Here is a 144179-nt window from a genome sequence, read left to right as displayed (position 1 = left end):
CATTGTTTCCGTATGCTTTAATTGCATTTAGAATAGATTTCCTCAATGATAGTTTCCCTTAATGATAGCAATTATGTTTATGACCTCAAAAACACTAGTTCAATATTTATTAACATTTTATATGTGAAAGATTCTTATCTGAATAGATTTGGCCTACTGACAGCTTTGTAATTCCGAATAAAAGAATATAGATATCACTAGAGGCAACAACTGTGAGTTCATAAACCCTAATGATGCTCTCAACACATATGGCAGATATGTCAGAGTTATATATTCTTCTCAATAGTGAGTAATCAGTTAAGTGACAACTGGTAAATTATAGTCATAAATTAGCGGGGTTGTCTCATTACAACAAGCCCTATTCATGTGCCTTATTAGTGCATATGGATGTCGTGGAGGGAACCCCCTCTATGAGCCAGAAGGTCAGAGGGAAGAGTCATTCTGGAAGACTCACATTCTGGAAGACTTGAGTCATCCATGTAATACATTATCTGGATGGCCACCATGTAATACTACATTTCATAGCATCCCAAATAGATGTTGGGAGCCAAACCCATGACAATCCCCTGTTCATGATACAGCAGCGGTTCCTTTCTGAAAGCATGTCCCCTTTAGGTGTCCTCAGCCCCAGATTGGCATCAGATGATTGCACATTTATTTATTGAAGTGGGTGGTTATTGGATAATTTTGAGTTTTCTAATTCAAAGTCTAAAAGTCCTTGATTTCTAAGATACAGTAGGGAAAAAAAGTATTTAGTCAGCCACCAATTGTGCAAGTTCTCTCACTTAAAAAGATGAGAGAGGCTTGTAATTGACATCATAGGTAGACCTCAACTATGAGAGACAAAATGAGAAAACAAATCCTGAAAATCACATTGTCTGATTTGGAAAGAAATGTTTTTCAAATTTTGGTGGAAAATAAGTATTTGGTCAATTACAAAAGTTCATGTCAATACTTTGCTATAAATCCTTTGTTGGCAATGACAGAGGTCAAACGTTTTCTGTAAGTCTTCACAAGGTTGGCACACACTGTTGCTGGTATGTTGGCCCATTCCTCCATGCAGATCTCCCCTAGAGCAGTGATGTTTTGGGGCTGTCACTGGGCAACATGGACTTTCAACTCCCTCCAAAGATTTTCTATAGGGTTTGGATCTGGAGACTGGCTAGGCCACTCCAGGACCTTGAAATGCTTCTTATGAAGCCACTCCTTCATTGCCCTGGTGTGCTTGGGATCATTGTCATGCTGAAAGACCCATCCACGTTTCATCTGCAATGCCCTTGCTGATGGAAGGAGGTTTGCACTCAAAATCTCACAATACATTGCCCCATGCATTCTTTCATGTACATGGTTCAGTCGTCCTTGTCCCTTGGCAGAGAAACAGCCCGAAAGCATGATGTTGCCACCCCCATGCTTAACAGTAGGTATGGTTTTCATTGGTTGCAACTCAGCATTCTTCAGAAGGGCCCGGACATGTAATGGCTTAAGCAGGGGGACACGTCTGGCATTGCAGGATCTGAGTCCCTGGTGGCGTAGTGTGTTACTCATGGTAGCCTGTGTAACGTTGGTCCCAGCTCTCTGCAAGTCATTCACTAGGTCCCCCCCCTCTTGTTCTGGGATTTTTGCTCATCGTTCTTGAGATCATTTTGACCCCACGGGGTGATCTTGTGTGGAGCCCCAGATCGAGGTAGATTATCAGTGGTCTTGTATGTCTTCCATTTTCTAATTATTGCTCCCACAGTTGATTTCTTCACACTAAGCTGCTTGCCTATTGCAGATTCAGTCTTCCCAGCCTGGTGCAGGGCTACAATTTTGTTTCTGGTGTCCTTCGACAGCTCTTTGGTCTTCCCCATAGTGGAGTTTGGAGTGTGACTGTTTGAAGTTGCGGACAGGTGTCTTTTATACTAATAACAAGTTCAAACAGGTGCCAGTGTAATAACCGGAGGTCCGAGAGAGATCCAGTGAGTCACAAACTGAGACAGAGACAGAAATAAACAACACTTTATTTACTAAAACAGGGATTAGACTAAAATTCAGTATTAAATGAATCAGTCTCAGGTTCTGCCTGGGACACTGTCTCTACTAAATACACACAATGAGCAAAAGCTGAAATCAATGTGCCAATCTCAAGGTTTCCAGCTTATGTGAATTATTCTAGTGATCTGGAACAATATTACCTAAACACAGTGTCAGTACAGTGAGGGCGGTATATGGGGACCCCCTGAGATGGCACACTGAATACAATCCTACCACTATAACAATAGTAATGCATGAAACTATACCAATTGCTCTTATACCCTTATTATCAGGATACTCGGGTATCTTAAAGTTATGGTACCGTTAACCTCAGATGCAGTCTATCACAGGCCTGTGAATCGCGGTGGCTGCAGCTAGTCCCGGAAAACTTTGGCGCCAAAACAAAAACAAAGTTCACAAAAATCATCAAAAATTCCATGTCTTGTCAGCCGATGCCAAGCCCACACGCCGGGGACTTTAGTCCTGTAGCCTCAGATTAAGGTCTGGGAAGATCTCTTCACAAAGTCTTGTCAATATCCTCTCAGTGGAAATGGCACCAGAAACCTTCTTTCCTCCCGAAGTCTCTCACTCTTATCCAGTACACCAACCATGTGCTCCGCCACAGAAATGGATTCCTAAGTCCCTTCCTTTATCACTCGACGCGTGACTCCTTCAGCACAAAGTCTCTAACCCACTTATCATGGACTTCCACAAAACTCCACAGAGCCACACAGCTTTCCCAGCTCAGCACTTGTTCTTAAACAGAGAAAGGGGTAAACAAACTCTACAGGGAAGAGTGTAAAGACAGTGTCTTGTTGCAGCTCCTTTTCACAGACTTCCTGTCTAGACTGTCACACATCAGATGCTCTTAGAACACACACAGTTTCTTGCACTGCCCCTCCTCTGAGCTCAGTCAAGCAAAAGTCACAGGGTCCTAGTGCTCTCCTGCTGTTACCACATTTCACACTCCCACACCAGTACTACAGGTAATATGTGGAGGACAGAGGAGCCTCTTAAATAAGAAGTTACAGGTCTGTGAGAGCCAGAAATCTTGCTTGTTTGTAATTGACCAAATACTTATTTTCCACCAAATTTTTAAAAAAATTCTTTCCAAATCAGACAATGTGATTTTCAGGATTTGTTTTCTCATTTTGTCTCTCATAGTTGAGGTCTACCTATGATGTCAATTACAGGCCTCTCTCATCTTTTTAAGTGGGAGAACTTGCACAATTGGTAGCTGACTAAATACTTTTTTCCCCCACTGTATACAGCTTCTGGAAAGTAGTTTGTATTTCAGATGGATGACCACTCCTCTCCAACCCTTGGATCTTCAGATGTACAATGCTTTGATGTTGACCTAAATCATTCCTAGTGCTAATCATCACATACAAGAAGGATTATGAGGCCCGCTCCATGACTCATGCCTTGTGAAGTTGTAGTAGAGCACACCACAGGCTATAAGTCTCATAAGTCGCCTACTTTTATGACGGTTGGCAACCCTGGACCATGTGTAATAGCTTTATATGCATGAACGGTACGTTTATCAAGCAAGCCAACGTGCGATAAAAGTCATATCTCAAGTTATATAGATGAAAAAGAATTTCCTGTTATGACTTTATACCTCTAAAACTACGATCCTAATTGTTGTAAAGTTGATACCAATAATATAGATCCTGACGAAAAGTGTCAGAATTGTAGAATAGTAGGTGAAAGATGAATATGCAGTTTGATTCGACATTTTAATAGAGGTCATTGAATCTACTGTACCTATAGTGAGATTATAGAAAGCTTCTCGTCTGGTAGTATTCTCCTATAAATGTATATGGGGAATGCTATTGACCACTATATATGAAGAATGCTTCCTGACCCTGTATATGGGAAATGCCAGCTACTGTATATGGGAAATGCTGCCGACTACTGTATGTGGGAAATTCTGCCGACTACTCTATATGGGGAATGCTTGCTGACACTGTATATGGGGAATACTTCCTGACCTTGTATATGGAAATTATGTTTGACACTGTAAACAAGAAATGCTGTTGACCACTGTATGAATACTTTCTGATGGCATTGCATGTAGGGAATCCTGTATGACACTGTATATGATAAAGGCTGTCTTACATTGTATAAGAGATGTGATGTATTGCACTCTATACAGTGAATGCTGTCTTCATGACACTGTATAAGGACAGGCCGGAGTACAGCCGCCCCCTCCCCCGCAGGCTTGGACGCAGGCCTGCATGACAATGGGTTGGAGGGAGTGGCTAAGGCTATTAGCATTGGGAGGGGTTTAACGGGGGGTTTAAGTGCCAGGGAGGGGAGGGGCGTCACATTTTCCCGCTCACAAGGGTGGTGAGTTGTCTCCCCCACATCGTGCTGCGTACCTCATGGCATCCATGGCGCAGCTGTTTGAGTCCCTGAGGGCGGCTGCAGAGTCGCACCCTGCGGGCTGGCTGGAAGAGCAGATTGCGGCGATCGTTGGAAGGGGAGCGGGGACGGTGGCTGTGTCAGCGCAGCCTGAGCGGCGTTCCCGTCGGGCGCGGCCTCCTGCCAAGCTGTCGTCTGATTTAGCTCCCCAGACACAGCGCAGGCGCAGGAGCCCCTCCGGGGACCCTCCAGGCAGGGTGCCGGTTAGGAAGCGCAGCAGCAGGCCCCAGTCTGGGAGGAATCCGCTTGCCAGCACGTGTCATGCGGTGGTTAGTAGGCCGCAGCCTGCGCTTGGGCAGGGGCCTACACGCGCCAGTCCTCGCAACACCAGTAAAGTCACGGGGGGTCGCATCGGCGATGCTCCGGTCGGGCGGCCCGCCTCCTCAGACACATTAGACGGCAGGATTACCCACGATGGGCAGCAATCGGGCAGTAATAACAGGCAAGTGTTGATACCGGCCCTTACAGATGGTCGCTGGACAGCGTTAAATTCAGGACCGGATGCCAATACACAGACCTTGCGGGCAGTGGGCAGAGCGGACAGGGGGTCGGGTGATATTAATATATCCCCACATACACAACCCTTTGGTCCTTCTTCAACTCCAGTGCATGTCAGTAACTTTCGGCCTTACAGGGCTGCGTCGGCGGGATCCAGTGCATCGGTGGTGCTCTGGCCTCAAGAGATAGAGGGTCCAACGGGAAGAATCGGAAGTCGGGATGGACGGCTGGAGTCGGGATTATCGGCTGGGGGGACCACAGCTCCTCCGCAGCCTAGTGAGTTGGGTTCTATGTCTTGTTCGTTATCCCAGAATTTTTTATCCCCAGTTTTAAGTGCTAATCGGGGGTCAGTGGCTGGGGGTACAAGTCAGGAACAGGTTGGGGAGAGTGTGAGTGAGGTTTTAGCAAATGTGAGGGAGTTATTGTTGCGTTTGGAAAGGGGTAGTAGTGCTGTTTCGGGCCATTTAGCCGCATGGGTGAGCCCGCAATGGGGTGGGCTGAACAGCTTAGGTAATAGATTTGGGGGCGCGAGCCAATTGTCTGAGCCCGTTTCGGTGTCAGTCCAGACAGAGAAAGAAAAAGAGTGTAGAATTCATTTGGATGATAGGTCTCACGGCGAGGTTTACGTGTGTTTTGAGGGTCCCTTGGGTGCACACCTCAAGAAGGAGGTGAGGGAAAAAATTTGGAAAGATGAATACGTCGAAATTTTTTCTCTTTTGCCTCTGGTGAAATTTAACCTGGAAAAAAGTAAGAAGGATAATAGTAAGAAGGAGGAGGAGGAAAAGAAAAGATGGCGCTTAATCCCGCAGACTTTTACTAATTGGCTGCAGGCATTCGCCATTTTGGCGAGCGTAATAGGTGAAAAAGCACCTGAGAATTGCTCTCCCTTGTTTTGCTATATGGATGCTATTGGGGAGGCTCATAGAACTTATGGGGGACAAGCATGGCTTCGTTATGACGAGCAGTTTCGTCAGAGGAAAGCTATTCGTCCTGCCATAAGATGGGATCAGAAGGACATTGGCCTTTGGTTACGGGTGATGGCTCCTTCTAGATTAGGTCATTCCTTTCATGGAGGGGCCGGTTTTGCCGGCCATTCCGGGGGTCAATCAAGTACGCAGGGGAGCGTAGGCACGTCAGGGCAAGCGGGAACGCAGAAACCGGGTTTATGCTGGCAGTTCAACGATGGCCAGTGCAAATTTGGGGCTAACTGCAGGTTCAAGCATCTTTGCTCGCACTGCAGTGGATCATCACACGGTGCTGCCAGATGTTTTAAAAAGAAGGCTAAGCCAGGGGCCAACAATTCCCAAGGGGTAGACGCCGGTGAAACTAACCGCGATGCTCCCTTATCTAAGTAGGTTTCCCGATAGGGAAAAAGCCGCAGTGTTAGTATCAGGTTTTGCTGACGGTTTTAAAATTCCTCCACCTCCATTCGAGATTCCCCGGGTGTTGAAAAATCTTAGATCAGCAGATCAATATGCGGAGGTTGTTTCTGCTAAGTTACAAAAGGAGGTAGCTTTGGGGCGTATGGCGGGTCCGTTTTCCGATCCGCCTTTTTCGAATTTAGTAGTATCGCCATTGGGGGTGGTGCCCAAAAAGGAGCCTAATAAGTTTAGGCTCATTCACCATCTTTCCTATCCACGGGGAAAGTCAGTGAATGATGGGATTGATCCAGAACTATGTTCCGTGGTTTATACATCATTTGATGAGGCGGCTCGGTGGGTCAGACAGTGTGGTAAAGGGGTATTGCTGGCTAAGACGGATGTGGAATCAGCGTTTCGGTTGTTGTCCGTTCATCCTGAAAGTGTTAGGTTGTTGGGTTGTTACTGGGAGGGCGAGATTTTGTAGATAGATGTTTGCCCATGGGATGTTCTTTATCCTGCTCCTTGTTTGAGGCTTTCAGCACATTTTTGGAATGGGTCGTACAGGATGTGACAGGGCTTGAATCCATTATACATTACCTGGATGATTTTCTGTGCATCGGTTCGGGCGATTCTTCATGTTGTGAGATTTTGCTGAGAGCGACTCAGTGGGTAGCAGAGCGTTTCAGAGTGCCTTTGGCTCCAGAAAAGACCGAAGGTCCAACTACCACCATTTGTTTTTTAGGAATTGTAATTGATTCAGTAAATTGGGAATTTAGGTTGCCTGAGGAGAAAGTGAAGGCTTTGAAGGAAGAGGTCGCACGGGCTAGGAAGTTAAAGAAGATGACTTTGAGAGAAATGCAGTCTCTTCTTGGGAAACTTAATTTTGCATGTCGCATTATTCCTATGGGGAGAATTTTTTCTCGCCGGTTAGCCAGTGCTACGGCGGGTTTAAAATTGCCGCATCATTACATGCGTTTGTCAGCTGAACACAAAGACGATTTGGTAGTGTGGGAGAAATTTTTGGAGCAGTATAATGGACGCTCATTGCTCATGGAGGAAGTACAGGACAACTGTGCTTTGGAGTTGTACACGGATGCGGCGGGAAGTTCAGTTTTGGGGCGTACTTTAGAGGTCGATGGTGCGCATCCACTTGGCCTAAGGAGTGGGTAACATCAGGATTGGTAAAGAACATAGCCCTATTAGAGGTTTTTCCCATTTTGGTGGCAATATATTTGTGGAAGGGGGAACTGCAAAATAAGAGGGTGAGGTTTAATTGCGACAACATGGGGGTTGTGTTTGCAATTAATAACATTACAGCATCTTCACCTCCAGTGATTAGGGTTCTACAACAGTTAGTGCTGACTTGCCTTTCCATGAATGCTTTTGTGACAGCGTCTCACGTACCGGGAGTCCAGAATGCCATTGCTGACTCGATTTCTCGTTTTCAGTGGGAGCGCTTCCGGCAGTTGGCACCAGAGGCGGCAGACAAGGGGCTGGAGTGCCCTCCAGAGCTTTGGAAGGTGGTATGCGGGCCGCTGAGTCGCTGATTAGGTCATCGTTGGCGGGGGGAACTTGGGAAGCGTATCAGTCTATTTGGCATTTATGGGAAGATCGGTTGCTTAATACAGTCGGGCTTATGGCTCAGGATGACGATCAGTTAGGCGCACTATTGTCATGGATTAGTCAAGGGGCTGGGGAGGGTTGGTCGGTAGCAAAAATCTCTCGGACTATGGCGGCTTTGGCTTTTGGTTTCAAGTTTCATGGTCAGAGAGATTTGACAAAAAGTTTTTTGATCAAACAGGCTTTGAAGGGGTTTCGGAAAGGGAAAGGGCAAGTGGACTCCAGGAGACCGGTTTCATTTGGCATTTTGGAAAAGATTGGGGGGGGTGTTACCTTCTGTGTGTTGCTCCGGGTTTGAAATCTGTCTTTTTAGATTGGCCTTCTCCCTGGCCTTCTTTGGAGCGTTGAGGTTGGGTGAGATCGTGTCACCCAGCAGGTCAGTGGGCGGGGGGCTTTTGTCAGCAGATGTGATTGGCACCTCAGGAGGTGTGGAATTTTGGATCCAGAAATCTAAAACGGACCAGTGGGGAAAAGGGAGGCGTGTAGTTTTGAGAGCAATTGGGAATTCTATTATGTGTCCGCTAAGATGCTTGCAACTGTTTAGGGAGTCCGAACCAAAGCAGGGTGGTCCGTTATTGTGTCATGAGGACGGTTCCTTCCTGTCCAGATATCAGTTCATAGCGGTATTTAGGAAGTGTTTAAATTCATTAGGGTTAGATGCATCCCGTTTTGGGTCCCACTCGTTTCGGATTGGAGCAGCATCGGAAGCGGCTGCGGGTGGTCTTAGTGGGGAGACTATACAGCGCATTGGGCGTTGGGAATCGAGGCGTTATCGGAGTTATATCAGGCCTCAGGCTCAGGGTAAAATACAACTTTAATGTTTGATTTACGGCAGGTGTTGTTATTGCGAGAGTTGTTCAAGTTTGTTTGTATTTTCTGCAGGTTTCAATTCCGCGTTGGTATGGATTCTGGGACACTCCTACGTGCACTGGGGAGCACTGAGGGCGGATGTAAGGCCTGCAGGAAGGCAGCTCGGTTTTGACAGAGAAATAGCTGTGATTAGGTGGTTGGGCTTTAGAGGCATGAGTTGGTGCAGAGTGCTGCAGGAGGTACATCACAGTGCGCGTTTAGATAGGTCACCTGACATTTTGGTGTTGCACGTGGGGGGGAACGACCTAGGTTCACGCCCTTTTAGAGAGTTGATAAGCGATGTTAAGCATGATTTGTTGCGTTTGTGGGTGGCATTTCCAGGCTTGTTTATTGTTTGGTCGGAGATTGTTCCTCGAAGATGTTGGCGTAGGGCTAGGTCAGTGGAGAAAATCAATAAAGCCTGGATTAAAGTTAATAGGGCAGTCTCTAGTTTTGTTACTAGGAATGGGGGGATTGCTGTGCGGCACTTTGAGTTAGAGAAAGGAGAGGGTGAATTTTGGTTGGCAGATGGGGTGCATTTGAACGCAGTAGGTATTGACATGTGGGCTTTGGGGTTACAAGAGGGCATTGAGAGGGCCATAGCTTTTCATTCGGGGGGGGGTCTCGGGCATTTGAGATATTCAAAGCGCCCTCGTTGTGGCGGTTGGGGGTCCTTGAAGTTGGTTTTAAATTGGTATAAGGGGTCCATTTGGGTATGGATTCCTTAATTGGAAAGCGTTGATTGCTGATCTGGTTTTGGGGGTCTCACGGCAGGGAATGTCCGGGAAGTGGAAGTAATTTTTGGAACCCATGTTGGGTTGTGGTGCTCTCGAGCCAGTGGGTATCGGCTGTGGGCAAGTTGGTGTTAATTGTTGGTTTATGTTAATCACCAGATCTTTGGAGCTTCAAGGACCCTCCTACCATTGGGTGTTAATTTAATTACTTATCTATGTAATTTTGTTTAAATAAAGGCTGCTGTGGCCAGTTTTTCCCAAAGTATATTGTGTTTTCGTCTTATTTTAGTTAAGTAAAGGAGTTTCATGGGAAGATGGGTATTAATATTAGATGGTTTGGTTAAACGGATCATCGACAATACCAGTGTCATGGGTTATGCTGTCTACCATAATACATTGGTACATGATAATGTATGTAAAGCGCTGCAGAATACGTTGGCGCTATATAAAAGGTAAAGATTATTATTATTACCACTGTACATGGGGAATGCTGTCTACTACTACATATGAAGATTACTGCCTGCTAATGTACATTTAGAATGGTGTCTACTATTGCAAATGGGGTTTTCTTCCTGGTACTGTATATGGGGAATACTGTATAAGGCCGGAGACACATTAGCGTATGTCATCGTATGCGATCTGCTAATGACACTCGGCTCCTGCTCCGCTGTGAGTGTGAGCTAAGTGTCAGTGCTCTGTGCTCCGACCTGCTCGCATCAGAGAATTGCAGCACAGCTGCGAAGGCGACGGAGAATGTAATTTCTCCATCTTCTCTGTTGCCAGCATCCGCAGGAATCATACTGCACTCGGGTGATATCCAAGTGCAGTGCGATGTATCACACGCACCCATAGACTTATATGGGTGTGTGCGATCCGAATTTCACATGCAATCACAGCATGCTGCGATTTATTTAGTCCAATCTCGATCTGCTCGGAGCTGAAATAAAAACAGTAGATAACCACACAATCATAGAATAACAATGGACCGAATGCAATCCGATTTTTTTATTGGATTGCATGAGTAGCGCCCCAAGGGTTCAGCCGCTACAGGGGTATTGCATCTCTGCCAGAGGTGTGATATTCCACTCCCAGGTAAGGATGGAGTATGGACCAGGGTTCAGTTAGCTGCATACAGCACACACACCCCATTTCCGAGGGACAGCTCAACGGTGCTCCCACTAGACAGAAGTGCAGGCACGACCGACTATGTCCCTGTCTGGAGTGGGGAGGGGGGTGGAATACCCAGTGCTGTAGGAGCGGATAGGGGTTGGTTCCTGAGCGTAAGAAGGAGCTCATTGGTTGCTGGTCACCTGGGCTCATGGTCAGAGGGAGGTATAAAAGGTGGGCACCATCTTAGATCTAGGTTCTGTCCAGAGAGGAGAACACAGGGAGTAGAGGCTCTGTAGGAGCTCTACTCCAGGAGGGCCTAGTGAGAGGCCGAGGAGGAGGTGAAGAGGAGCTGTGGTGTGACCTCAGCCCAGCTCCACGAGAAGGGAGGAGAAGAAGGGACAGGAAAGAAGGAGAAGAGACAGAGAAACAGAAGAGCTCAGGAACAAGAAGGCAGAATGGACCCTAAGAACCCACGAGAATACAGGGTGAAGGGTCAGGCAGATTAAGGGTACCGGATCCCAAGTTGGTGGAGGAGAAACAACCCTCAGCCAAAGACCGGAGGCTGTGACCATTTATTGGTGCAGCACCTCATCAAACCTGCTAGGAAGGCACTATAAAGGACAGCGGGAAAAAGGGCCCACGTTTACCTGCGCAGGTCCGCGGTAGCTGGACAAAAGTGGGTCACTGGTGAGGCAGGCCAGAGAAAGGATTAAAGGGGGTCCTGTGCCATGCTCCTGAACTGCCTGGGAGTTGACCGAGCCCCTCACCTGGTGGACGGAGCACGGCTCGGGCGGTCACTGCTGACAGAAGTGACCCGGAACAAATGAACTGTGAGTAAAAGACCCTGGACTGTAATTTGTTGTCCGTGTGCTCCTTCGCGCCTCCAGCACTATCAGCACTGGGAATCTCACTACCATCACTCCCACCATCCACTACACTGCCCTGGGGCCGCACTCTTCCCGTGGGGAGTCACGCCATCTCGGCTGCATACATCATTGGCCCCAGCGGACTGCCTTGCAGCGGCGGTTCCTAATAACCGCAATCCACGGGTGGCGTAGTCGGACAGTATCTAAGGGATTGCCACTGGTCTGACCACCCTGAGCCGCGGGACCGGGCCGCCACTACTACTCCCAGCGTCTCCCTATTGCCCGGTTCCGCGTGCCCCACGGCCCAGGGGGCGAGTCAGCTTTGGCGTAGTCGGCAGGATTACGTGCCCGCTAAAAAAAAAAAAACGGGTACTGTGCGCCTGAAGAGAAAGAGACTGTTTTATTGAGATTGTAAAGAGAGGAGAGAACAAGGCGCAATGGGTGACTCAGTATTGCAATTTGTAGAGGGGTGTGGGGATGGCTACTAACCTTATGAAGTTGTGCACCTCTGCACAACCCCAGTGTAAAGCTCCACAAGCTCCGCTCTGTTGGTGGCTGTCATCTATTTCCAGCGGCGTTCACAGATCCTGATCTCTTGGTGGTATATCACGTGGTCAGGTTAGTAGCATGTAATGCCGAGATAGACGCCCAGCTTCACCAACACCCCAGGCAGCGCTCCCGAGGGGTTAAGGCAGCGCAGCTTGGAAAACCAGGGTAGTAATTTTAATTAAATTGCTCCCACAGGTGAAAAAACAATAGATTAAAGGCAGCTCTACCGCACCCCAACAGGGGGAAAAGGACAATCAGTGAATATGAATAGCGGTACCAGAGCGCCAATAACAGGGCAAAAATATTAAAAGGACTGATTTATTAATACACACACAACGCGTTTCGGTGGACACAGCCACCTTCATCAGGTGTGACAAGCAGCAAACAATTGATCCTTATATACATTTGACTAGGTATACAATTACTTAAAAGGGGCGGGGCCAGATACAGAGTAATACCTCTATATTAACTCCTTGAGTTCATATATGCTCAATAGAGTAAAAAGGATTGTTATAAAATAATGCCTAATGAAGCATATAGGGTTCTTATAAAAAGGATTCGCTGTAAAAAAAACAAAAAAAACTTGTGAATCCTATAATCTTAATACTTCATAGGATATATTGTCATCTACCACCCTATATTTTAGATTATATAAAAAAAATAATAATAATTTTTACATACAACATAAAACAATGCATAAATATAAAGTATAAAATTACAATCAGTTTCTATCATTATAATTAGGAAAAGTAGACGAAGAAAGGAAAGAGAAAAAAAAGAAAAAAAAAAAAAAAATTCCAAAAAAAAAATTCCCCAAAAAAATAAAAATAAAAAATTTTTCTTTAAATTTCTTCTCCCTTCTCTCTCTCTCCTCCCTCCTCCCCTCCCTCTCTCCTTTCCCCTCTTCCCTCCTTCTCTCTCTCCTCCCCCCTCCTCCTCCATATAAAAGATATATATAATAAATTTGCTAAAATATGAAAACAATTATTTAAAAAGTTGTCTTCTCTATATTAAGGTTCAAACCTTCAGGAGACAAGGTTCCCATTTTGAAAATCCAATAATTTTCACGTGTAATGAGACGATTTAGTCTATCAGGGTGTGTATCAACTATATGATCAATGATAGTTAGTTTTAGGTTATTAGGATTTTTTTGATGTTCTTTTAAGAAATGATTAGAAACACTATGTAGGGGAAAGCCGTTTCTAATATTTTGGCGATGTTTATTTAATCTGGAGTGCATTTCCTGGATAGTGCGGCCAATGTATTGCAGGCCGCAGGTGCACTGGAGCAGATAGATCACATATGAGGACTGACATGTAAGTCTAAAGCGAATGGGATATATCTCTCCAGTGACCGCAGAGACGAATGTTTTGGCTCCGTTATCAATGGATTGACAGCATAAGCATTTAGGGACATTACATTTATAACATCCATTATTGCTAATAGGAGCTGAATGGTTCGGTCTTCTACCAATTGTTGTATTGCTAGGGGCTATATAGTTTCCTAGATTTTTACTCCTCCGATATATGACATGAGGAAATTCCGGTAAATGACCAGTTAATATTGGATCATTACTTAAAATGAACCAGTATTTTTTTAATAAACTGGATAACACTTGCGTAGGTTTACCATAAGTAGTAATCAGATTTAAACTGAAATCGTTGTTTGGCTCTTGGCTGGTATTCTTGGATTTGTTGATACACAGGTTCTGTGATAGGGATCTAGTTTTGGAGAAAGCATCCTCTAATAATTTCCGGGGGTATCCCTTAGCTCTAAAACGTTTTTGTAAAACCTTAGATTCCAGAAAAAAATCCGAATCATGTGTACAATTTTTTCTGACACGCCAATATTGACCATATGGAATATTTCTAATCCAGCTGGGTAGATGGCCACTGTCAAATTCAAGATAGCTATTTACATCCACTTCCTTAAAGTGGGTAGATGTGGATATTTTACCCGAATTGTCTATATTTATCTGAAGGTCAAGATATTGAATATTACTCTCAGATATGGTAGAGGTAAAGGAAAGACCCCAGTCGTTAGAGTTTAATTCATCAATAAATTTGGCAGCCTCCACAGTATTTCCCCTCCATATGATAAACAGATCATCTATAAAGCGGCGGTACATAACGATGGGTTTATCGGCGCCGAGGGATTGCGCGATGTGGATAGACTCGAATGCCCCCACATATAGATTTGCATAACTGGGGGCAAACCTCGTCCCCATCGCGCAGCCCCTCAGCTGCCGATACATCACCCCCTCAAAAGAAAATACATTGTTCTCAAGAATGAAAGTTATACCCCTCAATAAAAAATTTTTTTGAGGATCTTGTAAGTTAGGGTCCTCATCTAGGAATATTTTAATTGCCTGTAAACCCAATACATGTGTGATATTGGAATAAAGAGAGCTTATATCGAGTGTAATAAGAAGACAGCCTGGAAGAGGGGGTAATTCTCTCAATATTGTAATTAAATGTGTAGAGTCCTTTAAATGAGAATCTAGGGATAAAACGTACTTCTGTAAAAAAAGATCAATATAGTGGGATAAGTTGGATGTGATAGAATTAATACCAGAAATAATAGGATGTCCAGGGGGATTAAATTTATCTTTATGAATTTTGGGTAAAAAATAAAAATAAGGGACTTTGAATTTTTTAATGTCTAAAAAGGATTTTTCTTTTTTATTGAGGAAGCCAGCTGTAGAGGCCCCTGCTACAAGTCCTTTGTACTCCAAAAAAATGGTTACAGATGGGTCTGCTTCTAATTTCACGTAGTAGTTTGAGTCGTCTAAGATTCTGAGGCCCTCCTTGATGTACCAGCCCCTGTTCATTATCACAGTCCCCCCTCCCTTATCTGCTCTCTTTATAATTATTTCTTTATTATCCTGAAGGGTTTTTAATGCACATTTCTGCTGGTAGCTCAAGTTGTTCACTTTTTTTGAAATTGGGGGGAATGTCCTAAGGTCCCTCAAAATTAATTGTTGGAAAGTTTCAAGGTGTGAACCTTTGTGATGTAATGGATAGAAATTATTTTTCCCCTTCACATTTACATGAGTGAAAGGGTCCAGTAATGGGGGGCCTGGTATATTAGATTCTTGAATGGAGGGGGATACTGTTGAGCATGAACTAATAGGATGTGATTTTCTCTTATCTTCCAATAGAAAATGCCTTTTTAGTGTCAATTTCCTTATAAATTCATTTAAATCACAGAACAAAGTGAAATTATTAAATGGGACAGCTGGACAGAAAGATAATCCTCGACCTAACAAGGATTGTTCAGCTTCAGATAGCACATAGCTAGAAATATTAAAAATGCCCCCACAACCGATAGGGGTTTCTATCTGCAGGGAATTTGTATTCTGGTTCATTGGCAAGATTTCATTTTCTTTATATTTGGATTGTGTCTCAATTTCGGCATTTGGACTATTTTTGTTGTTGACACCTCGGGTTTTTCCACTCCCTCTACATCCCCTAAATTTCTTTTTCGTTTTGGACAATGTCCGGGGACCACGTGAAAAAAATGTGTAATTTTCGTTTTATTAGTTTGAGATGCAACTGCATTCTGTGTTTGAGGATTTATCAAGATACTATTCTCATTCAAAATCGGAGATAATTCCAAGGATGTCATTCTGTTTATAGGGGGTTTTGTGTGGTTTATACCACTTGTTTTATCAGAGGGTCTCCCTTGATTAAAAATATTCAGTGTATCCGCTAACGGGATCTGTCCAGATGACTCCCCAGCAATAGGAGTCTGTATTGCACTAGAAAGCTCTGAGATATTAGATCCACTATGGGATATCTCCTGTGTGTTAATATGTAATGTGAAGTTCAGTTCATCAATATCTGCTACTTGTGTGGAAATAGTAGACGGATTAGCAATAAATTCTACATCTGCTGCTTGTGTGGATAAAATAGGTGGATCAGTAATCAGTATGGAGGGAGGAGTAATTTCCATACACATTCCCTCTATTATAAGGTCATTATTTTTTTCCAAATTAGAATTAAATGCAGTATTTTTCTTGTAATTATTGTTAATGGATAACTTCTTTTTATGAGTCTCATATATTGCTTGTTGTTTTTTATTCATAAAAAACTGTTTTTGAAAACTATTCACTTGTTTTGTATGGTTATCAGTATCATTGCTTAGAATAGGGGATGATGGATTATCCCTAGTTGTTCTCTGTATAGAGATGATGGGAACAGGTGAAATTTGAAGTGGTGATTGGATTTTTTCTTTTTTAGAGTCTTTTATATCTCTTTCATATTTTTTTGCTTTTTTATTTATTAAATCATTTTCAAACTTAGCCAGTCTTAGTTTTACCTCATTATCTGTGGCAAAATATTCCGTAGATGAAGAAAAGAACTCCAAATCCCCTTTAATTTTAGCTATTGTTTCTAAAGCATACATAGCCAGAGTATTCCTTTTATCAATCAACAATCTGATCAGTGTTGTTGAGCAATCAGAAATACTCCTGTCCCATCTTTCAGTAAAAACAATATCCTGAGGAAAGGATGAATTGAGATTCATTCTCAATCCCTTAGGTATTATGTTATCCTTAATGTAATGTTCTAAAAACATCGTGTCTACGTGATTAGTTATTTCTATTTTGCTATTATTTTCTAAGTTCAAAAACAGTCCACGTAACCTTTTTTGATCTATATCATTCAGCATAGTTGGATTATTACATATGCATCTGTCGCCATCTTTAAAGTCTTTACTAAGGGCTGTATTGATCAGAGATAATCTAAATTTCTCTCTATTGGTCACATAAAAGTCCATAATGATCCAGCAATTTAGATTTTAAAGTCTTAAACACAGTTCTTATCTGTTGATGATTCTGCAAGGTTTTTCCGTCTCTCGATGTGTAGAACAATCTGGGTCGCCCAATTTGCAGCTCCTGGTCTTGAGGCTAAGCCCCCAGCAATAGCAGACTCAATATGTAAAGAGAGGAGAGAACAAGGCGCAATGGGTGACTCAGTATTGCAATTTGTAGAGGGGTGTGGGGATGGCTACTAACCTTATGAAGTTGTGCACCTCTGCACAACCCCAGTGTAAAGCTCCACAAGCTCCGCTCTGTTGGTGGCTGTCATCTATTTCCAGCGGCGTTCACAGATCCTGATCTCTTGGTGGTATATCACGTGGTCAGGTTAGTAGCATGTAATGCCGAGATAGACGCCCAGCTTCACCAACACCCCCGGCAGCGCTCCGGAGGGGTTAAGGCAGCGCAGCTTGGAAAACCAGGGTAGTAATTTTAATTAAATTGCTCCCACAGGTGAAAAAACAATAGATTAAAGGCAGCTCTACCGCACCCCAACAGGGGGAAAAGGACAATCAGTGAATATGAATAGCGGTACCAGAGCGCCAATAACAGGGCAAAAATATTAAAAGGACTGATTTATTAATACACACACAACGCGTTTCGGTGGACACAGCCACCTTCATCAGGTGTGACAAGCAGCAAACAATTGATCCTTATATACATTTGACTAGGTATACAATTACTTAAAAGGGGCGGGGCCAGATACAGAGTAATACCTCTATATTAACCCCTTGAGTTCATATATGCTCAATAGAGTAAAAAGGATTGTTATAAAATAATGCCTAATGAAGCATATAGGGTTCTTATAAAAAGGATTCGCTGTAAAAAAAAAAAAAAAACTTGTGAATCCTATAATCTTAATACTTCATAGGATATATTGTCATCTACCACCCTATATTTTAGATTATATAAAAAAATAATAATAATAATTTTTACATACAACATAAAACAATGCATAAATATAAAGTATAAAATTACAATCAGTTTCTATCATTATAATTAGGAAAAGTAGACGAAGAAAGGAAAGAGAAAAAAAAGAAAAAAAAAAAAAAAAATCCCCCCAAAAAAAAATAAAAAAATAAAAGAAAAAAAAAAAATAAATAAAAATTTTTTCTTTAAATTTCTTCTCCCTTCTCTCTCTCTCCTCCCTCCTCCCCTCCCTCTCTCCTTTCCCCTCTTCCCTCCTTCTCTCTCTCCTCCCCCCTCCTCCTCCATATAAAAGATATATATAATAAATTTGCTAAAATATGAAAACAATTATTTAAAAAGTTGTCTTCTCTATATTAAGGTTCAAACCTTCAGGAGACAAGGTTCCCATTTTGAAAATCCAATAATTTTCACGTGTAATGAGACGATTTAGTCTATCAGGGTGTGTATCAACTATATGATCAATGATAGTTAGTTTTAGGTTATTAGGATTTTTTTGATGTTCTTTTAAGAAATGATTAGAAACACTATGTAGGGGAAAGCCGTTTCTAATATTTTGGCGATGTTTATTTAATCTGGAGTGCATTTCCTGGATAGTGCGGCCAATGTATTGCAGGCCGCAGGTGCACTGGAGCAGATAGATCACATATGAGTATTTAAAAAAATACTGGTTCATTTTAAGTAATGATCCAATATTAACTGGTCATTTACCGGAATTTCCTCATGTCATATATCGGAGGAGTAAAAATCTAGGAAACTATATAGCCCCTAGCAATACAACAATTGGTAGAAGACCGAACCATTCAGCTCCTATTAGCAATAATGGATGTTATAAATGTAATGTCCCTAAATGCTTATGCTGTCAATCCATTGATAACGGAGCCAAAACATTCGTCTCTGCGGTCACTGGAGAGATATATCCCATTCGCTTTAGACTTACATGTCAGTCCTCATATGTGATCTATCTGCTCCAGTGCACCTGCGGCCTGCAATACATTGGCCGCACTATCCAGGAAATGCACTCCAGATTAAATAAACATCGCCAAAATATTAGAAACGGCTTTCCCCTACATAGTGTTTCTAATCATTTCTTAAAAGAACATCAAAAAAATCCTAATAACCTAAAACTAACTATCATTGATCATATAGTTGATACACACCCTGATAGACTAAATCGTCTCATTACACGTGAAAATTATTGGATTTTCAAAATGGGAACCTTGTCTCCTGAAGGTTTGAACCTTAATATAGAGAAGACAACTTTTTAAATAATTGTTTTCATATTTTAGCAAATTTATTATATATATCTTTTATATGGAGGAGGAGGGGGGAGGAGAGAGAGAAGGAGGGAAGAGGGGAAAGGAGAGAGGGAGGGGAGGAGGGAGGAGAGAGAGAGAAGGGAGAAGAAATTTAAAGAAAAATTTTTTATTTTTTTTTATTTTTATTTTTTTTATTTTTTTGGGAAATTTTTTTTTTTTTTTTTTTGGATTTTTTTTTTTCTTTTTTTTCTCTTTCCTTTCTTCGTCTACTTTTCCTAATTATAATGATAGAAACTGATTGTAATTTTATACTTTATATTTATGCATTGTTTTATGTTGTATGTAAAAATTATTATTATTATTTTTTTATATAATCTAAAATATAGGGTGGTAGATGACAATATATCCTATGAAGTATTAAGATTATAGGATTCACAAGTTTTTTTTTTTTTTTACAGCGAATCCTTTTTATAAGAACCCTATATGCTTCATTAGGCATTATTTTATAACAATCCTTTTTACTCTATTGAGCATATATGAACTCAAGGAGTTAATATAGAGGTATTACTCTGTATCTGGCCCCGCCCCTTTTAAGTAATTGTATACCTAGTCAAATGTATATAAGGATCAATTGTTTGCTGCTTGTCACACCTGATGAAGGTGGCTGTGTCCACCGAAACGCGTTGTGTGTGTATTAATAAATCAGTCCTTTTAATATTTTTGCCCTGTTATTGGCGCTCTGGTACCGCTATTCATATTCACTGATTGTTTTATTGAGATTGACTGTGTTGGAAAATGGCGCCCGCCCCAGAATAACGAGCGCCATAATGTGCGCGCCAAAAGACCACAGGAGGCCATCTCCCATCGTGGGCCAGGTCCCATAATGGCGCCAAAGAGGAAGCCCTCCCCCAACAACCATGAGCACGGCTGTGGAGATGTCCATCAAGGTGGGGGGGCTGCCCCTGAGAGTGATTGTCAGCAGAATGCCCCAGGACCACCCCTCATGGGGGCGGAAAGAGAAGAAAACTGCGGGGCAGAGGGTGGTCTGGATCAGTTTGGCCAGGCCGCACCCGGAGATGGATAAAGGAGCCAGCTCCAACACCTTGGCAAGGGGCCTGCTGCAGGCCGCACCACCATGCAGCTTTACAGAGCTGCTAGCCCACCTCCCCAAGGAAGACCCCGAGTATGCGCGGGCTGCGCTGGAGGAGCTGGACCGGAGGATGGTCCGGGCGCAGCAGGACGTGATTGCCGGGTGGAAAGAAGAAATGGCCCGGCGGGCTGTGACCCTGCAGCAGGAGGCGCCGTCGACATCCAGCAGCACACCAGCCACCGAGGGCAGTGAAGGCAGAGCGGAGGCTGAAGACGACGCCGCGGAGGAGGCCGCGACAGCAGAGGCAGGTAACGGAGACGCCCCTACCCCGAACCCTGGGACCGCCGACCTGCCCCTGCACCCTGTTGCGAAGCCCAACGTACCTGAATCCGACACCGTGCCTCCACCGCTACCAACCGGTTCCAAGGCCGTCGACGCCGCCAGTGAGCCCCGCCCCACGCTGTGCCCTCTGACCCCGGGCGTGCTCAGCAGACCACAATCGCAGGCCCGGTGGCAAGGCCTAGCGCCGCCGGGCACCGCTGCCCCGCCAGAGCCCCCTGCTTCTGCTGTGCCGCCCCCGGGTGCAACCAGGAAACGACCACTGCGGGCCTGGTCGCAAGGCCGAGTACCCCCGGACGCCGCCCGTCGACGGAAGTACTGCCGCCAACAGCTGGAGATGTTTGAGAGGGAGCAGCGGGATCGGCGCGTGAAACATGAGAAGCTGCAGGCCCAGAGTGCGGAGCAGAAGATGAAGACTCGGCGAGACCCCCGAGCTGCCCGCGATCCCCGAGTCACCGGGACTGTTGTGAAGTTTCAGATGGAGCACGGCTGGGGTTTCATCCGAGACCCTGAGACCATCAGCGACGTGTTCGTGACGAGGAGGGATGTAGAGAGCCACCTGCCAGAAGGTCATCGAGGGCGGGATCTATATCCAGGGGATGTGGTGTCCTACACCCGACACCAAGGCGTGAAGGGATGGTACACCCTCCACGTCCACAGAGTAGTAGAGGAGGAGGAACAGCACTACTCGGACTCTGAGTACCAAGAGGGCCCGGACAGGCCTGAAGATCATGAGGAGCAAGGAGCGGCTGGAGGGTATCGCTACCAGTGAACAGTAGCATACCAGTGTACATAGTTACCCGTCAGGGTACAGAGAACTGTGTGGGACTGTTTCAAATTGAGTGTGGTCCCCGTTGGGACTGATATAGGACTGTTTGACTGTTGCCCCATCCCCTAAGTAACCTGGCTGAGGACTGAGAGCAGCCATTCCCCCTTTTCAACTGGCCGAGGACTGGGAACGGCCAATCCCTTGTATATAGTTGCGCTTCCTAAAGCGCCCCCTACTGGTTTTATAAAAAAAAATAAACTGCAACGTCTACCTCAAGACAAGTTTGCTGGACTGTTGCACCTTTAAGAAGAAAGAACACCTGATCACAAGTTGCACCGCGGCCATGATCCAAGAATCCAAGAATGTGCTTTACTTAAAAATGTTTTATACAAAAGAGTTCCGGAAGTATTGAAAATGTTTTTATAATGTCTAGTGAAAGAAAAGTGTGTCCCATAAAGGGAAGTGAACTGTGTCGTCCGTTTCTAAATGTAAAAAGTTATTGAAAAAGTTTTTGCATGTCCTGTATTCAACTGTTTTTGCTCTTTTCCAGCCCGAGGACGTGCTGTGGTTTACCGGGGGGGAATGTAGCGCCCCGAGGGTTTGGCCGCTACAGGGGTATTGCACCTCTGCCAGAGGTGTGATATTCCACTCCCAGGTAAGGATGGAGTATGGACCAGGGTTCAGTTAGCTGCATACAGCACACACACCCCATTTCCGAGGCACAGCTCAACGGTGCTCCCACTAGACAGAAGTGCAGGCACGACCGACTATGTCCCTGTCTGGAGTGGGGAGGGGGGTGGAATACCCAGTGCTGTAGGAGCAGATAGGGGTTGGTTCCTGAGCGTAAGAAGGAGCTCATTGGTTGCTGGTCACCTGGGCTCATGGTCAGAGGGAGGTATAAAAGGTGGGCACCATCTTAGATCTAGGTTCTGTCCAGAGAGGAGAAGACAGGGAGTAGAGGCTCTGTAGGAGCTCTACTCCAGGAGGGCCTAGTGAGAGGCCGAGGAGGAGGTGAAGGGGAGCTGTGGTGTGACCTCAGCCCAGCTCCACGAGAAGGGAGGAGAAGAAGGGACAGGAAAGAAGGAGAAGAGACAGAGAAACAGAAGAGCTCAGGAACAAGAAGGCAGAATGGACCCTAAGAACCCACGAGAATACAGGGTGAAGGGTCAGACAGATTAAGGGTACCGGATCCCAAGTTGGTGGAGGAGAAACAACCCTCAGCCAAAGACCGGAGGCTGTGACCATTTATTGGTGCAGCACCTCATCAAACCTGCTAGTAAGGCACTATAAAGGACAGCGGGAAACGGGGCCCACGTTTACCTGCGCAGGTCCGCGGTAGCTGGACAAAAGTGGGTCACTGGTGAGGCAGGCCAGAGAAAGGATTAAAGGGGGTCCTGTGCCATGCTCCTGAACTGCCTGGGAGTTGACCGAGCCCCTCACCTGGTGGACGCAGCACGGCTCGGGCGGTCACTGCTGACAGAAGTGACCCGGAACAAATGAACTGTGAGTTAAAGACCCTGGACTGTAACTTGTTGCCTGTGTGCTCCTTCGCGCCTCCAGCACTATCAGCACTGGGACTCTCACTACCATCACTCCCACCATCCACTACACTGCCCTGGGGCCGCACTCTTCCCGTGGGGAGTCACGCCATCTCGGCTGCATACATCATCGGCCCCAGCGGACTGCCTTGCAGCGGCTGTTCCTAATAACCGCAATCCACGGGTGGCGTAGTCGGACATTATCTAAGGGACTGCCACTGGTCTGACCACCCTGAGCCGCGGGACCGGGCCGCCACTACTACTCCCAGCGTCTCCCTATTGCCCGGTTCCGCGTGCCCCACAGCCCAGGGGGCGAGTCACATGTGTCTGATTTATTCGCAAGTGTGAGCAAGCCCTAACATTTCATCTCAGAGGAGATCTCATTTACATGTATGTGTGGTCAAAACAAAGGACTGGCACACGAGTTATTCCTTTCAAAGACCATACTAAGGACCAGGGGGCACTGATTACGGGTGGAAGAAAGGCAATTCCGGCAGATAAACAGGAAAGGGTTCTTTACAGTCAGAGCAGTCAGATTGCGGAATGCCGACCACAAGAGGTAGTAATGGCAGACTCTATAACAGCTTTTATACAAGGGCTGGATGATTTCCTCAGTACACATAACATTGTGGGTTACAGATAATTTGTGACAAAAATGTATAATTAGAGGAAGGTTGAGCTTGATGGACCTACAGTAGGTCTTTCTTCAACCTATGTAACGATGTAACTATATGGGAACACTGCCTGCCATGGTTATATGGACAATGCAGTCTGGCATTGCTTATGGGAAAACGTTTTGTTACTGTACACGTGAAATGCACTGTATAAGGTAAATGCCAGCTGGCACTGATTTTAATGGCACCTGGAGGCCATTTTGAGTGTGTGGTCAGGGCACATGCTGGAGGTTGTAGCCTAGCAACAGCTGGAGAGACGCATGTTAGGGACGGTTGCTCCTGGTGGCCAGAGGGTTGGACGGCCTAGTCTTTGGTGTCCAGTGGTCACTAACTTGACACTAACTCAATATTATTACATAGATAAATGCAATTAGCACTAGTAGTGACCTTTAGGAATGGTATATGGGCCTACTTTATATGTTACTAGGCTCGACCACAATAATACCTTATCATTTGTGGTTGGGATGTGTATGTGTGACTTGGCAACATGTACAACTATCTTTATTATCTTCAATAGGAAGCTAAGCCAATACTTATAATCTGATCAGTATTAAAAGCAATGAATTCTACAGAAGAAGCGCACATATACGCCAAGCATTAGGATTAACCCCATCACAACATCCACCACACATGTACGGAAGTGGATCTATGGAGCGGGCTCACGGAGTAATGGCTGTGTGTTACAGCCAGGACCTGCCTCCGACAATTATTTGTTAATTGATTATTAACCTGCTAAATGCCGCTGTAAAACTCTTATAGTGGCATCAACAGCGCGCCGGCATGGATGCACATCATTGTTAGAGCACATTGGCACATCCGTGACATATTCGCAGGTCGCTGATCGGTTGCTATGACGGCCGAGGATCTGCTGAAATGAAACACAGACAATTGCAGCTTCAAGTTCCCTAATGGGACTAATAAGAACAGTAAAAATTAAAAAAAAAATGTTTTAAAAAATATTTTAAAAAAGTTCATATCACCACCCTTTTCCCCCCATTAAAAATAAAGATAATAAAATACACATATGTGGTATCGCTGAGTTCACAGAAGTCCGATCTATTAAAATATAAAAATAATTAACACAATTGGTAAACACCGTAAGCAAAAAAAATTCAAGAACTGCAAAATTACGTTTTTTTGGTCGCTGCAATACCATAAAAAATGCTGTAACAAGCGATCAAAACATCATATCTATCATGCATATCCCAAAATGGTATCAATAAAAAAATTGTCTTTCCCTACAAAAAATAAACCATCACTGAGCTCCATCGACTGAAAAATTAAAACGTTACGGGTCTCAGAAAATGGCGACATAATCCCAAATTATTATTTTTCCCCCACTAAAATAATAAAAAACTGGACATGTTTGGTATCTCCATAATTGTACAGATAAGAAGAATCATATTACAAGGTCATTTTTTTAAAAAATGTACACTGTAAAAACAATTCCCAAAAAACAATGTCAGATTTATTTTTTACAATTACACCACACTTGGATTTTTTTTCCAGTTTTCCACTACACTATGTGGTAAAATGACTGGTGTCATGCAAAAATATAACTCGTCCCACAAAAAACAAGCCCTCATATGTCTATGTGCACAGAAAAATAAAAAAAGTTATGGCTCTGGGAAGAAGGGGAGGAAAAGAACGAAAATCGCAAAAACAGAAATTGGCCGTGAGTGAAGGGGTTAATTCAAGGCCTTATCACCTGTGAGATTTGCTTTGTTGGAATCTATACATTATAAAGGAGGCTGAACCCATCGTTGATACTACAATATGTGCTATAATTGTTTTTTTTTCATGACAAAAATTCTAAAGAAATTCTCAAGATTCCTTTGAACGGTATACTCAGCTGGGCCGGGCAGCCATCTGCATACTTGCAATAAATTTGAAAATGTGAAAGGTGCTGTCGACCAATTTCCTTTGTGGATTTACGGCCTCTTATAGACTGACACGTTATTTTCTTTGGGTTGAACGCCAGAAAAAATGTTCTACACCTACAATATTGACAGTTCATTGCTGGCAAATTGACATGTAGCCCTCAGGCATCATACATGGTTAACACTATGATCAAACCAAAAAGTGAATATCTTGATTTCTCTTTGATATAACTTTAATAAGAACATGATTCATGAGATGGTTTATAATATCTTTTTATTTATCTGCTGCTTCTTCTACCTTCAAGATATTCTCCATTCTAATTCAATGTGTTTTTCCATGTTACAATTTTCTTTATACAAACTGTCTCTTCAGAGAGGAAGAGGACATGAACTCTAGCGCCACCTATTGGATGCAGTAATCGTAAAAATCAATATCGATCCTGTAATGAGCCTTACTACATGACTTAGGGTAAAAGCCAAACCAGACACATGTTTCTGGGTGTTTGTCCCTCCTGAGTGAAAAGCAAGAGGTCTGACCTGGCTGGATGAGAGACCTCTGACAAGGGTCTAAGGGGTAACATCTCTCTTTGTGAAGAGTGCCAAGCTGGCATAAGGAGACTTATAGGCCGTGCAATGCTCCTCTGGGAAATTAAACATGCAAATTGTCTCTTCAGAGAGGAAGAGGACTAGAACTCTAGCACCACCTATTGGATGTAGTAATCCTAAAACTTAATATCTACCCTTAATGAGCCTTGCCACATGACTTAAAATTAAAGGCAAACCAGACACTCTATTTGCAGACACGTGTTACATTTCTAAAGGAAGGAGCTCAGAATACAAACACATGGTTCTGGGTGTTTGCCCCTCCTCTGTGCAAAGCAAGAGGTCTGATTTAGCTGGATGAGAATCCTCTGATGGAGGTCTAAAGGGTAACATCTCTTTGTGGAGAGTGCCAAGCCAGCATAAGGAGACTTATAGGCCGTACAATGCTTCCCTGGAAATTAAACATGCAAATTGTCTCTTCAGAGTGGAAGAGGACTAGAACTCTAGTGCCACCTATTAAAAGTAACAATCCTAAGTCACTATCTACCCCTTGCCAAAATTAAAGCCAAACCAGACACTCTATTGTGCTGGCTTGACATTTTAAATCATGTGGCAAGGCAGAAACGTGTTACATTTCTAAAGTAAGGAGCTCTGAATAGAGACACGTGGTTCTGGGTGTTTGCCTCTCCTCTGTGCAAAGCAAGAGGTCTGATTTGGCTGGATGAGAATCCTCTGATGGAGGTCTAAGGGGTAACATCTCTTCTTGTAGAGAGTGCCAAGCCAATTTAAGAAGACTTTTAGGCCATACTATGCCCCTCTGTGATATCATACTTATTTACAGAATAAGATATTCTTCTTATATTTTTTTACATGCTAAATGTCGAAATTATGAATTAACTATATATAAATATCGACTCATACATTTTACCGAAAAGCTTTTTTAGTTTAGATTCACATTTAGATGTTGGCTAAGGATATAAAATATTAAAAGCAGAAAATAAACGTAAAGAACCTAAACCTTCAAGAAAAGTCCTTTCACTCTTGGTAAATAGTCATCATCAGGTAAAGACAAAGTCCTGACTTTAAATAAAGTCATATTTGGTTTAGAATTAGTTTTACATAGATCAGCTATCAGCTATTAAATTCCAATATTGAGCTACAGGATGGCAAAACAAAAAAAAAAAGTCAAATGAAATGGCCTCATGGAAGTGGCAACATTTCATTCCTAATTCCAAATATTGGACTTAAAGGGATTTTCACGCGATGACAAACTCAGTTCTTATAAGGGCATCTAGCTGTCATAGAGAGGGATCCTTCAGTTGGGTCCCTCTCTGTGAGTCAGAATGAAGACCTGCTTAATAAGAGGTGTATTACACAAGGGCAATTTATCTGACTGATCAACATGTAATACTACATTTCCACAAAACTGGCCACTAGCTGCATAATGTCTAGCTCACCAAAGCTAACACTCAGCAAAATTTGCTGCCACAGATGCAGAAAGCAATGCTTGTGGAAATCAGCTGATAGCACAAAAAGGGTCTAAAATACCGTACATAATAAATGTGATAATTAATCACAATGTCCAAACACTATTAGAAAATACCTATAAAAACATATAATTCAAATAACAGAGTGCCTAAATAATGGGATGTCATAGGATCCTAACAATACATAGAAATTTGAAAGTGTTGGTTACAATATGGGAATAATATAAATAGAGTACAATGACTCCTCATATGGACAAATCACTAACATGCCATAGAAAGTAAAAGAATGAAGACCAAACACGAGATAAAATTAACCTATAAGGTCCAAACGCAAGGTAAAATAGGGCATTGCAATACTAACAGTGTATGCTGGCATTAAATAGAAGAGGGAATGGTATTCTAACATTATAAACTGACACCCCAAATTGCTGCTGCATGTAGATAGTGCAGTTATATGTCATGATATATCAAGATGTCAATGTGCATATATAAATACAATACCATGTAACTCTTATAATGGCCCAGTATCAAATGTCAATATACAGAATGGGATGCCAGATGGATAAGTAGCATGCAGTCAATAGACAAAGTCAGAGTCCCTCTCCTCTCTACCTGCACAAAGGAAGAGTGAAAATACATCCAAGGAATACAGGTAGGTTCAGCACGGTGTCCCACCACCCTGCCGCGCCTTTCGCCTCTGGCTTCTCCTGAAGACGTCCCTGGGAGAAGCTAGAAGGACTCTGTCTTCATCTATTGATTGCACGCTACTTATCCATCTGGCATCTCATTCTCTATATTGACATTTGACACTGGGCCATTATAAGAGTTACCATTGAGGTCTTCAGCAGGTTGCATGCTGCCATGCAAACCCATTGGCACCTCAAATGATACACACTTAGGACAGCGTGCTATAAATGCCGCTGTCTGAGACTGTTAGTGCTATTTAATGGGTTAGCAGCAAAGATCTTAGCTCCGAATGCTGCTGTTACTGGCACATGATGCTTTCAAGTACATTAATAATGAAGAAATAATGTGATAACGTGTGTAATTCTAACACAGCAGGATAGAAGCCAGTTACACCGTATTACTGATCAATTACACTGAGTCTGTCACTGTTGCTGCTGGCATCGCTCTTATATTCTCCACACCCCCATCAAATAAATCTCCTCATTATTCACAGACAGTTACACTCATCTTATTCAGTGCTGCAGTTGTCCAACACACACTGTCTGAAGCAGTTGTCCAATGTTTTAGATATTTCTCTCCCTATCTCCTTTGCAGAGCTGTGAGCGATCCTCTCTCTATCCTGAATTACCATAAAATGTCTGCTGCATTTCCTGCCTCGTCTTTTATACAGGCTACGAAAATCCCTCCTGACTGGCTGCACTATACCAATTGACGTGATTGCGGCAAATCATTATGGGGAAGCCTGCGTACCCACACCTGAGATAATGTGGGTCTTTACTGACCGATGCAATTATCTGCTTTGTGTAAAATGATGAAGGGAATATTTTAGGTGATTTGAGATGCAAATTGCCTCTTCGGAGAAAAAGAGGACTTGTACTCTATAGCGCCACCTATTGGAAGTAGCGATCCTACAAGTCACAATCAACCCTTTAACGAGTCGTGCAATACGACTTAGGATAAAAGCCAAATCAGAATCTCAATTTGCAGACACGGTGTTTCGGGCTGTTGGCCCTCGTCAGTGCCAAGTATGAGAACTGATTTGACTGCATGAGAGGCTCTGGACTGAGGTCTAAGGGGTAGCGTTTCTCCTTATTTTATCCTAAGTCATATTGCACGACTCGTTAAAGGGTTGATTGTGACTTGTAGGATCGCTACTTCAGATAGGTGGCGCTATAGAGTACAAGTACTCCTTTTCTCCTAAGAGGCAATTTGCATATTAAATTTCCCAGAGGAGCATTGCATGGCGAATAAGCCTCCTTACCTTGACATACCAGAGCTGGTGGATCACTCTCCATAAAGAGAAATGCTACCCCTTAGACCTCAAGTGATTTGAGCAAATTGATTCGCTGGGACCTGCAAATTTCATAAAATTTGACATGGATGTGATTTGCAGCAATTTGATTAGCTCATATCTAATCTAAACCCTTTGTAACGCACTAGGGGCATTGCAGGGCGGCATGGCAGTGACATAGTCAGCAACAGTCCATATAAATGTAACACCTGCACTTGGAACTGTCAGATCAGCTACTGGTATAATGGGACTTACAGACACTAAAAAGAGCTTTGCAGCTGCTGTTAAACAGGGACCTACAGACATTAATCGTTTTTCCCCTGAGCTGCAGTGGACTACAATTCCCAGGGACCCTTGTTTCAGTCAGATGACACAGCCTGGAAGGATAGAAGGAGAGATAGTGGATTGGAGGAGGAGGGACTTGGGGGAGGGAGCTGGGCAGGAAGTGAAAGTAAAAGTTCAGAGGAAAGAGAGCGTGGCAGCTTGCCGTGAAAGACGGAGCGCTGTGGATTTGTATTCCTCTACGCTGCAGTGTGTTGCCGTCCCCTCTGATATACCCGCGCGGCTGTAGAGAGTGCGGCCTTGTCACCATGTGAAGCAAGTGACAACAAGGACTCGGAGAGTTCTGCCGGCACTCCCACCATATAAAGTGCTGAATCCTGCCGCCCCCAGCTGGTGTCCAGGGAAACATACGACAGTTTGAGACGCACCGTGAGTGCCCTTCTGAGACTTGTGGTTCTACCAGCGCTATTTACAGTGAGTACACTACAACCCAGACTATTGACATTAATATTCATCTAAGTGCACCAACGGTTATAATTTGCGTGCCAATGTAGCACCCTGGGGGTTCGGTTGCTACAGAGGTATTGCATCTCACCCAGACGTGTGATATCTCACTCTCAGGTAAGGATGGAGTGTGGACCAGGACCCCGACACCTGCATGCATTACACCACATTTCCGGGAGGCAGGGCGACCGATATGCTCCAAGTAGAGCACGACAGTCCGTGTCCCTCGCTGGAGTGGGGGGAGGGAACACCTAGGAAAGGGGGAACCCTGTAGTGCAGGAGCAGGGAGGAAGCAGTTCCTGGGTACACCTAGGGAGAGGTACAAAAGGTGGGCACCATCTTAGTTCAGAGAGAAGTCAGTTTAGTGGAGTCAGAGAGAGGATGTGACAGAGCAGGACTCTGTGGAGCTCTGCTCCGGACGTGGGTCTAGCCTGTGATACCCAGTCAGCACTGAAAGGAGGGAGAGAGAGTAGGGGAGAAGAGATGAAGAAGAGCGGAGGAGGCTCCAGGAACATTGAGGAAAGAAGGGACCCCAGGGGTGTGGACCGGCTGGTAGCCACCATACGCCCGCATCTACCTGAGTAGTGGGGTCAGGCCAAGAGGGAGACCGGTCCCCGAAACTAGTAGAGGTGGGGAACTACCCTCAACTAGAAACCGGAGGCTGTGACATTTTATATGGTGCAGCCCCTCGCTACACCCGCTAGGAAGGCACCACATAGGGTCAGGGAAACTGGCGCCGAAGTTTACCCAGAGAATGCCCGAGGCAGCCGGACAGAAGCGTGGTTACTGGTGGGGTATGACAGGCCAGAGGAAGGATACGCAAAGGGGGTCCTGCAAAGCGCTCCAAAATCATCTGGGTGTTGGCCGAGCCCCCCTCACCTGGTGCACATGGTGCGACGCGGGAAGTTACAGCTGGCCGGAGTAATGTGGAATAGCGAACTGTGAGTAAAGACCCTGGACTGTATTACAGAGACTCTGAGTCATTATTCCCACGCACCATCACCCCCATCATCCACCTACACTGCCCTGGGGCTACACTCTTCCCGTGGGGAGTTATACCATCCCTGTGCTGCTCACCAACATCAGCCCCAGCGGTCTGCCCTGCAGCGGCGGTTCATCCTGACCGCAATCCACGGGTGGCGTAGTCGGACATTTGAAAATAATGAAAACCATATCAATAGACCGCCACTGGTTTGACCACCCTGAGCCACGGGACCGGGTCATCGCCAGGGTGACTACAACCCCCAGCATCCCACCAAAGGCCCGGTTCCGGGTTCCCCACGCGGCCCAGGGGGCGAGTCAACTTTGGCGTAGTCGGCAGGATTGTGACCAACCCGCCACAAACGGGTATTGCGTGCCTGAAAAGAGACTGTTTCACTGTATTGAAAATGGCGTCCGCCCCAGAAGAACAGACGCCATAATGTGCGCGCCAAAAGATAACGAGAAGCCACCTCCCATCGTGGGCCAGGTCCCAGAATGGCTCCAAAGACGGAGCCCACCCCCAACAGCCATGAGTGCGGCTGCAGAGATGTCCATCAACGTGGGGGGGCTGCCCCTAAGAGTGATTGTCAGAAGATTGCGCCAGGAACACCCTCAACAGGGGCGGAAAGAGAAGAAAATCGGGGGGCAGGGTGTGGTTTGGATCTGTCTCGGCAGACCACACCCGGAGATGGCAAGCAGCACCGACTCCAGACGGGTGGCTGGCTGCAGGCCATCGCGGCCCCGTACAGCCTCAAGGAGCTGATGGCGCAGCTCCCAGGAGGAGACCCGGAGTTCCTCCGAACGGCGTTGGAGGATTTGGACCAGAGGATGGTCCAGGCGCAGCGAGAAGCTGTAACAGAGTGGAGAGAGGAGATGGCCCGGCGGGTCGCGGCCCAGCAGCACGGGACTCCGCCAGCACCAGACAGCGAGCCAGCCCCTGAGGACGAGGAGCGGAGGCCGGAAGCTGAGAACAGCGCAGCCCTGGAAGCAGGTAAGGGGGACACCCCTGCCACCAGCCCTAATGCCACCAACCTGCCTCTGGACCCTGTCACGGAGCCAGACGTTCCGGGCGTCGCTGCGCCTTCCCCGCTCCCGCCGCCGGCATGCAGGCCCCAAGCTGTGAGCCCCGTTGCCAGATCAAGCCCCAGGCCGTGCCCCCTGACCCCGGATGCAGTCGGAAGCGGCTCGCTCCAGGCCCGGTCGCAAGGTCTGGCATCCCCAGGCACCTCTGAACCACGTGCGCCCCCGGTCCCGAAGCCACCACCCATTGGGACCGACCTGTACAGCCAGCTCACCGGACCCGATGGAGGGCCGGTCCTTGTACTGGAGGGATGGGTTCACCCCAGTCGGCGGAAGGACCAGTCCGCAGAGGCCGAGGCCCCGCTTGCTCCACTCCTGCCCGTACCACAGCCAGTCGCCGTCTCCCAGCTCCCGGAGGAAGAGGTCCAGATAGAATGGGACCAGACCGGGGAGGATCCGATGGGGTTTGCACAGGAGACACGGGCGGCCGCAGTTCGCAGGCGGGAGATCTGTGAGCAGCTTGCAAAGGAGGAGCGGTTGTGGCGCGAGAAGAGGGAGCAGCTGCAGGCCCGGAGCGTGGAGGAGAAGACACAGACTCGTAGAAACCCCCAAGCAGCACGCGGTCCTAAAGTACCTGGGACCGTGGTGAAGTTCCACCAGGAGAAAGGGTGGGGGTTTATCCGGGACTCTACCACAGCCACTGACCTCTATGTTGACAGGAGGGATGTGGAGGGCCACCTGCCAAAGGGACACCGGAAACGGGAGCTGTTCCCGGGAGATCGGGTAACGTACACCCAGCATCAAGGCCTAAAAGGGTGGTATGCCCTCAATGTCCAGAGGGTAGAGGAGGAACATTACCAGGAGCACTGCTACCCAGAGGCCCCGGACGGGTCTGAAGAGTATGGCGAGGAGGAAGAGCGTGCACCAGGAGGACACAGCTATTAAAAAGTGAGTGCACTGTAAATAGTTGCCCAATTGGGTACAAGAAGAGAAAGTTCACCCCAGATGGGGACTGTTGCCTGACTGTTGCCTGTGTGTTGTTTGCTGAAAGTTACCCGGAGACTGGTTAGTAATATCCGGCTGAGGACTGGGAGCTGACAACTCTTTGTTTGTATCCAGCTGAGGACTGGGAGCAGCCACTTTTTATAAACTATCCGGCCGAGGACTGGGAGCGGTCAATTTTGTAAATAGCTGCACTTCCTAAAGTGCCCCCTACTGGTTTTATAAGGAACTACAACAACTGACCTCAGAACAAAAACCCATTAGAGGTGGCCGAAGACAAGGTCCGGCAGCTAGATCAGCTACACCCTGCAGCCACCCCAGGGCCTTCGTTGAGGGTTTACGAACGGGTCCCTCATGTTTAAAAGTTTTGCTAAAGTTTGCACCTTAAGAATGGACAACTGGTCGCAGCAGGAGCTTTAACTTACTGAAGGACTCCGTCATAATGATGTTGCTGAAAGAGTTTTGTGTTTCTCTACTTGAAAATCTGCTTTAAATTTGTATGCTGAAAAGTCATATTGAAAGTGAAAATTTTGTATGATAACCGTAACTTCTAAAAGAAAAATTGCCTCCCATAAAGGGATGAGTTATAATGGTTTATAATCTTATATGTGGATGCATTCTAAATATTTGCATGTTTTGAACTGTCTTTTGCTCTGTTCCAGCCCGCGGACGTGCTGTGATTTACCAGGGGGGAATGTAGCACCCTGGGGGTTCAGTTGCTACAGAGGTATTGCATCTCACCCAGACGTGCGATATCTCACTCTCAGGTAAGGATGGAGTGTGGACAAGGACCCCGACACCTGCATGCATTACGCCACATTTCCGGGGGCATGGTGACCGATATGCTCCAAGTAGAGCATGACAGTCCCTGTCCCTGGCTGGAGTGGGGGGAGGGAACACCTAGGAAAGGGGGAACCCTGTAGTGCAGGAGCAGGGAGGAAGCAGTTCCTGGGTACACCTAGGGAGAGGTACAAAAGGTGGGCACCATCTTAGTTCAGAGAGAAGTCGGTTTAGTGGAGTCAGAGAGAGGATGTGACAGAGCAGGACTCTGTGGATCTCTGCTCCGGACACGGGTCTACCCTGTGAGACCCAGTCAGCACTGAAAGGAGGGAGAGAGAGTAGGGGAGAAGAGATGAAGAAGAGTGGAGGAGGCTCCAGGAACACTGAGGAAAGAAGGGACCCCAGGGGTGTGGACCGGCTGGTAGCCACCATACGCCCGCATCTACCTGAGTAGTGGGGTCAGGCCAAGGGGGAGACCGGTCCCCGAAACTAGTAGAGGTGGGGAACTACCCTCAACTAGAAACCGGAGGCTGTGACATTTTATATGGTGCAGCCCCTCGCTACACCCGCTAGGAAGGCACTGGTGGGGTATGACAGGCCAGAGGAAGGATACGCAAAGGGGGTCCTGCGAAGCGCTCCAAAATCATCTGGGAGTTGGCCGAGCCCCCCTCACCTGGTGAACATGGTGCGACGCGGGAAGTTACAGCCCGCCGGAGTAATGTGGTATAACGAACTGTGAGTAAAGACCCTGGACTGCATTACAGAGACTCTGAGTCATTATTCCCACGCACCATCACCCCCATCATCCACCTACACTGCCCTGGGGCTACACTCTTCCCGTGGGGAGTTATACCATCCCTGTGCTGCTCACCAACATCAGCCCCAGTGGTCTGCCCTGCAGCGGCGGTTCATCCTGACCGCAATCCACGGGTGGCGTAGTCGGACATTTGAAAATAATGAAAACCATATCAATAGACTGCCACTGGTTTGACCACCCTCAGCCACGGGACCGTGTCATCGCCATGGTGACTACAACCCCCAGCATCCCACCAAAGGCCCGGTTCCGGGTTCCCTACACGGCCCAGGGGGCGAGTCACCAACATCCGCGGCAACTGGGCCCCGTTTGGACTGAGTTAATGCATAAAAGGGAAAACCTGCTACGTTGTATTTGCAGGGTCGGGGTAGAATTAGATTGTGATATGTACATGACTTTTACAGAGCACCGTTACTTGTATTGTATGTTATTTCTTTAAATCCACCTAATTTCTGCTGCATAGCAATAAACCTGTTAAACAGTTTTACTCCCGTTCCGGGTGAGTGTGTACTGAGCTGTGGCAGGGGCTTCCCGAATCAGTCCCTGGCAGAAGATAACAGTCCTTCTGCAGTCCCAGTGAGAGCTCCAATCAAGATTCGGGTGGAGGCACTGCGCCCTAGAGAGGTGAGACCCCCCATAACACCCAGCATACCGTGGTAGCTCTAAAGGGGTGTTACATAAAGAAAGCGTGGGGCTTTAATTTTCAGCCAAAATGCAGCAAAACAATGAAGCAACTAAAAAAACAACAAAGACTTGCCTGGCTAGGCGCTAACTAACTTACCAAACCTCAGACTGTGTGCGGACCTGGCTTTTCAGCAACTCAGGTTTAGCACATTTAACCGCCATGCATTTCCTCCTCAGGAACACCTCCTGTCAGTCTGGAGGCTGTGACTCCAATGATACTTTTTCCTTTTCTGTGTCTGTAATAAGACAACCTCTTTCAGCTGAGCTGCATAAGCCTCCAGTACTACCTGTACTGGAGCGGGAGTGGGGGTGATGAGTCCTACTATCAAATCCTACTCATCACTCCAATAAAAACCGGCCTGGAGCTACCATGAATAAAACGGCTCAGCAATAGTGTTGAGCATTCCGATACTGAAATATCGGGTATCGGCCGATATTCGCGGTATCGGAATTCCGATACTTAATTCCGATACTTTTACAATATCGAATACCGGAATCGGAAGTTCCCATAATGCCTGCGCTCCGCAGTGTCTCTGAAGGATGACAAGCTGGATGGCAGCGCTCAGCTGAGATCCAGCCTGTCATCAGAATGCCATCCCAGCGTGGGAGAATTCTCCTGATTGTTTAAAAGCCGGCGGGCGGTAAAAATCCGCCGGCTTTTAAACAATCACACAGCCCCATACTGCTTCCCTGCAGCCTCCCACCCCGATCCTCCGCTCCCCTCGTCACCTCCCATCCCGATCATAAGTTAGGACCGGGCGGGGAGCGCAGCACCAAGGAGCGGGGAGCGAAGGACCCGGGCGGGGAAGCCGGCAGTGAAAAGACTTCACCGCCGGCTTTCCCATTCTGTGCTGCACTTTCCCGCCGTTATTTCAAATGAACAGCTGAGGTATCAGGTGATGCTGATCAGCTGTTCATTTGAAGTAGCCGCGGTGCCCTCGGAGGGTTCACGTGAGTTCATGCTTGACTGCATTGCATGAACTCACATGAACTTTCCCACGGTCGCACAGGTCAGCCTCACCTCCCAGACCCGTCATGATTAGTGTGTGTGGGTGTCTGTGCGGGTGTGCGCGATGTGTGCGGGTGTGCGCTGTGTCTGTGCGATGTCTGCCGGTGTCTGCGTGCAGGCAGACATAGGCCGATGTGACACTACTACTCCCATCGGCCTATGTCTGTCCCCGGTCCACTCGTGCCAGCAGGATCAGCTCGATGGGAGCAGTAGTTCCCATCAGCCTGATCCTGCTATATAAATTGCCCTACTGTGTCCCCAATAAATTTTAAATACATGTCATTGGTGGCCAGTGGTTACCTACAATAAATTAGTTCATACATTACCTGTCCCCGCCGATCGCCACCTAAAATAAAGTAAAAAATAAAAAACTACACCTATACTCACCTAGACACTGTTATGTTCTGCTACCCGAGCTAAGGAAAGAGAGGAGATCTGTCCCTACGATAGAACTCAGCTTAATCCCTACGATGTAACAGGGGACCTGATCCTGCGATCAGACCTGCTAAAGTCCTAAGCTAGTCTGTACGGAGACCTATAGAGGTGGGGAAGGAATCCCTACAAGTACTAAGGACTGGGAGGAAAATGGGACACCTCCTAAAAGAAATAGTAGCAGACAGACGAACAAACAAAATATATAGAACAAAGAGGTCCGTAGACCAAGCAAACTAACAGAGTTAGATACAGAGCACAGGCTAGCTAGAAAGTAGTTAAACAATGAAGTCCAGCAAAGCCAGAAGGGCGGAGCAGGATTAAATAGGCCAACAAGGTCATGTGACCAGCAAAGGAAAAAAAACCTAAGAGCAAGGTTCTAACAGTACCCCCCCTTCTAAGAGGATCCTCCGGATCCCCTAGGACCAGGCTTATCAGGAAATCTCCTGTGAAACGCTCTGATAAGTCTGGACACGGAAACATCATCCGACCTCACCCAAGAGTTATCCTCGGGTCCGAAACCTTTCCAGGCCACAAGATACTGCAAACTACCTCTATACAGTCTAGAGTTAAGGATGCGAGAATTTCATATTCCCCGTCCTCCACCACCGGAGGAACAGAGGCAGAGGCGTCACAATCCGATACAACAGTTTTTTTCAACAGAGAGACATGAAATACCGGATTAATTCTCCAGGAGGTAGGAACCTCCAACCTAACAGCAGATTGGTTGACAACCTGAAGCACCTTAAAGGGCCCTACAAACTTGGGACCCAATTTCTTAGAAGGAATCCTCAACCGCAGATTCCTAGAGGACAACCAAACCATGTCACCAACAGCGAACAAAACCTCCTGTCGTTTCCTATCAAAGTAGTCCTTAGATTTTCTGTTGGCCTCCTGAAGATTACCACGCACATCCGTCCAAACTCTCTCCAAATCACCGGAAAAATTCTCCTCCTCAGGCACGGCAGATCCCAACTTGGAGAACGACCCAAACGACGGATGTCTCCCAGAACAACAAAAAAAAGGCGAACAACCAGCAGAAGAAGATGTATGATTGTTCAGAGCAAATTCAGCAAGTGGCAGAAACTCAGACCACCCCTCTTGATTGTCTGCCACAAAACAACGCAAGAACTGCTCAACATCCTGGTTTTTCCTTTCTGTCTGGCCATTAGATTCAGGATGATATCCGGACGAGAACGATAAATGAACTCCCAACCTGTCACAAAAGGCACGCCAAAAACGAGCCACGAACTGAGGACCCCTATCAGAAACAATGTCAGTAGGAACGCCATGAAGTCTGACAATTTCCTTGACAAAGGCCTTAGCGAGAGTTTTAGCGCAGGGCAGTTTGACGAAGGGAACCAAGTGACACATCTTGCTAAAACGGTCCACGACCACCCAGATGACAGTAAAACCCTCAGAGGGGGGAAGGTCAGTTATAAAGTCCATAGCCAAATGTGTCCAAGGAGCACTGGGAACCTCCAAAGGACAAAGCAACCCCGCAGCAGGAGTATGTGAGGACTTAGATCTAGCACATATAGTAAATTGACGCACCCACTTAATGACTTCCTTCTGCCATCCAGGCCACCAAAAACTGCGACCCACCAGTCTCTTGGTCTCAGAGATTCCGGGATGACCTGCCAACCGAGATTCGTGACACTCAACAAACAAATCTCTCCTAAAGGTCCCAGGCACAAACAACCTCCCATGAGGAGTGTTAGATGGGGCATTCTCCTGTGCTTTAAGAATCTCATCTTCCAAAACGGAGTCCCTGCAGGTGTTTAGCCAAATCCAGAACCGACACCATGATGGAACAGAAAAAATCTTTCCTTAGAGCATTTGCTGGGCTGGACTTACTGTTATGTTCTGCTACCCGAGCTAAGGAAAGAGAGGAGATCTGTCCCTACGATAGAACTCAGCTTAATCCCTACGATGTAACAGGGGACCTGATCCTGCGATCAGACCTGCTAAAGTCCTAAGCTAGTCTGTATGGAGACCTATAGAGGTGGGGAAGGAATCCCTACAAGTACTAAGGACTGGGTGGAAAATGGGACACCTCCTAACAGAAATAGTAGCAGACAGACGAACAAACAAAATATATAGAACAAAGAGGTCCGTAGACCAAGTAAACTAACAGAGTTAGATACAGAGCACAGGCTAGCTAGAAAGTAGTTAAACAATGAAGTCCAGCAAAGCCAGAAGGGCGGAGCAGGATTAAATAGGCCAACAAGGTCATGTGACCAGCAAAGGAAAAAAAACCTAAGAGCAAGGTTCTAACAGACACCTAATTCCCCGAAGTCATCGATCTCCTGTAATAAAATCTAAAATAATAAACCACAACCTTATCCTTACCCCTCCGTAGTAGTCCACGAGTGTCCCACGATGATCTCCAGTTTAGAGCAGCCACATAGAATGTGACCGCTCTGAACCGCTGCCGCCGCTAGAATGATGGGGCCATAAAGCAGCCCCGTCATTGCATAAGCGGGTTCGCCGGAGTTCAAGCAGCGCTGCTCCGGTGATCTGCTTTACGGGCCTGCTGTACCGTGAGAAATTCCCATGGTACAGCAGTGCCGTAAAGGAGGTCTCCGGAGCTGCGCTGCCTGAATGCACTCCGGTGACCTCAGTCAGGGGCTCACGCTGCCGGGATCGGACGTGTTCCCGGCAGCGTGAGCTTACAGCAGCTATGACAGCTGTCACCATCTCCAGATGTGACAGGTGTGCATGGGAGATCAGCGCAGGAACGTGGACAGGTAACTATTTTTTTTTAGTAAACTAAGAATTAAATAAAATTGTGTGTTTTATTTCAAATAAATTATTTTTTTCTGGGTGTAGTGTGTTTTTTCTTTTCAACACTTTGTAGGTTAGTAATGGGGGTGTCTTATAGACGCCCATCATTACTAACCTGGGCTTCATGGCAGCTGGCGCTGACATGAACCCCAACCCTATTACCCCCTGCCACCGCACCAGGGCAGTGTGGAAGAGCGAGGCTAAGTGCCAGAGTTGGCGCATCCTATGGATGCGCCATTTCTGGGGCGGCTGACGGCTGGTGTTTCTAGCCTGGGAGGGGGCCAATATTCATGGCACCCTTCCTGGGCTATTAATATCAGCCCCCAGCTGTCTGCCTAGCCTTTGCTAGCTATTAAATAGGGGGTACCCCACGTCATTTTTTGGGGGGGTCCCCCATTTTAATAGCTAGTAAAGGCTAGGTATTCAGCTGGGGGCTGATATTAGTAGTCTGGGAAGCTCCGTGGGTATTACCCACTTCCCAGGCTTCAAACATCTGCCCCAGCCGTCTGCTTAACCTCCGCTAGAGCCTAAAATTATGGGGGATCCCACGCCAATTTTTTTTTAAATAAATCCTTTATTTTAACACTAAATGACATTTGAGGAGTTAATAAAGATGCAGTCCCTAAATTATTTATTTTTTAATTAATTTTTCCCAAAAATTTTGACGTGGGCTTTGCCATATTTTTGTATGCCAGCCAGGTACAGCATCCAGCTTCTATGAACGCGCCATTTTCCGGGATGGCTGCGGACTGCAATTTGCACCGGGGGGGTGGGGCAGAAAGCTTGGGCCTCCCTGCGCTGCAGATTCCATCCCCCAGCTGCCTATTTGTACCTGGCTGGACACACAAATAGGGAGAAGCCCCACGTATTTTTTTTTTAAATTATTTCATGAAATTCATGGAATAATAAAGAAAAAAAGGGCTTCCCTATATTGTTGTGTCCGGCCAGGTACAAATAGGCAGCTGGTGGTTGGGCGCAGCCCGTTCCTGCCTGCTGTACCTGGCTGGACACAAATATAGTGCGAAGCCCCACGTCAAATTTTTTTAAATTATTTCAGGAAATTCATGAAATAATTAAAAAAAAATTTGCCCTATATTTGTGTCCAGCCAGGTACAGCAGGCAGGAACAGGCTGCCCCCAACCACCAGCTGCCTATTTGTACCTGGTTGGACACAACAATATAGGGAAGCCCTTTTTTTCTTAATTATTTCATGAATTTCATGAAATAATTAAAAAAAAAAATACGTGGGGCTTCGCCCTATTTTTGTGTCCAGCCAGGTACAACTAGGCAGCTGGGGGCTGGAATCTGCAGCGCAGGGAGGCCCACCTTTCTGGGCCCCACCCGCTGCAAATTGCAGTCCGCAGCCGCCCCGGAAAATGGCGCGTTCATAGAAGCGCCATCTTCTGGCGCTGTACCCAACTCATCCAGGGCCCTGGTGCGGTGGCTCACTGGGTAATAAAGGGGTTAGGGCCAGCTTGGCATTATCAGCTGGCCCTAAGCCCGAAATTCATGGGGTCACGCCAATATTAGACATGACCACCATGAATTTCTAGTAAAGTATTTAAAAAAAACACAACACCCAGAAAAAAGTCCTTTAATTGAAATAAACACACAATTCTTTATTGTTCTAAATTAAACTATACTTACCATCACGCCCATTCCAGCTGAAGCCAACGATCTCCTGCAATAAAAGAAAAATAATAAAGCAACCTCATCCTTACCTTTCCATGGTTCCCACGACAGCTTCAGCTCTGCTACATCGAGATGACAGGCTGGACCGCAGCAGAACGCTGCCATCCAGCCTGTCATCCCGCAGACACTGAGAAGCGCAGGCTTGCTTGCGCTCCTCAGTGTCTCGCTGTGACGGCATCCAGATGAGCCGAGGTCATGTCCAATGAACTCTGCTCACCTCATGCACGTCACTGACAGCGTGGGAAAATTATCCTGCACTCAGCGCTTCAGCGTGAGAATTTTCCCACGCTGTCAGTGACGTGAATGAGGTGAGGTCATGTCCAATGAACTCAGCTCACCTCATGCACGTCACTGACTGCGTGGGAAAATTCTCACGCTGAAGCGCTGAGTGCAGGAGAATTTTCCCACGCTGTCAGTGACGTGCATGAGGTGAGCCGAGTTCATTGGACATGACCTCGGCTCATCTTTATGCCGTCACAGCGAGACACTGAGGAGTTGTTGCAGGAGTTCGTTGGCTTCAGCTGGAATGGGCGTGACGGTAAGTAGAGTTTAATTTAGAACAATAAAGAATTGTGTGTTTATTTCAATTAAAGGACTTTATTCTGGGTGTTTGTGTTTTTTTTTTAACTTTGACTATGGGGTTAGTAATGGGGGTGTCTTATAGACGCCTCTCCATTACTAACCTGGGCTTGATGTCAGCTGGCATTATAAGCTGACATCAACCCCAACCCTATTACCCCACTGCCACCGCTACAGGGCAGTGGGAAGAGCGAGGCTAAGTGCCAGAATTGGCGCATCCTATGGATGCGCCATTTCTGGGGCGGCTGATGGCTGGTGTTTCTAGCCTGGGAGGGGGCCAATATTCATGGCACCCTTCCTGGGCTATTAATATCAGCCCCCAGCTGTCTGCCTAGCGTTTGCTAGCTATTAAATAGGGGGTACCCCACGTCATTTTTTGAGGGGGTCCCCCATTTTAATAGCTGGTAAAGGCTAGGTATTCATCTGGGGGCTCATATTAGTAGCCTGGGAAGCTCCGTGGGTATTACCCCCTTCCCAGGCTTCAAACATCTGCCCCAGCCGTCTGCTTAACCTCCGCTAGAGACTAAAATTAAGGGGAACCCCACGCCAATTTTTTTTTAAATAAATCCTTTATTTTAACACTAAATGACAAGAACAGTAATCAACACTGTCACTGTACTTCATATATATGTGACTGACATGTTTCTATCTATCTAATCTATGTATGATTCTTTATTCCTTCTATTCTAAATTGTCGGGTACAGATGCTGAATTGCCGGCCGGCTTTTTTAAAGAGACGGTGCATGAAAACACTATTATATTTTTAAATAAATCCTTTACACTAAATGACAAGTACAGTAAGCAACACTGTCACTGTACTTCATATATATGTGACTGACATGTTTCTATCTATCTAATCTATGTGTGAAGCTCTATTCCTTCTGTTGTAAGTTGTCGGGTACCGGTGTATGCCGCTGATGAATTGCCGGCTTTTCGCGTAATACATTCTACATTATTCTTAGTTGTTTTACTTCATGTAGAATTAACCTACAAGGAAAGAAAGGGTTTATTTTCATTCCGATATTTGTGTCCCATTGACTTGCATTGGTTTCCGGTATCGGAATCGGCGATATCCGATACTTTTTGGGTATCGGTCCGATCCAATCCGATACGATATTTCCTGATATTGGAAGGTATCGCTCAACACTACTCAGCAACTAAGCTGCTTCACCAACCAGCACTACTCGGCTTTTAATATCTTGCCCAGCTTAACTTTCGGGGAGAGATATACACTCCGTCCAGAATCTTCCCTGTTCCCCGCCTACACCATAAAGACTATTAGTAAAATGTTTGGTTTTGAAATCAGATACAATTCCCAAGATAGTGTAATATCTAACTTACATTATCTGTGAGTTATATCGTAATTCATATAATTTAGCCCCCCTGCTGATGTCATGTTGATTGATACCAGCTCCCCCAATGTTAGGCAGGCGGGTTCCAGCTGTCAATCAACATGACACTGGCAGTGACGCCCCGTGGACAAAGCAGAGCGGATGACAAGGAGCTGTTGTGACAACGTGAAAGCACAAAAAAAGGAGAATTACTGCCATGTGCCGGGAGAGGGCGTTGTATGGCAGAACAGGCGGGTGGTTCTCAACTCTCCACAGATAAGTGCTTAGCCCCACAGAGAAAAAAAAGTTTGGATAACTTATTTAAATGATCGGTTGTGTCAGCCCAATGTACTGTTTTATAGGAAAGGGCTGTCACTTCTAGTTTTGTTTTAATCTGGGAGAAAGATTTCTCTATGTCAAACATTAATAAAGAACTTTAAGACATGTAGTTTGATAGTAGCATTTTTATTGTGGCTACTTGTAGATGTTTTGAGGGTGAATAAAGTTTTTTTAATTCAACCCATTATTGATCCAGAGGAAGGCGAAAGAAAAACCCCTATAAATTATGTGTGAGGTAATTGTCCTCATATAGGGGAAAAAAATTCCTTCCTGACTCCAAACTTGGCAATCGGAATTAATCCCTGGATTTATCCATGTACTATCCAATAGTATTGCAGGGAGTGAATCATTGAGAGCTGTGCTGTAATCTCATAAATGGTCTATGGAGTTCCTGGGGGCAGAACTTGGATTTCACTGTCTGCCAGCATAACTAGTTCTGAGGGGTCTGGAGTACAGGCTTCTGTTCTGATGGCTGTGGATGGAAAATATCATATATCAGAATGGTTTCTGTTGCTGCTCAACATTTAAACATTTTACATGAGTCATAACTGCAAACGACTATGGGCCTAATCATTAGCGCGTAGTTCACAAATCTTACTGAAGGGGCGAGATGGAGTAAGATGCGCCTAATTTATTAAGAAGAACATGCCAATTAATGACTTAGACTCATCTTATCACTAGTGTGCACCTTCCTGCGATATAACAGAAATCTTACTCCTGGCAGGGACTCAGGTACTTTTCTGTCATAAGTTGCACAACTACATTGGCATAAGTTTTGAAGAATTTATTGGGCTGGCATTGCCACACCTTGTCATACCCATGCGTTATTCACTTTGGCGGATGTGGTTGGGACACTTATGTTACCTTTCATAGTGTTTTACACCAGAAGTTTGGTGAGACCAAATTGGGTAAATGGGGCTTATGTACTTACAGTGCCTGGTATAAACGGTGGTGGTACTTTAAGGGCTTCCAGATCCTCCCAATTTATGTGCTGGAAGAAGGGATGTTGTCTAATGTAGCCATTTATTCCCAGTCGTCTGCTTGGGTCCTCACACAGTAGCTGTAAAGAAGAACAAAATCTATATTAGTATCTGGATATAAAATATAAAGGTGTCACTATATATGTGATGCCTTCTCACTCCTGTGCAAGTTCTATATCTCTGTGTGATGCCCTCCTGGGTGCCCCCATAGTAGTGATAATATCCTTCCATGCCACCGTCATAAATTACAGTTTTTCTTCTCTTTAGTTCTACTCATTCTTTGGCGACCATTGTTATGGGGCATCACCATAGAGGCTTGAGTTTACAACAATCTCTCTTACTGCCATCTTTCTGTATAACATCCCTGTTCTAAGAACTAAGCATCTGCTCCACCTCACCTGCTCAATGATATTTTTCAAGTCAGAGTCCAGATTATATGTGGGTACTTCTGACGAATTCCGATAGGAGTTTTTATCTCCTGTCACCATCTTGTACAGGATGATGCCCAAAGAGAACCAGTCAGCAGCTGCATTGTACTTCTTCCTTGCAATGACCTGTGAAGAAGAAGGGAAGACTTCATTACATGCTATAGACAATAACGATGCTTTGTAAGTTTAGATACATGAAGCTCCAATTAGTATTCCCGATGAATGGAGACTATTGAATCCTCCAATGTCCTGTCTCTATCAATCCCACTATAGTCTATGAAATTACTATCCAGACACTCACCTCTGGAGCCATGTAGCCCGGTGTTCCTACTTTTCCAGATACTCCATACATTCTATTGACGGCCAGCCCAAAATCTGCAATTTTTAGATGACCAGAGCCGTCAATCAGAATATTAGCTGTTTTTAAGTCTCTGTGTAAAGAAAAGTAAAGATATTTTTCATGGAACATGTATGCGTATACACAGTCTATAGTATATATAACACGTAAGTGACTGAATGTGTAAAACATGATCATCTACTGTTCTTCTATATTCAGTGTTCTGCTGAGGAGAAGCACAGAGATGTGACCATATTACAGCAGAAATTGTGCATCAAGGTGAAGAAATGGATTTACCGATGAATGAAGCCCTTTGAGTGCAGGAACTGGAGGCCTGATGTTATCTCAGCCGCATAGAATCTGTTGGGGAAGGAATAAGAAAAAATGTAAGTCTTGGATATTAGAGAAGACGTCACATATGATGTATGCAATCGGATGCTGGGGGAACGGAGTTATTAACAATGTTATGAGTGCCTACATTTAATGGGCAATGTTATATATAGAAAATTAGGGACTCCACAGCAATGATCGCACAGGATGGTCCAAATTTGGATAGAGCCCCCTTCTTCAACAATGGACTGCTTCTGTGGTAAAATCACCCTTGTTAGTGGGGGCATAGATGGTTTTGGTAATGCTATTAGGAATATGGTCATCAAAATCAGTCTAGAATATAGTTATAAAACCTTTGTGCTTACTTTGCACTGCTAAGTGGGAAACATCCTTGTTTTTCTAGGAGGCTCTTCAGGTCTCCTCCGGAAGTATAGTCCATGGCAAAACACGAGTGCTTCTACAAGAAGATGGAGAACAAAGAGTCATTCACATTCATTGTACATATTGTTTAGATCACAGTTCTATAACTCCAGTCCTCAAGGCCCACCAACAGGTCATGTTTTCAGGATTTCCTTAGTATTGCACAGGTGATAATTGCATTACCTGCACAGGCAATAATTCCATCACCTGTGTAATAGTAAGGACATCCTGAAAATATGACCTATTGGTGGGCCTTGAGGACTGGAGTTGGGTTACCCTGGTTAAATAACCTTGAAATTGTTTAAAAACATTGATGGTTTTACCTTAGTTTGGAAAATTATGCAGCTATTCACCAAGAAAGGACTTCCAGGCGTCAGCTGAAGGAGCTTCTTTTCCATCAGGAGTTGTTCTTCTGCTGCAGCTGAAACTCCTTTGGTCACAATCTTTATCGCCAGCTTCTTCTTGGTGATGTTATCAGATGCTAGAAAGACCTATATAGGACAGAGAGGTGGCGTGTCAGTAGCATGGATGATTCAGTGATAGGTTCAGTTTTATATTTATTTTTATATTATACAATGTAGCAACTTACTTTTCCAAAAGCACCTTGGCCAATCTTCCTATGAAACGTAAACCTGTTGATAGAAATACGGTTTTCGTCTGTAGGGCAGGTCTGAGGGGCAGTGCTCGGTCCTAATGGGATAAAATAACACATTATTGGTTTATATAGAAATAATTATTACAGGAAGATACAATGAATAATAGAAGGCACAAATTTTAAGGGACTGTTGAGCAGAATTGACAAAAACTGCTTAAGTGTATGTGCACACATCGCTTTTTTGTGGTCTTTTTTCTGTGCAGTTCTTTCTTTCAGCATTTTTGCTGCAGATTTCACACACAATAATGAGAGGGGAAAAATCCACAATAAAAAAACATAAAAATCTTGACAAAAGCTCAAGAGAAACCTGGCAAAAACGTGTATTTTACGCAGTGGTTTTCCTGTGAACACATCAGGATTTGCAGCAGAATTTTCAGTTGAAAAATCCTGAATGTGTGCATATGTAATAATAAACTACAGACGTTGATATTAAGAAAGGTTTTGAAGATGGTGGCTTTCATATTAATAGGAATTGCAACTAAAGATGAATGAATTGAAAAAAAATGGTTTGCTTATTTCTCTATTTCTACCATCTCCAATTGCAGCTCTATAATAAATGTATCTATGATTTATAAGTGCCTTTTTAGAAAGACTTTTCGTCCTACCTGGCCTTGGTTCCTCTTCCTCCCTGGCCTTTGAACCGCTATTTTTAGGCCTTTTTACGGACCCACACGAGCCATCTTCTCCCCTCTTTCTCTTTTCACCTCCTTTACTGAGGTCTTTACCATGTACCTTTTCAGGACATGATCTTTTGCGTTTGGGCTCTGGTGATTTAGACCCATCTCTGTGCATCTTTTGGTCTCCATGATCCTCTTCAGAACATGGTCTTTTATTTGAGAGTCTTGGTGATTTAGACCCATCCTCATTTTCTTTCATATCCCCATGTACCTCCTCGGGACATGGTCTTTTTTTTTCAGGGCCATCTCTATATCTTTTCCTCTCTCCTTCTGATTTGGGGCCTTCTTTGTTTGTTTGTTTTAGAGGACCCCATTTCAAGAATATCGCAGTGTCAATAGACGCGCAACCGTTCCCAGCAATCGCTAGTTGAACAGTGACCCAAATGTTGGCTGAACTCTATTTTAGAACCATGTGATGTCATAGAAAGCATTATGATGTCACAAAGCTCTGGTGGGAGCCCATCATGACTATTGTGACCACTGAACCATTATGATGTAAACATGTAATATATGCATAATGAATTAGAACCTTATATTTCTAGTCATAGAATTTACTTTTATAACACCGAATAAGAGAAGTAGTATGAGTGAACATGGCTGGGCTGGATGTCTGGAGGGTCTTACATGGTGTTGTTTTTGAATATAGTATATGTATTATATGGGTTATTGTATATTAGCTATGTCTTTGGTGGTCTTTACACATACATGCTGCCTCCCATTGCATCCAATGTTACCACTTTGTAGCTTCTAAAGTAAACCAGAAGGAGATAAAAGTTGCCATCTGGGATTTGGTGCACAGGCCTATGCAGCCAGTAGACATCACGTCACAGGATACAACCTGTAATGTAGTTTGCGATTAATTTTCTTACTTTTTAATATTGTCTACATTACACACTGGCTTCTCCCATGTAATATTTCGATGAGTTACCTGAGATTAGAAAATTTGCTCCTTTATTTATGGTATTATGTCTATAGCTGGGAATGTTGGTGGTGAAAGTTGTGTAATAGCTCGGGAGATGCAGGTTACAGGGCATTTACATTCAGTATACAGTACATACTGGAATTATTCATTAAAGACATTTTCCTCTGTTAGGAATATGGACCCAAAGTGCTCTAAAATACCTAAAATAACTAACAAAGCAGATGCTCACCCTCCTCAATTCAAGCACCAGCTCTAAGTATTTTGGTTGCAGTGTGGACGTCACATCGACAGTTTGCATCATTGCTGTAGCCAATCACTGCCTATATATCAAAAGGAAAGAACAGATTTGGCTCACCACTGTTATATATCCACCGTCGCATGAGAATCCGAATTTTCCGAAACCCCGTCAGCTAGGGCTCATACTATAATACCATTAAAAAAGTCCTGAAGTCTCCAGTAAAATCATTCCTTTTATTTGAAATCCATTTAAAATATCTCCATGGCAGTAAGCTGAAATATCGTTGACGCGTTTCGACCAACAGGTCTTAATTGTAACTTATCACAGTTTGCCATACAGATATAAAACCACTAAGCTCTACCCTCCCAGGACATCACTTAATTAAAAATATGCAAAGATATGTGAATATTAAACATATAAACCCTATTGGAGAATGCATGAAAAGGCTGTATAGACAATAGAAATAATTATATTAAACAGATATACATTAGATCTCTGCAAAAATGTAATCCTTGTGGTGATCTTGTGTTGAATTTCATGATCCATAGCTCTTCATTTTTAAGCAGTGTTTTCCTCCAATTCTCTCCTTGTCTAGGTCTTTTAACCCTAACAAATTCTTAGAAGGAAAAAGTGTTCAAGCTTCCTACATGAAACTCTGTGAAGTGGTTTGTTGCACCTGAAGTATTTGTATGTTTTTTCTCTTTTACATAAGAAATACAGGTGCATCTCACTAAATTAGAATATCATCAAAAACTTAATTTATTTCAGTTCTTCAATACAAAAAGAGAAACTCATCTATTATATAAAGTCATTACAAACAGAGTGATCAATTTCAAGTGTTTATTTCTGTTAATGTTGATGATTATGGCTTACAGCTAGTGATGGGCGAGCACTAAAATGCTCGGGTGCTCGATGCTCGGATCGAGCAAATTGGAATGCTCGGGTGCTCGACCCGAGCAACAAGCCCAATGTAAGTCTATGGGAAACTTGAGCATTTTTTAGGCGGCTCCCCCCGGCTGTCTGCAGAGGGCCTAAAAATTGCCCAAATCGTTGGGAACAGTGCTCAAATGACATGGGAAAAGCATGGGGAAGACCCCTGGAAGCGTTTCTGACTCCCAGATCACTGCTGTCAACAACATTGTCAGAGGTATTATGCCACTTTTACGGACTCACAATAAATCATACAAAAACTAGACCAAAATGGATTTTCCTGGGAAATATGTTAAGGAACATCCTTTCCAGGGTAATGACTTGTTTATAAGGCAAAATAAATAACCAAAAACAAAAATACTCCTCCACACCTTGGGCTATGTTCACACGTAGTGTTTTTTATGCGTTTTTGCATTGCTTTCAACCGTGACAAATGCATTAACCGGGAAATGTCAATTTAACATTTTACAACCTTATCTGGCCATGTGGTATGTGAGACATGATCTGACGCATCCTGTTTCATTTATGAAGGAGGGACTCTTAAAGTCACAAAGCCTATTTTTATAGGGCCATCAGGTGGCCTTTACTATTCTTAAAGGACCAGTAGTCGGCCCTCTCTATTGTTAGAGAGCCATCAGCCGGCTATGCTTTGTTGTTCCCATTACTAAGGAGTTGGTCTCCTATACTGTTATTGCATATGCAGTGAGTGGCAGGGCTGGCCAAAATTTGGACGCACCCCAATACCCCTTTGAAAATTTGGATGCACCCCAATACCCCTTTGAAGAGATTTAGAGGAGGGCCTCCTGAAAACAATGTTCCCATTATTAGGAAGTAGGTCTCCCATAGTGTTGGTCTATGCAGTGAATGCAAGGGCTGCCAAAAATTGGTAGGCACTCCAATGCACCTTGGAAAAGACGTGGAGGATGGCCTCATAAAAAAATGTTCCCATTAGAAAGGAGCGGGTCTCCTATACTTGTAATGCTCATGCACTAAGTGTATGGGCTGACAAACATTTACCCCTGGAGGGTATACATGAACACACTGTCTAAAAAAATGTTTTACGGGCATCATAAACACCCTTTAAAAAAATTATGTGTGTGTTGCATCACGGACCATGGTCACCCTGGTGATATGGTTGTGGAGGATGAGGATGAGGAGAAGGAGGAGGACAAGAGCAAGTAGCCAAAATCAGGAAGCGTATACCCATGTGTGGGTGTGAAAAGGTGCATGGGAATACAACTCCCAAAAAAAGACACTGGATTTGAGTTTATGTTACACTGCTATCATTCGGTGGTGTTGAGAAGTCTAGCCCAATCCAGCCCTTGTTCATTTTTATAAGAGTCAGCCTGTCAGCATTTTCAGTTGACAGGCGGATGCGCTTATCAGTTATAATTCCACCAGCGGCACTAAAAACCTGCTCTGATAAAATGCTAGCGGCGGGGCAGGCCAGGACCTCCAAGGCGTAGAGAGCCAGTTCATTCCACGTGTCCAGCTTGGATACCCAATAATTATAAGGCACAGAGGAATCACAGAGGACGTTGGTACGGTCGGCAAGGTACTCCCTCAGCATCTTCCCAAACTTTGCACTCCTTGTGAGAGTACCCCGCGCCTCAGGGCCTGTGTGATGGGAGGGGCTGAGAAAACTCTCCCAGAACTTTGACAGTGTTACCCTGCCTCTGCTGCATTGGAGTTGTGTCTCTCTCAACTTTATTCCTTGGTTGTCCAACGAACTGTGACCTCTGCCACCAGCGTTTTCAGATGGGAATTTGTTTAATAGTTCCGCAACAAGAGACTTCTTGTACTGCCCCATTTTTAGACCTATCCGCCTCATTAATAAGAGATATAAAGTTCTCCTTGTAGTGTGGGTCTAGAAGTGTCACCAACCAGTAATGACTGTCACCCAAAATTTTGAGAACGTGAGGGTCAAGGGAAAGGCAGCGTAACATAAACTCTGCCATGCGTGCCAGACTGCTAATAGGCAAGACTTCCGTGTCCTCACCAAGAGAACGACTGACCATGCTCTCCTCCTCCTCCTCACTGTCCTCAGGCCATGCACGCTGAACAGACGGTATGACAGTTGTGCAGGTAGTACCATCTATAGTGCATGAAACTAGCTCCTGTTCTTCCTCCTCTTCCTCTTCCTCATTGTCACCTAATCCACATTGGGATGAGATGAGGCTGGGCTGTGTGTAATCACCCTGTATGGTTCCTTGCTCCAACTCATCGTGCTCCGCCTGCAATGCATCCTCTTTGATTGTGAGCAGAGAGCGTTTCACAAGACAGAGAAGCGGGATGGTGCTTCTAATCATGGCGTAATCGACGCAAAACATCATCTCAAAGTTTTGGAGGATGGTACAGATCTCTGACATCCATGTCCACTCCTGAGGTCTTATGTGTGGAGTTTGAACTGAAAATCGACGGCCTTGTTAATGCTGGTAGTTAACAACTGCCCTCTTCTGCTCAGAAATCCTTCCTAACATCTGCAGTGTAGAGTTCCAACGCGTGGGGACATCACACACCAGTCGGTGAGCCGGAAGCTGCAAACGCTGTTGAAGCATGGAAAGGGCAGCCGAAGCTGTAGCTGACTTTCTAAAATGGGCACACAGTCGGCGTACTTTGACAAGCAGATTCGGCAGCTCCCGGTAGGTTTTGAGAAAACCGCTGAACCACGAAGTTAAGCACATGGGCCACGCATGGTACATGTGTGAGCTCGCCTCACCTCAGACCCGCCATCAGTTTCTGGCCATTGTCACACACGACCATGCCTGGCTGTAGGTTCAGCGGTGTCAGCCACAGATCTACCTGCTCTTTCAGAGCAGTCCACAACTCTTCAGCATTGTGCGGTTTGTCACCTAAGCATATTAGCTTCAGCACAGCCTGTTGCCGCTTGGCGGAGGCAGTTCTGCAGTGCTTCCAGCTTGTGACTGATGTGGTCATTTCGGAGTTGGAGACTGAAGAGGAGGAGGAGGCTGAGGAGGATGAGTTGCAGGAGCTGCAGACTGTGGGGGCAACCCTGATTGACCTAGGGCCCGCAGACCTCGGCGTCGGGAGGATGTGTTCCATCCCAAGGTCTGACTGGGTCCCGGATTCCACTATATTAATCCAGTGTGCCGTCAGCAAGATGTACCGTCCCTGCCCACAAGCACTTGTCCATGTGTCCGTGGTTAGGTGGACTTTCCCTGTAACTGCATTGTTGAGTGCACGGCTAATGTTGTGGGACACGTGCTTGTGTAATGCAGGGACGGCACACCGGGAGAAATAGTGGCAGCTGGGGACCGAGTACCGAGGGACGGCCGCCGCCATCAGGTTGCGGAAAGTTTCTATCTCCACAAACCTAAAAGGCAACATTTTGAGCGCAAGCAGTCGCAAAATAAGGGAATTTAGTAGAGTGGCCAGTGGGGAGTTGGCTGCGTATTTATGCTTGCGTTCCAAGGACTGGGGTATGGACAACTGAACACTGCGCTGGGACAAGGACATGCTTGCTGATGGTGCTAGTTGAGAGTATGCAACGACAGGTGCAGGGCAGGAGGCATCTTCGCATGCACTATGGACAGGGGATTGTCTTGCACGCACAACAGCGGAAGAAGCAGTTGTGTCACCCGCAGACACTGTTCCTGGACCCTGGGGTTCGGCCCACAAAGTCGGGTGCTTTGCTGCCATGTGCCTGATCATGCTGGTGGTGGTCAGGCTGCTAGTTTTGCTACCCTTGCTGATGCTGGCCTGGCAGGTGGTACAAATGGCCTTTTTGGAATTATCGGCAGAGTCTTTAAAAAACAACCAGACTCGGGACGACCTGACAGTTGTACTGACAACTTCCATCGTGTTGGTGTTATGGGGAACGGTTGCCTGCTTTCTGTCTGTGGGCACGACACTGCTTCTTCCTGCCTGTTGGGGTGCTCTGGCTCCCTCCCCCTGTGTGCTGCTATCTTCGCTCTGCATGTACTGCTGCCAGGTTGGGTCAGTTACTATATCATCCACCACCTCGTCTTCCACTTCCACACCCTGGTTCTCCTACTGACTTTCCGGCAATTGTGTCTCATCATCGTCCACCTCTTGTGATATTTTTCCACCGTCGCCTTCGTATGACCGTGGCTGCTCAAATATTTGGGCATCGCTACATGCGATCTCCTCTTGCCCCGCTTCAAGTGGACCAGGCGAGAGGCCTGAATCTATAAATGGAAAAGTGAACAGCTCTTCAGATTGTCCAAGTGTGGGATCAGTTGTCTCTGGGCACTCGTCATGGTTGGAGGAAGGAGGATCAGGGTGAGAAATATGCGGTCCAGACTCAAGGCTACTGAGTTCAAACCGTATGGAAGACAGGGTGGTGGTGGTGGCTAAGTGACTGGAAGCATTATCTGCTATCCAACCAATAAACTTTTCACACTGCTCTGTGTTCAATAGTGGTGTTCTCCGGTCCCCTATTCATTTGAACAGGAAGGTTGAGCTAGAAGATGTGGGTGTTTGTTGTGGCACAATTTGAGCTTGCACACGGCCTCAGCCTCTGCATGCACCATCACCATGACGTCCAGTTCCCCGTCCCTTGCCATGTGCCTTGCCCATTTTGAAAAGAGGACAATATCTTCCACGCTCACTACAAATGGCTGAATTTGGAGCGAACTTATATGTGATCCGTGTGACAGACAAACCACAGTTTTAAATAGCTGGCCTGTAGGTAACTATTTTTAACATTGCCGACCTCATGTCAATAAGTTCACTGACACACTGCAGCAAAATTTCAATGGAGGCCAGAAATGGTAATATTTTCAGCGCAATTATATGCGATCCATGTGATGGACAAACCACAGTTTTAAATAGCTGGCCTGTGGGTAACTATGTTTTAACATTGCCGACCTCATGTCAATAAGTTCACTGACACACTGCAACAAAATTTTAATGGACGCCAGAAATGGCAATATTTTCAGCGCAATTATATGTGATCTGTGTGACGAACAAGCCACAGTATTAAATAGCTGGATTTTTAGCCCTGTAATATGGAAAGGACCTGGCTGTATTCTTCAATGCCAACAAGCAAAAAAATGGTGTTCTCTGGATTGCTTTTTAAGCAAATAATCAAGATAAAAAAAAAATATTCCTGGCCCCTAATACCTGGGCCTATTTCTACAAATATCTGTAAAAGAACCAGCGGACAGAACTAGAATGGACACTCTTGCTATGTGCACTGCAGTCTGCTATATACCCTGCCTGCCTGCCTAGCACTGATATCTCTGTAGCTGGATTAGTCCTCAGAAGGACTGTTAGTTGAGATGGATATGTGTCTCTAATATAGTCTGGTATACCTACACTAACTAGAAACAAGCAAATCTCTCCCTAGCTCAGCAGCAGCTCTCCCTACACTGTCTGATTCCAGAGTGACTGTGACGAGCATGGCGGCGCCAGGTCTGATATAGACCTGATGACGCTGTGCTGTCAGCCAATCACTGTATTGCCACAACCAACATGGCTGCAGCATTACAGTGTGTGGCAGATAATCCCTGCATGTTGATTGGCGCTCTAAAGAGCGCCAAACATGCAGGGAGGGGACCCGAGCTCCCGCCGAGCAACCCAGGAAATACTCGCCGAGCATCTCGAGCAGTAAGATGCTCGGGCGAGCACCGAGCAGTAGTGAGCATGCTCGCTCATCACTACTTATAGCTGATGAAAACACAAAAGTCATTATCTCAGTAAATTATAATAATAACAAAAAACACCTGCAAAGGCTTCCTCAGCGTTTAAAAGGTCCCTTAGTCTGTGTCAGTAGGCTCCACAATCATGGGGAAGACTGCTGACTTGACAGATGTCCAGAAGGCAGTTATTGACACACTCTACAAGGTCCCAGAGTTCCAATTTTATTTTAAAATCAAGGTTCCACAGTCTAGAGGAAGAGAGGAGAGGCACACAATCCAAGCTGCTTGAGGTCTAGTGTGAAGTTTCCACAATCAGTGATGGTTTGGGGAGCCATGTCATCTGCTGATGTAGGTCCGGTGAGTTTTATCAAGGCCAAAGTCAGGACAGCCGTCTACCAGGAAATTTTAGAGCATTTCATGCTTCCCTCTTCCGACAAGCTTTTTGGAGATGGAAATTTCATTCTTGAGCAGGACTTGGCACCTGTCCACACTGCCAAAAGTACCAATACCTGGTTTAAAAACAACAGTATCATTGTGCTTGATTGGCCAGGAAACTCGCCTGACCTAAGACGTAAGAAGACTTTTAGGCCATGCAATGCCCCTCTGTGATATCATACTTATTTACAGAATATGATATTCTTCTCATATTTTTTAGATGATAAATGTTGAAATTATGAATTAACTATATATAAATATCGACTCATACATTTTACCGAAAAGCTTTTTTAGTTTAGATTCACATTTAGATGTTGACTAAGGATATAAAATATTAAAAGCAGAAAATAAACATAAAGAACCTAAACCTTCAAGAAAAGTCCTTTCACTCTTGGTAAATAGTCATCATCAGGTAAAGACAAAGTCCTGACTTTAAATAAAGTCATATTTGGTTTAGAATTAGTTTTACATAGATCAGCTATCAGCTATTAAATTCCAATATTGAGCTACAGGATGGCAAAACAAAAAAAAAAGTCAAATGAAATGGCCTCATGGAAGTGGCAACATTTCATTCCTATTTCCAAATATTGGACTTAAAGGGATTTTCACACGATGACAAACTCTGTTCCTATAAGGGCATCTAGCTGTCATAGAGACGAATCCTTCAGTTGGGTCCCTCTCTGTGAGTCAGAATGAAGACGTGCTTGATAAGAGGTGTATTACACAAGGGCAATTTATCTGACTGATCAACATCTAATACTACATTTCCACAAAACTGGCCACTAGCTGCATAATGTCTAGCTGACCAAAGCTTACACTCAGTAAAATTTGCTACCACACATGCAGAAAGCAATGCTTGTGGAAATCAGCTGATAGCACAAAAAGGTTTTAAAATACCGTACATAATAAATGTGATAATTAATCACAATGTCCAAACACTATGAAGCTTATGGCACTTCGCACACAATACAATCTACCGTGCTCAGGTTGAAAACCAACAGCCAAAGAAACAAAGAGAACCATATCAGTAAAATTAATAAATCTTTATTAGAAAATACCTATAAAAGCATAATTCAAATGGCAGAGTGCCTAAATAATGGGACATCATTGGATCCTAACAATACATAGAAATTACATACAGTTGAAACCAGAAGTTTACATACACTATATAAAAAGACACATATGCATGTTTTTCTCAATATCTGACATGAAATCAGAATAAACCTTTCCCGTTTTAGGTCAATTAGGATTACCATAATGTTTAATATTTGATAAATGCCGGAATAATGAGAGAGAATGTTTTAAGGCATTTTATTACTTATTGCAAACTCAAAAGTTTACATACACTAAGATTACTATGCCTTTAAACAATTCTGGACTGCCCATATGATGATGTCATGTGTTTGTAAGCTTCTGATAGTTTTTTTGGCAACATCTGAGTTAATTAGAGACACACCTGTGGATGTATTTTAATGAACACCTGAAACACACTGCTTCTTTGTATAGCATCATGGGAAAGTCTAAAGAAATCAGCCAACATATCAGGAAGAAAATTGTGGACTTGCACAAGTCTAGCTCATTCTTAGGTACAATTTCAAGATATCTGAAGGTGCCTCGTTCATCTGTACAAACAATTATACACAAGTACAAACAAGATGGGAATGTTCAGCCATCATACCGCTCAGGAAGGAGACGGTTTCTATGTCCCAGAAATGAACGTGCTTTGGTCCGACATGTGCATATCAACCCAATGACAAAAGCAAAAGACCTTGTGAAGATGATGGCGGAAGCTAGTAAGATTGTGTCAATATCCAAAGTAAAACTAGTACTGTATCCACATGGGCTGAAAGGCCACTCTGCCAGGAAGAAGCCTTTACTCCAATTGAAAAATAAAAAAGCCAGATTAATGTTTGCAAATGCACACAGGAACAAAGACTTCAATGTTTGGAGACAAGTCCTGTGGTCTGATGAAACTAAAATTTAAGTTTTTGGTCATAATGACCATCGTTATGTTTGGCGGACAAAGGGAGAAGCTTGGAAGACTAAAAACACCATCCCAACTGTGAAACACAGGGGTGGTAGCATCATGTTGTGGGGTTGTTTTGCTGCAGGAGGGACTGGTACACGTCACAAAATAGATGGCATCATGAGAAAAGAAGATTATGTGGCAATACTGAAGCAACATCTCAAGACATCAGCCAGGAAGTTAAAGCTTGGGCGGAAATAGGTCTTCCAAATGGACAATGATCCAAAACATACTGCCAAAATGGTAACAAAGTGGCTTAATGATAACAATGTCAATGTTTTGGAGTGGCCATCACAAAGCCCTGATCTCAATCCTATTGAAAATTTATGGGCAAAGATGAAAAGGCAGGTGCGAGCAAGGCGATCTACAAACCTGGTTCTGTTGCATCAGCTTTGTCCAGAGGAATGGGCTCAAATTCCAACCAACTATTGTGAGAAGCTTGTGGAAGGATATCCCAAACGTTTGACCCAAGTCATTCAGTTTAAGGGCAATGGTACCAAATACTTATGAAATATATGTAAACTTTTGACTTTGCAGTAAGTAATAAAAATGCCTTAAAACATTCTCTCTCTCTCATTATTCTGGCATTTGACAAATATTAAAAATGATAGTAATCCTAAGTGATCTAAAACGAGAAAGGTTTATTTAATTCCATGTCAGATATTGAGAAAAAATGCATATGTGTCTTTTATATAGTCTATGTAAACTTCTGGTTTCAACTGTAGTGTTGGTTACAATATGGGAATCATTTAAATAGAGTACAGTGACTTGCCATATGCACAAATCACTAATATGCCATAGAAAGTAAAAAATGAAGACCAAACAGGAGATAAAATGAACCCATAAGGTCCAAACGCAAGGTAAAAAAGGGAAATGCAATACTAACAGTGTATGCTGGCATTAAATAGAAGATTGAATGCTATTCTAACAGTATAAACTGACACCCCAAATTGCTGCTGCATGTAGATAGTGCAGTTATATGTCACGCTATATCAAGATGTCAATGTGCATATATAAATACAATACCATGTAACTCTTATAATGGTCCAGTGTCAAAGAAGACAGAGTCCCTCTAGCTTCTCCCAGTGACACCTCCGGGTGAATCCAGAGGTGAAACACACGTCGGGGTGGGGATACGCCGTGAAAACCTACCTGTATTCCTTGGAGGTATTTTTGACATTTGACACTGGGCCATTATAAGAGTTACCATTGAGGTCTTCAGCAGGTTGCATGCTGCCATGCAAACCCATTGGCACCTCAAATGATACACACTTGGGACAGCGTGCTATATATGCCGCTGTCTGAGACTGTTAGTGCTATTTAACGGGTTAGCAGCAAAGATCTTAGCTCCGAATGTTGCTGTTACTGGCACATGATGCTTTCAAGTACATTAATAATGAAGAAATAATGTGATAACGTGTGTAATTCTAACACAGCAGGATAGAAGCCAGTTACACCTATTACTGATCAATTACACTGAGTCTGTCACTGTTGCGACACTGTTATATTTCCCACTCCCCCATCAAATAAATCTCTTCATTATTCACAGACAGCTACACTCATCTTCTTCAGTGCTGCAGTTGTCCAACACACACTGTCTGAAGTAGCTGTCCAATGTTTAGATATTTCTTTCCCTATCTCCTTTGCAGAGCTGTGAGCGATCCTCTCTCTTTCCTGAATTACCATAAAATGTCTGCTGCATTTCCTGCTTCGTCTTTTATACAGGCTACGAAAATCCCTCCTGACTGGCTGCACTATACCATTTGATGTGATTGCTGCAAATCATTGGGGAAAAAACCTGGGAGTCTGAACTGAAACATAAATTAGTGTGCATGCAAAATGTAAATGCATGTTCACATAAGGCCATTAGACAGAAAAAAACAAAGACAAAAACACGATACACAAATACCCAAAGGTAAATGGTTAAATCGCAAAGTGCATAAAAATAATGATAAATAATAAAGGGTATTTAGTTAACATAAATTTTGATCAAAATAATGTAAAAGCCATCCCGCCACGACACGGCAACCCTAATGGGACAGTCCTAACTCTAATAAATCATTGGGGAAACCTGCATGTGTGACGCTCGCAAGCCCTGCCCTGGGAAGATGGGGTACTCAGAGCCGGGCCAGATGTTTAAGAAGGGGGATGCAGTCGTGACCTTGACCCATTCCGTGCCCAGGGCCGTCACATTGAAAATGATGTTAGTGCTATCCGGGTTGAGTGGTAATTGTCGACTACGCCACCTGTGGTGTCTGGTGATGCGCCACCAGCGCCGCTACAGTCCGCTGAGGCCCGATGTCATGGCGGCTAAAGTTCTCGCTGCTCCCCACAGGCGGAGCGTGGCCTCAGGGCAGGCAAGCCAGGATAAAAGGGGGGTAGTAGTGTGGGAGTGCGGGCACCGTGTCGCGTGGTATGGCGCGTAATGAACAGTCCGGAGGCCATAGGGATGAATTTCCAAGGCTTTACTCACAGTTCTCATAAGCAGCACAAGGCTTCTCCCTGCTCCTCGCGGAGTCCTGCAGCCACCAGGAACGGGGGTCCAACTACCTCCGAGGAAGTCCAGTGTGAGGTAGCATCCCTACACCAGAGTGTTACTGCACTACAGACTTTACCCTTTCCCGTCTGTGAGTGTGTAGATAGGCCGGGTCTCCCTCTGAGCTCCTCTCAGGTGTAGGGCTCGGGTGGCAATTCCTCTCCATCTGAAGCCCGCCGGGATCCTCAGGGCCTAACCGGGCTTTCCCGTCCTGGACATAGAGTACGAGGTCGGGTGTCGGGGGCCGGTACCCCTCTTGCAGCCGGAATCCCTCTGAATAGATCAGGTAGGCGAGGACAGGTGTCGTACTCCGCTCCGTCTGCATCCTCCACGGGACCCATTTGCTAGGGAGCCACACTCTAAAGCTCCCGGGTCTTCTTGATCCTGGTCCTTGGCCGGGTTGAGACATTCCTCGTCTGCAACCTCCCTCTCGTCCCATAGATCGGAGTACGAGGGCTGTGTCCCATGCCGGTGCAGGCCCACACAGGATCTGCGCTCCCGGAGGGAAGTCACATTACACACAGTATTTGACAGCACAGAGAACAGCCAGAACCCAGATCACAGATGGCATTCTATTAAATATGAAATTAGAAGTATCACAAACTGTTCCTCCACCCACACCCACTAACTGGTTCCTACCACTTTGTGTACCCCAGTCTCTGTTAGAACTCTCCTGTTAGGTTTTTTCTAGTTTGCTGGTCACTTGACCTTTTTTGCCTATTTAATTCTGCTCCACCCTCCTGGCCTTGCTGGACTTCATTGTAATTTCTACTCTTGAGCTAGCTTGGTGCTCTGTTACTTTTCTCTGTCAGTTTTGCTAGGTCTTCGGACCTCTATGTTCTATGTTGTTTATTTGTCCTTTTATTGCTAAAATTTCTGCTAGGAGTGGTCCATCTTTCTCCCAGTCCCTAGTTCTTGTAGGGATCCCTTCCTCACATCTATAGGTCTTCGTTCAGACTAGCCGAGGACTTTAACGGGTCTGATCGCAGGATCAGGTTCCCCGTTACATCGTAGGGATCCAGCTTAGTTCTATTGTAGGGACAGATCTCCTGTCTTTCCTTAGTGCTTGTAGCAGATCTTAACAGTAAGTCCAGCCCAAAAATTTCTCTAAGGAAAGATCTCCAGTTTCCACCATGGTCTCGGTTCAGGATTTGTCTCAACGCTTGCAGGGACTCTCTCTAGAGGTGGCCAAGCTCCAACAACACGTGAGTAGCTGTTCTGGAGCACATTTTGTAGAGCCAAAGGTATGTTTGCCTGATCTATTTTTTGGTGAACAACAAGATTTTTTTTCCTTTAAAAATGCTTGTTTATTGTATTTTCGTTTAAGACCCGGATCCTCTAGTGATGAATCACAGCGCATAGGGTTCATAATGTCACTTTTGCGCAAAGAACCTCAGGGATGGGCCTTTTCTCTCCCACCTAGTGATCCATGCTTTAGATCAGTGGATAGTTTTTTTTCTGCTTTGGGGTTGTTGTATGATGATCCTGATCGTGTCTCATCTGCTGAGTCTGAATTAAGACGTTTGAGGCAGGGATCAGGTAATGTGGAAAATTATTGTACTCAGTTCCGTCGGTGGTCTGCTCAGGTGGGGTGGAACGATTCAGCTTTGAAAAGTTTGTTTCTTGCGGGGCTAGGTGAAAGGGTTAAGGATCTGCTGATTGCTTATCCTTCACCTGGAAACTTGCAGGAGGCAATGCAATTAGCTATACGGGTGAACAGGAGACTGCGTGCAAGGGTTAATGAGAGTAAATCCTCTGCCATGTCAGCTCCGAGTCTTGAGAGGGTCTGTACTGACATTGGAGAGCCGATGGAGATTGGGGCGATGTCACCCCGCTCTCAGGAAAAAGACAGCAGATTTTCTGAAGGTTTGTGCTTTTATTGCGGTGGATCTGACCATTTCATTAAGAACTGTGTGCTTCGTAGAAACAAAGAAAAAAAAAAGGTCAGTTACGCCCGTATAGCCTGTTTAAATACTAAGGGTGTACTTCTTTCTGCTACTACCGCTGCTCAGGAAGAATTAATTGAATTTCAGGTATTTGTGGATTGTGGTTCTACTCTGAATGTGATTGATGGGGGATTCTTGGAAAAACTTAAATTAAAACCCAAACCTTTGTCATCCCCTATTGCCGTGGTTTCTGTCGATGCCTCTCCCTTAAAGAGTGTTACTCACAAGGTCTGTGAATTTCCCCTCACTATTAATGGTATTCACCAAGAGAATTTGGATTTGGTAGTATTAAATAATTTGCCTTCTCCAGTAGTGTTGGGGTTACCCTGGTTAAAATTGCACAATCCTGTACTGGATTGGTCTACCAATGAAATTAAGTCCTGGAGCCCTAAGTGTTATGACAAGTGTTGTAACGGGCGCATTGCTGCTGTGGATAAAGGGGAATTACCTGTACCTATTCAGGATTTTTGGAAAGTTTTTTCTGAGAAGGAATCGCAAATTTTGCCTCCCCATAGAGACTATGATTGTACCATTGAATTTGTCCCTGGAGCGACTCTTCCTAAAAGTCGTTTATTTAATCTTACTATTCCTGAGAGAAAGGCTTTCGAGGAATACATACAGACAAGCTTGGCCGCCAGTCACATTAGGCCTTCCAAGTCTCCTGTGGCTGTTGGATTTTTTTTTGTTAAAAAAAAGGACGGAGGTTTACGTCCTTGTCTGGACTTTCGTGAGATTAATAAAATGACTGTACGCAATCCTTACGCACTGCCATTGATTCCTGATTTGTTTAACCAGTTAGTGGGGGCCAAGTGGTTCTCTAAAATTGATCTCCGGGGGGCATACAATTTGTTGCGCATGAAGGAGGGTGATGAATGGAAGACTGCTTTTAACACTCCTGTGGGTCATTTTGAGAATCTGGTTATGCCTTTTGGTCTTACCAGTGCTCCAGCATTTTGTCAGAATCTTATTAATGACGTCCTTAGACCTTTGATCGGAAAAAATGTGGTTGTGTATTTGGATGACATTTTGATTTATTCGCCGGATCTGGAGTCTCATTGGCGGAGCGTACGTGAGGTTTTACAGTTATTAATTGACAATTCGCTCTTTGCTAAGCTGGAGAAATGTGAGTTCGCTGTACAGAGGATTAGTTTTTTGGGCTACATTATCTCCAGTGAAGGTTTTGAGATGGATCCGGTTAAAGTTCAAGCTGTGCAGGAATGGCCTAGGCCTATTGGTTTGAAATCGATACAGAGGTTTTTGGGTTTCGCCAATTATTACAGAAAATTCATAAAAAAAATTTCTATTATTGTCAAACCACTGACCGATCTCACCAGGAAAGGTGCTAATGCGGTTCAGTGGACTTCTGAGGCCATTGAAGCTTTTGTGTTTCTAAAGGAGAGGTTCACCTCTGCTCCCATCCTTATGCAGCCTGATGTGACTAAGCCGTTTATGGTTGAGGTTGATGCTTCTTCTGTGGGGGTCGGTGTGGTGTTGTCTCAGGAAAACAAGGATGGAGTACATCCCTGTGCCTTTTTTTCAAAAAAAATTTCAGAGACTGAACTTAATTACGATATTGGTAATCGGGAATTGCTGGCTATTAAACTCGCATTTGAACACTGGCTTCATCTCTTGGAAGGTGCTGAATTTCCCATTCAGGTTTTCACTGATCATAAAAATCTGATCTATCTTGATACTGCCAAGCGCTTGAATGCCCGCCAGGCTAGGTGGGCACTTTTTTCTCGCGGTTTAATTTTTCCGTTACTTACATCCCGGGTACCAAGAATGTTAAAGGTGATGCTTTGTCTCGCAGCTTTTCTCCCATGGTCGGTGCTGAGGAGGAGGAGAGCATTTTACAAGAAGGTGTGATTGCTGCTTTGGACTCCGTTTTGGAGGATAAGATTCTTAAAGCTCAGGAGAATGCCCCATCTAACACTCCCCATGGGAGGTTGTTTGTGCCTAGGACCTTTAGGAGAGATTTGTTTGTTGAGTGTCATGAGTCTCGGTTGGCAGGTAATCCAGGAATTTCTGAGACCAAGAGACTTGTGGGTCGCAGTTTTTGGTGGCCTGGATGGCAGAAGGAAGTCATTAAGTGGGTGCGTCAATGTACTGTGTGTGCTAGATCTAAGTCTTCGCATGCTCCTGCTGCGGGGTTGCTTTGCCCTCTGGAGGTTCCTAGTGCAACTTGGACACATCTGGCTATGGACTTTATTACTGACCTTCCCCCCTCTGAGGGTTTCATGATCATCTGGGTGGTCGTGGACCGTTTTAGCAAGATGTGTCACTTGGTTCCCTTCATCAAACTGCCCTGCGCTAAGACACTCGCTAAGGCCTTTGTCAAGGAAATTGTCAGACTACATGGCGTTCCTACTGACATTGTTTCTGATAGGGGACCTCAGTTCGTGGCTCGTTTTTGGCGTGCCTTTTGTGACAGGTTGGGAGTTTATTTGTCGTTTTCATCCGGATATCATCCTGAATCTAATGGCCAGACAGAAAGGAAGAACCAGGATGTTGAGCAGTTCTTGCGTTGTTTTGTGGCAGACAATCAAGAGGGGTGGTCTGAGTTTCTGCCACTTGCTGAATTTTCTCTTAACAACCATACATCCTCTTCTGCTGGGTGTTCGCCTTTTTTTTGTTGTTCTGGGAGACATCCGTCTTTTGGGTCATTCTCCAAATTGGTATCGGCTGTGCCTGAGGAGGAGAGTTTTTCCGGTGATTTGGAGAGAGTTTGGACGGATGTGCGTGGTAATCTTCAGGAGGCTAACAAAAAATCTAAGAGGTACTTTGATAGGAAACGGCAAGAGGTTTTGTTTGCTATTGGTGACATGGTTTGGTTGTCCTCTAAGAATCTGCGATTGAGTATTCCTTCTAAAAAATTGGGTCCCAAGTTTGTAGGGCCCTTTAAGGTGCTTCAGATAGTTAACCAATCTGCTGTTAGGTTGGAGGTTCCTACCTCCTGGAAGATTAATCCGGTGTTTCATGTTTCTCTGTTGAAAAGAGCTGATGTTTCGGATGGTGACGCCTCTGCCACTGTTCCTCCGATGGTGGAGGACGGGGAATATGAAATTTCCCGCATCCTAAATTCTAGACGGTTTGCAGTATCTCGTCGCTTGGAAGGGTTTCGGACCCGAGGATAACTCATGGGTGAGGGCGGATGATGTTTCTGATTCCAGACTTGTCAGAGCATTTCACAGGAGGTTTCCTGATAAGCCCGGGCCTAGGGGATCCGGAGGATCCTCTTAGAAGAGGGGGTACTGTTAGAACTCTCCTGTTAGGTTTTTTCTAGTTTGCTGGTCACGTGACCTTTTTTGCCTATTTAATCCTGCTCCACCCTCCTGGCCTTGCTGGACTTCATTGTAATTTCTACTCTTGAGCTAGCTTGGTGCTCTGTTACCTTTCTCTGTCAGTTTTGCTAGGTCTTCGGACCTCTATGTTCTATGTTGTTTGTTTGTCCTTTTACTGCTACAATTTCTGCTAGGAGGTGTCCATCTTTCTCCCAGTCCCTAGTTCTTGTAGGGATCCCTTCCTCACATCTATAGGTCTTCGTTCAGACTAGCCGAGGACTTTAGCGGGTCTGATCGCAGGATCAGGTTCCCCGTTACATCGTAGGGATCCAGCTTAGTTCTATTGTAGGGACAGATCTCCTGTCTTTCCTTAGTGCTTGTAGCAGATCTTAACAGTCTCCCCTGTAACCAGGGGAGCAGCACTAGTGTATACTAGCTCCCTCTGGTGGAAATGTGGTGTTGGATGCAAAAAGGCTAGGTCATTACTATCGCACCGGACTTACCTCAGAGGAGGACCACCACACTCCATTAAAGAAGTGCAGCATTCCTGTGGCGGCCGGACCCTCAGGGGCGCCACATTCCCCCCTGGTAAAACACAGCACGTCCGCGGGCTGCAAAGGAATAGCACCCAGGAAAATTTCTTTTTATATAAACAAGTAGAACTATCATCCCTTTATGGGAGGCACATTTCTTGTAACGTTGCATAACAGTTATAAAAGTACAAAAGTGCAAAAGTATAAAAGTATAAAAATACAGAGATATAAAAGTGCAAAATTATAAATTAAGACAAGAGACTTTTTGATCAAGGCAGCGGACTGGTTAAAGGTGACGACGGTCAGTTCAGTAGCAAGAGGGACCTGCCCTAAACCCTCTACGTGGGCCCTGGGGTGGCTGCAGGGCATGAAGATCCGGTGCTGGACCCCCACACAAGCCACTCCAGACAGGTTTTGCTTCTGAGGTCTGAGGTAGAAAGTAGGCACGGTTTTGTATAAAACCAATAGGGAGCACCTAAATAGGTGCATAACTATTTACAATGCAATCCGCCGCCTGCCATAGTCCGCAGGCAACAAAGTCTCTATATATAAGGAGAATACGGAAAATAGCAGCAAATTTTCAAACGTAAAACAACAACAACAGCAGCCGGGGCTGCTTTAGACTTGGGGTTCGCGAGGAGGGAAGGGCTCATTCCTCCCGACAGAGGCTGGCCGGTCACCTGAAGTTGAGGGCGTGGTGGCGTCACTCCCAGACACCTTGCGGACGTCCAGGGCGTACTACCCATGCTCCCCCTTGTGGCGAGTGAAAATCACAGAATCGCCCGGGAAGAGGTTCCGGCCAGGGTGTCCCTTCTTAAGGTGCGGCTCGACATCCCGCCTGCAGACAAACACATCGTCTCGGAAGAGGGGACACCGAATAAACCCCCACCACTCCTCGTGGTGAAACCGCACGACCCTGCCTTCATATCGGGGACTGGGACGGGTGGCCTCCTCCTGTCGTGCCCGAGTCTTTGTAGCCTTGGTCCTGACTTTGAGGCGCTCGCAGCGTTGCTCCCGCCGACGTTGCTCCCGTGCCAGCTGGAGGACCTGATCGCTGCACCATTAGCTCCTCCTGTGTGCTTCTGATCTTGTCTCCCGCGGGAAGCCTATCAGGTCGCCCCCCTGGTTTTCCCAGGCCCACTCCTCGGCCTCGGGCCAGGTCACCGCTGGTGCAGGTAGCGGGGTGAGGATGGGTTGCTGCAAGTCCTCGGAAGATGCGGACCAGTCCGGGTTGGAGCCGGTAGCCTCCTCCGCAGCTCCAGGCACCTCCGTTACAGAGCTCTCGCGACAGCGCAGGTCCCCACCGATGGCTGCTGCTTGCAGCTCGGGAGCTAGCGCTTCCTCCCAGGTTACTGCTTGGGGAAGTATATACTCCGCCATGAGGTCCAGGATCATCTCAGATGGCTCCGCAGCCGGGGCTGGGGATGCACTCTCACCTGCCGCTACGTCACTCTCGACTTCGACCTCCGGGCCGACTGCTTCTGGAACCTCCTCTCCTCGACGGCGGTCTCGGATCCTCTGCAGCATCTCCGCTATCCACGCAGCTGTCGCCGCCTCCTGGGCCTCCCTCTGCCTTCTTGCAAGTTCTGGGGCTTCCTTATGGAGAAACTCTATGTCTCCGGAGTTAATACGCTGCCGCTTGGCTCTCCGCCGGGTGAAGGGCCTGAACCGGGTTCAGTGGTCGCGTGCAGAGATGAGCGTTGTTCTACTCGAACTGTTCGCCAATCTCAAATTCGAGCTGTTTTGGGCGGTGTTCGAGCCGTTCGGCGAACACGAACAATTTGAGAAAAATTCGGCTGTTCGAGGTTATGTTCGATAACTGTTCGTGCACCAAAATCATAACTGGATTTTTTCTCAGTAATGATGAAAATTAATGTTAATACGCAGTTTGAGTGTACAGCGGGGTGGGGGGAGGGGCAGGGGATGGATCTCTGCAGGAACAATGAAGATCTCCATTTTTTTTTCTCTTTCCCGCATTTACAGTGGGGAGGTGCAATCTGTCAGCCTATCAGCAGCGCACACACGGAGCGAAGTGCTTTTTTTCACACAAGCAAGGGCATGTGTCATTGGCAGTGTATGTCACATGTCCTTGCCCTATAAGACCAAGCCATTTTCCCCGTCGCCACCATTTTCTCACTGCTGCAGCTGCGTGTTAGACGGCACCGCTGTTGCTGTGTGCGCTATACCTTGTTAATTTCAAGCCAATTTTCGCACAAATATACAGATAGCTTGGGAGTAGGGAATAGTTGTGATTGCAGTCCTTTTAAGGACTAGGTTACAGCATTTCCTACGACTTTTATCAGGGAGGTCTGTGCTCTTAAATAGATCGGTTGTGGGAGTAAAGACTAATTGTAATTGCAGTCCTTTTCAGGACTAGGTTACATGAGTTCCTATCAGTTTTTGCCAGACAGGTCTGTGCCAGTGCTGTGCAAGTTTTTTTCACAGCATTTGGCTGAATCTAGCAAAGCTAATCCTTTTTGGCCTATTGCAGAGTGTGTTAGTCAGTGGAGTAGCCTATCTGTGTTGCAAGATATACCACCTGTGTATAGAATACCAATTTTTTTACTGCACCTAGTGAAGTAAAATCTTTTGGGCATAGCATCATTCTATTAGTCCATCTATACTGACCTCCATCAGGTTGCAAATTAAAACTAATTTTTATCTGCATCTACAGTACCTCTGAAAAAATATTTGGGCTTCTAGCAGTGTGTGGGGCTTGTTCTATTAGTCCATCTATACTGACCTCCATCAGGTTGCAAACTGAATATATTTTTTTCTGCATCTACCTCTGAAAAAATATTGGGCTTCTAGCTGTGTGTCGGACTTTCTCTATTAGTCCATCTATACTGACCTCCATCAGGTTGCAAATTAAAACTAATTTTTATCTGCATCTACAGTACCTCTGAAAAAATATTTGGGCTTCTAGCAGTGTGTGGGACTTGTTCTATTAGTCCATCTATACTGACCTCCATCAGGTTGCAAACTGAATATATTTTTTTCTGCATCTACCTCTGAAAAAATATTGGGCTTCTAGCTGTGTGTGGGTCTTGTTCTATTAATCCATCTATACTGACCTCCATCAGGTTGCAAACTGAATATATTTTTTTCTGCATCTACCTCTGAAAAAATATTTGGCCTTCTAGTAGTGTGTCGGACTTTCTCTATTAGTCCATCTATACTGACCTCCATCAGGTTGCAAATTAAAACTAATTTTTATCTGCATCTACAGTACCTCTGAAAAAATATTTGGGCTTCTAGCAGTGTGTGGGACTTGTTCTATTAGTCCATCTATACTGACCTCCATCAGGTTGCAAACTGAATATAGTTTTTTCTGCATCTACCTCTGAAAAAATATTGGGCTTCTAGCTGTGTGTGGGTCTTGTTCTATTAATCCATCTATACTGACCTCCATCAGGTTGCAAACTGAATATATTTTTTTCTGCATCTACCTCTGAAAAAATATTTGGCCTTCTAGTAGTGTGTCGGACTTTCTCTATTAGTCCATCTATACTGACCTCCATCAGGTTGCAAACTGAATATCATTTTTTTCTGCATCTAGCTCTGAAAAAATATTTGGCCTTCTAGTAGTGTGTCGGACTTTCTCTATTAGTCCATCTATACTGACCTCCATCAGGTTGCAAATTAAAACTAATTTTTATCTGCATCTACAGTACCTCTGAAAAAATATTTGGGCTTCTAGCAGTGTGTGGGACTTGTTCTATTAGTCCATCTATACTGACCTCCATCAGGTTGCAAACTGAATATATTTTTTTCTGCATCTACCTCTGAAAAAATATTGGGCTTCTAGCTGTGTGTGGGACTTGTTGTATTAGTCCATCTATACTGACCTCCATCAGGTTGCAAACTGAATATATTTTTTTCTGCATCTACCTCTGAAAAAATATTGGGCTTCTAGCTGTGTGTGGGTCTTGTTCTATTAATCCATCTATACTGACCTCCATCAGGTTGCAAACTGAATATAATTTTTTTCTGCATCTAGCTCTGAAAAAATATTTGGCCTTCTAGTAGTGTGTCGGACTTTCTCTATTAGTCCATCTATACTGACCTCCATCAGGTTGCAAATTAAAACTAATTTTTATCTGCATCTACAGTACCTCTGAAAAAATATTTGGGCTTCTAGCTGTGTGTGGGACTTGTTGTATTAGTCCATCTATACTGACTTCCATCAGGTTGCAAACTGAATATATTTTTTTCTGCATCTACCTCTGAAAAAATATTTGGCCTTCTAGTAGTGTGTCGGACTTTCTCTATTAGTCCATCTATACTGACCTCCATCAGGTTGCAAATTAAAACTAATTTTTATCTGCATCTACAGTACCTCTGAAAAAATATTTGGGCTTCTAGCAGTGTGTGGGACTTGTTCTATTAGTCCATCTATACTGACCTCCATCAGGTTGCAAACTGAATATATTTTTTTCTGCATCTACCTCTGAAAAAATATTGGGCTTCTAGCTGTGTGTGGGTCTTGTTCTATTAATCCATCTATACTGACCTCCATCAGGTTGCAAACTGAATATGTTTTTTTCTGCATCTACCTCTGAAAAAATATTTGGCCTTCTAGTAGTGTGTCGGACTTTCTCTATTAGTCCATCTATACTGACCTCCATCAGGTTGCAAATTAAAACTAATTTTTATCTGCATCTACAGTACCTCTGAAAAAATATTTGGGCTTCTAGCAGTGTGTGGGACTTGTTCTATTAGTCCATCTATACTGACCTCCATCAGGTTGCAAACTGAATATAGTTTTTTCTGCATCTACCTCTGAAAAAATATTGGGCTTCTAGCTGTGTGTGGGTCTTGTTCTATTAATCCATCTATACTGACCTCCATCAGGTTGCAAACTGAATATATTTTTTTCTGCATCTACCTCTGAAAAAATATTTGGCCTTCTAGTAGTTTGTCGGACTTTCTCTATTAGTCCATCTATACTGCCCTCCATCAGGTTGCAAACTGAATATAATTTTTTTCTGCATCTAGCTCTGAAAAAATATTTGGCCTTCTAGTAGTGTGTCGGACTTTCTCTATTAGTCCATCTATACTGACCTCCATCAGGTTGCAAATTAAAACTAATTTTTATCTGCATCTACAGTACCTCTGAAAAAATATTTGGGCTTCTAGCAGTGTGTGGGACTTGTTCTATTAGTCCATCTATACTGACCTCCATCAGGTTGCAAACTGAATATATTTTTTTCTGCATCTACCTCTGAAAAAATATTGGGCTTCTAGCTGTGTGTGGGTCTTGTTCTATTAATCCATCTATACTGACCTCCATCAGGTTGCAAACTGAATATAATTTTTTTCTGCATCTAGCTCTGAAAAAATATTTGGCCTTCTAGTAGTGTGTCGGACTTTCTCTATTAGTCCATCTATACTGACCTCCATCAGGTTGCAAATTAAAACTAATTTTTATCTGCATCTACAGTACCTCTGAAAAAATATTTGGGCTTCTAGCTGTGTGTGGGACTTGTTGTATTAGTCCATCTATACTGACCTCCATCAGGTTGCAAACTGAATATATTTTTTTCTGCATCTACCTCTGAAAAAATATTTGGCCTTCTAGTAGTGTGTCGGACTTTCTCTATTAGTCCATCTATACTGACCTCCATCAGGTTGCAAATTAAAAATAATTTTTATCTGCATCTACAGTACCTCTGAAAAAATATTTGGGCTTCTAGCTGTGTGCGGGACTTGTTGTATTAGTCCATCTATACTGACCTCCATCAGGTTGCAAACTGAATATATTTTTTTCTGCATCTACCTCTGAAAAAATATTTGGCCTTCTAGTAGTGTGACGGACTTTCTCTATTAGTCCATCTATACTGACCTCCATCAGGTTGCAAATTAAAACTAATTTTTATCTGCATCTACAGTACCTCTGAAAAAATATTTGGGCTTCTAGCAGTGTGTGGGACTTGTTCTATTAGTCCATCTATACTGACCTCCATCAGGTTGAAAACTGAATATAGTTTTTTCTGCATCTACCTCTGAAAAAATATTGGGCTTCTAGCTGTGTGTGGGTCTTGTTCTATTAATCCATCTATACTGACCTCCATCAGGTTGCAAACTGAATATATTTTTTTCTGCATCTACCTCTGAAAAAATATTTGGCCTTCTAGTAGTGTGTCGGACTTTCTCTATTAGTCCATCTATACTGACCTCCATCAGGTTGCAAATTCAAAATAATTTTTTTCTGCATCTAACCCAGCCAATAGTTTTGGCCTAATACCACAGTTTGGCCACTCAGCTCTGCTCGGTTACCATCCATTGTTTTTTTGTGCAAACAACTCCAGAGTTGTGAATTAGTTAACCACCAAAATGAGTGGAAAAAGGCCTGCTGCTGGTGGAAAGGGGAATAGGCGTGTTGGGAAGGGGAAAAAAGGTTGTGTCCGTGGGGTAGGTGTTAAAGCAACAGTAACATCTGCAGAAGAAAGACCATCTTCCAGCCAAACTAAAATGTCTACTTCTTTTAGCGGACAATGTGATAAGATCCCTTTCTTACGGCCACGCCAATCGCTACAAATTCCAGATGAGGCACAAAAACAGCAGGTGCTTCAACGGATATCAAGTGCTCCTTTAAGTGGGCTCTCCTCCACATCAACTTCAACATCACAAATACTCCAGTCCTCAAAGGTGTCACCCAAATCGCACTTGCTTCCTCACAGCTCCCAAATCTCCAGCTGCCCGTCTGAGTATGAGGTAGAACAGATGGTTGAGTCTGCAGAGCTGTTTACTCATACTATAGCCTGGGAATCAGAGGTCGACTCCAGCGCTTCTGTGAATCCAGACGAGGAAATGATCTGCACTGATGCCCAGAATCTTTATGAGTCGGATCCAGGACCAGACGCAGAAGGTTCTGACCATAATGTAGACCCTCATTCCCAAACTGTAACTCCTGTTGGTGGAGACAATGAGGAAGACGATGATAAGACTCAAATACCTGATTGGAGCGACAACTTTAGTTTTTTGTCAGGGCAGGAACAGGTTGGCTCTGAGGACGCACAGGGTGATGATGATGAGGTCGGAGATCCCACTTACTGTCAACCCACAGTCAGCCAAGAGATGAGGTCAGCAGAGGAGGTGGAGGAAGATGCTAGTGACGACGAGGTCAGGTTGCGCCTTCCTGGACAGAGACGTAGTACTGGAAGCACGTCAACAACTGCATCCTCAAACACAACTCTGCCTCTCACCACAAGTCGTGGTGGCTCTTCAGGTCGCATGGGTGCTAAGCCTTGCATAGCCTGGGCATTTTTTCAGATCGATAAAGATGACCCAACTCGTGTTATCTGTAACATTTGTCAGCAAAAGCTAAGTAGAGGCCAAAAAATACATAGTTTGAGTACTTCATGCATGAACCGGCACATGGACATGAAGCATAAGTTGCAGTGGGAAGCTCAGTGTGCTACAATGCGGCCTAGCCGGCCGGGCCAACCACCGTCTGCCATATCTTGTGCATCCGCGGCCTCTTCATCCTCTGTGACTGGGGGGACAGCAGTCACACCTGTTTTGGGGCGCAGACCTGCCACCTCTTTACCCGCAACAGCCAGCGTGATTGGCAGGTCATCATTTTCTTTGGAGGTGGTAACACCAGCTGGTGTTGAGCGCTGTCCGACATCGATAGCACCACCTTTGGATCAAGGCAACCTAACATGTCCGCCTGCATCTTCCTCACAGACCGGCAGTTTGCCGGGGACACCCTTATCAACCCCGTCTAAGCACAATAGCCAGCCCTCGGTCCCTCAGATGTGGACAAGTAAAAGACCATTTCCTCCTAGCCATGAGAAAGCTAAGAGGTTGAATTTCACCATCTGCAAGCTCTTGGCTATAGAAATGCTGCCTTTCCGCCTGGTGGACACAGAGGATTTTCGAGACCTTATGTCCGTCGCAGTGCCCCAGTACCAGATGCCCAGTCGGCACTACTTCTCAAAGAAAGGTGTGCCTGCGCTCCACCAGCATGTCGCACACAACATCACCGCTTCTTTGAGAAACTCTGTGTGTGACAGGGTGCATTTCACCACAGACACTTGGACGAGTAGGCATGGACAGGGGCGTTACATGTCGCTGACTGGGCACTGGGTAACTATGGTGACAGCAGGACAAGGGGCTGCTGTCCAAGTCTTGCCGTCCCCACGAGTTGTGCGTCAATCCTCTTTATGTCAAAGTTCCTCCACTGCTTCTGCCTCCTCAACCTCCTCTCGGTCTTCCACCTGCACCCAAAGCCTGTCTGGTCATGCCACAAGCTTTCTAACTGCGCAGAAGGGATCCTGCACACCTCCTTACTATGCTGGCAGTAGGGCTCAACGTCATCAGGCGGTTTTTACATTGAAATGTCTGGGAAATGTGAGTCACACAGCTGAGGAGTTGTGGTCAGCTCTGGAGAACCAATTTCATGAATGGTTGTCTCCACTGGACCTGAAACCAGGGAAGGCCGTGTGCGACAATGCTGCAAACCTGGGTGCGGCCCTTCGCCGGGGCAATGTCACACACGTGCCTTGTATGGCTCACGTGTTGAACCTGGTTGTCCAGCAATTTTTAGCCCACTATCCCAGACTAGATGGCCTTCTGCAGAGGGCACGGTCGCTGTGTGCTCACTTCCGCCGTTCGCATCCCGCAGCTCAGCGACTTACATCTCTACAGAAGTCGTTGGGCCTGCCACTTCACCGGCTAAAATGCGATGTGCCTACCCGGTGGAATTCAACTATGTTGCAGCGACTGTGGCAGCACCGACAAGCCCTGGTGCAATACGTTCTGACGTATAGCCTGGGCCAACGAGATTCAGAGGTGGGGCAAATCACGCTGGAGGAGTGGTCTCAGATCAGGGACCTATGCACCCTTCTGCACAGTTTTGAAATGGCGACGAAGATGTTTAGTGCTGACGATGCCATTATCAGCATGACTATTCCGGTGATTTACATGCTGGAGCACATGTTAAACAGAATTCGGAGTCAGGTGGTGGCACAAGAGGAGGTGGAGGAAGTAGAGGAGGAGGAGTTGTATGCGGAAGGGCTAACATCTGCAAGGTCCAGAAGGTCGGCAGCACCAAGGCGGCAGGCATGTGAGGGTGGGGGAGATGGTTTTACCAGGGCGCATGGTAGCAGCCAAACTAGTGAGGAAGGTGCAGGAGCCCAGGAAGAAGTGGAGGACGAACTGATGGAAGACTCATCAGATGAGGGAGACCTTGATCACATTTCTGTTGTGCGAGGTTGGGGGGAGAGGACAGAGGAAGGAAGCATGATTGTTACCTCGCCACCAACACAACAGGGACTTGGTGCTCCTGGATGCGCAACACACATGAGTGCCTTCTTGCTGCACTACCTGCAACATGACCCTCGAATTGTGAGAATTAGAAATAATCCTGACTACTGGGTTGCCACACTGTTAGATCCCCGGTACAAAAGTAAATTTGCAGAAATTATTCCTGCCATAGAAAGGGATGCACGCATGCAGGAGTATCAGCAGAGACTGTTGCAGAATCTTACATGTGCTTTTCCACAAAATACCAGTGGTGCACGTAGTGAATCTCACAGTTCCAACTTGCCAACCGTGGGACCGTCAAGTGTTCAGCACTCAAACCGTAACAGAACCACAGTATCTGCTGGTAACATCAATTTTGCGGAATCATTTCACCACTTTTTTAGCCCATCCTTTGCAAGGCCACAGGAGACAAGAAGTCTGACACATAGTCAACGCCTAGAGACGATGGTACAGGAGTATCTCCAAGTAAACATTGAAGCCACGACTGTGTCACTGGACCCTTGCTCTTTTTGGGCTTCCAATCTGGATAAATGGCCGGAGCTAGCCACTTACGCCTTGGAGATCTTGTCATGCCCCGCAGCCAGCGTTCTGTCTGAACGTGTGTTCAGCGCTGCTGGTGGTGTGCTGACAGATAAGCGCACGCGGCTCTCCACTGATAATGTAGACAGACTCACGTTCATAAAGATGAACAAATCATGGATCCGAAATGACTTTTCTACCCCTGTGTCATCCTGGGGAGAGTAAAAGCTTGATGATTGGTTAAAATCACCCTACCAAACGTTTTAAGCTTTCAAATTACTAATCATGTTTATCTGTATCTTGACTGGAAAATAATTTGGGCTTTGTAGCAGTGTGCAGCACTGATCCTATTAGGCCATCTATAATAAGCTTCACCAGATTTAAAATTAAAAATAATTTTTAGCTGCATCTAGCCCGGAAAATAATTTTGGGGCTCCGAGATGCGCAAGACACATAAGTGCCTTCTTGCTGCACTACCTGCAGCATGACCCTCATATTGTCAGAATTCGAAGTAATCATGACTACTGGGTTGCCACACTCTTAGATCCCCCAAACTTTTCGATCAACCTTTTCATTTTAATAAAGACCAAAAAAATGGTCATTTTTGAAATTATAAGCATTAGCAGGTTGTTAGAAACTGAAATCAAACAGTTTTCAACTCAAAACTTTATTCTAGGTGATGTTACATTTTCACATAGGACCCCTTGTTCGAAAGGAGCTTCTGAACTCTCTCGTCCATTGAATTTGTCAGGTTTTGGATGGTTTCTGCTTCAATTGTTTTGCATGAGGACAGAATACCCTCCCAGAGCTGTTGCTTAGATGTGAACTGCCTCCCGCCATCATAGACACTCCTTTTAATGATGCTCCAAAGTTTCTGAATGGGGTAGAGGTCAGGGGAGCATGGGGGTCACACCATAAGTTTGTCCCCTTTTATGCCCATATCAGCCAGAGATGCAGATGTTTTATGTGCAGCATGAGATGGTGCATTATCATGCAGAAAAATGATCTTGCTGTGAAATACACGGTTCTTCTTCTTGAACCATGGCAGGAAGTGCTGTTTGAGAAAATCCACATACATTATGGAGTTCATCTTTAGCGCCTTCAGGGATCCTAAAGGGGCCGACAATCTCTCTCCCCATGGTTCCAGCCCAAAACATTACTCCACCTCCTCCTTGTTGGCGCTGTAGCCGTGTTTGCGTGGGGTGTCCATCAACCAGCCATCCTCCACTCCATCCATCTGGACCATCGAGCGCTGCACGGCACTCATCCGTGAACAAAACAGTTTTGAAATCAGTCTTCATGTAATGTTTGGCCCACTGGAGCCGTTTCTGCTTGTGTGAAGTGGATAGAGGAGGTCGACAGGATGGCGTATGCACAGCTGCAAACCTCTGAAGGACCCTGCATCTTGTTGTTCGGGGGACGTTGGAGGCACAAGCAGCTTCAAAAACTTGTCTGCTGCTATGACAAGGCTTTTTTGCCGCTGCTCTTTCAACCTGACGTAATTGCCTGTAGGAAAGAGTCCTCAATTTGCCCTTATCAGCACGCACACGTGTGTACTGTGAATCAGCTACATACTTCTTGATTGCCAAGACACTTCATCCTGATCATCGCACAATGTTGATTGTAGTCATGCCTTGACCTAAACACTCCACAATTTGTTGCTTCTTTCCCATTTTGGCAGAAAATGTAGGCTGCTTAATAATGTGAGAGAGCCTTCTTAAGTAGTCTTGCCTTTCATTGGACACACCTGCCAAACTAATTAGCACAGGTGTCTGCAATTGCTTACAGTGATATAAAGAGCCCTGACACACATCACCATCAATGAGTTTAACTGACAAACAAACAAATTCTTCCCTTATCACTCCTAAACACTTTTTGCATAATAATTTGGAACGCGGTGTACATGTGCTTTTCCACAAAACACCAGCGGTTCACGTAGTGAATCTTACAGTTCTAACTTGCCAACCGTGGTCTGTATGGAATTGTTCAATAAAGGGCCCAAAATTAAGATAACATAGATGGGAGAGGTCTCTATGAATAGGAATTCCTAAGTATTTGATACCCTGTGAGGGCCAGGCAAAGGGAAAGTTGGACTGGATGGAATCCTATATGGATTTGGGGAGGGAGACATCGGGGGCCTCAGACTTCGCTGCATTGATTTTTAAATTTTACCATGTAACAAAGTGATCTATTTCAGCCATAACAGCATGGATGGATATATGTGATTGAGTGATATATACTAGGACATCATCAGCAAATAGAGAGCACTTGTACTCGGTGCCTCCCACCTCAATCCACCTAATATTGGGGTTATGGCGAATTGATGAGAGCAGGTGCTCCGTCACTAGGATGTATAAGAGAGGGGACAGAGGACATCCCTGCCTTGTCCCATTGGTGATTGTGAAAGGTGATGAAAATGTTCTGACGCACCCCCTGGGCCTTGGGACACTCGGAGCCGGACCCTTTTTGGTGGATGCTGGTGGTTGTAGTCTTCGTGGCGGCGACCCGGTTCCGTGGCTCAGGGCGGTCAAACCAGTGGCGGAACTATTTATGTGGTTTTGATGTTTAAATGTCCGACTACGCCACCCGTGGATTGCGGTCAGAGTGAACCGCCGCTACAGGGCAGACCGCTGAGGCTGGTGTTGTGGGTGCAGCAGAGCGTAGCATAACTCCCCACGGGAGGAGTATAGCCTCAGGGCAGTGTATGCGGAGGATGGGGGTGATGGTGCAGGGCAGCAGCAGTAACGACACGGAGTCAGTGATGCAGTCCAGGGCCTTTATTCACAGTTCTTATTATCCAGACCACGTCTGCAGGTAACGGCTGCCCACGTCGTACTGTGCTCACCAGGTGAGGGGCTCAGACAACTCCCAGATAACTTTGGAGCACTTCACAGGACCCCCTTTGTGTGTCCTTTGTCTGGCCTTTCTTACCAACACTTCTGTCCGGCTGCCTCGGGCCTCCTCTTGGTAAACTTGGCGCCAGTTTCCCTGACCCTATGTGGTGCCTTCCTAGCGGGTGTAGCGAGGGGCTGCGCCACATAAAATGTCAGAGCCTCCGGTTTCTAGCTGAGGGTCGTTTCCTGCCTCCACTAGTTCGGGGACCGGTCTCCCCCTTTGGCCTGACCCCTCCACGCAGGTGGATTCGGGCGTGCGGTGGCGACTCGCCCGTCCGCACCCCTGGGATCCCTTCATTCCTCGTTCCTGGAGCCTTCTCCGCTCCTCTTCCTTCCTACTCCCTGTTCCAGGCCTGGGCCTCTGTTACTAGGCCCGCCTCCGGAGCAGAGCTCATGCAGAGCCCCTGCTCCCTGCCACTTCTGCTCAGACTTCTCTGCACTGAACTAAGATGGTGCCCACCTTTTATACTCCCTTCTCAATGCACCCAGGAACTGCTTCCTCCCTGCTCCTGCACTACAGGGTTCCCCTTCCTCAGTGTTCCCTCCCCCACTCCAGCCAGGGACAGGGACTGTCGTGCCCATCTCAGGGGCATATTGGTCGCCCTGCCCCACGGCAATGTGGTGTAATGCATGCAGGTGTCGGGTCCTGATCCACACTCCATCCTTACCTGAGAGTGAGATATCACACCTCTGGGTGAGGTGCAATACGTCTGTAGCAACCGAGCCCTCAGGGTGCTACAGTTCCATTTATCTTCAGCCTAGGTGACGTATTGCGATACAGGGCCGTGATTTTGGCTATAAAAGGGTCCCCTAGACCCCTACCCCAAGCTTTTTAAGAGAATCATATATGGCGTGCCAGGAGACTCTATGGAATGCTTTCTCAGCATCCAACGAGAGTATCTAATTACAAATTTTTAACTGCATCTAGCCCAGGAAATACTTTGTGCCTAGTAGCAGTGTCTGCTAGTCAGCGGATTATCCCGGCTGTTAAGCAAGCTACACCACCTGTAGTTTAGACACTTAATTTTTTCAAAAGAAATGCTTCGGGACCATGGGATACTCAGTGAAGAGCATCAGGAGGCACCCCAAGGCATAGGGGCTGGGACTGGCAGTAGGATGCCTTGCGGTGGACAGCCGAGCTCGATCCTTATAAAAGCTTTTTAACTGCAGCAGCTTTAGTGGACGCTACTGGAGCTGGAATTACGCGGCTGCTGGCATGAGACTTGCCCTCCAATAGATCCTTGTAAATGGATTTAAAGTGTATTCATTCAAATTAGAGAGACAATTTAAATTAAAAAGCTTAGAGCTGCCTCCACCACAGGGGGGCTCGCTCGACCCACCAGCGGACAGGCACCAGTATTGGGAGAGGGGGGCTGGCCATCAGGGTTCACCGCGGCTCTGGCACAAACCCGGCGACACGGAGGTGGCACGGGCAGGAGCGGACTGGCCGTGTCGGCTTCTCACTTTTTGGATTTTAGAAGGGCATGACATGCCTATATCTGTGTCTCCCCCTCCTTTTACTCCTCCACCTCTTTTATTTTCGCATGACTATATGTACTTGTCACTTTTCCATGTGTTAGTTGTGTCTTCTGAGCAGTTTGTCAGCTTTTGGACACCTTTGAAGGTGTTTTCTATGTGTTTCTATGTGTTTTTGTTTGCCTGCCATTGGTTTTAACGGTGTTCGAAGGTGTTCGACGAACAGTTCGACGAACAGTTCGGCGAACACACGGGTGTTCGACGAACCGAACCGAACCCGAACACTACGGGGGTGGCTCAACACTAGTCGCGTGGTCTTGCTCCCCAGAGGCATCCATGTCTGCCTCCGTTGACTGCCAAGCTCCAACTAACATGGCCGCACTTTGTTGATTTCCTTCTTCTTCCTCCTCTTTCGGGGCGGTTCCTGGGCGGAATGCTGACAGGCCCGCCTTCGTTCAGCCCATCCTGTTTGACGGGCATTACCCCACGGACAGTCTCTGCTGGAAGGGCCAGTCCACATTTTTGGCGCCAAGCGGGAGCCCAGCCCACGGTGGGAGGTGTACAAAGTCAGTCTTTTCACAGCATTATGGCGCCTGGTCTTCTTGGGCGGGCACCATCTTAAGTGTAAAACAACAGTCCAAGGTGTAAGGCACACAGTACCCGATAGCAATGGGCACTTTTCTCCGTTGCTGCGGGCACGATATCCTGCCGACTACGCCAGTGATGTGACGCTCGCAAGCCCTGCCCTGGGAAGATGGGGTACTCGGAGCCGGGCCAGATGTTTAAGAAGGGGGATGCAGTCGTGGCCTTGTCCCGTTCCGTACCCAGAGCCGTCACATTGAAAATGATGTTAGGGCTATCCGGGTTGAGTGGTAATTGTCAACTACGCCACCTGTGGTGTCTGGTAATGCGCCACCAGCGCCGCTACAGTCCGCTGAGGCCCGATGTCATGGCAGCTAAAGTTCTCGCTGCTCCCCACAGGCAGAGCGTGGCCCCAGGGCAGGCAAGCCAGGATAAAAGGGGGGTAGTAGTGTGGGAGTGCGGGCACCGTGTCGTGTGGTATGGCGCGTAATGAACAATCCGGAGGCCATAGGGATGAATTTCCAAGGCTTTACTCACAGTTCTCATAAGCAGCACAAGGCTTCTCCCTGCTTCTCGCGGAGTCCTGCGGCCACCAGGAACGGGGGTCCGACTACCTCCGAGGAAGTCCAGTGTGAGGTAGCATCCCTACACCAGAATGTTCCTGCACTACAGACTTTACCCTTTCCCGTCTGTGCGTGTGTAGATAGGCCGGGTCTCCCTCTGAGCTCCTCTCAGGTGTAGGGCTCGGGTGGCAATTCCTCTCCATCCGAAGCCCGCCGGGATCCTCAGGGCCTAACCGGGCTTTCCCGTCCTGGACATAGAGTGCGAGGTCGGGTGTCGGGGGTCGGTACCCCTCTTGCAGCCGGAATCCCTTTGAATAGATCAGGTAGGCGAGGACAGGTGGCGTACTCCGCTCCGTCTGCATCCTCCCCGGGACCCATTTGCTAAGGAGCCACACTCTAAAGCTCCCGGGCCTTCTTGATCTTGGTCCTTGGCCGGGTTGAGACATTCCTCGTCTGCAACCTCCCTCTCGTCCCATAGATCGGGGTACGAGGGCTGTGTCCCATGCCGGTTCAGGCCCACACAGGATCTGCGCTCCCGGAGGGAAGTCACATTACACACAGTATTTGACAGCACAGAGAACAGCCAAAAAGAACTAAGATCAAAGATGGCATTCTATTAAATATGAAATTAGAAGTGTCGCAAACTAACTGTTCCTCCACCCACACCCACTAACTGGTTCCTACCACTTTGTGTTCCCCAGTCTCCCCTGTAACCAGGGGAGCAGCACTAGTGCATACTAGCTCCCTCTGGTGGAAATGTGGTGTTGGATGCAAAAAGGCTAGGTCACTACCATCGCACCGGACTTACCTCAGAGGAGGAACACCACACTCCATTACAGAAGTGCAGCATTCCTGTGGCGGCCGAACCCTCAAGGGCGCCACACATGCCCGCACCTGAGATAATGTGGGCCTTTACTGACTGATGCAATTATCTGCTTTGTGTAAAATGATGAAGGGAATATTTTAAGTGATTTGAGCAAATTGATTCTCTGGGACCTGCAAATTTCATAAAATTTGACAAGGATGTGATTTGCAGCAATTTGATTAGCTCATATCTAATCTAAACCCTTTGTAACGCGCTAGGGGCGTTGCAGGGCGGCATGGCAGTGACATAGTCAGCAACAGTCCATATAAAGAAAACGTGGGGATTTTATTTTCAGCCAAAATGCAGCAAAACAATAAAGCAACCAAAAAACAACAAAGACTTGCCCGGCTAGGCGCTAACTAACTTACCATACCTCTGACTGTGTGCGGACCAGGCTTTTCAGCAACTCAGGTTTAGCACATTTAACCGCCATGCATTTCCTCCTCAGGAACACCTCCTGTCAGTCTGGAGGCTGTGACCCCAATGAAACTTTTTCCTTTCTATGTCTGAAATAAGACAACCTCTCTCAGCTGAGCTGCATAAGCCTCCAGTACTACCTGTACTGGAGCGGGAGTGGGAGTGATGAGTCCTACTGTCAAATCCTACTCATCATTCCAATAAAAACCGGCCTGGAGCTGCCATAAATAAAACGGCTCAGCAACTATGCTGCTTCACCAACCAGCACTACTCGGCTTTTAATATCTTGCCCAGCTTAACTTTCGGGGAGAGATATAAACTCCGTCCAGGATCTTCCCTGTTCCCCGCCTACACCTTAAAGGCTATTAGTAAAATGTTTGGTCTTGAAATCAGATACAATTCCCAAGATAGTGTAATATATTACTTACATTATCTGTGAGTTATATCGTAATTCATATAATTTAGCCCCCCTGCTGATGTCATGTTGATTGACACCAGCTCCCCCAATGTTAGGCAGGCGGGATCCAGCTGTCAATCAACATGACACTGGCAGTGACGCCCCGTGGACAAAGCAGAGCGGATGACAAGGAGCTGTTGTGACAACGTGAAAGCACAAAAAAAGGAGAATTACTGCCATGTGCCGGGAGAGGGCGTTGTATGGCAGAACAGGCGGGTGGTTCTCAACTCTCCACAGATAAGTGCTTAGCCCCACAGAGAAAAAAAAGTTTTGATAACTTACTTAAATGATCGGTTGTGTCAGCCCAATGTACTGTTTTATAGGAAAGGGCTGTCACTTCTAGTTTTGTTTTAATCTGGGAGAAAGATTTCTCTATGTCAAACATTAATAAAGAACTTTAAGACATGTAGTTTGATAGTAGCATTTTTATTGTGGCTACTTGTAGATGTTTTGAGGGTGAATAAAGTTTTTTTAATTCAACCCATTATTGATCCAGAGGAAGGCGAAAGAAAAACCCCTATAAATTATGTGCGAGGTAATTGTCCTCATATAGGAGAAAAAAATTCCTTCCTGACTCCAAACTTGGCAATCGGAATTAATCCCTGGATTTATCCATGTACTATCCAATAGTATTGCAGGGAATGAATCATTGAGAGCTGTGCTGTAATCTCATAAATGGTCTATGGAGTTCCTGGGGGCAGAACTTGGATTTCACTGGCTGCCAGCATAACTAGTTCTGAGGGGTCTGGAGTACAGGCTTCTGTTCTGATGGCTGTGGATGGGAAATATCATATATCAGAATGGTTTCTGTTGCTGCTCAACATTTAAACATTTTAGATGAGTCATAACTGCAAACAACTATGGGCCTAATCATTAGCGCGTAGTTCACAAAAGTCTTACTGAAGGGGCGAGATGGAGTAAGATGTGCCTAATTTATTAAGAAGAACATGCCAATTAATGACTTAGACTCATCTTATCACTAGTGTGCACCTTCCTGCGACATAACAGAAATCTTACTCCTGGCAGGGACTCAGGTACTTTTCTGTCATAAGTTGCACAACTACATTGGCATAAGTTTTGAAGAATTTATTGGGCTGGCATTGCCACACCTTGTCACACCCATGCGTTATTCACTTTGGCGGATGTGGTTGGGACACTTATGTTACCTTTCATAGTGTTTTACACCAGAAATTTGGTGAGACCAAATTGGGTAAAAGGGGCTTATGTACTTACAGTGCCTGGTATAAATGGTGGTGGTACTTTAAGGGCTTCCAGATCCTCCCAATTTATGTGCTGGAAGAAGGGATGTTGTCTAATGCAGCCATTTATTCCCAGTCGTCTGCTTGGGTCCTCACACAGTAGCTGTAAAGAAGAACAAAATCTATATTAGTATCTGGATATAAAATATAAAGGTGTCACTACATATGTGATGCCTTCTCACTCCTGTGCAAGTTCTATATCAATATGTGATGACCTCCTGGGTGCCCCCATAGTAGTGATAATATCCTTCCATGCCACCGTCATAAATTACAGTTTTTCTTCTCTTTAGTTCTACTCATTCTTTGGCGACCATTGTTATGGGGCATCACCATAGAGGCTTGAGTTTACAACAATCTCTCTTACTGCCATCTTTCTGTATAACATCCCTGTTCTAAGAACTAAGCATCTGCTCCACCTCACCTGCTCAATGATATTTTTCGACTCAGAGTCCAGATTATATGTGGGCACTTCTGACGAATTCCGATAGGAGTTTTTATCTCCTGTCACCATCTTGTACAGGATGATGCCCAAAGAGAACCAGTCAGCAGCTGCATTGTACTTCTTCCTTGCAATGACCTGTGAAGAAGAAGGGAAGACTTCATTACTAGAGATGAGCGGTGTTCGACTAGAACTGTTCGCCAATCTCAAATTCGAGCTGTTTTGGGCGGTGTTCGAGTTGTTCGACGAACCCGAACGATTTGCAAAAAATTCGGCTGTTCGAGGTTATGTTCGATAACTGTTCGTGCACCAAAAGCGTGTCCTGCATGTCTGGTGCTATTTAGAGCACCAATCATGCAGGGATTGTCTGCCACTCACTGTAATGCCACAGCCATGGTGGTTGTGGCATTACAGTGATTGCCCAAATCGATGGGAACAGTGCCAACAGTGAAACATGAAAAGCCGGCAATTCAGCAGCGGCATACACCGGTACCCGACAATTTATAACAGAAAGAATAGAGCTTCACACATAGATTAGATAGATAGAAACATGTCAGCCACATATATATGAAGTACAGTGAAAGTGCTGCTTACTGTACTTGTCATTTAGTGTAAAGGATTTATCAAAAAAAATAATAGTGTTTTCATGCACCGTCTCTTTAAAAAAGCCAGCCGGCAATTCAGCAGCGGTACCCGACAATTTATAACAGACAGAATAGAGCATCACACATAGATTAGATAGATAGAAACATGTCAGTCACATATATATAAAGTACAGTGATAGTGTTGGTTACTGTACTTGTCATTTAGTATTAAAATAAAGGATTTATTATTAAAAAAATTGGCGTGGGGTTCCCCTTAATTTTAGGCTCTAGCGGAGGTTAAGCAGACGGCTGGGGCAGATGTTTGAAGCCTGGGAAGGGGGTAATACCCACGGAGCTTCCCAGGCTACTAATATCAGCCCCCAGCTGAATACATAGCCTTTACTAGCTATTAAAATGGGGGACACCCCAAAAAAAATGACGTGGGGTCCCCCCTAATTTAATAGCTAGCAAAGGCTAGGCAGACAGCTGGGGGCTGATATTAATAGCCCAGGAAGGGAGCCATGAATATTGGCCCCCTCCCAGGCTAGAAACACCAGCCGTCAGCCGCCCCAGAAATGGCGCATTCATAGGATGCGCCAATTCTGGCACTTAGCCTCGCTCTTCCACGCTGCCCTGGTGCGGTGGCAGGGGGTAATAGGGTTGGGGTTGATGTCAGCTTATAATGCCAGCTGACATCAAGCCCAGGTTAGTAATGGAGAGGCGTCTATAAGACACCCCCATTACTAACCCCATAGTCAAAGTTAAAAAAAACACAAACACCCAGAATAAAGTCCTTTAATTGAAATAAAGACACAATCCTTTATTGTTCTAAATTAAACCATACTTACCGTCACGCCCATTCCAGCTGAAGCCAACGATCTCCTGCAATAAAAGAAAAATAATAAAGCAACCTCATCCTTACCTTTCCATGGTTCCCACGACAGCTTCAGCTCTGCTACATCGAGATGACAGGCTGGACCGCAGCAGAACGCTGCCATCCAGCCTCTCATCCCGCAGACACTGAGAAGCGCAGGCTTGCTTGCGCTGCTCAGCGTCTCTCTGTGACGACATCCAGATGAGCCGAGTTCATGTCCAATGAACTCAGCTCACCTCCTGCACGTCACTGACAGCGTGGGAGAATTCTCCTGCAATCAGCGCTTCAGCGTGAGAATTCTCCCACGCTGAAGCGCTGAGTGCAGGAGAATTTTCCCACGCTGTCAGTGACGTGCATAAGGTGAGCTCATGTCCAATGAACTCAGCTCACCTCCTGCACGTCACTGACAGCGTGGGAGAATTCTCCTGCACTCAGCGCTTCAGTGTGAGAATTCTCCCACGCTGAAGCGCTGAGTGCAGGAGAATTTTCCCACGCTGTCAGTGACGTGCATGAGGTGAGCCGAGTTCATTGGACATTAACTCGGCTCATCTGGATGCCCTCACAGAGAGACACTGTGGAGCGCAAGCAAGCCTGCGCTTCTCAGTGTCTGCGGGATGAGAGGATGGATGGCAGCGTTCTGCTGCGGTCCAGCCTGTCATCTCGATGTAGCAGAGCTGAAGCTGTCATGGGAACCATGGAAAGGTAAGGATGAGGTTGCTTTATTATTTTTCTTTTATTTCAGGAGATCGTTGGCTTCAGCTGGAATGGGCGTGATGGTAAGTATGGTTTAATTTAGAACAATAAAGAATTGTGTGTTTATTTCAATTAAAGGACTTTTTTCTGGGTGTTGTGTTTTTTTTAAATACTTTACTAGAAATTCATGGTGGTCATGTCTAATATTGGCGTGACCCCATGAATTTCGGGCTTAGGGCCAGCTGATAATGCCAAGCTGGCCCTAACCCCTTTATTACCCAGTGAGCCACCGCATCAGGGCCCTGGATGAGTTGGGTACAGCGCCAGAAGATGGCGCTTCTATGAACGCGCCATTTTCTGGGGTGGCTGCGGACTGCAATTTGCAGCGGGGGTGGCCCAGAAAGCTTGGGCCTCCCTGCGCTGCGGATTCCAGCCCCCAGCTGCCTAGTTGTACCTGGCTGGACACAAAAACAGGGCGAAGCCCCACGTCAATTTTCTTTAAATTATTTCATGAAATAATTAAGAAAAAAAGGGCTTCCCTATATTGTTGTGTCCGGCCAGGTACAAATAGGCAGCTGGTGGTTGGGGGCAGCCCGTTCCTGCCTGCTGTACCTGGCTGGACACAAATATAGTGCGAAGCCCCACGTCAATTTTTTTTAAATTATTTCATAAATTTCCTGAAATAATTTAAAAAAATTGATGTGGGGCTTCGCCCTATATTTGTGTCCAGCCAGGTACAGCAGGCAGGAACGGGCTGCCCCCATCCACCAGCTGCCTATTTGTACCTAGCCGGACACAACAATATAGGGAAGGCCTTTTTTTCTTAATTATTTCATGAATTTCATGAAATAATTAAAAAAAAGTACGTGGGGCTTCGCCCTATTTTTGTGTCCAGCCAGGTACAACTAGGCAGCTGGGGGCTGGAATCTGCAGCGCAGGGAGGCCCAAGCTTTCTGGGCCCCCCCCCTGCTACAAATTGCAGTCCGCAGCCACCCCGGAAAATGGCGCGTTCATAGAAGCGCCATTTTCTGGCGCTGTACCCAACTCATCCAGGACCCTGGTGCGGTGGCTCACTGGGTAATAAAGGGGTTAGGGCCAGCTTGGTATTATCAGCTGGCCCCAAGCCCAAAATTCATGGGGTCACGCCAGTATTAGACATGACCGCCATGAATTTCTAGTAAAGTATTTAAAAAAAACACAAACACCCAGAATAAAGTCCTTTAATTGAAATAAAGACACAATTCTTTATTGTTCTAAATTAAACCATACTTACCATCACACCCATTCCAGCTGAAGCCAACGATCTCCTGCAATAAAAGAAAAATAATAAACCAACCTCATCCTTACCTTTCCATGGTTCCCACGACAGCTTCAGCTCTGCTACATCGAGATGACTGGCTGGCCGCAGCAGAACGCTGCCATCCAGTCTGTCATCCCGCAGACACTGAGAAGCGCAGGCATGCTTGCGCTCCTCACTGTCTCGCTGTGACGGCATCCAGATGAGCCGAGGTCATGTCCAATGAACTCGGCTCACCTCATGCACGTCACTGACAGCGTGAGAAAATTCTCACGCTGAAGTGCTGAGTGCAGGAGAATTCTCCCACGCTGTCAGTGATGTGCATGAGGTGAGCTCATGTCCAATGAACTCAGCTCACCTCCTGCACGTCACTGACAGCGTGGGAAAATTCTCCTGCAATCAGCGCTTCAGCGTGAGAATTTTCCCACGCTGTCAGTGACGTGCATGAGGTGAGCCGAGTTCATTGGACATGAACTCGGCTCATCTGGATGTCGTCACAGAGAGACGCTGAGCAGCGCAAGCAAGCCTGCGCTTCTCAGTGTCTGCGGGATGAGAGGCTGGATGGCAGCGTTCTGCTGCGGTCCAGCCTGTCATCTCGATGTAGCAGAGCTGAAGCTGTCGTGGGAACCATGGAAAGGTAAGGATGAGGTTGCTTTATTATTTTTCTTTTATTGCAGGAGATCGTTGGCTTCAGCTGGAATGGGCGTGATGGTAAGTATGGTTTAATTTAGAACAATAAAGAATTGTGTCTTTATTTCAATTAAAGGACTTTATTCTGGGTGTTTATGTTTTTTTTTTAACTTTGACTATGGGGTTAGTAATGGGGGTGTCTTATAGACGCCTCTCCATTACTAACCTGGGCTTGATGTCAGCTGGCATTATAAGCTGACATCAACCCCAACCCTATTACCCCCTGCCACCGCACCAGGGCAGCGTGGAAGAGCGAGGCTAAGTGCCAGAATTGGCGCATCCTATGAATGCGCCATTTCTGGGGCGGCTGACGGCTGGTGTTTCTAGCCTGGGAGGGGGCCAATATTCATGGCTCCCTTCCTGGGCTATTAATATCAGCCCCCAGTTGTCTGCCTAACCTTTGCTAGCTATTAAATAGGGGGTACCCCACGTCATTTTTTTGGGGGGGTCCCCCATTTTAATAGCTAGTAAAGGCTATGTATTCAGCTGGGGGCTGATATTAGTAGCCTGGGAAGCTCCGTGGGTATTACCCCCTTCCCAGGCTTCAAACATCTGCCCCAGCCGTCTGCTTAACCTCCGCTAGAGACTAAAATTAAGGGGAACCCCACGCCAATTTTTTTAATAATAAATCCTTTATTTTAATACTAAATGACAAGTACAGTAACCAACACTATCACTGTACTTCATATATATGTGACTGACATGTTTCTATCTATCTAATCTATGTGTGATGCTCTATCTTTCTGTTCTAAATTGTCGGGTACCGCTGCTGAATTGCCGGCCGGCTTTTTTAAAGAGACAGTGCATGAAAACACTAATATTTTTTTAAATAAATCCTTTACACTAAATGACAAGTACAGTAAGCAACACTGTCACTGTACTTCATATATATGTGACTGACATGTTTCTATCTATCTAATCTATGTGTGAAGCTCTATTCTTTCTGTTCTAAATTGTCGGGTACAGATGCTGAATTGCCGGCCGGCTTTTTTAAAGAGACAGTGCATGAAAACACTAATATTTTTTTTAATAAATCCTTTACACTAAATGACAAGTGCAGTAACCAACACTGTCACTGTACTCATTATATATGTGACTGACATGTTTCTATCTATCTAATCTATGTGTGATGCTCTATTCCTTCTTGTCTAAATTGTCGGGTACCGGTGTATGCCGCTGCTGAATTTGCCGGCTGGCTTTTTAAAGAGAGTGTCTTCTGAGCAGTTTGTCAGCTTTTGGACACCTTTGCAGGTGTTTTCTATGTGTTTCTATGTGTTTTTGTTTGCCTGCCATTGGTTTTAACGGTGTTCGACGGTGTTCTAAGGTGTTCGACGAACAGTTCGACGAACAGTTCCTCGAACATCCCGGTGTTCGACGAACCGAACCGAACCCGAACACTATGGGGGTGGCTCAACACTATTCATTACATGCTATAGACAATAACGACGCTTTGTAAGTTTAGATACATGAAGTTCCACTTAGTATTCCCGATGAATGGAGACTATTGAATCCTCCAATGTCCTGTCTCTATCAATCCCACTATAGTCTATGAAATTACTATCCAGACACTCACCTCTGGAGCCATGTAGCCTGGTGTTCCTACTTTTCCAGATACTCCATCCATTCTATTGACGGCCAGCCCAAAATCTGCAATTTTTAGATGACCAGAGCTGTCAATCAGAATATTAGCTGTTTTTAAGTCTCTGTGTAAAGAAAGGTAAAGATACTTTTCATGGAACATGTATGCGTATACACAGTCTATAGTATATATAACACGTAAGTGACTGAATGTGTAAAACATGATCATCTACTGTTCTTCTATATTCAGTGTTCTGCTGAGGAGAAGCACAGAGATGTGACCATATTACAGCAGAAATTGTGCATCAAGGTGAAGAAATGGATTTACCGATGAATGAAGCCCTTTGAGTGCAGGAACTGGAGGCCTGATGTTATCTCAGCCGCATAGAATCTGTTGGGGAAGGAATAAGAAAAAATGTAAGTCTTGGATATTAGAGAAGACGTCACATATGATGCATGCAATCGGATGCTGGGGGAACGGAGTTATTAACAATGTTATGAGTGCCTACATTTAATGGGCAATGTTATATATAGAAAATTAGGGACTCCACAGCAATGATCGCACAGGATGGTCCAAATTTGGATAGAGCCCCCTTCTTAAACAATGGACTGCTTCTGTGGTAAAATCACCCTTGTTAGTGGGGGCATAGATGGTTTTGGTAATGTTATTAGGAATATGGTCATCAAAATCAGTCTAGAATATAGTTATAAAACCTTTGTGCTTACTTTGCACTGCTAAGTGGGAAACATCCTTGTTTTTCTAGGAGGCTCTTCAGGTCTCCTCCAGAAGCATAGTCCATGGCAAAACACGAGTGCTTCTACAAGAAGAAGGAGAACAAAGAGTCATTCACATTCATTGTACATATTGTTTAGATCAGGGTTCTCCAACTCCAGTCCTCAAGGCCCACCAACAGGTCATGTTTTCAGGATTTCCTTAGTATTGCACAGGTGATAATTGCATTACCTGCACAGGCAATAATTCCATAACCTGTGTAATAGTAAGGAAATCCTGAAAATATGACCTATTGGTGGGCCTTGAGGACTGGAGTTGGGGAACCCTGGTTAAATAACCTTGAAATTGTTTAAAAACATTGATGGTTTTACCTTAGTTTGGAAAGTTATGCAGCTATTCACCAAGAAAGGACTTCCAGGCGTCAGCTGAAGGAGCTTCTTTTCCATCAGGAGTTGTTCTTCTGCTGCAGCTGAAACTCCTTTGGTCACAATCTTTATCGCCAGCTTCTTCTTGGTGATGTTATCAGATGCTAGAAAGACCTATATAGGACAGAGAGGTGGCGTGTTAGTAGCATGGATGATTCAGTGATAGGTTCAGTTTTATATTTATTTTTATATTATATAATGTAGCAACTTACTTTTCCAAAAGCACCTTGGCCAATCTTCCTATGAAACGTAAACCTGTTGATAGAAATACGGTTTTCGTCTGTAGGGCAGGTCTGAGGGGCAGTGCTCGGTCCTAATGGGATAAAATAACACATTATTGGTTTATATAGAAATAATTATTACAGGAAGATACAATGAATAATAGAAGGCACAAATTTTAAGGGACTGTTGAGCAGAAATTACAAAAACTGCTTAAGTGTATGTGCACACATCGCTTTTTTGTGGTCTTTTTTCTGTGCAGTTCTTTCTTTCAGCATTTTTGCTGCAGATTTCACACACAATAATGAGAGGGGAAAAATCCACAATAAAAAAACATAAAAATCTTGACAAAAGCTCAAGAGAAACCTGGCAAAAACATGTGTATTTTACGCAGCGTTTTTCCTGTGAACACATGAGGATTTGCAGCAGAATTTTCAGTTGAAAAATCCTGAATGTGTGCATATGTAATAATAAACTACAGACGTTGATATTAAGAAAGGTTTTGAAGATGGTGGCTTTCATATTAATAGGATTTGCAACTAAAGATGAATGAATTGAAAAAAAATGGTTTGCTTATTTCTCTATTTCCACCATCTCCAATTACAGCTCTATAATAAACGTATCTATGATTTATAAGTGCCTTTTTAGAAAGACTTTTCGTCCTACCTGGCCTTGGTTCCTCTTCCTCCCTGGCCTTTGAACCGCTATTTTTAGGCCTTTTTACGGACCCACACGAGCCATCTTCTCCCCTCTTTCTCTTTTCACCTCCTTTACTGAGGTCTTTACCATGTACCTTTTCAGGACATGGTCTTTTGCGTTTGGGCTCTGGTGATTTAGACCCATCTCTGTGCATCTTTTGGTCTCCATGATCCTCTTCAGAACATGGTCTTTTATTTGAGAGTCTTGGTGATTTAGACACATTCTCATTTTCCTTCATATCCCCATGTATCTCCTCGGGACATGGTCTTTTTTTTTCAGGGCCAATTGACATTGACCCATCTCTATATCTTTTCCTCTCTCCTTCTGATTTGGGGCCTTCTTTGTTTGTTTTAGAGGACCCCATTTCAAGAATATCGCAGTGTCAATAGACGCGCAACCGTTCCCAGCAATCGCTAGTTGAACAGTGACCCAAATGTTGGCTGAACTCTATTTTAGAACCATGTGATGTCATAGAAAGCATTATGATGTCACAAAGCTCTGGTGGGAGCCCATCATGACTATTGTGACCACTGAACCATTATGATGTAAACATGTAATACATGGATAATGAATGAGAACCTTATATTTCTAGTCATAGAATTTACTTTTATAACACAGTATAAGAGAAGTAAGATGCGTGAACATGTCTGGGCTGGATGTCTGGAGGGTCTTACATGGTGTTGTTTTTGAATATAGTATATGTATTGTATGGATTATTGTATATTAGCTATGTCTTTGGTGGTCTTTACACATACATTCTGCCTTCCATTGCATCCAATGATACCACTTTGTATCTTCTAAAGTAAACCAGAAGGAGATAAAAGTTGCCATCTGGGATTTGGTGCACAGGCCTATACAGCCAGTAGACATCACGTCACAGGATGCAACCTGTAATGTAGTTTGCAATTCATTTTCTTACTTATTAATATTGTCTACATTACACACTGGCTTCTCCCATGTAATATTTCGATGAGTTACCTGAGATTAGAAAATTTGCTCCTTTATTTATGGTATTATGTCTATAGTTAGGGAATGTTGGTGGTGAAAGTTGTGTAATAGCTCGGGAGATGCAGGTTACAGGGCATTTACATTCAGTATACAGTGCATACTGGAATTATTCATTAAAGACATTTTCCACTGTTAGGAATATGGACCCAAAGTGCTCTAAAATACCTAAAATAACTAACAAAGCAGATACTCACCCTCCTCAATTCAAGCACCAGCTCTAAGTATTTTGGCTGCAGTGTGGACGTCACATCGACAGTTTGCATCATTGCTGTAGACAATCACTGCCTATATATCAAAAGGAAAGAACAGATTTGGCTCACCACTGTTATATATCCACCGTCACATGAGATTCCGAATTTTCCGAAACCCCGTCAGCTAGGGCTCATACTATAATACCATTAAAAAAGTCCTGAAGTCTCCAGTAAAATCATTCCTTTTATTTGAAATCCATTTAAAATATCTCCATGGCAGGAAGGTGAAATATCGTTGACGCGTTTCGACCAACAGGTCTTAATTGTAACTTATCACAGTTTGCCATACAGATATAAAACCACTAATCTCTACCCTCCCAGGACATCACTTAATTAAAAATATGCAAAGATATGTGAATATTAAACATATAAACCCTATTGGAGAATGCATGAAAAGGCTGTATAGACAATAGAAATAATTATATTAAACAGATATACATTAGATCTCTGCAAAAATGTAATCCTTGTGGTGATCTTGTGTTGAATTTCATGATCCATAGCTCTTCATTTTTAAGCAGTGTTTTCCTCCAATTCTCTCCTTGTCTAGGTCTTTTAACCCTAACAAATTCTTAGAAGGAAAAAGTGTTCAAGCTTCCTACATGAAACTCTGTGAAGTGGTTTGTTGCACCTGAAGTATTTGTATGTTTTTTCTCTTTTACATAAGAAATACGGGTGCATCTCACTAAATTAGAATATCATCAGAAAGTTAATTTATTTCAGTTCTTCAATACAAAAAGTGAAACTCCTCTATTATATAGAGTCATTACAAACAGAGTGATCTATTTCAAGTGTTTATTTCTGTTAATGTTGATGATTATGTCTTACAGCTATTGATGGGCGAGCACTAAAATGCTCGGGTGCTCGATGCTCAGGTCGAGCAAATTGGAATGCTCGGGTGCTCGACCCGAGCAACGAGCCCAATGTAAGTCTATGGGAAACGTGAGCATTTTTTAGGCGGCTCCCCCCGGCTGTCTGCAGAGGGCCTAAAAATTGCCCAAATCGTTGGGAACAGTGCTCAAATGACATGGGAAAGGCATGGGGAAGACCCCTGGAAGCGTTTCTGACTCCCAGATCACTGCTGTCAACAACGTTGTCAGAGGTATTATGCCACTTTTACGGACTCACAATAAATCATACAAAAACTAGACCAAAATGGATTTTCCTGGGAAATATGTTAAGGAACATCCTTTCCAGGGTAATGACTTGTTTATAAGGCAAAATAAATAACCAAAAACAAAAATACTCCTCCACACCTTGGGCTATGTTCACACGTAGTGTTTTTTATGCGTTTTTGCATTGCTTTCAACCGTGACAAATGCATTAACCGGGAAATGTCAATTTAACATTTTACAACCTTATCTGGCCATGTGGTGTGTGAGACATGATCTGACACATCCTGTTTCATTTATGAAGGAGGGACTCTGAAAGTCACAAAGCCTATTTTTATAGGGCCATCAGGTGGCCTTTACTATTCTTAAAGGACCAGCAGTCGGCCCTCTCTATTGTTAGAGAGCCATCAGCCGGCTATGCTTTGTTGTTCCCATTACTAAAGAGTTGGTCTCCTATAATGTTATTGCGTATGCAGTGAGTGGCAGGGCTGGCCAAAATTTGGACGCACGCCAATACACCTTTGAAAATTTGGATGCACCCCAATACCCCTTTGAAGAGACTTAGAGGAGGGCCTCCTGAAAACAATGTTCCCATTATTAGGAAGTAGGTCTCCCATAGTGTTGGCCTATGCAGTGAATGCAAGGGCTGCCAAAAATTGGTAGGCACTCCAATGCACCTTGGAAAAGACGTGGAGGAGGGCCTCATAAAAAAATGTTCCCATTAGAAAGGAGCGGGTCTCCTATACTTGTAATGCTCATGCACTAAGTGTATGGGCTGACAAACATTTACCCCTGGAGGGTATACATGAACGTACTGTCCAAAAAAATGTTTTACGGGCATCATAAACACCCTTTAAAAAAATTATGTGGGTGTTGCATCACGAACCATGGTCACCCTGGTGATACGGTGGTGGAGGATGAGGATGAGGAGAAGGAGGAGGACAAGAGCAAATAGCCAAAATCAGGAAGCGTATACCCATGTGTGGGTGTGAAAAGGTGCATGGGAATACACCTCCCAAAAAAAGACACTGGATTTGAGTTTATGTTACGCTGCTATCATTTGGTGGTGTTGAGAAGTCTAGCCCAATCCAGCCCTTGTTCATTTTTATAAGAGTCAGCCTGTCAGCATTTTTAGTTGAAAGGCGGATGCGCTTATCAGTTATAATTCCACCAGCGGCACTAAAAACCTGCTCTGATAAAACGCTAGCGGCAGGGCAGGCCAGGACCTCCAAGGCGTAGAGAGCCAGTTCATTCCACGTGTCCAGCTTGGATACCAGTAATTTTAAGGCACAGAGGAATCACAGAGGACGTTGGTACCGTTGGCAAGGTACTCGTTCAGCATCTTCCCAAATTTTGCACTCCTTGTGAGAGTACCCCGAGCCTCAGGGCCTGTGCGATGGGAGGGGCTGAGAAAACTCTCCCAGAACTTTGACCGTGTTCCCCTGCCTCTGTTGGATTGGCGTTGTCTCTCTCGACTTTACGCCTTGGTTGTCCAACGAACTATGACCTCTGCCACCAGCATTTTCAGATGGGAATTTTTTTAATAGTTCCGCAACAAGTGACTTCTTGTACTGCCCCATTTTTAGACCTGTCCGCCTCAGGAATAAGAGATATAAAGTTCTCCTTGTAGTGTGGGTCTAGAAGTGTCACCAACCAGTAATGACTGTCACCCGAAATTTTGAGAACGTGAGGGTCAAGGGAAAGGCAGCGTAACATAAACTCAGCCATGCGTGCCAGACTGCTAATAGGCAAGACTTCCTTGTCCTCACCAAGAGGACGACTGACCATGCTCTCCTCCTCCTCCTCCCTGTCCTCAGGCCATGCACGTTGAACAGACGGTATGACAGTTGTGCAGGTAGTACCGTCTATAGCGCATGAAACTAGCTCCTGTTCTTCCTCCTCCTCCTCTTCCTCATTGTCACCCAATCCATATTGGGATGAGATGAGGCTGGGCTGTGTGTAATCACCCTGTATGGTTCCTTGCCCAACTCATCGTGCTCCGCGTGCAAGGCATCCTCTTTGATTGTGAGCAGAGAGTGTTTCAGAAGACAGAGAAGTGGGATGGTGCCGCTAATTATGGCGTCATCGACGCTCACCATCATATCAAAGTTTTGGAGGATGTTACAGATCTCTGACATCCATGTCCACTCCTGAGGTCTTATGTGTGGAGTCTGAACTGAAAATCGACGGCCTTGTTGATGCTGGTAGTTAACAACTGCCCTCTTCTGCTCAGAAATCCTTCCTAACATCTGCAGTGTAGAGTTCCAACGCGTGGGGACATCACACACCAGTCGGTGAGCCGGAAGCTGCAAACGCTGTTGAAGCATGGAAAGGGCGGCTGAAGCTGTAGCTGACTTTCTAAAATGGGCACACCGTCTGCGTACTTTGACAAGCAGATTCGGCAGCTCCAGGTAGGTTTTGAGAAACCGCTGAACCACGAGGTTAAGCACATGGGTCAGGCATGGTACATGTGTGAGCTCGCCTCACCTCAGATCCGCCACCAGTTTCCAGCCATTGTCACACACGACCATGCCTGGCTGTAGGTTCAGAGGTGTCAGCCACAGATCTACCTGCTCTTTCAGAGCTGTCCACAACTCTTCAGCATCGTGCAGTTTGTCACCTAAGCATATTAGTTTCAGCACAGCCTGTTGCCACGTGGCCGAGGCAGTTCTGCAGTGCTTTCAGCTTGTGACTGATGTGGTCATTTCGGAGTTGGAGACTGAAGAGGAGTAGGAGGCTGAGGAGGATGAGGTGCAGGAGCTGTAGACTGAAGGGGCAATCCTGATTGACCTAGGGCCCGCAATCCTCGGCGTCGGGAGGATGTGTTCCATCCCAAGGTCTGACTGGGTCCCGGGATCCACTATATTAATCCAGTGTGCCATCAGCGAGATGTACTGTCCCTGCCCACAAGCACTTGTCCACGTGTCCGTGGTTCGGTGGAGTTTCCCTGTAAATGCATTGTTGAGGGCACGGCTAATGTTGTGGGACACATGCTTGTGTAATGCGGGGACGGCAGAAATAGTGGCAGTTGGGGACCGACTACCGAGGGATAGCCGCCGCCATCAGGTTGCGGAAAGTTTCCGTCTCCACAAACCTAAAAGGCAAAATTTCGAGAGCATGCAGTCGCGAAATAAGGGAGTTTAGTAGTGTGGCCTGTGGAGCGTTGGCTGCGTATTTACGCTTGCTTTCGAAGGACTGGGGTATGGACAGCTGAACGCTGCGCTGGGACAAAGACATGCTTGCTGATGGTGCTAGTTGAGAGTATGCAACGACAGGTGCAAGGCAGGAAGCATCTTCGCATGCACTATGGACAGGGGATTGGCTTGCACGCACAACAGCGGAAGAAGCAGTGGTGTCACCCGCAGACACTGTTCCAGGACCCTGGGGTTCGGCCCACAAAGTCGGGTGCTTTGCTGCCATGTGCCTAGTCATGCTGGTGGTGGTCAGGCTGCTAGTTTTGCTACCCTTGCTGATGCTGGCCTGGCAGGTGGTGCAAATGGCCTTTTTGGGCGTATCGGCAGAGTCTTTAAAAAACAACCAGACTCGGGACGACCTGACAGTTGTACTGACAACTTCCATCGTGTTGGTGTTATGGGGAACGGTTGCCCGCTTTCTGTCTGTGGCCACGACACTGCTTCTTCCTGCCTGTTGGGGTGCTCTGCCTCCCTCCCCCTGTGTGCTGCTGTCTTCACTCTGCATGTACTGCTGCCAAGTTGGGTCAGTTACTATATCATCCACCACCTCGTCTTCCACTTCCGCACCCTGGTTCTCCTACTGACTTTCCGGCAATTGTGTCTCATCATCGTCCACCTCTTGTGATACTTTCCCACCGTCGCCTTCGTATGACCATGGCTGCTCAAATATTTGGGCATCGCTACATGCGATCTCCTCTTTCCCCGCTTCAAGTGGACCAGGCGAGAGGCCTGAATCTATGAATGGAAAAGTGAACAGCTCTTCAGATTGTCCAAGTGTGGGATCAGTTGTCTCTGGGCACTCGGCATGGTGAAAGGAAGGAGGATCACGGTGAGAAATATGCGGTCCAGACTCAAGGCTACTGAGATCAAACCGTATGGAAGACAGCGTGGTGGTGGTGGCTAAGTGACTGGAAGCATTATCTGCTATCCAACCAATAACCTTTTCACACTGCTCTGTGTTCAATAGTGGTGTTCTTCGGTCCCCTATTCATTTGAACAGGAAGGTTGAGCGAGAAGATGTGGGTGTTTGTTGTAGCACAATTTGAGCTTGCACACGGCCTCAGCCTCTGCATGCACCATCACCATCACGTCCAGTTCCCCGTTCCTTGCCATGTGCCTTGCCCATTTTAAAAAGAGGACAATATCTTCCACTCTCACTACAAATGTCTGAATTTGGAGCGAACTTATATGTGATCCGTGTGACGGACAAACCACAGTTTTAAATAGCTGGCCTGTAGGTAACTATTTTTAACATTACCGACCTCGTGTCAATAAGTTCACTGACACACTCCAACAAAACTTCAATGGAGGCCAGAAATGGTAATATTTTCAGCACAATTATATGTGATTCATGTGATGGACAAACCACAATTTTAAATAGATGGCCTGTAGGTAACTATTTTTTAACATTGCCGACCTCATGTCAATAAGTTCACTGACACACTGCAACAAAATTTTAATGGACGCCAGAAATGGCAATATTTTCAGCGCAATTATATGTGATCCATGTGACGGACAAACCACAGTTTTAAATAGCTGGATTTTTAGCCCTGTAATATGGAAAGGACCTGGCTGTATTCTTCAATGCCAACAAGCAAAAAAATGGTGTTCTCTGGATTGCTTTTTAAGCAAGTAATCAAGATAAAAAAAAATTATTACTGGCCCATAAAACCTGGGCCTATTTCTACAAATATCTGTAAAAGCACCAGCAGACAGAGCTAGAATGGACCCTCTTGTTATGTGCACTACAGTCTGCTATATACCCTGCCTGCCTGCCTAGCACTGATATCTCTGCAGCTGGATTAGTCCTCAGAAGGACTGTTAGTTGAGATGGATATGTGTCTCTAATATAGTCTGGTATACATACACTAACTAGAAACAAGCAAATCTCTCCCTAGCTCAGCAGCAGCTCTCCCTACACTGTCTGATTCCAGAGTGACTGTGACGAGCATGGCGGCGCCAGGTCTGATATAGACCTGATGACGCTGTGCTGTCAGCCAATCACTGTAATGCCACAACCAACATGGCTGCAGCATTACAGTGTGTGGCAGATAATCCCTGCATGTTGATTGGCGCTCTAAAGAGCGCCAGACATGCAGGGAGGGGACCCCATCTCCCGCCGAGCAACCCAGAATTTACTCGCCGAGCGCCAAGCATCTCGAGCAGTAAGATGCTCAGGCGAGCACCGAGCAGTAGCGAGCATGCACGCTCATCACTACTTATAGCTGATGAAAACACAAAAGTCATTATCTCACTAAATTATAATAATAACAAAAAACACCTGCAAAGGCTTCCTTAGCGTTTAAAAAGGTCCCTTAGTCTGTTTCAGTAGGCTCCACAATCATGGGGAAGACTGCTGACTTGACAGATGTCCAGAAGGCAGTTATTGACACACTCTACAAGGTCCCAGAGTTCCAATTTTATTTGAAAATCAAAGTCCCACAGTCTAGAGGAAGAGTGGAGAGGCACACAATCCAAGTTGCTTGAGGTCAAGTGTGAAGTTTCCACAATCAGTGATGGTTTGGGGAGCCATGTCACCTGCTGATGTAGGTCCGATGTGTTTTATCAAGGCCAAAGTCAGGACAGCTGTCTACCAGGCAATTTTAGAGCATTTCATGCTTCCCTCTGCCGACAAGCTTTTTGGAGATGGAAATTTCATTCTCCAGCAGGACTTGCCACTTGTCCACACTGCCAAAAGTACCAATACCTGGTTTAAAAACAACAGTATCACTGTGCTTGATTGGCCAGCAAACTCGCCTGACCTAACACGTAAGAAGACTTTTAGGCCATGCAATGCCCCTCTGTGATATCATACTTATTTACAGAATATGATATTCTTCTTATATTTTTTTGATGCTAAATGTTGAAATTATGAATTAACTATATATAAATATACATTTTAACGAAAAGCTTTTTTAGTTTAGATTCACAGTTAGATGTTGACTAAGGATATAAAATATTAAAAGCAGAAAATGAACGTAAAGTACCTAAACCTTCAAGAAAAGTCCTTTCACTCTTGGTAAATAGTCATTGACGCGCCCCCTGGGCCGTGGGGTACCCGGAGCCGGGCCTGTAGATTCTGGGGGTTGTAGTCATCGTGGCGGTGACCCGGTCCGTGAACCAGGTGGTCAATCCAAGGGTAGTAGATGTATATAGGTTATATAATGTCCGACTACTCCACCTGTGGAGTGCGGTTAATAGAGACCAACGCTGAGGAACAGTCCTCTGAAGCCGGTGGTATAGCAGCAAAGGTGGAATAGCTCCCCACAGGAAGAGTTAGCTTCAGGGCAGTGTGTGTGGATGATGGTGGTTGTGCAGAGTATCGCGGTGCAGAAATAACCACAGAGTCCGTATAGTGCAGTCCCAGGGTCTTTACTGGTAGCAATTGGACAGGCCTGGACTGGAGTACTGGCTAGTGATAAGAGCCTGGTCAGTCTGGGAGCAAGCATAGAGTCTTCCTGGCCAGGTGGAGTTGTAGGCCTGCCGTCCTTACTATACTCTTTTGGCTTCTCTGCTTATAGCTGTGTTGTAGCCCACGTCCCTGAGTGTAACGTGTTGTGCTCACCCGAATGGCTGGCAGTTCAGGCCTTGTGGATGCCTCGCTCCTCCTTAGCGGTACTGGTCCTTCGGTGCTGCTGAGCCTCCGGTCGTCTGATGGGGGCCAGGAGACCTGCAATCTCCTGCCCTATGGTATCTGATGCTGGGTCTAGAAATCGCCACAGCCTCGGACTCCGGTGTCCGGCTCTCTGTGTAGTCCAGCTAGGACGAGCTATCTCCAGCTCCAGTCCCTAGCTCCTCACTCCTTGATGTCCTAAACTCAATTCCTCACACACTGAGACTAACTAACCCTGACCCCTGATAGCAGTTGCCAAGGGGAGGTGGCTCCCCTTGTTGGCCTGGAGCCAGGAAGTGTTGCATGTATTGTGTTCCTGACCAGGAAACCCCTGCTTGCCTCCAGACATGGCATTACTTCTTTTAAGGGAAGCAATGCCACTGTGGCAACCAGACCCTCTGGGGTGCCACATCATCATCAGGTAAAGACAAAGTCCTGACTTTAAATAAAGTCATATTTGGTGTAGAATTAGATTTAGTCAGGTCAGCTATCAGCTATTAAATTCCAATATTGAGCTACAGGATGGCAAAACAAAAAAAAAAGTCAAATGAAATGGCCTCATGGAAGTGGCAACATTTCATTCCTAATTCCAAATATTGGACTTAAAGGGATTTTCACACGATGACAATCTCTGTTCCTATAAGGGCATCTAGCTGTCATAGAGAGGGATCCTTCAGTTGGGTCCCTCTCTGTGAGTCAGAATGAAGACCTGCTTAATAAGAGGTGTATTACACAAGGGCAATTTATCTGACTGATCAACATGTAATACTACATTTCCACAAAACTGGCCACTAGCTGCATAATGTCTAGCTGACCAAAGCTTACACTCATCAAAATTTGCTGCCACAGATGCAGAAAGCAAGGCTGTGGAAATCAGCTGATAGCACAAAAAGGGTCTAAAATACCGTACATAATAAAAATTAATCACAATGTCCAAACACTATGAAGCTTATGGCACTTCACACACAATACAATCTACCATGCTCAGGCTGAAAATCGACAGCCAAAGAAGCAAAGAGAACCATATCAGTAAAATTAATAAATATTTATTAGAAAATACCTATAAAAGCATAATTCAAATGGCAGAGTGCCTAAATAATGGGACGTCATAGGATCCTAACAATACATAGAAATTACATACAGTTGAAAACAGAACTTTACATACACTATATAAAAAGACACATATGAATGTTTTTCTCAATATCTGACATGAAATCAGAATAAACCTTTCCCGTTTTAGGTCAATTAGGATTACCATAATGTTTAATATTTGCCAAATGCCGGAATAATGAGAGAGAATGTTTTAAGGCATTTTATTACTTACTGCAAACTCAAAAGTTTACATACACTAAGACTACTATGCCTTTAAACAATTCTGGATACCTGTTAGGGGGACGGTTGCAAACACTTTATTAAATAGGAACGCAACCGACCCCGGGGTCCGCGATGCAGCCTGGTGGACTGCTGCCGAACTCTTCTCGGGTGAGAAGGGAAGACAACCAACTAAAGATAACCCTTCCGTGTTAACATCATACCGGACAGGGTATAGCGGTTCGCTCTATCTCCGTTAACTGCACGGAGGGAGAGCGACCGGCGACGCACCTAACAACAATCTTAGCCCTTCGTGTTAAAGCACACGGAAGGGTAAGACGGTTCGCACAATCTACAATCAACCGCAGGGAGACGTGCGACCGTGGGAACAGCAGTAGCCCTGTCTTTGATACAGGCGCTACGCTATGGAGATTGGCGTTAAAGCGGTTCACACTATCTCCAAAAACCGCAGGGAGACGTGTGACCGGACTAGGATCAGTAGCCCTGTCTACGGTACAGGCGCTACGCTATAGGAGACGATGCTAGTGTGCGGGAGTGATTTCCGCCAGGTACTCGTGCACTCAGCCGGCGAGCTACCGGACTGAGCCGACCCGCTCAATATGGCTCTCAGAGGAGCTCGGGAGAGATGCGTGCACAACCAAACAACTAGCTCAAATGATCTGAGCGTGCCACCATGTTTGTGGGCGGACCTTTTAAAAACTAAGCCCTGCCCCACTGTCGCACCATTGGTGACGTCGCCTGTGACCAATCAGGCTGTGCAAGGTCACCGGGTCAGCTGGTTCCTGAACCACCAATCACGGTGCGCCATGTCACGGGCATGCTCAGTGCGATACATTTTACACTTAGGCTGCGGTGGCCTAGTCTCTCTCTGCAACCTGTGATTCATGTTGCTAGGCACAAATACATGAGGTACCACTTATACCTCTCGTGCATTGGCTAGGCGTTGGGACCGACGGTGATGCTGTGCAACATCAGCCCTGGCTGAACCAGAATGGGAGACCACAGAATCCACTGATGATTCAGAACCCATTTCCGATCCAGCAAGCGCCTGGCGCCTAACATTATCCCCCCTTCTAACCTCCCCCTCCACTTGACGCTCATATTCCTCAATGAGCAGGGGGGCATGAATGTGGTCCACCTGCTCCCAGGAGCGATCCTTAGATCCATGACCTCTCCAGTGTACGAGGTAAAATTTTTTCCCCCGAACTATCTTAGACCCCACAATCGCCTGTACCTCAAAATCATCACCCCTGGTGTCTGGAGCAGATTGGGGTTCCGAAAATTTGGACAGACGAAAAGGCTTGAGAAGCGACACATGAAAGGTGTCGTGAATCCTCATGTGTCGAGGTAATTGTAACCGATACACTACGGGGTTTATTTGGGCCAGGATTCTGAAAGGACCAATAAAACGGGGAGCAAACTTAGCGGATTCCCTGCGTACCCTAATGTTGCGAGCCGCGAGCCACACTCTGTCGCCCGGGGGGAATACGGGGGCTGGACGACGATGAGCGACAGCCGACTCTCTCATCCGATTCTTGGAAGCCAAAATAGCCTCCTGGGTATGATCCCAAACCTCCCGCACCTCCTGAGCCCAATCTCTGACCCCAGGTTCCACAGAGGAAACCGGCATAGGAATCGGGACTCGTGGATGTTGGCCATTATTTAGGAGAAACAGGGTCTGACCCGTGGAATCCGCCACTGCGTTGTTTAAGGCAAACTCTGCCCAGGGAAGCAATATCGACCAGTCATTCTGGTTGGCCGAAACGAAATGGCACAAGTATGTCACCAGCGTCTGGTTAGTGCGTTCCATCAGACCATTGGTCTCTGGGTGATAAGCAGTGGAAAGATTTAGTTCAATGTCGAGCAAATTACACAATTCTCTCCAAAACCGGGAGCAAAACTGTGGTCCCCGATCACAGACAATCCTATCCGGCATCCCGTGGAGACGGAAAACGTGACGAATGAACAATGATGCCAGAACCCGGGAGGAAGGGACCCTAGGCTGAGGGACCAGGTGAACCATCTTAGAGAAATGGTCAGATACCACCCATATAGTCGTGTTTCCCCGGGACTTAGGCAACTCCACAATAAAATCCATCCCAACCAGCTCCCAAGGTCTATCCGCCACGGGTAACGGATGAAGAAGACCAGCCGGCTTCTGACGGGATGGTTTATTTCTCGCACAGGAGACACAAGCTTGGACATACTCCTTAACGTCCTGGGATAACCGAGGCCACCAATATGAGCGTTGGAGAAGCTCTGTGGTACGCTTGACCCCAAAATGACCTCCGATCTTAGAGGCATGTCCCCAGGACAGTACCTCGTTCTGTAAATTTGGTGGAACAAACGTCCTCCCGGGAGGAACCTGGTTTAGAGACACTGGAGCCAGCGTCCGCATACACTCTGGCGGAACAATGAGCCTTGGCTCGTCCTCATCTTCAGCCATATCCATGGACTGGGACAAAGCGTCCGCCCGAGGATTCTTCTCTCCTTTTAAGAAATGAATGGAGAAATTGAACTGAGAAAAGAAAAGAGACCACCTGGCCTGCCTCGGGTTAAGACGCTGCGCCGTCTGTAGGTATAACAGATTTTTGTGATCGGAATATACCACGAACGGATGCTTAGCTCCCTCCAAGAGGTACCTCCATTCTGAAAAAGCCATTTTAATGGCCAGCAATTCTTTGTCACCAATAGTATAATTCCTCTCTGCTGGAGAGAAGGTCTTGGAGAAGAAAAAGCATGGTCTTGTCCGACCCTGTTCATTCTTTTGGGAGAGAACTGCTCCTGCTCCGACAGAAGAGGCATCAACCTCCAGGAAGAATGGCTTGTCCACATCCGGGCGATGGAGAATGGGAGCTCTAGCAAAGTAGGATTTAATCTCCCGGAAGGCCTCGGATGTCTCCTGAGACCAGTCCTTGGGATTGGCACCCTTTCGGGTTAAAGCGGCTAAGGGAGCCACCAGGGTGGAAAAATGTGGTATGAACTGCCGGTAGTAGTTAATAAAGCCCATGAAGCGTTGTACCGCTTTAAGAGAATGGGGCTCCTGCCAGTTCTGTACCGCCACCAACTTTTGTGGATCCATAGCCAATCCCTTACTGGAAATGATGTAGCACAGGAACGGTAACGACTCTCGTTCAATTGACACTTCTCCAGCTTACAGTACAAGGAATTTGCTCGCAATCGCTCGAAAACCCTGCGAACATCCTCTCGGTGTGTGGAGAGGTCCGGGGAAAAAAAAAAAATAAGAATATCGTCAAGATAGACTACCACGGAAGATAGCAGCAAATCCCGAAAGATATCGTTGACAAAATCTTGAAAAACCGCGGGGGCATTGCATAATCCGAAAGGCATGACGAGATATTCGTAATGGCCATCACGAATGTTAAAGGCTGTTTTCCACTCGTCGCCCTCACGGATTGCACCAGATTATATGCCCCTCGCAGGTCCAGTTTAGTGAAAATATGAGCCCCTCGCAACCTGTCAAACAGCTCAGAAATAAGGGGCAGAGGATATTTATTCTTTACGGTGATGGCATTTAATCCTCTGTAATCAATGCAGGGACGCAAATCACCCCCTTTTTTCTGAACGAAGAAAAACCCCGCTCCCACAGGAGAGACCGATTTTCTGATAAACCCCCGAGCCAGATTCTCTTTGATATAATCAGACATGGCCTGGGTCTCGGGTACAGACAGAGGGTAGACCCTACCGCAAGGAGGCTCAGTACCGGGGACCAAGTCAATAGGGCAGTCATACGGTCGGTGGGGAGGTAAAGTCTCAGCAGCCTTTTTAGAAAAGACATCCGCAAAGCTCCGGTATTGCACTGGCAGAGCGGACAAGTCGGAAGGTGACTCAGAGATTGCTCCTCGGGCAGTTGTAACCATACACTGGGGCACACAGTCTTTACCCCAGGACGAAATTCTCCCTGTACACCAGTCAATGTGTGGAGAGTGATGGCGTAGCCAAGGAAGGCCCAATAACACCTAATCTAATCCCCCGGGGATAATAAGGAAGGAGATAACCTCCCGGTGACCCTGAGGAAACGACATGGTGAGAGGAACAGACTGGTGGGTAATTTGTGTATCCAGCAGGGACCCATTGACCACCCTGATGTTCATTGGCCTAGGCAGTAAGTCCATAGGAATGGCCTGTCTCTAGGCAAATGCTGCTGACAAAAAGTTGCCATCAGCTCCAGAATCCACCCACGCCTTGGCTGTGACCACGGTTGTTCCGAAGGACAACGTCACCTCATAAAGTAATTTGGAGGACGAGACCCCTGAATCTAACACACCCCCTCCAACGACGGTTAGACACTCTCTTTTCCCGACTGCTTGGAGACCTTATTAACGGGGTACTCCAGGGGATGCGTGAGTCGGGAATGAGGGGACTTAGACTTAGTCCGGGATATGTCCATAGCCTCAGGCTCCGGATTGGAAACCGCGGGTTTGGAGACAGGGCTAGAGAAAGCGGGTGCCAACCAAAACCGAGGTCTGGAAAGCTCCAGCTCTAACTTGCGTTCTGCATGACGCAGATCAATTCGGTTAGCAAGTGTAATTAACTCTTCCAGAGAGGTTGGAATCTCTCTGGTAGCTAGAGCAACTTTAATGTGCCCAGCCAGCCCCCTCCAAAACACCGGGATCAGCGACCGCTCCGGCCAATCCAGTTCAGCCGCGAAGGTTCTGAACTGAATGGCATAGTGGCTGGCGGTGACCGAACCATGGGTCAACGCAAGCAGCTTAAGAGCCGTATCATGCGTGACCTGAGGCCCCAGAAAGATGCTTTTTAAGGTCCTAATAAAAAGACCTGCATTAGCCACAACCAGGTCATTCCGCTCCCACAGTGGAGTAGCCCACTCCAGAGCCCTGTGGGAGAGCAACGAGATAACATAACCCACTTTGGCTCTCTCGGAAGGAAATCGTGCCTTCATCATCTCCAAGTGAATGGAGCATAAATTTATAAAACCCCTGCAAAATTTACTGTCCCCAGAAAATTTCTCCGGGAGAGCAAAGCGGGGTAATGGAGCACTTGCAGCGGTGGCAGCCGAGTTTATCATGTTGGCTGCTAAAGAAGCCGCCTGGGTAGCTACTGCAGTGGTATCAGCAACCGGGACCGTTTGTTCCAGAGACCTGAGTCTGGTCTACAGTTGCTGTATATAACGCTGCAGCTGCTGGTTGTCGGCCATGTTCGGCAAGACCCTGGCGCTTCGAGACTGTTAGGGGGATGGTTGCAAACACTTTATTAAATAGGAACGCAACCGACCCCGGGGTCCGCGATGCAGCCTGGTGGACTGCTGCCGAACTCTTCTCGGGTGAGAAGGGAAGACAACCAACTAAAGATAACCCTTCCGTGTTAACGTCACACCGGACAGGGTATAGCGGTACGCTCTATCTCCGTTAACTGCACGGAGGGAGAGCAACCGGCGACGCACCTAAAAACAATCTTAGCCCTTCGTGTTAAAGCACACGGAAGGGTAAGACGGTTCGCACAATCTCCAAGAACCGCAGGGAGACGTGCGACCGTGGGAACAGCAGTAGCCCTGTCTTTGATACAGGCGCTACGCTATGGGGATTGGCGCTAAAGTGGTTCACACTATCTCCAAGAACCGCAGGGAGACATGTGACTGGACTAGGAGCAGTAGCCCTGTCTACGGTACAGGCGCTACGCTATAGGAGACGACGCTAGTGTGCAGGAGTGATTTCCGCCAGGTACTCGTGCACTCAGCCGGCGAGCTACCGGACTGAGCCGACCCGCTCAATATGGCTCTCAGAGGAGCTCGGGAGAGATGCGTGCACAACCAAACAACTAGCTCAAATGATCTGAGCGCGCCACCATGTTTGTGGGCGGACCTTTTAAAAACTAAGCCCTGCCCCACTGTCGCACCATTGGTGACGTCGCCTGTGACCAATCAGGCGGTGCCAGGTTCTGAAGATAGCAAGCTGTCATGATTGCTTCACCCCAATATGCTGTGGGCAGATTTGCATCAAATAACATGCTTCTTCCACTTTCACATAGTGTTCGGTTCCTTCTTTCCGCGACACCATTTTGCTCTGGGTTGTACGGTACAGTGGTCTGAAATAGGATTCCATTTTTCTTTAAAATGCTCTGTGTCTCATTACTTGCATATTCAGTCCCATTATCTGCACGTAAAATCTTTGGCATTCTTCCAAATTTATTATATACTTCAGCTAGGTATATTTCAAGTTTCTCTGGAACTTCCTTCTTGCTGTGAAGCAGGTGGACAACTGTATATCTTGAATGATCATCAATAAATGTGAGAAAATATCTCTTCTTCCCTGGAGTCAGAGTGCTTCATTCTAGCTTTCCAGACTCTGCAGTCAGCTTTCAAATGTCCTGATTTCTTGCAAACAAAACATTCACGTGTTTCTTTTATGTGCTTCTTGTTATCAGTTAGGTTTTGTGTCTGTAAAGCAGATTCTGTGTTGCATGTCCTACTGTTTACACCTTCTGCCTTTCGCTTATATTCATCTATGAGCTTCCCCCTGACATACTCCAGTGTAAGCTCATCATCTGGACGCGCATCTAGTGCGTTTACAAGCGTATCATAGCTCTCTGGAAGGCCACTAAGCAGTAATGCGGCCACATGAAAGTCCTTTAGATCTTCCCCAATGCCTCTCAGGCGTTCTACAACTTCCAGAACACTTCTTATGTAATCCTGCATATCCTGGCCTTTCTGTAGCTTAGACTGGTACAGCTTTCTCATGAGATAAAGCTTATTGCTTAAATTTATCCTCTCATGTACCTTTTGCAACTGCTCCCACATTTCCTTTGCAGTATTACATTTACACACATGCACAATCTGGTCATCATCTATACTGAGTGATATGGTACTTTGTGCTTTCTGATCCATCTCTGTCCACTCCTGTGGCACTGGGTCAGGTTTAGGCTCCTGTGTGTATTTCCACATACCTTCCCTTATCAGCAGCATTTTCATTTTGAATTTCCAGGATTGATAATTCTGGTTAGTGAGACTTGGCACTGTAAATTTCATGGAGCTGCTGCTGGTGGCCATCTTTGCTTCTTTTCAGTTTGCTGTCTTTCTTTCTTTTCTTTCCTCTGTGTTCTGGGGATCTGTGACTCTGGGACTCTGGTACATCTGGACCCATAACCTGTTAGCAGAGGATTAATCCGCATGACATCCAGAGTTTAGAACACAGAATGTAGGTTTATTCATATCCAGCATAGGTACAGCATGGAGTCTGGTGTTACTGCAGCATGAGGAAATCAAAGACATATATATCAACAACACAGGAAGAGAAGGAGGGGGCATACTGTCTGTGGGAGTTTTTTTTTTTTTAACTAAACTTTGTTAACAACCTCACAATATGCACAACATGTGAAACAGCACAGTAGTTGTTGCAATACACATACAGATTAATATGTATTATTCCAACAAAATACAATACCATGTAACTCTTATAATGGCCCAGTGACAAAGAAGACAGAGTCCCTCTAGCTTCTCCCAGTGACACCTCCGGGTGAATCCAGAGGTGAAACACACGTCGGGGTGGGGATACGCCGTGCCAAATCTACCTGTATTCCTTGGAGGTATTTTTGACATTTGACACTGGGCCATTATAAGAGTTACCATTGAGGTCTTCAGCAGGTTGCCATGCAAACCCATTGGCACCTCAAATGATACACACTTGGGACAGCGTGCTATATATGCCGCTGTCTGAGACTGTTAGTGCTATTTAATGGGTTAGCAGCAAAGATCTTAGCTCCGAATGTTGCTGTTACTGGCACATGATGCTTTCAAGTACATTAATAATGAAGAAATAAAGTGATAACGTGTGTAATTCTAACACAGCAGGATAGAAGCCAGTTACACCTATTACTGATCAATTACACTGAGTCTGTCACTGTTGCGGCTGGCATCGCTGTTATATTCCCCACTCCCCCATCAAATAAATCTCTTCATTATTCACAGACAGCTACACTCATCTTCTTCAGTGCTGCAGTTGTCCAACACACACTGTCTGAAGTAGCTGTCCAATGTTTAGATATTTCTTTCCCTATCTCCTTTGCAGAGCTGTGAGCGATCCTCTCTCTTTCCTGAATTACCATAAAATGTCTGCTGCATTTCCTGCTTCGTCTTTTATACAGGCTACGAAAATCCCTCCTGACTGGCTGCACTATACCATTTGACGTGCTGGAAATCATTGGGGAAAAAACCTGGGAGTCTGAACTGAAACATAAATTAGTGTGCATGCAAAATGTAAATGCATGTTCACATAAGGCCATTAGACAGAAAAAAACAAAGACAAAAACACGATACACAAATACCCAAAGGTAAATGGATAAATCGCAAAGTGCATAAAAATAATGATAAATAATAAAGGGTATTTAGTTAACATAAATTTTGATCAAAATAATGTAAAAGCCATCCCGCCACGACACGGCAACCCTAATGGGACAGTCCTAACTCTAATAAATCATTGGGGAAGCCTGCATGCCCGCACCTGAGATAATGTGGGCCTTTACTGACTGATGCAATTATCTGCTTTGTGTAAAATGATGCAGGGAATATTTTAACTGATTTGAGCAAATTGATTCACTGGGACCTGCAAATTTCATAAAATTTGACAAGGATGTGATTTGCAGCAATTTGATTAGCTTATATCTAATCTAAACCCTTTGTAACGCGCTAGGGGCGTTGCAGGGCGGCATGGCAGTGACATAGTCAGCAACAGTCCATATAAAGAAAACGTGGGGATTTTATTTTCAGCCAAAATGCAGCAAAACAATAAAGCAACCAAAAAACAACAAAGACTTGCCCGGCTAGGCGCTAGCTAACTTACCATACCTCTGACTGTGTGCGGACCTGACTTTTCAGAAACTCAGGTTTAGCACATTTAACCGCCATGCATTTCCTCCTCAGGAACACCTCCTGTCAGTCTAGAGGCTGTGACCCCAATGAAACTTTTTCCTTTCTATGTCTGTAATAAGACAACCTCTCTCAGCTGAGCTGCATAAGCCTCCAGTACTACCTGTACTGGAGTGGGAGTGATGAGTCCTACTGTCAAATCCTACTCATCACTCCAATAAAAACCGGCCTGGAGCTGCCATAAATAAAACGGCTCAGCAACTAAGCTGCTTCACCAACCAGCACTACTCGGCTTTTAATATATTGCCCAGCTTAACTTTCGTGGAGAGATATACACTCCGTCCAGAATCTTCCCTGTTCCCCACCTACACCTTAAAGGCTATTAGTAAAATGTTTGGTCTTGAAATCAGATACAATTCCCAAGATAGTGTAATATATTACTTACATTATCTGTGAGTTATATCGTAATTCATATAATTTAGCCCCCCTGCTGATGTCATGTTGATTGACACCAGCTCCCCCAATGTTAGGCAGGCGGTATCCAGCTGTCAATCAATATGACACTGGCAGTGACGCCCCCGTGGACAAAGCAGAGCGGATGACAAGGAGCTGTTGTGACAACGTGAAAGCACAAAAAAAGGAGAATTACTGCCATATGCCGGGAGAGGGCGTTGTATGGCAGAACAGGCGGGTGGTTCTCAACTCTCCACAGATAAGTGCTTAGCCCCACAGAGAAAAAAAAGTTTTGATAACTTACTTAAATGATCGGTTGTGTCAGCCCAATGTACTGTTTTATAGGAAAGGGCTGTCACTTCTAGTTTTGTTTTAATCTGGGAGAAAGATTTCTCTATGTCAAACATTAATAAAGAACTTTAAGACATGTAGTTTGATAGTAGCATTTTTATTGTGGCTACTTGTAGATGTTTTGAGGGTGAATAAAGTTTTTTTAATTCAACCCATTATTGATCCAGAGGAAGGCGAAAGAAAAACCCCTATAAATTATGTGTGAGGTAATTGTCCTCATATAGGGGAAAAAAATTCCTTCCTGACTCCAAACTTGGCAATCGGAATTAATCCCTGGATTTATCCATGTATTATCCAATAGTATTGCAGGGAATGAATCATTGAGAGCTGTGCTGTAATCTCATAAATGGTCTATGGAGTTCCTGGGGGCAGAACTTGGATTTCACTTGCTGCCAGCATAACTAGTTCTGAGGGGTCTGGAGTACAGGCTTCTGTTCTGATGGCTGTGGATGGAAAATATCATATATCAGAATGGTTTCTGTTGCTGCTCAACATTTAAACATTTTAGATGAGTCATAACTGCAAACGACTATGGGCCTAATCATTAGCGCGTAGTTCACAAAAGTCTTACTGAAGGGGCGAGATGGAGTAAGATGTGCCTAATTTATTAAGAAGAACATGCCAATTAATGACTTAGACTCATCTTATCACTAGTGTGCACCTTCCTGCGATATAACAGAAATCTTACTCCTGGCAGGGACTCAGGTACTTTTCTGTCATAAGTTGCACAACTACATTGGCATAAGTTTTGAAGAATTTATTGGGCTGGCATTGCCACACCTTGTCACACCCATGCGTTATTCACTTTGGCGGATGTGGTTGGGACACTTATGTTACCTTTCATAGTGTTTTACACCAGAAATTTGGTGAGACCAAATTGGGTAAATGGGACTTATGTACTTACAGTGCCTGGTATAAACGGTGGTGGTACTTTAAGGGCTTCCAGATCCTCCCAATTTATGTGCTGGAAGAAGGGATGTTGTCTAATGCAGCCATTTATTCCCAGTCGTCTGCTTGGGTCCTCACACAGTAGCTGTAAAGAAGAACAAAATCTATATTAGTATCTGGATATAAAATATAAAGGTGTCACTATATATGTGATGCCTTCTCACTCCTGTGCAAGTTCTATATCAATATGTGATGACCTCCTGGGTGCCCCCATAGTAGTGATAATATCCTTCCATGCCACCGTCATAAATTACAGTTTTTCTTCTCTTTAGTTCTACTCATTCTTTGGCGACCATTGTTATGGGGCATCACCATAGAGGCTTGAGTTTACAACAATCTCTCTTACTGCCATCTTTCTGTATAACATCCCTGTTCTAAGAACTAAGCATCTGCTCCACCTCACCTGCTCAATGATATTTTTCAAGTCAGAGTCCAGATTATATGTGGGTACTTCTGACGAATTCCGATAGGAGTTTTTATCTCCTGTCACCATCTTGTACAGGATGATGCCCAAAGAGAACCAGTCAGCAGCTGCATTGTACTTCTTCCTTGCAATGACCTGTGAAGAAGAAGGGAAGACTTCATTACATGCTATAGACAATAACGATGCTTTGTAAGTTTAGATACATGAAGCTCCAATTAGTATTCCCGATGAATGGAGACTATTGAATCCTCCAATGTCCTGTCTCTATCAATCCCACTATAGTCTATGAAATTACTATCCAGACACTCACCTCTGGAGCCATGTAGCCCGGTGTTCCTACTTTTCCAGATACTCCATCCATTCTATTGACGGCCAGCCCAAAATCTGCAATTTTTAGATGACCAGAGCTGTCAATCAGAATATTATCTGTTTTTAAGTCTCTGTGTAAAGAAAGGTAAAGATACTTTTCATGGAACATGTATGCGTATACACAGTCTATAGTATATATAACACGTAAGTGACTGAATGTGTAAAACATGATCATCTACTGTTCTTCTATATTCAGTGTTCTGCTGAGGAGAAGCACAGAGATGTGACCATATTACAGCAGAAATTGTGCATCAAGGTGAAGAAATGGATTTACCGATGAATGAAGCCCTTTGAGTGCAGGAACTGGAGGCCTGATGTTATCTCAGCCGCATAGAATCTGTTGGGGAAGGAATAAGAAAAAATGTAAGTCTTGGATATTAGAGAAGACGTCACATATGATGTATGCAATCGGATGCTGGGGGAACAGAGTTATTAACAATGTTATGAGTGCCTACATTTAATGGGCAATGTTATATATAGAAAATTAGGGACTCGACAGCAATGATCGCACAGGATGGTCCAAATTTGGATAGAGCCCTCTTCTTCAACAATGGACTGCTTCTGTGGTAAAATCACCCTTGTTAGTGGGGGCATAGATGGATATGGTAATGTTATTTGGAATATGGTCATCAAAATCAGTCTAGAATATAGTTATAAAACCTTTGTGCTTACTTTGCACTGCTAAGTGGGAAACATCCTTGTTTTTCTAGGAGGCTCTTCAGGTCTCCTCCGGAAGTATAGTCCATGGCAAAACACGAGTGCTTCTACAAGAAGATGGAGAACAAAGAGTCATTCACAGTCATTGTACATATTGTTTAGATCAGGGTTCTCCAACTCCAGTCCTCAAGGCCCACCAACAGGTCATGTTTTCAGGATTTCCTTAGTATTGCACAGGTGATAATTGCATCACCTGCACAGGCAATAATTCCATTACCTGGGTAATAGTAAGGAAATCCTGAAAATATGACCTGTTGGTGGGCCTTGAGGACTGGAGTTGGGGAACCCTGGTTAAATAACCTTGAAATTGTTTAAAAACATTGATGGTTTTACCTTAGTTTGGAAAGTTATGCAGCTATTCACCAAGAAAGGACTTCCAGGCGTCAGCTGAAGGAGCTTCTTTTCCATCAGGAGTTGTTCTTCTGCTGCAGCTGAAACTCCTTTGGTCACAATCTTTATCGCCAGCTTCTTCTTGGTGATGTTATCAGATGCTAGAAAGACCTATATAGGACAGAGAGGTGGCGTGTCAGTAGCATGGATGATTCAGTGATAGGTTCAGTTTTATATTTATTTTTATATTATACAATGTAGCAACTTACTTTTCCAAAAGCACCTTGGCCAATCTTCCTATGAAACGTAAACCTGTTGATAGAAATACGGTTTTCGTCTGTAGGGCAGGTCTGAGGGGCAGTGCTCGGTCCTAATGGGATAAAATAACACATTATTGGTTTATATAGAAATAATTATTACAGGAAGATACAATGAATAATAGAAGGCACACATTTTAAGGGACTGTTGAGCAGAATTGATAAAAACTGCTTAAGTGTATGTGCACACATCGCTTTTTTGTGGTCTTTTTTCTGTGCAGTTCTTTCTTTCAGCAGATTTCACATACAATAATGAGAGGGGAAAAATTCACAATAAAAAAACATAAAAATCTTGACAAAAGCTCAAGAGAAACCTGGCAAAAACATGTGTATTTTACGCAGCGTTTTTCCTGTGAACACATCAGGATTTGCAGCAGAATTTTCAGTTGAAAAATCCTGAATGTGTGCATATCTAATAAAAAACTACAGACGTTGATATTAAGAAAGGTTTTGAAGATGGTGGCTTTCATATTAATAGGAATTGCAACTAAAGATGAATGAATTGAAAAAAAATGGTTTGCTTATTTCTCTATTTCTACCATCTCCAATTACAGCTCTATAATAAATGTATCTATGATTTATAAGTGCCTTTTTAGATAGACTTTTCGTCCTACCTGGCCTTGGTTCCTCTTCCTCCCTGGCCTTTGAACCGCTATTTTTAGACCTTTTTACGGACCCACACGAGCCATCTTCTCCCCTCTTTCTCTTTTCACCTCCTTTACTGAGGTCTTTACCATGTACCTTTTCAGGACATGGTCTTTTGCGTTTGGGCTCTGGTGATTTAGACCCATCTCTGTGCATCTTTTGGTCTCCATGATCCTCTTCAGAACATGGTCTTTTATTTGAGAGTCTTGGTGATTTAGACCCATCCTCATTTTCCTTCATATCCCCATGTATCTCCTCGGGACATGGTCTTTTTTTTTCAGGGCCAATTGACATTGACCCATCACTATATCTTTTCCTCTCTCCTTCTGATTTGGGGCCTTCTTTGTTTTTTTTAGAGGACCCCATTTCAAGAATATCGCAGTGTCAATAGACGCGCAACCGTTCCCAGCAATCGCTAGTTGAACAGTGACCCAAATGTTGGCTGAACTCTATTTTAGAACCATGTGATGTCATAGAAAGCATTATGATGTCACTAAGCTCTGGTGGGAGCCCATCATGACTATTGTGACCACTGAACCATTATGATGTAAACATGTAATATATGCATAATGAATGAGAACCTTATATTTCTAGTCATAGAATTTACTTTTATAACACCGAATAAGAGAAGTAGTATGCGTGAACATGGCTGGGCTGGATGTCTGGAGGGTCTTACATGGTGTTGTTTTTGAATATAGTATATGTATTATATGGGTTATTGTATATTAGCTATGTATTTGGTGGTCTTTACACATACATGCTGCCTCCCATTCATCCAGTGATACCACTTTGTATCTTCTAAAGTAAACCAGAAGGAGATAAAAGTTGCCATCTGGGATTTGGTGCACAGGCCTATGCAGCCAGTAGACATCTCGTTACAGGATACAACCTGTAATGTAGTTTGCGATTAATTTTCTTACTTTTTAATATTTTAAAGAACAGATTTGGCTCACCACTGTTATATATCCACCGTCGCATGAGAATCCGAATTTTCCGAAACCCCGTCAGCTAGGGATCATACTATAATACCATTAAAAAAGTCCTGAAGTCTCCAGTAAAATCATTCCTTTTATTTGAAATCCATTTAAAATATCTCCATGGCAGGAAGGTGAAATATCGTTGACGCGCTTCGACCAACAGGTCTTAATTGTAACTTATCACAGTTTGCCATACAGATATAAAACCACTAATCTCTACCCTCCCAGGACATCACTTAATTAAAAATATGCAAAGATATGTGAATATTAAACATATAAACCCTATTGGAGAATGCATGAAAAGGCTGTATAGACAATAGAAATAATTATATTAAACAGATATACATTAGATCTCTGCAAAAATGTAATCCTTGTGGTGATCTTGTGTTGAATTTCATGATCCATAGCTCTTCATTTTTAAGCAGTGTTTTCCTCCAATTCTCTCCTTGTCTAGGTCTTTTAACCCTAACAAATTCTTAGAAGGAAAAAGTGTTCAAGCTTCCTACATGAAACTCTGTGAAGTGGTTTGTTGCACCTGAAGTATTTGTATGTTTTTTCTCTTTTACATAAGAAATACAGGTCCATCTCACTAAATTAGAATATCATCAGAAAGTTAATTTATATCAGTTCTTCAATACAAAAAGTGAAACTCCTCTATTATATAGAGTCATTACAAACAGAGTGATCTATTTCAAGTGTTTATTTCTGTTAATGTTGATAATTATGTCTTACAGCTATTGATGGGCGAGCACTAAAATGCTCGGGTGCTCGATGCTCGGGTCGAGCAAATTGGAATGCTCGGGTGCTCGACCCGAGCAACGAGCCCAATGTAAGTCTATGGGAAACTTGAGCATTTTTTAGGCGGCTCCCCCCGGCTGTCTGCAGAGGGCCTAAAAATTGCCCAAATCGTTGGGAACAGTGCTCAAATGACATGGGAAAAGCATGGGGAAGACCCCTGGAAGCGTTTCTGACTCCCAGATCACTGCTGTCAACAACGTTGTCAAACGTATTATGCCACTTTTACGGACTCACAATAAATCATACAAAAATGAGACCAAAATGGATTTTCCTGGAAAATATGTTAAGGAACATCCTTTCCAGGGTAATAACTTGTATATAAGGCAAAATAAATAACCAAAAACAAAAACACTCCTCCACACCTTGGGCTATGTTCACACGTAGTGTTTTTTATGCGTTTTTGCATTGCTTTCAACCGTGACAAATGCATTAACCGGGAAATGTCCAGTTAACACTTTACAACCTTATCTGGCCATGTGGTGTGTGAGACATGATCTGACACATCCTGTTTCATTTATGAAGGAGGGACTCTGAAAGTCACAAAGCCTATTTTTATAGGGCCATCAGGTGGCCTTTAGTATTCTTAAAGGACCAGCAGTCGACCCTCACTATTGTTAGAGAGCCATCAGCCGGCTATGCTTTGTTGTTCCCATTACTAAAGAGTTGGTCTCCTATACTGTTATTGCATATGCAGTGAGTGGCAGGGCTGGCCAAAATTTGAACGCACCCCAATACCCCTTTGAAAATTTGGATGCACCCCAATACCCCTTTGAAGAGATTTAGAGGAGGGCCTCCTGAAAACAATGTTCCCATTGTTAGGAAGTAGGTCTCCCATAGTGTTGGCCTATGCAGTGAATGCAAGGGCTGCAAAAAATTGGTAGGCACTCCAATGCACCTTGGAAAAGACGTGGAGGATGGCCTCATAAAAAAATGTTCCCATTAGAAAGGAGCGGGTCTCCTATACTTGTAATGCTCATGCACTAAGTGTATGGGCTGACAAACATTTACCCCTGGAGGGTATACATGAACATACTGTCTAAAAAAATGTTTTACGGGCATCATAAACACCCTTTAAAAAAATGATGTGTGTGTTGCATCACGGACCATGGTCACCCTGGTGATATGGTGGTGGAGAATGAGGATGAGGAGAAGGAGGAGGACAAGAGCAAGTAGCCAAAATCAGGAAGCGTATACCCATGTGTGGGTGTGAAAAGGTGCATGGGAATACAACTCCCAAAAAAAGACACTGGATTTGAGTTTATGTTACGCTGCTATCATTTGGTGGTGTTGAGAAGTCTAGCCCAATCCAGCCCTTGTTCATTTTTATAAGAGTCAGCCTGTCAGCATTTTCAGTTGACAGGCGGATGCGCTTATCAGTTATAATTCCACCAGCGGCATTAAAAACCTGCTCTGATAAAATGCTAGCGGCGGGGCAGGCCAGGACCTGAAAGGCGTAGAGAGCCAGTTCATTTCACATGTCCAGCTTGGATACCCAATAATTATAAGGCACAGAGGAATCACAGAGGACGTTGGTACGGTCGGCAAGGCACTCCCTCAGCATTTTTGCAAACTTTGCACTCCTTGTGAGAGTACACCGCTCCTCAGGGCCTGTGCGATGGGAGGGGCTGAGAAAACTCTCCCAGAGCTTTGACAGTGTTACCCTGCCTCTGCTGCATTGGAGTTGTGTCTCTCTCGACTTTACTCCTTGGTTGTCCAACGAACTGTGACCTCTGCCACCAGCGTTTTCAGATGGGAATTTGTTTAATAGTTCCGCAACAAGCGACTTCTTGTACTGCCCCATTTTTAGACCTGTCCGCCTCAGGAATAAGAGATATAAAGTTCTCCTTGTAGTGTGGGTCTAGAAGTGTCACCAACCAGTAATGACTGTCACCCAAAATTTTGAGAACGTGAGGGTCAAGGGAAAGGCAGCGTAACATAAACTCTGCCATGCGTGCCAGACTGCTAATAGGCAAGACTTCCGTGTCCTCACCAAGAGAACGACTGACCATGCTCTCCTCCTCCTCCTCCTCACTGTCCTCAGGCCATGCACGCTGAACAGACGGTATGACAGTTGTGCAGGTAGTACCGTCTATAGCGCATGAAACTAGCTCCTGTTCTTCCTCCTCCTCCTCTTCCTCATTGTCAGCTAATCCACATTGGGATGAGATGAGGCTGGGCTGTGTGTAATCACCCTGTATGGTTCCTTGCTCCAACTCATCGTGCTCCGCCTGCAATGCATCCTCTTTGATTGTGAGCAGAGAGCGTTTCAGAAGACAGAGAAGCGGGATGGTGCCGCTAATTATGGCGTCATCGACGCTCAACATCATCTCAAAGTTTTGGAGGATGGTACTGATCTCTGACATCCATGTCCACTCCTGAGGTCTTATGTGTGGAGTCTGAACTGAAAATCGACGGCCTTGTTGATGCTGGTAGTTAACAACTGCCCTCTTCTGCTCAGAAATCCTTCCTAACATCTGCAGTGTAGAGTTCCAACGCGTGGGGACATCACACACCAGTCGGTGAGCCGGAAGCTGCAAATGCTGTTGAAGCATGGAAAGGGCAGCCGAAGATGTAGCTGACTTTCTAAAATGGGCACACAGTCGGCGTACTTTGACAAGCAGATTCGGCAGCTCCCTGTAGGTTTTGAGAAACCGCTGAACCACGAAGTTTAGCACATGGGCCACGCATGGTACATGTGTGAGCTCGCCTCACCTCAGACCCGCCATCAGTTTCCGGCCATTGTCACACGCGACCATGCCTGGCTGTAGGTTCAGCGGTGTCAGCCACAGATCTACCTGCTCTTTCAGAGCTGTCCACAACTCTTCAGCATTGTGCGGTTTGTCACCTAAGCATATTAGCTTCAGCACAGCCTGTTGCCGCTTGGCGGAGGCAGTTCTGCAGTGCTTCCAGCTTGTGACTGATGTGGTCATTTTGGAGTTGGAGACTGAAGAGGAGGAGGAGGCTGAGGAGGATGAGTTGCAGGAGCTGTAGACTGTGGGGGCAACCCTGATTGACCTAGGGTCCGCAGACCTCGGCGTCGGGAGGATGTGTTCCGTCCCAAGGTCTGACTGGGTCCCGGATTCCACTATATTAATCCAGTGTGCCGTCAGCGAGATGTACCATCCCTGCCCACAAGCACTTGTCCATGTGTCCATGGTTCGGTGGACTTTCCCTGTAACTGCATTGTTGAGGGCACGGCTAATGTTGTGGGACACATGCTTGTGTAATGCGGGAACGGCACACCGGGAGAAATAGTGGCAGCTGGGGACCGAGTACCGAGGGACGGCCGCCACCATCAGGTTGCGGAAAGTTTCTATCTCCACAAACCTAAAAGGCAACATTTTGAGCGCAAGCAGTCGCGAAATAAGGGAATTTAGTAGTGTGGCCTGTGGGGAGTGGGCTGTGTATTTATGCTTGCGTTCCAAGGACTGGGGTATGGACAACTGAACGCTGCGCTGGGACAAGGACATGCTTGCTGATGGTGCTAGTTGAGAGTATGCAACGACAGGTGCAGGGCAGGAGGCATCTTCGCATGCACTATGGACAGGGGATTGGCTTGCACGCACAACAGCGGAAGAAGCAGTTGTGTCACCCGCAGACACTTTTCCTGGACCCTGGGGTTCGGCCCAAAAGGCGGGTGCTTTGCTGCCATGTGCCTGATCATGCTGGTGGTGGTCAGGCTGCTAGTTTTGCTACCCTTGCTGATGTTGGCCTGGCAGGTGGTGCAAATGGCCTTTTTGGAATTATCGGCAGAGTCTTTAAAAAACAACAAGACTCGGGACAACATGACAGTTGTACTGACAACTTCCATCGTGTTGGTGTTATGGGGGACGGTTGCCCGCTTTCTGTCTGTGGCCACAACACTGCTTCTTCCTGCCTGTTGGGGTGCTCTGGCTCCCTCCCCCTGTGTGCTGCTATCTTCGCTCTGCATGTACTGCTGCCAGGTTGGGTCAGTTACTATATCATCCACCACCTCGTCTTCCACTTCCGCACCCTGGTTCTCCTACTGACTTTCCTGCAATTGTGTCTCATCATCGTCCACCTCTTGTGATATTTTCCCACCGTCGCCTTCGTATGACTGTGGCTGCTCAAATATTTGGGCATCGCTACATGTGATCTCCTCTTGCCCCGCTTCAAGTGGACTAGGCGAGAGGCCTGAATCTATAAATGGAAAAGTGAACAGCTCTTCAGATTGTCCAAGTGTGGGATCAGTTGTCTCTGGGCACTCGGCATGGTGGGAGGAAGGAGGATCAGGGTGAGAAAAATGCGGTCCAGACTCAAGGCTACTGAGTTCAAACCGTATGGAAGACAGAGTGGTGGTGGTGGCTAAGTGACTGGAAGCATTATCTTCTATCCAACCAATAAACTTTTCACACTGCTCTGTGTTCAATAGTGGTGTTCTCCGGTCCCCTATTCATTTGAACAGGAAGGTTGAGCTAGAAGATGTGGGTGTTTGTTGTGGCACAATTTGAGCTTGCACACGGCCTCAGCCTCTGCACGCACCATCACCATCACGTCCAGTTCCCCGTCCCTTGCCATGTGCCTTACATAGTTAGTAAAGCCGAATAAAGACTTGCGTCCATCAAGTTCGACCTGTAAGTTATGTGGTTGCTAAAGTTGATCCACAGGAGGGCAAAAACCCCAAATGATTTAGCCAATGTTCTCCCCGCTTGAACTGGTGTAGTGAATCTGACATTACCGTCTCCTCACTCAGTGAATTCCATATTCTCACTGCTCTTACCGTAAAGAACCCCTTCCTATGCTGGGGAAGGGGTTGCCCATTTTGAAAAGAGAACAATATCTTCCACGCTCACTACAAATGGCTGAATTTGGAGCGAACTTATATGTGATCCATGTGACGGACAAACCACAGTTTTAAATAGCTGGCCTGTAGGTAACTATTTTTAACATTGCCGACCTCGTGTCAATAAGTTCACTGACACACTGCAACAAAACTTCAATGGAGGCCAGAAATGGTAATATTTTCAGCGCAATTGTATGTGATCCATGTGATGGACAAACCACAGTTTTAAATAGCTGGCCTGTAGGTAACTATTTTTTAACATTGCCGACCTCGTGTCAATAAGTTCACTGACACACTGCAACAAAATTTTAATGGACGCCAGAAATGGCAATATTTTCAGCGCAATTATATGTGATCTGTGTGACGGACAAGCCACAGTATTAAATAGCTGGATTTTTAGCCCTGTAATATGGAAAGGACCTGGCTGTATTCTGCAATGCCAACAAGCAAAAAAAATGGTGTTCTCTGGATTGCTTTTTAAGCAAATAATCAAGATAAAAAAAAATTATTCCTGGCCCCTAATACCTGGGCCTATTTCTACAAATATCTGTAAAAGCACCAGCAGACAGAACTAGAATGGACCCTCTTGCTATGTGCACTGCAGTCTGCTATATACCCTGCCTGCCTGCCTAGCACTGATATCTCTGCAACTGGATTAGTCCTCAGAAGGACTGTTAGTTGAGATGGATATGTGTCTCTAATATAGTCTGGTATACCTACACTAACTAGAAACAAGCAAATCTCTCCCTAGCTCAGCAGCAGCTCTCCCTACACTGTCTGATTCCAGAGTGAGTGTGACGAGCATGGCGGCGCCAGGTCTGATATAGACCTGATAACGCTGTGCTGTCAGCCAATCACTGTATTGCCACAACCAACATGGCTGCAGCATTACAGTGTGTGGCAGATAATCCCTACATGTTGATTGGCGCTCTAAAGAGCGCCAAACATGCAGGGAGGGGACCCGAGCTCCCGCCGAGCAACCCAGGAAATACTCGCCGAGCGCCGAGCATCTCGAGCAGTAAGATGCTCGGGCGAGCACCGAGCAGTAACGAGCATGCTCGCTCATCACTACATATAGTTGATGAAAACACAAAAGTCATTATCTCAGTAAATTATAATAATAGCAAAAAACACCTGCAAAGTCTTCCTCAGCGTTTAAAAGGGTCCCTTAGTCTGTTTCAGTAGGCTCCACAATCATGGGGAAGACTGCTGACTTGACAGATGTCCTGAAGGCAGTTATTGACACACTCTACAAGGTCCCAGAGTTCCAATTTCATTTTAAAATCAAGGTCCCACAGTCTAGAGGAAGAGAGGAGAGGCACACAATCCAAGCTGCTTGAGGTCTAGTGTGAAGTTTCCACAATCAGTGATGGTTTGGGGAGCCATGTCATCTGCTGATGTAGCTTCGGTGAGTTTAATCAAGGCCAAAGTCAGGGCAGCCGTCTACCAGGAAATTTTAGAGCATTTCATGCTTCCCTCTTCCGACAAGCTGTTTGGAGATGGAAATTTCATTCTTGAGCAGGACTTGGCACCTGTCCACACTGCCAAAAGTACCAATACCTGGTTTAAAAACAACAATATCACTGTGCTTGATTGGCCAGGAAACTCGCCTACCTAAGACGTAAGAAGACTTTTAGGCCATGCAATGCCCCTCTGTGATATCATACTTATTTACAGAATATGATATTCTTCTCATATTATTTAGATGATAAATGTTGAAATTATGAATTAACTATATATAAATATCGACTCATACATTTTACCGAAAAGCTTTTTTAGTTTAGATTCACATTTAGATGTTGGCTAAGGATATAAAATATTAAAAGCAGAAAATAAACGTAAAGAACCTAAACCTTCAAGAAAAGTCCTTTCACTCTTGGTAAATAGTCATCATCAGGTAAAGACAAAGTCCTGACTTTAAATAAAGTCATATTTGGTTTAGAATTAGTTTTACATAGATCAACTATCAGCTATTAAATTCCAATATTGAGCTGCAGGATGGCAAAACAAAAAAAAAAAGTCAAATGAAATGGCCTCATGGAAGTGGCAACATTTCATTCCTAATTCCAAATATTGGACTTAAAGGGATTTTCACACGATGACAAACTCTGTTCCTATAAGGGCATCTAGCTGTCATAGAGAGGAATCCTTCAGTTGGGTCCCTCTCTGTGAGTCAGAATGAAGACCTGCTTAATAAGAGGTGTATTACACAAGGGCAATTTATCTGACTGATCAACATGTAATACTACATTTCCACAAAACTGGCCACTAGCTGCATAATGTCTAGCTGACCAAAGCTTACACTCAGTAAAATGGTACTGATCTCTGACATCCATGTCCACTCCTGAGGTCTTATGTGTGGAGTCTGAACTGAAAATCGACGGCCTTGTTGATGCTGGTAGTTAACAACTGCCCTCTTCTGCTCAGAAATCCTTCCTAACATCTGCAGTGTAGAGTTCCAACGCGTGGGGACATCACACACCAGTCGGTGAGCCGGAAGCTGCAAATGCTGTTGAAGCATGGAAAGGGCAGCCGAAGATGTAGCTGACTTTCTAAAATGGGCACACAGTCGGCGTACTTTGACAAGCAGATTCGGCAGCTCCCTGTAGGTTTTGAGAAACCACTGAACCACGAAGTTTAGCACATGGGCCACGCATGGTACATGTGTGAGCTCGCCTCACCTCAGACCCGCCATCAGTTTCCGACCATTGTCACACGCGACCATGCCTGGCTGTAGGTTCAGCGGTGTCAGCCACAGATCTACCTGCTCTTTCAGAGCTGTCCACAACTCTTCAGCATTGTGCGGTTTGTCACCTAAGCATATTAGCTTCAGCACAGCCTGTTGCCGCTTGGCGGAGGCAGTTCTGCAGTGCTTCCAGCTTGTGACTGATGTGGTCATTTTGGAGTTGGAGACTGAAGAGGAGGAGGAGGCTGAGGAGGATGAGTTGCAGGAGCTGTAGACTGTGGGGGCAACCCTGATTGACCTAGGGTCCGCAGACCTCGGCGTCGGGAGGATGTGTTCCGTCCCAAGGTCTGACTGGGTCCCGGATTCCACTATATTAATCCAGTGTGCCATCAGCGAGATGTACCGTCCCTGCCCACAAGCACTTGTCCATGTGTCCATGGTTCGGTGGACTTTCCCTGTAACTGCATTGTTGAGGGCACGGCTAATGTTGTGGGACACATGCTTGTGTAATGCGGGAACGGCACACCGGGAGAAATAGTGGCAGCTGGGGACCGAGTACCGAGGGACGGCCGCCACCATCAGGTTGCGGAAAGTTTCTATCTCCACAAACCTAAAAGGCAACATTTTGAGCGCAAGCAGTCGCGAAATAAGGGAATTTAGTAGTGTGGCCTGTGGGGAGTGGGCTGTGTATTTATGCTTGCGTTCCAAGGACTGGGGTATGGACAACTGAACGCTGTGCTGGGACAAGGACATGCTTGCTGATGGTGCTAGTTGAGAGTATGCAACGACAGGTGCAGGGCAGGAGGCATCTTCGCATGCACTATGGACAGGGGATTGGCTTGCACGCACAACAGCGGAAGAAGCAGTTGTGTCACCCGCAGACACTTTTCCTGGACCCTGGGGTTCGGCCCAAAAGGCGGGTGCTTTGCTGCCATGTGCCTGATCATGCTGGTGGTGGTCAGGCTGCTAGTTTTGCTACCCTTGCTGATGTTGGCCTGGCAGGTGGTGCAAATGGCCTTTTTGGAATTATCGGCAGAGTCTTTAAAAAACAACAAGACTCGGGACAACATGACAGTTGTACTGACAACTTCCATCGTGTTGGTGTTATGGGGGACGGTTGCCCGCTTTCTGTCTGTGGCCACAACACTGCTTCTTCCTGCCTGTTGGGGTGCTCTGGCTCCCTCCCCCTGTGTGCTGCTATCTTCGCTCTGCATGTACTGCTGCCAGGTTGGGTCAGTTACTATATCATCCACCACCTCGTCTTCCACTTCCGCACCCTGGTTCTCCTACTGACTTTCCTGCAATTGTGTCTCATCATCGTCCACCTCTTGTGATATTTTCCCACCGTCGCCTTCGTATGACCGTGGCTGCTCAAATATTTGGGCATCGCTACATGTGATCTCCTCTTGCCCCGCTTCAAGTGGACTAGGCGAGAGGCCTGAATCTATAAATGGAAAAGTGAACAGCTCTTCAGATTGTCCAAGTGTGGGATCAGTTGTCTCTGGGCACTCGGCATGGTGGGAGGAAGGAGGATCAGGGTGAGAAAAATGCGGTCCAGACTCAAGGCTACTGAGTTCAAACCGTATGGAAGACAGAGTGGTGGTGGTGGCTAAGTGACTGGAAGCATTATCTTCTATCCAACCAATAAACTTTTCACACTGCTCTGTGTTCAATAGTGGTGTTCTCCGGTCCCCTATTCATTTGAACAGGAAGGTTGAGCTAGAAGATGTGGGTGTTTGTTGTGGCACAATTTGAGCTTGCACACGGCCTCAGCCTCTGCACGCACCATCACCATCACGTCCAGTTCCCCGTCCCTTGCCATGTGCCTTACATAGTTAGTAAAGCCGAATAAAGACTTGCGTCCATCAAGTTCGACCTGTAAGTTATGTGGTTGCTAAAGTTGATCCACAGGAGGGCAAAAACCCCAAATGATTTAGCCAATGTTCTCCCCGCTTGAACTGGTGTAGTGAATCTGACATTACCGTCTCCTCACTCAGTGAATTCCATATTCTCACTGCTCTTACCGTAAAGAACCCCTTCCTATGCTGGGGAAGGGGTTGCCCATTTTGAAAAGAGAACAATATCTTCCACGCTCACTACAAATGGCTGAATTTGGAGCGAACTTATATGTGATCCATGTGACGGACAAACCACAGTTTTAAATAGCTGGCCTGTAGGTAACTATTTTTAACATTGCCGACCTCGTGTCAATAAGTTCACTGACACACTGCAACAAAACTTCAATGGAGGCCAGAAATGGTAATATTTTCAGCGCAATTGTATGTGATCCATGTGATGGACAAACCACAGTTTTAAATAGCTGGCCTGTAGGTAACTATTTTTTAACATTGCCGACCTCGTGTCAATAAGTTCACTGACACACTGCAACAAAATTTTAATGGACGCCAGAAATGGCAATATTTTCAGCGCAATTATATGTGATCTGTGTGACGGACAAGCCACAGTATTAAATAGCTGGATTTTTAGCCCTGTAATATGGAAAGGACCTGGCTGTATTCTGCAATGCCAACAAGCAAAAAAATGGTGTTCTCTGGATTGCTTTTTAAGCAAATAATCAAGATAAAAAAAAATTATTCCTGGCCCCTAATACCTGGGCCTATTTCTACAAATATCTGTAAAAGCACCAGCAGACAGAACTAGAATGGACCCTCTTGCTATGTGCACTGCAGTCTGCTATATACCCTGCCTGCCTGCCTAGCACTGATATCTCTGCAACTGGATTAGTCCTCAGAAGGACTGTTAGTTGAGATGGATATGTGTCTCTAATATAGTCTGGTATACCTACACTAACTAGAAACAAGCAAATCTCTCCCTAGCTCAGCAGCAGCTCTCCCTACACTGTCTGATTCCAGAGTGAGTGTGACGAGCATGGCGGCGCCAGGTCTGATATAGACCTGATAACGCTGTGCTGTCAGCCAATCACTGTATTGCCACAACCAACATGGCTGCAGCATTACAGTGTGTGGCAGATAATCCCTACATGTTGATTGGCGCTCTAAAGAGCGCCAAACATGCAGGGAGGGGACCCGAGCTCTCGCCGAGCAACCCAGGAAATACTCGCCGAGCGCCGAGCATCTCGAGCAGTAAGATGCTCGGGCGAGCACCGAGCAGTAACGAGCATGCTCGCTCATCACTACATATAGTTGATGAAAACACAAAAGTCATTATCTCAGTAAATTATAATAATAGCAAAAAACACCTGCAAAGTCTTCCTCAGCGTTTAAAAGGGTCCCTTAGTCTGTTTCAGTAGGCTCCACAATCATGGGGAAGACTGCTGACTTGACAGATGTCCTGAAGGCAGTTATTGACACACTCTACAAGGTCCCAGAGTTCCAATTTCATTTTAAAATCAAGGTCCCACAGTCTAGAGGAAGAGAGGAGAGGCACACAATCCAAGCTGCTTGAGGTCTAGTGTGAAGTTTCCACAATCAGTGATGGTTTGGGGAGCCATGTCATCTGCTGATGTAGCTTCGGTGAGTTTAATCAAGGCCAAAGTCAGGGCAGCCGTCTACCAGGAAATTTTAGAGCATTTCATGCTTCCCTCTTCCGACAAGCTGTTTGGAGATGGAAATTTCATTCTTGAGCAGGACTTGGCACCTGTCCACACTGCCAAAAGTACCAATACCTGGTTTAAAAACAACAATATCACTGTGCTTGATTGGCCAGGAAACTCGCCTACCTAAGACGTAAGAAGACTTTTAGGCCATGCAATGCCCCTCTGTGATATCATACTTATTTACAGAATATGATATTCTTCTCATATTATTTAGATGATAAATGTTGAAATTATGAATTAACTATATATAAATATCGACTCATACATTTTACCGAAAAGCTTTTTTAGTTTAGATTCACATTTAGATGTTGGCTAAGGATATAAAATATTAAAAGCAGAAAATAAACGTAAAGAACCTAAACCTTCAAGAAAAGTCCTTTCACTCTTGGTAAATAGTCATCATCAGGTAAAGACAAAGTCCTGACTTTAAATAAAGTCATATTTGGTTTAGAATTAGTTTTACATAGATCAACTATCAGCTATTAAATTCCAATATTGAGCTACAGGATGGCAAAACAAAAAAAAAAAGTCAAATGAAATGGCCTCATGGAAGTGGCAACATTTCATTCCTAATTCCAAATATTGGACTTAAAGGGATTTTCACACGATGACAAACTCTGTTCCTATAAGGGCATCTAGCTGTCATAGAGAGGAATCCTTCAGTTGGGTCCCTCTCTGTGAGTCAGAATGAAGACCTGCTTAATAAGAGGTGTATTACACAAGGGCAATTTATCTGACTGATCAACATGTAATACTACATTTCCACAAAACTGGCCACTAGCTGCATAATGTCTAGCTGACCAAAGCTTACACTCAGTAAAATTTGCTGCCACACATGCAGAAAGCAATGCTTGTGGAAATCAGCTGATAGCACAAAAAGGGTCTAAAATACCGTACATAATAAATGTGATAAATAATCACAATGTCCAAACACTATGAAGCTTATGGCACTTCGCACACAATACAATCTACCATGCTCAGGCTGAAAACCAACAGCCAAAGAAACAAAGAGAACCATATCAGTTAAATTAATAAATCTTTATTAGAAAATACCTATAAAAGCATAATTCAAATGGCAGAGTGCCTAAATAATGGGACGTCATAGGATCCTAACAGTACATAGAAATTACATACAGTTGAAACCAGAAGTTTACATACACTATATAAAAAGACACATATGCATGTTTTTCTCAATATCTGACATGAAATCAGAATAAACCTTTCCCGTTTTAGGTCAATTAGGATTACCATAATGTTTAATATTTGATAAATGCCGGAATAATGAGAGAGAATGTTTTAAGGCATTTTATTACTTACTGCAAACTCAAAAGTTTACATACACTAAGATTACTATGCCTTTAAACAATTCTGGACTGCCCATATGATGATGTCATGTGTTTGTAAGCTTCTGATAGTTTTTTTGGCAACATCTGAGTTAATTAGAGACACACCTGTGGATGTATTTTAATGAACACCTGAAACACACTGCTTCTTTGTATAGCATCATGGGAAAGTCTAAAGAAATCAGCCAACATATCAGGAAGAAAATTGTGTACTTGCACAAGTCTAGCTCATTCTTAGGTACAATTTCAAGATATCTGAAGGTGCCTCGTTCATCTGTACAAACAATTATACACAAGTACAAACAAGATGGGAATGTTCAGCCATCATACCGCTCAGGAAGGAGACGGTTTCTATGTCCCAGAAATGAACGTGCTTTGGTCTGACATGTGCATATCAACCCAATGACAAAAGCAAAAGACCTTGTGAAGATGATGGCGGAAGCTAGTAAGATTGTGTCAATATCCAAAGTAAAACTAGTACTGTATCCACATGGGCTGAAAGGCCACTCTGCCAGGAAGAAGCCTTTACTCCAATTGAAAAATAAAAAAGCCAGATTAATGTTTGCAAATGCACACAGGAACAAATACTTTAATGTTTGGAGACAAGTCCTGTGGTCTGATGAAACTAAAATTTAAGTTTTTGGTCATAATGACCATCGTTCAGTTTGGAGGACAAAGGGAGAAGCTTGGAAGCCTAAAAACACCATCCCAACTGTGAAACATGGGGGTGGTAGCATCATGTTGTGGGGTTGTTTTGCTGCAGGAGGGACTGGTACACGTCACAAAATAGATGGCATCATGAGAAAAGAAGATTATGTGGCAATACTGAAGCAACATCTCAAGACATCAGCCAGGAAGTTAAAGCTTGGGCGGAAATAGGTCTTCCAAATGGACAATGATCCAAAACATACTGCCAAAATGGTAACAAAGTGGCTTAAGGATAACAATGTCAATGTTTTGGAGTGGCCATCACAAAGCCCTGATCTCAATCCTATTGAAAATTTATGGGCAAAGATGAAAAGGCAGGTGCGAGCAAGGCGATCTACAAACCTGGTTCTGTTGCATCAGCTTTGTCCAGAGGAATGGGCCCAAATTCCAACCAACTATTGTGAGAAGCTTGTGGAAGGATATCCCAAACGTTTGACCCAAGTCATTCAGTTTAAGGGCAATGGTACCAAATACTTATGAAATATATGTAAACTTTTGACTTTGCAGTAAGTAATAAAAATGCCTTAAAACATTCTCTCTCTCTCATTATTCTGGCATTTGGCAAATATTAAAAATGATAGTAATCCTAAGTGATCTAAAACGAGAAAGGTTTATTCAATTCCATGTCAGATATTGAGAAAAAATGCATATGTGTCTTTTATATAGTCTATGTAAACTTCTGGTTTCAACTGTAGTGTTGGTTACAATATGGGAATCATTTAAATAGAGTACAGTGACTTGCCATATGCACAAATCACTAATATGCCATAGAAAGTAAAAAATGAAGACCAAACAGGAGATAAAATGAACCCATAAGGTCCAAACGCAAGGTAAAAAAGGGAAATGCAATACTAACAGTGTATGCTGGCATTAAATAGAAGATTGAATGCTATTCTAACAGTATAAACTGACACCCCAAATTGCTGCTGCATGTAGATAGTGCAGTTATATGTCACGCTATATCAAGATGTCAATGTGCATATATAAATACAATACCATGTAACTCTTATAATGGCCCAGTGTCAAAGAAGACAGAGTCCCTCTAGCTTCTCCCAGTGACACCTCCGGGTGAATCCAGAGGTGAAACACACGTCGGGGTGGGGATACGCCGTGCCAAACCTACCTGTATTCCTTGGAGGTATTTTTGACATTTGACACTGGGCCATTATAAGAGTTACCATTGAGGTCTTCAGCAGGTTGCATGCTGCCATGCAAACCCATTGGCACCTCAAATGATACACACTTGGGACAGCGTGCTATATATGTCGCTGTCTGAGACTGTTAGTGCTATTTAATGGGTTAGCAGCAAAGATCTTAGCTCCGAATGTTGCTGTTACTGGCACATGATGCTTTCAAGTACATTAATAATGAAGAAATAATGTGATAACGTGTGTAATTCTAACACAGCAGGATAGAAGCCAGTTACACCGTATTACTGATCAATTACACTGAGTCTGTCACTGTTGCGACTGGCATCGCTGTTATATTCCCCACTCCCCCATCAAATAAATCTCTTCATTATTCACAGACAGCTACACTCATCTTCTTCAGTGCTGCAGTTGTCCAACACACACTGTCTGAAGTAGCTGTCCAATGTTTAGATATTTCTTTCCCTATCTCCTTTGCAGAGCTGTGAGCGATCCTCTCTCTTTCCTGAATTACCATAAAATGTCTGCTGCATTTCCTGCTTCGTCTTTTATACAGGCTACGAAAATCCCTCCTGACTGGCTGCACTATACCATTTGACGTGATTGCTGCAAATCATTGGGGAAAAAACCTGGGAGTCTGAACTGAAACATAAATTAGTGTGCATGCAAAATGTAAATGCATGTTCACATAAGGCCATTAGACAGAAAAAACCAAAGACAAAAACACGATACACAAATACCCAAAGGTAAATCGATAAATCGCAAAGTGCATAAAAATAATGATAAATAATAAAGGGTATTTAGTTAACATAAATTTTGATCAAAATAATGTAAAAGCCATCCCGCCACGACACGGCAACCCTAATGGGACAGTCCTAACTCTAATAAATCATTGGGGAAGCCTGCATGCCCGCACCTGAGATAATGTGGGCCTTTACTGACTGATGCAATTATCTGCTTTGTGTAAAATGATGAAGGGAATATTTTAAGTGATTTGAGCAAATTGATTCACTGGGACCTGCAAATTTCATAAAATTTGACAAGGATGTGATTTGCAGCAATTTGATTAGCTCATATCTAATCTAAACCCTTTGTAACGCGCTAGGGGCGTTGCAGGTCGGCATGGCAGTGACATAGTCAGCAACAGTCCATATAAAGAAAACGTGGGGATTTTATTTTCAGCCAAAATGCAGCAAAACAATAAAGCAACCAAAAAACAACAAAGACTTGCCCGGCTAGGCGCTAGCTAACTTACCATACCTCTGACTGTGTGCGGACCTGGCTTTTCAGCAACTCAGGTTTAGCACATTTAACCGCCATGCATTTCCTCCTCAGGAACACCTCCTGTCAGTCTGGAGGCTGTGACCCCAATGAAACTTTTTCCTTTCTATGTCTGTAATAAGACAACCTCTCTCAGCTGAGCTGCATAAGCCTCCAGTACTACCTGTACTGGAGCGGGAGTGGGAGTGATGAGTCCTACTGTCAAATCCTACTCATCACTCCAATAAAAACCGGCCTGGAGCTGCCATAAATAAAACGGCTCAGCAACTATGCAGCTTCACCAACCAGCACTACTCGGCTTTTAATATATTGCCCAGCTTAACTTTCGGGGAGAGATATAAACTCCGTCCAGGATCTTCCCTGTTCCCCGCCTACACCTTAAAGGCTATTAGTAAAATGTTTGGTCTTGAAATCAGATACAATTCCCAAGATAGTGTAATATATTACTTACATTATCTGTGAGTTATATCGTAATTCATATAATTTAGCCCCCCTGCTGATGTCATGTTGATTGACACCAGCTCCCCCAATGTTAGGCAGGCGGTATCCAGCTGTCAATCAATATGACACTGGCAGTGACGCCCCCGTGGACAAAGCAGAGCGGATGACAAGGAGCTGTTGTGACAACGTGAAAGCACAAAAAAAGGAGAATTACTGCCATGTGCCGGGAGAGGGCGTTGTATGGCAGAACAGGCGGGTGGTTCGCAACTCTCCACAGATAAGTGCTTAGCCCCACAGAGAAAAAAAAGTTTGGATAACTTACTTAAATGATCGGTTGTGTCAGCCCAATGTACTGTTTTATAGGAAAGGGCTGTCACTTCTAGTTTTGTTTTAATCTGGGAGAAAGATTTCTCTATGTCAAACATTAATAAAGAACTTTAAGACATGTAGTTTGATAGTAGCATTTTTATTGTGGCTACTTGTAGATGTTTTGAGGGTGAATAAAGTTTTTTTAATTCAACCCATTATTGATCCAGAGGAAGGCGAAAGAAAAACCCCTATAAATTATGTGTGAGGTAATTGTCCTCATATAGGGGAAAAAAATTCCTTCCTGACTCCAAACTTGGCAATCGGAATTAATCCCTGGATTTATCCATGTATTATCCAATAGTATTGCAGGGAGTGAATCATTGAGAGCTGTGCTGTAATCTCATAAATGGTCTATGGAGTTCCTGGGGGCAGAACTTGGATTTCACTGGCTGCCAGCATAACTAGTTCTGAGGGGTCTGGAGTACAGGCTTCTGTTCTGATGGCTGTGGATGGAAAATATCATATATCAGAATGGTTTCTGTTGCTGCTCAACATTTAAACATTTTAGATGAGTCATAACTGCAAACGACTATGGGCCTAATCATTAGTGCGTAGTTCACAAAAGTCTTACTGAAGGGGCGAGATGGAGTAAGATGCACCTAATTTATTAAGAAGAACATGCCAATTAATGACTTAGACTCATCTTATCACTAGTGTGCACCTTCCTACGACATAACAGAAATCTTACTCCTGGCAGGGACTCAGGTACTTTTCTGTCATAAGTTGCACAACTACATTGGCATAAGTTTTGAAGAATTTATTGGGCTGGCATTGCCACACCTTATCACACCCATGCGTTATTCACTTTGGCGGATGTGGTTGGGACACTTATGTTACCTTTCATAGTGTTTTACACCAGAAATTTGATGAGACCAAATTGGGTAAATGGGGCTTATGTACTTACAGTGCCTGGTATAAACGGTGGTGGTACTTTAAGGGCTTCCAGATCCTCCCAATTTATGTGCTGGAAGAAGGGATGTTGTCTAATGCAGCCATTTATTCCCAGTCGTCTGCTTGGGTCCTCACACAGTAGCTGTAAAGAAGAACAAAATCTATATTAGTATCTGGATATAAAATATAAAGGTGTCACTATATATGTGATGCCTTCTCACTCCTGTGCAAGTTCTATATCAATATGTGTTGCCCTCCTGGGTGCCCCCATAGTAGTGATAATATCCTTCCATGCCACCATCATAAATTACAGTTTTTCTTCTCTTTAGTTCTACTCATTCTTTGGCGACCATTGTTATGGGGCATCACCATAGAGGCTTGAGTTTACAACAATCTCTCTTACTGCCATCTTTCTGTATAACATCCCTGTTCTAAGAACTAAGCATCTGCTCCACCTCACCTGCTCAATGATATTTTTCAAGTCAGAGTCCAGATTATATGTGGGTACTTCTGACGAATTCCGATAGGAGTTTTTATCTCCTGTCACCATCTTGTACAGGATGATGCCCAAAGAGAACCAGTCAGCAGCTGCATTGTACTTCTTCCTTGCAATGACCTGTGAAGAAGAAGGGAAGACTTCATTACATGCTATAGACAATAACGATGCTTTGTAAGTTTAGATACATGAAGCTCCAATTAGTATTCCCGATGAATGGAGACTATTGTATCCTCCAATGTCCTGTCTCTATCAATCCCACTATAGTCTATGAAATTACTATCCAGACACTCACCTCTGGAGCCATGTAGCCCGGTGTTCCTACTTTTCCAGATACTCCATCCATTCTATTGACGGCCAGCCCAAAATCTGCAATTTTTAGATGACCAGAGCCGTCAATCAGAATATTAGCTGTTTTTAAGTCTCTGTGTAAAGAAAAGTAAAGATATTTTTCATGGAACATGTATGCGTATACACAGTCTATAGTATATATAACATGTAAGTGACTGAATGTGTAAAACATGATCATCTACTGTTCTTCTATATTCAGTGTTCTGCTGAGGAGAAGCACAGAGATGTGACCATATTACAGCAGAAATTGTGCATCAAGGTGAAGAAATGGATTTACCGATGAATGAAGCCCTTTGAGTGCAGGAACTGGAGGCCTGATGTTATCTCAGCCGCATAGAATCTGTTGGGGAAGGAATAAGAAAAAATGTAAGTCTTGGATATTAGAGAAGACGTCACATATGATGTATGCAATCTGATGCTGGGGGAACAAAGTTATTAACCCCTTAATAACATCTGACGTACTAATACGCGTCTGTGCCCTGGGACTTAAGAGCCAGACCCGTATTAGTACGTCATTGCGATCGCGCGCGCACACAGGCTGTGCGGGCGCGATCGCCGCCGGGTGTCAGCTCATTGTCACAGCTGACACCCGGTACTATGTGCAGGGAGCGGTCCTGCACCGCTCCCAGCACATTAACCCCCGCGATGCTGCGATTAAAGTCGATCGAAGTCGATCGCGGCATTGCGGGGGCAAGGGGAGGTGATCGGCGATACTCACCTCCTCTTCCGGCTTCCAGCGCAGTCTGCAAAGGCTTCCCGGGTGTTGCCATGACGACCCGATGTCGTCATGACAACATCCGGGTCACCAGAGAGCAGGAAGATTGCTTGGACATGCGCAGTGCATCTCCAAGCAATCTTCACACTGTGCACTTCTGACAGCCTTCATGGCATAGGGATGGTGCTCCGTTCCTGTGCCATGCAGGCGATCAGAAAAAAAAAAGTGAAAGTCCCAGAGTGACAAAGTAATAAAGTGTATAAACTGTGTGAAAGTGGAAAAAAAAAAAAAAAATGTGCAAAAATATTATAAAAAAAAAAAAAAATAATACACCAAAAATAAAAATATAATGTACCCATCAATAAATATTATTATAAAAAAATAAAAAAAAAACAATAAAAGTACACATATTTGGTATCGCCGCGTCCGGAAAAACCTGACCTATAAAACTGTCCCACTAGTTAACCCCTTCAGTGAACACGGTAAAAAAAAAAAAAAAAAACGAAGCAAAAAAACAATGCTTTATCACCATACCGCCAAACAAAAAGTGGAATAACACGCGATCAAAAAGACGCATATAAATAAAAATTATACCGCTGAAAATGTCATCTCGTCCCGCAAAAAACAAGCCACCATACAGCTCCATCAGCCGAAAAATAAAAAAGTTATAGCTCTCAGAATAAAGCGATACTAAAAAATATTTTTTTCTATAAAATAGCTTTTATTGTGTATAAGCGCCAAAACATAGAAAAATGATACAAATGTGGTACCGCTGTAAACGTACTGACCCGAAGAATAAAGCTACCTCATCAATTTTACCACACGCGGAACAGAATAAAAAAAAAAACAATTCCTAAATTGTTGGTTTTTGTTTATTCTGCCTCCCAAAAATCGGAATAGAAAGCGATCAAAAAATGTCATGTGCCTGAAAATGGCACCAATAACAACGTCAAGTCATCCCGCAAAAAACGAGCCGTCACATGACTGTCTGCCAAAATCTGGAAAAATTATAGCTCTCAAAATATGGCGATGCAAAAACTAGATTTTACAAAAAATGCGTCTTTTAGTGTGTGACAGCTGTCAGTCATAAAAACCCCATATGATTCTGGCATTGCTGTAATCACACCGACCCAAAGAATAAAGTCGTCTAATCACTTATACCGCACAAGGAACGGCGTCAAAAATAAACTCTTGGGTTAGGATTGGGCTAGGGTTAGGGCTGGGTTTGGGGCTAGGGTTGTGCTGGGGCTAGGGTTGTGCTGGGGCTAGGGTTGTGCTGGGGCTAGGGTTGTGCTAGGGTTAGGGCTGGGGTTGGGATTTTTTTCAAAAAGTAAGAAAAAAAGATGACGATATGGCGACTAGTGTTGAGAGCAAGTGCTCGCTACTTGAGTTTGCATCGGGTGCTCTGGTATGCATTGAGTATCGTGGGTATTTGAGTGACATGCTCGAGTCTCTGCCCCATATGCTTCGCGGCCAAAAAACTTTACGGGGATTGCCTGCCATGCACGAGCGATCCCCGCATGTTTTTTTTTGGGTGTCTAATAACCGTGAAACATGCGGAGCAGGGACTCGAGCATGTCACTCGAGCACACGCTGTACATGGTGCATACCTGAGTACCCGATGCAAACTCAAGTAGCGAGCACTTGCGCTCAAGAATAATGACAACTTATTCAATATGATGACCTAATGTAAACAAATTCTGTGCCGTACCTCTGGGTTCAAAATGTTCACTATACACCTTAATAAAATCCTTGAGGGGTATAGTTTCCAAAATGGGGACACTTGTGGGGGAGCTCCACTGTTTAGGCACATCACGGGCTCTCCAAACGCGACATGGTGTCCGCTAACAAATTGAATGGAAAATCGGCTCAAATTGTTAGCGGACACCACATTGCGTTTGGAGAGCCCCTCTGTGCCCAAACTTTGGAGCTCCCCCACAAGTGACCCCATTTTGGAAACTAGACCCCCCAAGGCACCTTTCTAGATGCATTGTGAGCACTTGGAACCCCCAGGTGCTTCACAAATTGATTCGTAATAATGAAAAAGTGAAAAAAAAAACACTTTTTCATTTTTATGAATCAATTTGTGAAGCACCTGGGGTTCCAAGTGCTCACTATGAATCTAGATAGGTGCCTTGGGGGGTCTAGTTTCCAAAATGGGGTCACTTGTGGGGGAGCTCCAATGTTTGGGCACACAGGGACTCTCCAAATGCAACATGATATCCGCTAACAAATTGTCGGCTCAAATTGTTAACGGATATCATGTTGCATTTGGAGAGTCCCTGTGTGCCCAAACATTGGAGCTCCCCCACAAGTGACCCAATTTTGGAAACTAGACCCCCCAAGGCACCTATCTAGATGCATAGTGAGCAGTTGGAACCCCTAGGTGCTTCACAAATTGATTCGTAAAAATGAAAAAGTGTTTTTTTTTTTCACTTTTTCATTATTACGAATCAATTTGTGAAGCACCTGGGGGTTCCAAGTGCTCACTATGCATCTAGAAAGGTGCCTTGGGGGGTCTAGTTTCAAAAATGGGGTCACTTGTGGGGGAGCTCCAAAGTTTGGGCACAGAGGGGCTCTCCAAACGCAATGTGGTGTCCGCTAACAATTTGAGCCGATTTTCCATTCAATTTGTTAGCGGATACCATGTTGCATTTAGAGAGTCCCTGTGTGCCCAAACATTGGAGCACCCCCACAAGTGACCCCATTTTGGAAACTAGACCCCCCAAGGCACCTATCTAGATGCATAGTGAGCAGTTGGAACCCCTAGGTGCTTCACAAATTGATTCGTAAAAATGAAAAAGTGTTTTTTTTTTCACTTTTTCATTATTACGAATCAATTTGTGAAGCACCTGGGGGTTCCAAGTGCTCACTATGCATCTAGAAAGGTGCCTTAGGGGGTCTAGTTTCCAAAATGGGGTCACTTGTGGGGGAGCTCCAAAGTTTGGGCACAGAGGGGCTCTCCAAACGCAATGTGGTGTCCGCTAACAATTTGAGCCGATTTTCCATTCAATTTGTTAGCGGATACCATGTTGCATTTAGAGAGTCCCTGTGTGCCCAAACATTGGAGCTCCCCCACAAGTGACCCCATTTTGGAAACTAGACCCCCCAAGGCACCTTTCTAGATGCATAGTGAGCACTTGGAACCCCCAGGTGCTTCACAAATTGATTCGTAACAATGAAAAAGTGTTTTTTTTTTCACTTTTTCATTTTTACGAATCAATTTGTGAAGCACCTGGGGGTTGCAACTGCCTCACTATGCATCTAGATAGGTGCCTTGGGGGGTCTAGTTTCCAAAATGGGGTCACTTGTGGGGGAGCTCCAATGTTTGGGCACACAGGGGCTCTCTAAACGCAACATGGTGTCCGCTAATTATTCAAGCAAATTTTACAATCAAAAAGTCAAATGGCGCTCCTTCCCTTCCGAGCCCTACAGTGCGCCCAAACAGTGTTTTTTCTCCAAATATTGGGTATCTGCTTGCCCAGGGGAAATTGCACAACAAATTTTGCGGTCCATTTTTTCTTGTTACCCCTGTGAAAATAAAAAAATTGGGTCTAAAGTAACATTTTTGTGAAAAAAGTTAAATGTTCATTTTTTTCTTCCACATTCAAAAAATTCCTATGAAGCACCTGAAGGGTTAATAAAGTTCTTTTATGTGGTTTTGAGCACCTTGAGGGGTGCAGTTTTTAGAATGGTGTCACTTTTGGGTATTTTCTGTCATAAAGACCTCTCAAAGTGACTTCAAATGTGATGTGGTCCCTAAAAAAATGGTTTTGTAAATTTTGTTGGAAAAATGAGAAATCGCTGGTCAATTTTAACCCTTATAGCTCCCTAACAAAAAAAAATTTTGGTTCCAAAATTGTGCTGATGTAAAGTAGACATGTGGGAAATGTTATTTATTAACTCTTTTGTGTGACATATCGCTCTGATTTCAGGGCTTAAAAATTCAAATTTTGAAAATTGCAAAATTTTCAAAATTTTCACCAAATTTCCATTTTTTTCACAAATAAACGCAAGTGATATAGAAGAAATTTTTCCACAATCATGAAGTACAATATGTCACGAAAAAACAATCTCAGAATCAGGGGGATCCGTTGAAGCGTTCCAGAGTAATTACCTCATCAAGTGACAGTGGTCAGAATTGTAAAAATTGGCCCGGTCATTAACGTGCAAACCACCCGCGGGGCTTAAGGGGTTAACAATGTTATGAGTGCCTACATTTAATGGGCAATGTTATATATAGAAAATTAGGGACTCCACAGCAATGATCACACAGGATGGTCCAAATTTGGATAGAGCCCCCTTCTTCAACAATGGACTGCTTCTGTGGTAAAATCACCCTTGTTAGTGGGGGCATAGATGGTTTTGGTAATGTTATTAGGAAGATGGTCATCAAAATCAGCCTAGAACATAGTTATAAAACCTTTGTGCTTACTTTGCACTGCTAAGTGGGAAACATCCTTGTTTTTCTAGGAGGCTCTTCAGGTCTCCTCCAGAAGCATAGTCCATGGCAAAACACGAGTGCTTCTACAAGAAGATGGAGAACAAAGAGTCATTCACATTCATTGTACATATTGTTTAGATCAGGGTTCTCCAACTCCAGTCCTCAAGGCCCACCAACAGGTCATGTTTTCAGGATTTCCTTAGTATTGCACAGGTGATAATTGCATTACCTGCACAGGCAATAATTCCATCACCTGTGTAATAGTAAGGACATCCTGAAAATATGACCTATTGGTGGGCCTTGAGGACTGGAGTTGGGTTACCCTGGTTAAATAACCTTGAAATTGTTTAAAAACATTGATGGTTTTACCTTAGTTTGGAAAGTTATGCAGCTATTCACCAAGAAAGGACTTCCAGGCGTCAGCTGAAGGAGCTTCTTTTCCATCAGGAGTTGTTCTTCTGCTGCAGCTGAAACTCCTTTGGTCACAATCTTTATCGCCAGCTTCTTCTTGGTGATGTTATCAGATGCTAGAAAGACCTATATAGGACAGAGAGGTGGCGTGTCAGTAGCATGGATGATTCAGTGATAGGTTCAGTTTTATATTTATTTTTATATTATATAATGTAGCAACTTACTTTTCCAAAAGCACCTTGGCCAATCTTCCTATGAAACGTAAACCTGTTGATAGAAATACGGTTTTCGTCTGTAGGGCAGGTCTGAGGGGCAGTGCTCGGTCCTAATGGGATAAAATAACACATTATTGGTTTATATAGAAATAATTATAACAGGAATATACAATGAATAATAGAAGGCACACATTTTAAGGAACTGTTGAGCAGAATTGACAAAAACTGCTTAAGTGTATGTGCACACATCGCTTTTTTGTGGTCTTTTTTCTGTGCAGTTCTTTCTTTCAGCATTTTTGCTGCAGATTTCACACACAATAATGAGAGGGGAAAAATCCACAATAAAAAAACATAAAAATCTTGACCAAAGCTCAAGAGAAACCTGGCAAAAACATGTGTATATTACGCAGCGTTTTTCCTGCGAACACATCAGGATTTGCAGCAGAATTTTCAGTTGAAAAATCCTGAATGTGTGCATATGTAATAATAAACTACAGACGTTGATATTAAGAAAGGTTTTGAAGATGGTGGCTTTCATATTAATAGGAATTGCAACTAAAGATGAATGAATTGAAAAAAAATGGTTTGCTTATTTCTCTATTTCCACCATCTCCAATTACAGCGCTATAATAAATGTATCTATGATTGATGTATAAGTGCCTTTTTAGAAAGACTTTTCGTCCTACCTGGCCTTGGTTCCTCTTCCTCCCTGGCCTTTGAACCACTATTTTTAGGCCTTTTTACGGACCCACACGAGCCATCTTCTCCCCTCTTTCTCTTTTCACCTCCTTTACTGAGGTCTTTACCATGTACCTTTTCAGGACATGGTCTTTTGCGTTTGGGCTCTGGTGATTTAGACCCATCTCTGTGCATCTTTTGGTCTCCATGATCCTCTTCAGAACATGGTCTTTTATTTGAGAGTCTTGGTGATTTAGACCCATTCTCATTTTCCTTCATATCCCCATGTATCTCCTCGGGACATGGTCTTTTTTTTCAGGGCCAATTGACATTGACCCATCTCTATATCTTTTCCTCTCTCCTTCTGATTTGGGGCCTTCTTTGTTTTTTTTAGAGGACCCCATTTCAAGAATATCGCAGTGTCAATAGACGCGCAACCGTTCCCAGCAATCGCTAGTTGAACAGTGACCCAAATGTTGGCTGAACTCTATTTTAGAACCATGTGATGTCATAGAAAGCATTATGATGTCACAAAGCTCTGGTGGGAGCCCATCATGACTATTGTGACCACTGAACCATTATGATGTAAACATGTAATATATGGATAATGAATGAGAACCTTATATATCTAGTCATAGAATTTACTTTTATAACACCGAATAAGAGAAGTAGTATGCGTGAACATGGCTGGGCTGGAAGTCTGGAGGGTCTTACATGGTGTTGTTTTTGAATATAGTATATGTATTATATGGGTTATTGTATATTAGCTATGTCTTTGGTGGTCTTTACACATACATGCTGCCTCCCATTGCATCCAATGATACCACTTTGTAGCTTCTAAAGTAAACCAGAAGGAGATAAAAGTTGCCATCTGGGATTTGGTGCACAGGCCTATGCAGCCAGTAGACATCTCGTCACAGGATACGACCTGTAATGTAGTTTGCAATTCATTTTCTTACTTATTAATATTGTCTACATTACACACTGGCTTCTCCCATGTAATATTTCCATGAGTTACCTGAGATTAGAAAATTTGCTCCTTTATTTATGGTATTATGTCTATAGTTAGGGAATGTTGGTGGTGAAAGTTGTGTAATAGCTCGGGAGATGCAGGTTACAGGGCATTTACATTCAGTATACAGTACATACTGGAATTATTCATTAAAGACATTTTCCACTGTTAGGAATATGGACCCAAAGTGCTCTAAAATACCTAAAATAACTAACAAAGCAGATACTCACCCTCCTCAATTCAAGCAGCAGCTCTAAGTATTTTGGTTGCAGTGTGGACGTCACATCGACAGTTTGCATCATTGCTGTAGCCAATCACTGCCTATATATCAAAAGGAAAGAACAGATTTGGCTCACCACTGTTATATATCCACCGTCGCACGAGATTCCGAATTTTCCGAAACCCCGTCAGCTAGGGCTCATACTATAATACCATTAAAAAAGTCCTGAAGTCTCCAGTAAAATCATTCCTTTTATTTGAAATCCATTTAAAATATCTCCATGGCAGGAAGGTGAAATATCGTTGACGCGT

Source organism: Phyllobates terribilis, unplaced genomic scaffold (genome assembly GCF_046119375.1).
Source record: "Phyllobates terribilis strain yellow unplaced genomic scaffold, ASM4611937v1 Scaffold_5__5_contigs__length_657084704, whole genome shotgun sequence".
Taxonomy (NCBI): Eukaryota; Metazoa; Chordata; class Amphibia; order Anura; family Dendrobatidae; genus Phyllobates; species Phyllobates terribilis.
The sequence above is the reverse complement of the archived record's forward strand: the minus strand, read 5'-3'. Positions refer to the sequence as shown.